The sequence below is a fragment of the Alligator mississippiensis genome, chromosome 1, assembly GCF_030867095.1.
Source record: "Alligator mississippiensis isolate rAllMis1 chromosome 1, rAllMis1, whole genome shotgun sequence".
NCBI lineage: Eukaryota > Metazoa > Chordata > Crocodylia > Alligatoridae > Alligator > Alligator mississippiensis.
The window spans coordinates 192266269-192410447 of record NC_081824.1 but is presented as its reverse complement, the minus strand read 5'-3'; the positions used below and the strand labels follow the sequence as shown (position 1 = coordinate 192410447).

Below are 144179 nucleotides of genomic sequence, written 5' to 3'. Positions count from 1 at the left end.
ATAGCTCTACAACCCACATCCCTTGATCTCCAGCATGGGTACTTAACCCATCTCCCAAAGCCACTGCCTTGGGTCATGGCCCATCTTGCCCGCAGACTCTAGCATGGACCTTCAGCACATCTACCCCACAGCCCTCCAGTTCCTTTGTGCAACAGCTCAAGCATGGCCTGACAGCCCACATCTTCTCCATCACTCCAGAATAGCCTCCAGCCAATCCCCAGCATGACCCCCAGAGCCCACATCCAACCCAGCACCCAGACAGCCACACATGACCCCACACCTCACTTCCCTCATAGCCTCCCACATGGAGCCACAACCCCAAGTATTGACCTCAGAGTACCTCCCTGAGCCCCATGCACAGCCACATAACTTGTCTTCAACCTCAGTGAACTGCTATGCACAGAGGTAAAAGGTAAGAAAGATGGAGGAGTAGGAACTATAAATCAGGAACAGGGAATTGTGGGCTTGCTGCTGGAGGATCTGCAGTCTACAGTGCCCAAGTGAGTTACAAATATAGGGCAGAGACCCAAGACCCTGACACTCAGCAGAGCTTCCAGACCTGAACAAGATCACCTTCTGTGCTCAAGCTTAGGAGTTGTCATTGTAGATAGTCAGCATATATGCACTTGTGTACAGTCTTAACTCTAATCATCAGTGAAGACATAGCCTCAGATGTTTAAATCCCATAAGCTTAAAGTTATGGACAATTTTAAGTACTTTGATGCATTTGAGTCTCAGACACTAGAGTCAATATAAAGGACTCCCATATACGTTAGGTCTGGCTGGGACTTGCATGTATCAGGAATATTGGGCACATCTACATGAGATGCTAATTGTGCAGTAGCCGTATAATATTAAGCAGTAGCTCATCACAGCACCAACAGTGCTAATATGCTACTCAGTGTGCAACATTATTCAGTTACTGCACAGAAGTATCACTAAAAAGTTCAGCAGTGCTACTGTACAGTAACTCCAGTTACTGTGCATTTATTTCATACTTATATAATCAAGTACGAAATAAATGCACAGTAACCACTGCTTAGTAGTGTCTCATGTAGATGCACCCTTTATGTATATAACTAGAAGGCATTACAGTTCTAAACATTTAGGTTTAATGCAGAACAACAAGGTACATCCCCCTCATGCCCTAAGGATTATTATCTATAGGTACAAGCTGTAAGGGATTCAGTTTATAGGAGTGCTTTATAACAGGGGTGCTCAACCTCTGGCCCACAAGCCAAATGCAGGTCATGGAGTCCCACGAGGCTCCCAAAGGGTTGGGAAATCTGGCAGTGGGGGAGCAGTGGTTAACACAGCCAACCAATCCCAAGCTCTGCACAGTGGGTCAGAGCTGAGTCAAGACCCTCCCCCTGCACTGCCAGATTGGGGCCAGCCCACACCCCCTTTCCCCTGCATGGCTGGTTCATGCCAAGCCATGCTCCCTCCCACTTGGAGCTGAATTGGGGCTGCATCATGCCCCCTTTGCCCCCTCATGCAGAGCCAGGTTGGGGTGGGCCAAACCCACTTCCTCCACTCTGCTGGATCAGGGCTGAGTTGTCCCTCGCCAGCCACTGCACAGCCACATGGGTTCTTGCTGCACCTGCTCTGGAACCACATTGGGTCTGCCCACCACTGCTACATAATGCTTTGATCTTTTATAAGTATGTAGAAAAAATAGGAGTCATTTCAACTGCATTGCATCCATATAAAATTGGAATAATGCAGTCATAAATCAAGGCCGAGCATAACAGCTTGGTTGTTGATACACTGACCATGAAACTGCTAAAAAGTCAACAGGTATATTCTAGAATGTTATTCTGGGTGCATCATGTCTTTGTATTTAACTAATTGATCCCAAGTCTGGGACTCTGTATGCTTTTTTTTTAGCTTGTAGGATAAGAGGAGTTAATAAAGAGAAAAATCATATAAGAACATTTAGAGAAAGTAAGGGTACATTTTTGAAGGAAGAAAAGAAGTTTCTTCATTCTCTCTGGGTCAAAATTTTATCACCAGATTTTCTAGGAAGCATCTGTAGAGATCATTTTAAATACTGTCTATTAATATATAGTTAATATTTTAAAAAGATATGCATATTGTCTCCATGTTGATACAGAGGCCTATGTATACAGGAATTGGAATTAGACCACCAACCCAAATTTAAGATGTCTCAAAGAAGTACCAAGTGTCTAGGTGCAGACTGTGTCATTTAGTAAGTTTATACACCAAGCCAATGGAGTAATTTTCAGTCAGAATTCAATTTGGCCAGAGCTTATCTAAGTGTAAAAGGCCTCATTACTATTCTCCTCAGGTCCCTCCAGGTGGTAATGTCTATAAGCAAATACCATACACACTATACAAAAAGGTTTACAAGTTTTTCAGAATCTTGAGAGCCTTCATACTCCATGTGAACAGTGCAAGTAACACTCTGATGACCTAAAGTCATATTTCTTCTTACAATCAATTCCCTACACTTTTGCTAATCGCTCTATGTTTGAGATTAGTGTCATCTTTTGCAATATCTGTCCACCATTGTAGCACTAACATGGAGCGACCTTTATTGTTCTTATAAAATTTGTATCTACTGTATGGACCTGCATTTTATTATATATTCCTGATTTTTTTAATATACAGAAAGAGAGAGAGAGAGAAAGAGAGATGCAGAATTCTTTGGAAGTGAGGATTTTTGGCGGTAATAACTTTTATTCACCCAACTCCATAGCTGGGATAAAGTTATACGTGGTTTTGAATGCAAGGCACTCTGCTTCAGGTCTCTCACATAATTCCTGGACTATCACATATACATCACTAACATACTACCATATATATACTGTATATATATGGTACCATGTATATATGGCTGTGTTAGTGATATATTATTTACATGCATTTCCAGCTTTAGATATTTTCCTCTAATTTCTAATGCATCAATTTGACATTTTCCCCCAAAAAAATCGTAATTCTCACCCCCAGTCACTTAATTGGAATAAAAATAGCTGATTTTTTCTAACAAGCGGCCAACAAACCTGTACCAAGATGGTTTAATTTAATTGCAGTCAACATCTATAGAACAATGTGGTTTGGGTTTGCTTAACCATTCAACATTTTTCATAAGAATGCCAGATGCCTTTGTGATCACAAGCTTTGTATTCAACCTCTACCTCTAAGTCCTGTGCTGATACTGTTATGAAGAACGTAGGAGCATGAAGTATAGAAGCTGTTTCAAATGAACCACAAATGAAGAAAAATATTGGCTATTCTGCAGCAACAAATTATTACATAGCCTTTGTCTAGACTGTATTATACCTTTAAGTATATGATGCAATATTTAAACTTGTCAAACTGGGAAAGGAAAAAGGGAAAAGAAAGCAAGCACAAATGGAGTGACATTGATTCTTCGCCACAAGCACTAAGTGAAATTGTTGCTTAATTACAAACAGGGCACCCTTAAGCTAGGGAGAAGGGCAATATATATATCTATATGACCTTTCCATACCATTTTGCTTTGAAATACATGCTAGGCAGAACCAATCAATATGGACAGATTTAGCAAGATAAACACCAAAGGCAAATTTTTATATTTGACAAGTCTAGGTCTTCCCTGGGACAGAGAACAGGAATGAGAAAGCTTGTTACGTACGTTTACAGAATGTAGTGTACATTTAAAAGGAAAATATTTGCTTATCAATTGTAGCAATATAATGTCAAACATAGGGTAGCTACTTGATGTTTTAACCTTAGCCCAAAGCTATGAGGAAATTGGGTAGGTAGCTGGTTTTCTAGTGTCTTTAAAGTAACTAAACATGAAAAGTTGGATTTAGGGAGTATAGCAGATAAGCTTTTCAACAAGGCTAGGAGAGCTGAAGAAACAGGCTCCTGTGCAATGGATATCCCAATGTTTGCTTAGAAAAATGTCATAAGTGTTACATTTAGTGCTGGTTTAAAGTATCCCATGTGGCTAGGTAGTGGAATTTACACAGGAAAAATAAAAGGATATGAGAGATTGATTCAAGTTGAGAATAAAGAGATGGCCATATTAACCTACCTAAGACCCACTTTAATTAACTTTATGATCAACTACCATAGCAATTGGTTTTATTTTCACATACTATAGTCAATCTTATTCTTTTCAAAAGGCAAAAAAATATATATAAAAAAATTACCTGCCTTGTGAAGTCCATCCCAGACAAATATTCTCTAGATACTTTAGCACAGGGCATAGTACCCTCTTGCAATAACAAAATGACACTGCAGGGGAAAAAATACTGACTTTACCATGAACTGCTAGGGGCTGATCAAAAGCCAACTGAAGACAATGGAAGGGATTTAATTTGTTTTACCTGTCTTTGGGTGGGAGCTCAAAAGGGAACATAAACATGGTTTAATCTACTTGCTACTATATCTTGTCCAAGCTAGAAATTTTTATTTCAAAATTCATTTCATTCCAATTCAGAGGAAATATTTTTTACATTTTCTCAGATATGAACATTCTGTAAAAATGTTTTTGAACATTTTTATTTCAGAACATTTTGAAACGTGTTTTTTATATACTTTTTACATGGTTTCATGCCATGTTAGTAGAACAAGTGTACAATATACATTACTACTACCAACAAATCAGAATATGTGAATAGATACAATAGTCTATTATTTCTATTTTATTTTATTTTTAAAATCAGACAGGCCATCTGTTGTCTAGTACTAACTGAAACATCTTTTCAGTAATTAGACAAACAGTTGCTTAACCATCCCAGAAAAATCATTATAAGACATTGAAAACTGCTGATCCTGTGTCTCATACACCAAGTTCTTAATTTAGTCTCTAGATTAAAATGTTTTCTGTTTGTGTTAAGTGTATCACTTTGACATTTTGGAAATTTTCATTAAAGTTATCTATTTCAAATTCAAGATATTTAAATAATTTTTACAGCTATTTTAGTTGGAAAGATATTGGATAAAAGATATTGAACTATCTGCCTATGTCCTTAGACCAACATGGTTACAACCTATACCCCTGAGACATTTAATGATAAATGTATATTTTGTTAAACAGCAATTTCTGACAAAGAAGCTGTTTCAGTGAAAACTTTGTGACCAGGTCTACTTGCTACACTTTATGAAAGATGGGTCTAAGCCATGATCTATACAAAAATGCTTTAGTTGTATAGGGAATTATGATTTTTGGAGAACAATAACTTCTCTACAGTGTTTAGAGCAATAGCAGTATACAAATTTATATTGCAGATATATACATTTCTATAATATATAATTCATTAGTTTAAATAGGCTACAGAAATAATTTTCTCTGGTAAATTCAAAGTGATTTTTGTAGCATCTTCTTGGTTTCAAACCTATTCAAATCTGCAGGACTTTCCCATAAGGGACCCCCTAAGCTAAGGAGCCTTCTCATCCAAGGATTTGGTCCTCATCTGTCATTCCTAGTCTTCCCTTCCATAACCACATAGTCTGTCTAACAGTAGCCCTTGCTCTGACATATGCTCTGGAATCTGGATGCTAGGATGGTAGCCTTCGGAATGAAAGTGAGAGTTATCTATTAGAAATCAAATCCATTTTAGGCCCCAAGCCTACAATCAAATCTCCAAAGAGATTAGATCCTGTAGAGCCCCAGGTAAATCATACAGGGGCATGAATTTCCAAGTTTCATAGAATCATAGAGAAGTGGGCCTGGAAGGGACCTCTGAAAGTCATCTAGTCTAACCCCCTGCCAGAGGCAGGATCATCCCTTTCCAAACCAGCCTAAATAAATCCTTGTCTAACCTGTTACTAAAACTACACTGGCACCCCTATCACAACCACAACACGTACCACCATAATCTGCCACAGGTAAAGCAGTGAGACAATGGATTTAATACCAGTGAGACCATCTATTCATCTAGCCTGACCTACTGTATATATCATAAGTCAATAAACTGGCCCCAAGTACTCCTAAATTGAGCCCAGTGACATTAGTTTAACTAAGCATTTTATTCTGCAGGACACTGCTGTGGTTTCTCACAAGCAGGAAGGGAGACAGGCACTACCAAATCCCAAAACCCTGCAGTGGCAAGGAAATGAGATGTGCACAGATGATCCCAGCAGATGACCCAAGACCATGCTATAGGAGAAGGTGAAAAACCCCCAAGGTCCCTTTCCAATTTAACCTGGGGAAGATTCCTTCCAAGCCCCAAATCAGTGGTTCTGCCTGACAATGAGCATATAAAAAAGACACACCAGCCAAACATCTAAGTAAAATAATTCCTTGAACCCACTCAAAGCACTGTTATTTTTCATATTTTATCATTGCTTCCAAATCTTTTAAACAGGGCAGAAAAAAATTGTACTGCACAAGCAGCTGTGTTTGTAAAATCATAACTGTATGGGCATCAAGCAACTGCCAAGTTTCATTGGGAGCTCCTACACATGAAATTAATGCAATGCAATAAACTACTAGGGCTGTCCGAAACAGCACCATTCTGTTTCAACTTGCATTTTGATGTTTCAATGAAACAACGTTTCATTTCAAATTTCATTTTGATTCAAAACCACATTTTGTTTCATCGAAACAGTGACACTGTTTTGACACTGTTTCAACGTTTCGCCCATAAGCTATAATGGGGAAGCTTAAAACAGCCTCTCTCATCCAACAGGCAGACTGGGGGCCTGCAACCCCAGGAGGGCTGCAGGGGCTGTGCCAGTCCTCCTGGGGTTGCAAGCCCACAATCTGCCCACCAAAAGAGGGAGGGAAGCTGGGTGCTGCCACCTGGAACCAGAGCCAGCATGCCACCGGTCCCAGGCAGCAGCACCCAGCTGCTCTCATCCGGGAGGCAGATCAGGAGCCGCAACCCCAGGAGAGCTACAGGGGCTGTGCAATAGGGCTCAGTTCCCTTCCCCAGCCCAACTGGGACCCAAAAGCAGCCCAATTGGGCTGGGGAAGGGAAGTGAGCCTGATCACTCAGTTCCCCTCCCCAGTGCTGCAATCCATCGGGCTGGGGAAGGGAACTCAGCCCAGCTGAGCTGAGTTCCCCTCCCTAGTGCTAGGATCAGGCTGGGGAAGGGAACTCAGCCCAGCTGGGCTGTGTTCCCTTCCCCAGCCTGATCGTAGCACTGGGGAGGGGAACTGAGCTGGGCTGCTTTAAAACTTGAAATGTTTTGAAACTTTCTAATGTTTCAACTGCCCTCATTTTGTTTCGGGGGTGTTTCGAAGCTGTTCATTTCATTTTGATTTCACTGTTTCGAGCTCAAAATGAGTTGAAACAGTGTTGAAATGAAACAGCTGACAAAATTTCACACAGCCCTATAAATTACAGAACAGTTTGATGAGGAGTCAACTTCTCCCAGCACAACATCTACGCATGCTCCTGGGACAGCAACAATTTGAGCTGGGGCAGAGCAGGCCCTTGGCTGGCTGGGCTGACTAGATGCAGTTTGCACCCTGGTCACCATCCACACATGCATTGCAGCACAGTAAATGATTCCACCATAGCTTAGTACTGTACTTAATGGCAATACTATCCTTACTGTGCCTTAATACCAGCACACGTGTAGACACTGATGCGTTAACGAGGAGCTAATTAGTCTAGTCCACAGTAAAGTACATGTGTAGATGCACCCATTGATACTTACTTTAAATCAGCAATATAACTATGGGGAAGAGGAGGGGAAAGTGGGGCACTTAGGGCACCAAAACAGATAACCTCCACCCCCAGGTGTCTTTACCATGGCTTGAGCAACCCCACACCACCCAGTAGCAGCAGTTAGGAATGACCACCCTGCTTCTGGGTGGAAGGATGGAACAGGGTACAGGGACACAGCAGCTGCAGCTAGGCCTTTGCATCCCCAGGACAGATAAAACTGACCACTCTTCTTCCCTCTCCCACTCACCAGTGAGAGCAGGAGGGTTTTGTCCAGGGTGCAAAACCTGTCACTAAATGCCTCTTTTTCAAATGTATATTCCCAGTTAGTTACACCAACCACTGTTTTATGCTTTGGAAAACTGGCCCTTTTTTTCCAAATACGTTACTGGGTGATGCCATATTCTCTTTGCACAAAATAAACATAACCTGGAAGGCAACAGCCAATTTTTAGGCCAGCATTAACTCTTCTTTCTCCATCCAAATAAAACTGAACATTTGAATTGTCTCATGTTGGATGTAGGATCATCTGTGTTAAAAAAATTGTCATCTATTATTTGACATGCCACATGAGCTAGCAACCCACTGGGGCCTGACCACATGGTAGGAGCTTTAACATCCTGTCATCTGCTTCTGCATTGTATTGATAGTATAGATTGCTTTATCAGGAACTCTTTTTTTTTCACTATTTTTTAGAAAGAATCACCAAACCATTGGCAATGCATAGGGGGTGCATGCGGGTGCACGTGAACCTCCTGAGCATGGTGGTGCACCCCCTGTGAAAAGGTGCCAGCGACAATGTTGGCGGTGCCTGCAGGCAGTCGCCGCTTGCCACCCCCCTCTCACCACTAACACTGCCAGCAGCATCTGCGAGCAGTCTGCGATCACTGCTGGCTGCTGCCAACACTGCCAGAGGCATCTGCGGGTGGTTGCTGACCACTGGTCAGCACTCGCCACCCCACCTCTGCCACCACCGCCATGCTCCTGCTGCGGGAGCTCCCCACTTGCTGCCACCATGCTCCTGCTGCCGACAGCACTGCTGCCGCCTGCGGGAGTTTGCCATGCCCTCCCAGCCTCCAGGGGCAAGCAGCGTTCATGCACCAAACAACATAGTTTAAGTTCTTGAGCTGGATGGTGGAAAATAAAAATATACCACATCTTTAACAGGGCTTTGTTTAAACAGTAATTCACTGCATAGGGTTTCCTCTCTGATTATTTTATAGCTCAGCTCTCACCACATGATATGCTGTAGAATTCCTCTCTTTTGCTGTAAAAATATTTTCCTTGAACTAGTTTTGTCAAAATGCAGATGTGCAAAATACTTTCTCTCAAACAACCCAAATTACTGGACCAATCACAAAAGCTTATTTCTATAGTATTATTTCTATTGTAGAAACCAATCAAATAGATAACCAAGTGTTTGAGTATTTTATTCTGGAATGGCCATAAGAAATAATCTGCTAGTTATTCCTACAATCAATTTTTTTAAACTGACAAAACAATCAAGTACAGGATAGTCTCAGGTCATTGTTCACTTCTATATATGTACCATGACATACTAGGTGTGTCTACACAAGACATTTTACCTAACAATAGACTAATCTACTCTCTGCTAGCTGCTCCTGGCTGCCCCTGTCTGAGTGGGAAATTCCTGCCCAGCTGGGGGCTCACTGCCAGCTGCCCCACAGGCTGACTGGGGCAGGCGGCTGGAAAAGAGCTGTAGGGGAGGGGACTCTTTCCCAGCCCCAGGGCTTAGGGATGGGAAACAACTCTTCCCCTGCTCCCATGGAGCCTGGGCCTAATCCTGGTGTCCCCTGCCAGCCTAGGGCTGGCACCCAAAGGAGACTAGAGCTCCCCCTGGCTGCCATATGTCAGGAGAGCAGGCTAGATATTTCCTGCCCTGAACTGCTCCCATCAGGAGCAAATTTGCTCCCAATGGGTGCACGTGTAAATGTGCTGTTACGGAAATCTTACTGTGCAATATTTTACTGCACAATAAGCTTTCTGTGCACTAACTGCACATGTAGATGTGCCCACTTAGGGAGAAAGTAGTGCCTATCACTGAAATAAGTAAAGGACCCTCAAAAAATTATCAGGACTTAAAGGTAGAAGACCTAACAGCTGAAACTAAGAGCCTGTTGGTTGGGTATCCCTGTAGCTGCTCATTAGTGAAGAGGAAGAGATCCAGAGCTATGATACCTCTTGAACAAATTTCCACACCAAAAAGTCAGCAGGTCTGCATGAGAAAATGTAAGACAGGAGAGTCATTTGAGCTCATTGTCCTGTCCTGCCCTCATCCCTGCTCCAAAAATACAACAACCCCATCATGTGTAGCACTCAAGTGGAAGGGCATTCATGCCAGACTCAACAGTTGGCACTGTGGCACAAACAGCACATGCCCCCTTTCCTTTGAATTCACCAGAGATGAACTGAGCCAAAACACATACATGATACTATTTCTACTACAATGATTAATTTCTTTACAGAAATAATGGGGGGTTAATGCAGACAAATCTGGTACAAGCTCCAATTTGAATAAGCTCTCTTTAATCTGGTCTGTTTCCATTATAGCAGTAAATGACTGCTATGTTTATGAAAGCTATAAATGATGTTTATGAAATCTGATTTGATCGGTCACAAAAACTGAAGTTTGCCTGTAGGAAGATATCTTACTAATTTGCTACTTCCATACAATGTACACTGCCTGTAAATTCTAGGTTAATTAGCTAGCATCTGGTTTTCTACAAGGCAAAAAAAAAAAAGTTCTTTAGTCAAGTCCCATTAACTGGCTAAAATGTCTTGTACTCTCACTTGTCTAGGGATAAAGCTAGTGCATCTTTGATTATTAAATCTTTTTTCTCAAAGTTTGATGCCTTGTTAGAAGGACAGGGTTTATTAATTTCAAAAAGAAGAAGGTAGAGTTTAATGAATAATGAATAGCAGCTGTTGGAAACAAATCTTTGTAGCCCTGGGACTGTCTTTCCCTATGTTACAATTACACTTTGATTGACCCCAACAATAACTAACAAGCATGCCCAGCTGGACCATAAACCAAGTGTATACTATGTCCAGATTTGGTGTAAAATTTCACATCAATGAAACACTCACTGTCAGTCTAACTTTGTCCCATCATACATCAATCAGGCTTAGGAAATAACTTGCTGGAACTAGGACTTGCATTTTCTTGGTGAAAAGACCTTTACTGGCAGCAAATGCATGTGGTTTTGGGATATCCCTAGTGCACAGGGACAAATCTACTGTAGAAGAAGAACATTTTGTCACTTAATGTAACACAGTGTTTGGGGACTATTTATTGTGTAATTGCCTGAAGGGTCTCTGGATGTTTCCAGTTTGCCAGAAGCAGCAAAATCCCTTCCACCAGAAAATGATTAATCTAAGAGATTGATCGATTAAGCATCTAGCATGTTTAGATTTTTAGTTATGGCTCAGTTATCTAGCTGGTTTAAGTATGGGATATCCAGTGACTTCAGCAGAATTTCAGTGCATCCATTACTTGGAGCAAAACACGGTTCAATATCAATTTGTAAATTCTCTCAGGAGAATGAGGTGGAAACAATAATGTCCTTCAGGAATTGGCAATTGTTTCTACCTTGTTATCAAAACCAGAAAAGTGTGGTCTGTAAGCTCAAACAGCAATCCTTTATTCATGGCCTCTGTCTTTACTTCCCTTCTTACCACATAGGAAATTTAGCCCATAGCAAAAAAAAATTGGAAGGAGGGGACAACAGTACATAAAATAATTCACGCTTTGGATTTCCATAGTATTCCCACTCACACGGGATGCTATCTTTCTTGACAGCTGCAGCCAAATCAAAGGAGAACTAGACCCACATCTCATCAAGTACCCTGTTCTTTTCCTTACTATGATGATTCATCATTTAAAACAACTGCACAAAAGACTGCATTTAGCTAAAGCAAGGATGTCAAACTTAAGGCTCTTGGACCAAGTCCAGCCCTCAGAGATGTGTCAACTGGCCTATGGGACTCCTGGGTGGACTGGGAATTTAAACACAGAGCAAGTGGGATGGGGCCTGCTGTTGAATTCCAGGGTATAAAGCCCCACTGGGGAGGCCTCTCTGCAGCTGCAGAGTGAAATAGGGATGCAATAAGCCCTGCAGCTCCTTGAACCAACACAGCAGCTTAGGTACCCATGGTGATTAAAATGCTTGCCCCACCACCAGAGATGGATCTGGAGGCAGACTGCAAGGATCTCCTCACTCCATACCCAGACTAGAGGGCAAACAAGTTTGACACCTCTGAACTAAACTAATAATAATCATAATGATGTATTATTCAGTTCCATTAATTAGTTTCGTATTGTTCATTTCTTTTTTTATGATTACTATAACTTTTTTTTTCACTACTTTAGCTAATGCAACTTTCATAGGTTTTATAGTCTGTAAGGGGTTCCTACAAATTCCCTGCAGCCCACAAAATCACTGCAATGGACCACAGATTTTTCTCTCTCGCAATTTCTTAACGGGCAAAGGCAGGGATGCATCCCATCCATAGCCAAACTACCAGAGGTTTGATACCCAGCTGTGATATCACATTCTCCTAAACAGGTCCAATGAGAACACACTACAACACTTGCAATCACTAACTAGTGGTTGGCTCATGGGTTGCGTGTGACATGCAACAGAACTATACATCCTTTCCCTCTGTTGTTTTCTTTTCCTTTGGACTTTCTAAAAATACAAACTGTAGAATAAAACAGAATCTATCACAAAATTCAAAAATGCTTCCTCATTCATTGCCACATGTACCTCCATTTGGTTTTTCTTGTTTAATAGTCTTGCACTAACTATAAGCAGTGTGGCAGCCAGAAGACAAATGCCTTACAAAAAGGACTTACTGGCAGTGGAAGGGAAACCACAGCAGCAAGAAGAACCGGAATAGTCAATTCCAGCGCAGGCACACGAAACCATGCTGCTGGCACCAGTACACTTCAGGAGCACTTGCCAGCTCCAATTAGCAGGGTGGAACTTAAACATGCAAATAAAAGAAGACTGTGAGACTGCAGGAGAAACACCAAAAGTACGTGCTCGGAGCAGCAGAGAGCTGTGTCGCAGCGTGGAATGCCCCAGGAAGGGTGCCTGGTGGGAACCAAAACTAACTCCCACGAGTGAAGGCTTGGAGGAGCCTACATACTTACCCAGAATTGTTGAGTGGATGCCTCGGAGAGACACCTGGCTGCCAGACAACAAGGATACTGTAAGAAAAGAGCAAGAGAAAGAAGAATCAGATGAGTAAGTAAAAGGGGGAGCGTGACACGTTACTATACAGTTCACTCCCTCTTTTGTCTATAGAAAGTGGACTGATATGAGAACTTTTATGATGGATGAGTCATGAGGTGCAAGTAGAGAGTGAGTTGGACTAGCAGGGCTGAATTACCGCAAGAGTTTAACAGACAATTTACAGACCCTCTAGTAAGGGGACTATGAAAAGACTGTGAAAGCTTACTTACCTTACTGAGACTCTAAAAGCTGGTTGACATTAGGTGGGGTGCAAGGGAGGCGGAGCCCTGGAAGGCAGTGCATAAGCAGATGGAATGTCATGATCAGGGGACAAAAGACCTTCCTCCCATCAGCAACAAATTTAAATATCAAAGTCATGGCAGGTGAGAGAATTCAGCATTATAGCAGTTGAGTCACCAGGCCAAACTGTCTGCTTCAAAAGGTACAGATCCAGGGAGCCATGCTGCAAGAAGTAAACACCTGTCTAAAGAATGACAGGCGAATACAAGCAGCAGCGTCTTACTGAATGTAGAAGTTCTAACAATGTGATTTCTTGCCAGGCTCCCAGAGCTGCTCACATTTTTACATGGAGTTTCTTTGGATTTTTGTCTGACCTGCAGAAGGGCTTTTCAAAATGCCAAGCCTGGATTCCGTTCAAGCTGGTCACAACTTTAATTAACTCGTTAACTCTAATAGGACCTGGATTTGGTTTGTTTATTCAAAGTACCATATTTACTCAAATACAAGATGAGGTTTTTCCCCCCACAATTAGCATGGGGAACAATCAGTTTTACCGGTGCTAAAACTTGAAGGGGTTTTAAAAAAGGTAAAATGCATCAATTCTGGATGAACTAAGTCTATGGGTACCTGTAGTAATTTGTCTGTGTGCAAATAACCACAGGTATGTTTATTTCAAAGTCAGTGTTTTCAAATTTGCCCCTCACTTCCATGTGTAAAGTCTGACAGTAAGAGGGGGAGAGCAGGGTCTGACAATAAGGAGGGAGAGGGAGGAAAAGGAGCTTTAGGGGAAGAAGTGGGGGAGGCAGAAGTCAAGAGGGCTATCTGACCCTGCAGATTTATTTTCCCTGTTGTAGCACTGGGAGGGGGACAAATTCAATTCCAAATAATTACATTCTGTATCTGTTAAGCTGTAACACATTTATACATTTTCTATATATAGAATCTAATTATTGGAAGGTCATCTTATATTCAAGTAAATACAATCCTAAAAGTATAAAGCTGACAGGCCTCCCCACCAAGCTTTGCACTTTCTGATATAAACTGTGTTCCCATTATAATGTCAGAAAAATGGACTTCTCTTCCTCACATAAATTAAATTCACCAGCAGATAAAATTGTCCCTACAGCAAAGAACAAGTCCTCTGTCCCTGATCTTCAAACCAACCCTAACCTAAATGACTCGGAGACAAATGGGTTTTACCATGCATTCTTATGTCTGATAGACCTAGGCGTTGCTGGTGAAGGGGTAGGGACAGAATTCTGCAAGCTGGAGCTTCAAGTCCAGCATCTCTATTAATCTCTGCTGATCTCAGCTGTAACAGCCTATTAGAGGGAAAGAGTCTCTCAGGTAACAATTTAGGATTTTATAAGTTAAAACCAACACTTTGAATTCCACCCAGAAACTTATTAGCAGCTGGTGCAGATCCCAGGGCACTGGTGGAAAGAGTTCTTGGCATGAAATTTTACTTCATACATTCTGCACTACCTACAATGCCTGCATGGTCTCAAGGTATAGCCTCATGTGGAACACATTACAGTAATGCAATCTCAAGGTGACAAAGGCATGCATAATCATGCCCATGTCCCTTTACTGCATAGAAAAGACCCCATTCTTCTTACTAGGCACATATAGAAAGAAGTCCAAAGGCTTCTTCCAAAAATTGAACCCAACCGGTTTTTAATACCTCTGATGACATTAGTCCAAGAACTCTCGTACTTATAAAATTCAAAGAAGTCTGCTAAATATTGTGCATTAGAGTCATATAAGTAGCTTCTGACCTCTGTCCACTGAAATCAAAATCAGGCCTAACTGCTTCTCTGGTGTGGACTAAGTGGGATACACTTACAAAAGTAGAGGAAATGATCTTTTCATGTTCTTAACAGAGCTTAGCTTTTTGTTGTGACTTGTGGAATTTATATAACTTCAATGTCCATCCAAGAGAAACATAATATACTGGTGCCATATGCAAAAACTATAAATAAAAGCCTGTTTTTAGACTATCCATGTAAATATTATATCAAATTAGGCTGGTTCAGCATGTGTTCTATGGATACATTATAATTATAAAATAGTTGCAACTGGCTTTGTGGATTCTGATTCATTTTGATCAAGAAAAGTTAAAATTTTGGACCAACAAATTTCAGCTGACACCAAAATAACCTGCAAAAGCATAGACACAAATAATGCTCCATCACACCTAGAGATGGTTTCACATGTATGCAGACAAATAGGATCTTGAGAGCCCAATCACAAATGCTATCTGGCAATGGGGTTTTGAGGGCATTGTGATAGAGGCAGAATTACAATGTATTCATTTATGACTACTGCTATGGACTAATTATATTCATCTCATAAAAGGCACAGTCAGTAAGATAAAGCAACTGTATTAGTGTGGTAGATTGATTATAATTTCTCGTATAACCAATAATCTACCTTAAAAGAGGGATGTGTCATGAAGCCAACAAAAGGATCCCAGGACTCCCAGATAAGCAGCAAACATCAGAGGCAGTTACAAGACAATCATCTTGGATACTAGGCTGAAGCTACACAGCTGTTTTTCCAAACTGGGTGGCTAGAAATTAAAAGAATGCTATAGATTTTGCTGAGGAAAAGCAGGGGCTCATTTGTTAGAAGCTGCCTAGGGAGACAGCCTGACAGTGAGAGAGAGAAAAAGGCACAGACACTGTAGAGGGAAACTAAAGAAGTGAGCCTTCCCAGTGGAAAGCAGTAGGGAAAAGTGAGATATGCATACAGTCTGATATACTGTTTTTAAGAAATGTCTTCTCCAAAATCTTTTTTCCCCTAAAATAAATAATACTTTGCTTCAGGAGGCTATCTAATCGTGGTTTTAACTACCATTGTTACACTCAGATGAAACAGAACGGTCAAGTCTAAAACTAAATCATAGTTAAAGCTAATCACAGTTAAAAGCAGAGGAGGAAAGTAGTGCCTATATCTGAGATTAGGATAACTATGGGCATCTGTACACATACTCCGGGTGGTAGGGGGGGACACTTTAATTAAAGTGCCCGCAGTGTCACTTATACAGATTTATGTGATTCTGACTTACGCGTGTCTCGCATTTACACGATTTTTTATTAGGGTCTGGACTGGAAAATACCCCTTGATATGCGTGTCATTCGTGTATATACGCGAACGCCATTTCCAGGCAGAATCAGGCGGAGCTGTGCCACCATTGTGCCACCATTCTGGTAGTGGCATCTCAAGATGCAAAGGTGAGACGCTAGACGCACCTCCTAAAGACGATTCCACTGAGAAAAGGGGAAAAAAAGCTATGACTAAGGTATGTCTGGGGTACGCAACCCCTCACTATTCTATTATTTCCTATGGGGAAAGTCACCCCGACTTACACAAATTCAACTTACATGAAATTCCCCCGGAACGCAATACTCGCATAAATCGGGGGCCTACTATATTCAGTGTCCCACAGTTCAAAATGGTAGCAGGGGTGTTTTAAATAAAGCTGACTTGCTGAGCTTTAGTTAAAGTGCCCCTGCCACCATTCTGAAATGTGGGGACGCTGAATACATGTGACATGGAGGCTGCTGGAGCACACTAATTAGCACGCTCCAGCAGACTCAATTTATCGAGTCGATTAATTGAGTCTGCTCCGATACATGGTAATTAGCATGCACTGGAGCTGAGGTCCATCACTTGTATAGGTGCCCGGCCTATGTGATTCCATCTGGGCCCAGGTAAAGACCCAAGACCTGGCACTTGAAGAGATACAGACCTTCCAGTAACAGCAACACACAACTTGCATGTGCTTTATAAGCCTATAATCTGACTGTTGTGGATCAAAATGTGGCCCTTTAAAATTTACATCACATCCCTTAAAATAAATTCTGCCAGATTTCTATCAGGGTAAGAAGGTGAGGGGCTTGTAGACGTTCTAAGCATGTCCACAATTATAATTACAAAAATATATACTTTTCCCATTCAGAAATATTGGGGCACAAAATTATTTTAATCTGTGAGACTAGAAGCAGGTAAAATAGCAAATGGCTGAGGTTTGCAAGTCACGACTCTCCTGCAGAGTTCTTCATGAGGTATATTTGCACAGTAACTACCCAAACCTTTCAAAGGAGTACCTTTCCCTTCACCCTGTGATTACTTTGCTCATAAATACTCTCTGTGGTTTGTAAGTTTTTAGTGGATGGTCCTGCTCTGAGATTTTATAGATTTACACTTCTGATGTGATGATGCCACTGAGCTTAAGTCAATTGTGTAGACTTTGATTAGCGAGAAGTGCAGCTCAACATAGTTACCTTCTGGGAAGGTTTGTAATTTAAAGTTTTCTGTCTCTTTTTTTCTGACAGATTTCATATTAATTACAGTTCATCTTTTCCCAATGGCCATGATGATGATGATATTTTTCTTGAGACTGTGGGTAACAGTTCTCCTGAGTGAGCGCAGGTTGTGTCAGATCCTTTCCTCTTTCCAGAGGAGTCTTTGTTCCTTTGCTGACTGATGGAACGGGCACACAGGTACAGTTGAGATATTCAGCTTTCAACGCCCGTTTAGCATAAAAAAAAAAAATCATTTGATTTGCAGATCATGGAGTCTTCCTTGATGGTTTTTTTGGGTTTGTTTTTAACATTCTTAGACAGGAATTTCTGGAGGCCAGGATTTATTGTACACTGGGGATTCAGCCTCTAGAAAGCTCCACTTACTGAGGCCAGCCCCTTGCATAGACACGATGCGGTTACAAAAACCAAGCCTAGCACTGATATAGCTTACTTCAGTGCAAGCTATGGTTTGCATAAGTGCACTGGAGTTTCCAAGAGAGACTAAAAGCCCCAATGAAGATAATCAGGTAAATGGGTTCTTACAGCCACCAGTAGCCAGGGAAAAAAAGCAGTGAAAGCCTATTCGAAGAGAGAGTGTAGGACTTGATTCATTACTGCATTACTCCATATGACAGATTCCTACTGGCACTACTGGCTTTTAGAGTCATTTAGAACTGTCTGCTCCTAAGCAGACTTGACAATCAGATATCATGCAGTGGCACCATAATATATATTACAAATATATCTACTGCTTCGGTTATCAGCTTACATGGTATATAAGCATTCTAATTCATGGGCATCAAAAGATGGACCAGAGCTAGACAGCAGGGCTCCTCACAGGCTAGACCCAGGCCCAGAAGAAGCGGTGTGAGCTGTGGCAATGGTGGGGAAAGCAATGGTAACAGTTCAGAGCACATGGCAGCAAGGTAAGTTATTGCTCATCCCTCGCCAATGAAGGCCGTCTCCAACTGCACCCATAGCCCCAAATTCTTCCTGCTACTCATGCTAAAGGACATTCCTCTCTAGTGCTTCCTACTGGGTTGTACTTTATATACACACCAGTCACTGTATGTGGGGCAACACATGTATTAGCTAGTGACCATCCCAACTCAGTAGTATTCATTTTACTTATGATGAAAACCTAAGTGAAACACAAGAGAATCGCCCAAAATCATACATAATAAGAGCTAAATTAGTACAGCCAGACACATGATATTATAAATTCAACTGTTGTACAACAAATCATTTAAAAAATGGTCAATGTGTACAGAAGTTCAGTATGGTCCAAATGCTACTTCCATTTGAAAGACATTTTCATCTTTAGTCAATTTGGACTTACAGATGATCTTAAAATTGTCTTTGTGTCATCCTGCATGCGTGCAAATTTGCTTGGAAGCCTGTTCCACCAGTGACACTTCTCAAGGCAAGCATGTGGCAGCAGAGGACAGCAATCCTAAAGTGGAATTTGACCAAGGGGGCAGGGCATGAAATGATCAATGCACATGCTACTCACAGGAATATGATCATATATTAAGGACAAGGCATTTTTTACATTTGCATGTTCTTAAATTTTGCAGTGATCTTTTAATTAATATGATCATTTTCATATTCCAACAGAACACTTTCATGTTTCAAATCTAACAGCATGGGACTAAATTACTTCTTCCACTGACACATCAAAGTTTGGACATTGACTACATTGATTTGGTCTAAGAGTTTGAGCAGGAACAAGTCTATTGCCTCTGCAAAAAACATACTTCACCATGCTGTGACATAACACACCTTGCCTCTCAAGGACAAGATACTGCAAAGGAACAGTGTGTGCGGTGAGGGGGGTGCAGTCCTTAAGTGTTCATGAGTTTCCCTAAAATTAGACATATTTATTCCGGTCACAAAAAGATACAAATCTGTTAAATACCACATCATAGTGCAGAAATATCTTGAAAGTTTTCTAAAAAATATATCCTGAACACCCATGTAAAAGAGAACATGTAAGCCATGTGTGGGTGTGAAAGAGAGAAAGTTAATAAAATATAATATTGTCCTCCCAGATCTGAAGGACAAGAAAAAACAGGAGGCATTGTTAAATCATTAAGTAAATCACTTGTAAAGATGGTGTAAATTATGTTGTTTTTACCCACAAGAAAAAGTATGGAAGAGTTTCTCTTTCTAAATTAGCCTTTATTATCTGCTTGGTAAATCTTGATTGCATGTGATATTTATTACAATGAATGTTGTTGTTGCTGTAGGCCTGTTCCTTGCATTGAGTACTTTCCATTTATTTTAAAGAGAGAAAATGCAGAGTTGATTTTGTTTTATGACTGAGAAGATTTTATGGCTAGTCACATCATAGAAGCTCAAAATTATAGCCATTAGACTGCAAAAGAAATATTTTTAATTAAAGACTGAATGAAAAAAAAAGGCTGGCAGACAGAAGATTATACTGTTTCATCATTTGGTCCCCATTTTTCAAGACAGATTTTAAAAAATACAAATAAAAAGAGTCTTTTTCGATCATACAGTACTGAGATTTCTGAACCCATGTAACCTAAGAGCTGCTTGCACTAATACCTGCCCAAAATGTTCTTCTCTCAGTTATTAAAGCCCTTTTACAGCTGACCAAATCTTTACAAACTTGCCAAACAAGCAAAGCCAATTCACAGTTTGACACAAATTCACCTCTCTGCTAGGGCCATGAATCACCACATATATAAAACTAAAGAGAGAGCAATATGATTATGGGTAAACACATTCCTTGCATTTTTTTGGCTGGAAATCTATACGCGTTTGGTTTGAATTAAAGACCCATCATACTGAAACAAGTAACTAAATGGAAAGATATGGGTCCCTTTGAAGTCTGTACAAATCAAATCTGGGTGATAATTAGCAGCAGACAATTGAAATCTACTGGGCTTTTTTATATACATGTAAGCTTATGTTACTGAAACACTCCTTCAAAATAAGCACACTGAGAACAGAGTGACTGTACTTTATGAAAGATTAATTTGACCCAATTATTAATCAGTTAAAATCACCACATTTTATTTGAAAAGAAGATGCTTGTGCAGCTGCCTGATTTCTTTATTTTGGCCACTATCACAAATTATGTAGTTTGGGAATTCTGTCTGCAGTAGTTCCCCTCCCCACTCCCCCCTCCTAACCTTTGTAGGGTTTCCTGAACAAAGTGATGCCATAATAGGAATGGAGAAAAAGCTGTCCCAACTCCTGTTATAACAAAGTATTATCTTTTGCAAGCTCTGCCCAATTTATTCCCTGTTTGTTTAATATAGATTGCCAGAGGGAATAAATACGTGTCATCAGCTGCATGTTTGGCAAAACATACTGCTTTCCTTTAAGTTGCACTTGGCTCAGCATAAGGAGGAAATTCCATACTACAGCACTACTCAAGAGGAGAAAAATGCCTCTCCAGTTCAGAACAGACTAGTATGGCAACTCCTGTGAGCTTGATCTATCGAGTACATTAGATATCTGGGGTTAGTTTTTATTTCGCTGGATGCTTTACAGATTTTTAAGTTAGCTGAACGCTCCTAAATCTAAACCATCAAAAAGCAAAAAAGGTTGGATAAAGATGACAGCCTCTCCAGGATAAGGAGACCTAGCAACAAAGTAATCAAGATAATGAATTACCTAGGGCAAGAATGATCCCAAGTCTTTTCAATAGCACACTGCTCCTGATTTCAGCTCTTAAAAGCATAATTTTAAGATCAATTAAACTGCAAACTTCCAGAGTCTGATAAATCTCATTTTGAAAAATGCTTTGTGATTTGGACATAAGGCCTTGTCACGGTAGGGTCCTCATGGAGGGCCATGATCTCCTTGAGACCCTCTCACCACGCTACTCCGGCCCGAGGGCACCCTCCATTCTCGCCCGCCACGTCTTGATCGAATATGTAATAGGGAGGCTGCCTTGTGTTTCCTCGGGCCTGTCAGCTCCTGGACCCCTCGTGGGTCTCCCCGTACAATGGGCGCTACCCAAGCGCCCTAGCCTTATGGGCTATGCGTGGCTCCTACCTCCCCTGATACCACGCCCCAAGCCTCGCAGATGTAAAGGACGTTGTTCGGTCTATACGCCCGCTTCCCGGGCCTCCTCTCTAATGTGGCCCACTCTGGGCTCCCTCTCTTGTGCCCTGCCGGTGTGGTTCCGCTCAGGGACTCTCTAGCGGGCCCGCCGGTCCTATGGGCCAACCGCACGGATACCCTCCCTGACTCTGGCTCCCCGCGCTGCTACTCCCTGTCTTCTCAGGGGCAACCGCAGCGCCCTGCCTTGGTCTGAGGGGGATTGCTGCACTAGCCTGCGGCCGGGCTCGCTATGCCCGTGCGCCCACACTGGGCTACTCAATAAAACACAATGGCGTTCCCCCTCTCTGGGGGCTCGCCGCGCCCACGCTGGGCTACTCAATAAAACACAATGGCGTTCCCCCTCTCTGAGGCTTGCCACGCCCACACTGGGCTACTCAATAACGTACAAGGGCGTTCCCCCTCTCTGGGGGCTCGCCACGCCCACGCTGGGCTACTCAGTATGGCCCCGCTCTCTAGGGCTGCTCAGTATGGTGCTCCCCCCTTCTCTGGGGCTCGCCGTGCCCACACTGGGCTACTCAGTAATACCGCCCCTTTCCTGGGGCCGGGGGCTATGCTCCCCCCACATGCAATCCGGGGTCTCGGTCCCCGTCCGCAACCTACGGGTTGCACCCGCGACCCACTGGCCGCGCTCCTCGCCGCCAGCTGCTCGCGCAGTGGCGTGCGAGCTGCGCCTTTGGGGTCTATGTTCCCCCACACGCAATCCGGGGTCTAGGTCCCCGTCTGCAACCTACGGGTTGCGCCCGCGACCCACTGGCCGTGCTCCTCGCCGCCAGTTGCTCACGCACTGGCGTGCGAGTAATTGAGGATAATGCGCCCTCTTGGCGCTAGGGCACCCCACACTCTCTGGGGTCCCTATAGTTGAGGCCTCCTCCAACCCCTACAGCCTCACCCAAGCCTCCGGGTGTAATAACACAAACACAAAGCAAAACCACAAGCCCCTAGGCTGTAACACAAATGCAAGCCGCATGGCCATAACTCATCATCATAGCTCAAGCCTCCAGGGCTATCATAAGCTGTACTTACGACTTAGGCTCCTTCCCATCTCTCGGCCGAGGGAGCTCCTGCCTCTCCGGCTGCTGGCAGAGAACTGCCAGCCTGCCCTCAGCCCTGAGCTTTATAAAGGGCCAGGCCCTGCCCCCTACAGGCAGCTGGCTCTGCTTGGTTGCTCCGGCAACCCGCAGCTGTGCTCACTTGGTTCTGCCAGGGCTCTCTCTCCCTGGCAGTTTCTCCTCTCTTAGGAGCAAGCACTAAGGTGCCCTGCGACAGGCCTGATTTCTAGTCTTCAGCCTTAAGCAAGACCCATGCCTCCCTAGAGGCAGTACATAAAGGAGACAAGGGCTCCCAGTTACAACAGTTTCCTGCTTCATCCTTCCTTGCAGGAGTAGTATGGGATGGGCAGCAAGGAGGAGTGATAAGTAGTAGCCTATTTACTGCAGCTGATTTGTACAGCTGCTGTCTAGCTAAAACCCATTTACTACTTTTCCACCTGCATATGGAAGAAGAGTGGCTGCCCTGGGGCAATTGATTTTCTCCTCCTAGGTTTATCAGTTTGATTTACTCCTCTGTGTGGCCATTAACAGGACTCACACTTGAACCCTGTATAAGGCTCCTCAGGGTAAGCTTTGCTGCTTCCAGGTGGGTATCCTCTGGAAATTAGCTCTGAGTTCAGCTCTGCAGATCAGATTCTTCTTTAATTCCCATATTGATGAAGTGGAAATCATTTCTATTAGTACAGATCCAGGCATCCCTAGCATCCAAGATGACCTCAGCTTTAAGCCTCCAGCATTTTGGAAGTCCTGTGGCCTCCTTAAGTTGTGCCAGCATAGCTATGCCTCTTTGCAGTGTGAAAAAAAAGCGATCATACCTTTGACCTACAGTTGTGGCTGGAAAAGCCCCAGACAGTATCTGCAAACCAAAAAATGTTTTTGTCAGCATGGGGAGCTGCATTTCATGCCTCCAGTCTGGGAGGGTTAATGGGTATAGTCGTACTAGCAGAGTGATCCTAACAAACCCTTTGTAGAGCTGGCAAAGCCACAACTTTCCTACAATTTTCTTACGTGTTTGTATAGTCTATGCCACCTTGGTAATGCCCCACTTCTGTGGTTTCTTATATGTTTGAGTTAGTTCTTCACAAGTGAGGTACGTCTGCATTATTAGAAAGCCCCTTTATCACTCCTGGACTAGGGACAGACATTACGTATAAACTAGTTTAAGTGATCAGAAACGGGTTTAAACCTGTAACAGAACAGACTTTCAGTGAACATAAACCAGCTTGAAAATGGCTGAAACCGATTTGAGATAAGTCTGGTACTACATTCAACCAGGTTTAACTGATTTGGCTCAAACCGGTTTATGCAATGTCTGTCCCAGACCCCTCACTGGTTTAAGATAAACCAGACACCCCCAGCATCCCAGCATGCTCTGTGGAGTGGGTGGGGCTCTCTGCGCTCCATAGCAGGGCTGACCCCTCCCCTCTGCTCCCTGGCCAGAGCTCTGGCAGAGATTTGCAGGCACAGAGCGTCTGCCTGGCTTCTCCCTGCTAAGCAGGGATTATTCCCCCATCCCCTCTGCCTTACACAGACACCTCAGCATTGGCTAGCAGACCGCACGCTAGCTACAGTCCATGCTGTGGGAGATGACCAAGGCAGACACGTTTTTTAGAGGGAATCAACAGGTAGCTTAATGTCCTTCCTTGGAAAAGCTGTTTAAGAACAGCTTGAACTAATGGAGACAGGCTTTGTTTTCTTAACGAGTTAATAAACACTGAGCTACTGGTGATAAACAGTCCCTGCTGGGCAGCTCAGGAGGGGGGAGAATAATCAGAGCCTCCTGCCAGGGCCTGGCCACACCCCCCCTCACACCCCCCCTCACACCCCCCCTCACACCCCCTATACCTCCAGCTCAGCATTGTGGAAGCAAAGGGAGGGCTGCTCTAGTGCCCCCCAGCTTCTAACCTGAGCACTGCAGGCATGTGCCTGATTTTTTTTAGTCTAGAGGGGATATCTGTGCAGTTACAAACCAGTTTAGCCTAGCCAGGTTAGACTAAACCGCAAAGATTGAATCAATTCAGGCTCAGGGTTTTTGAATGTCTGTCTCAAGCCTTGTAGACAGTTTAACACCTTTAAAGGTGAGTCACACATGCTGACAGCTGAAAAGTGTTAAATTGTGTCTATAGGGCTGTTAAGCAGGCTTTCCAATCACATCAAGCTAACACCACTGAACTAACTCAATTACAGAAAGGACATTTTGTCTTTGTGTAGATACTGGGACTGTTAAGTGCCTGGAGATACAGGTAAAAGGATTAGTCAGCTGAGTAAAGATACAGAGTCCCGGCCTCCATTTAAACCCGATTTTTGTTTTTCTTTTTAATGCTTCGGAGGCTAACAAGTATGTTTCCCAAGAAATTGAGTTTGGGCTAATTGTACAAGGTGCTTAGTGCTTTCAATTCCCACAGAAGTCACGAGGCCACCCAAACAGAATCACAATCTTTGATAGTACTCTAATATATATTAGCTAGTTTTATTTCATAGTTATCTGTAAAATGTTAGTGTATATTACTATTACTTCAAACAACTTAGCAGCAAAGCCATTGAATGGAGCTGGCAAGAAATTACGCACAGTGAGGAGTTAGGATCCAGCTCCAACTACAAATGGCATACATGATAGAGCCTGAACAGAGTAAGGGAGGGTCTCAAGAGATGCAACTTTCTCATGAAATAATGGGGCCTCTATGCAACCGACCAATGCATTTATCAGGAGAAGCAAACCATGGATCATCTCCTGAGATGCCCTGTAGCACCACAATGCATCCCATAAGATCTGGCAACACCAGCACCAGAAGCAGTAGAAATATAGAAGCAGAAGCAGTAGCAGATAAAAGGATGGATTGGAGACATGACAAAGAAGAATATATATTATATAGACATATATATTATATAGACACACACATATAATATTACATATATATAATATTACATATATAGCACTGCACATACAATGTAATACAATACAATATAGAATATATTATAAATATAATATATGTATTTGAACATTGAAGGATACAGTGAAAATATTCTCTATTAGTGGGTAGAGCATTAACCTGAAAATCTAAAGCTAGCTTTTGCTCCTCACCCTACCACCGACCTGTTCTGCCACGTTAGACAACTCATTGCACATCTCTGTGCCTCAGTTCTGTCATCTGAAAAAAATGGAGATAATGAGATTCTTCCTATTAGAAGCCCTTTATGATTTATGGGTAAACACCACCATATAAGTACTAAGAATTATTAGAAGGAGAAGATTGACAGGGAATCTTTTCCTCCTTCAGTTGTAGAAACCTTTTATCCATTTCCCACAGATTCAATGATGGGCATCTACAATTAAAAAGGGAAGTGGGAATGCTGCACCATAAAAATCAACAGAAGAATTACAGAATAGAGGTTTGGGCCAGATGGCATTTTGCTCATGCACAGTATAGTTTCTCCACCTAGTGGCACATGTTGGAAATGTTTTTTGTAAACTACTTCAATCATCACACAAAAGGCACTAGAAAAGTTGGGGAAGATAGAAGAAAACTCTGAAGAATTTCTATATGAAGCTTTCCATTCCCTATGGTTCTTGTTTTCTAAAAAACACTAACATATAGAGAAAGTCATTAAAAATATATATTAAATTACAATACTGAGCTGCCTTTGCTGCTGCTGGATCAGATTTTAAAGAAAAGCCACCATTTCCTGCAAGGTGAGATACAATTCAGGATCCTACAAGCTACAGAGCTAGAATTCCAGCAAGGTAACGCAGCTTTATGAGCAAATGCTTCTATTACCCAAATCATCAACAGAACACTGGAAAGAATATTGTAGTGAAGTGTTTATTCTCCAAATGAATGGACTACCTTCCAGATTTTTTTGGCAGATAAATGAGGCTATCTTTTAGCGTGGATAAGGTCTTTTTTTTTTTAGAGCAAGAGGGCCTGAGCTTTCTCCCCCTGCTTTTGCTAGAAAATTCCAACAGGCTATAGTGCAAATCAATGGTCATGGACTGGTTAATGTAATTGAATAGTTGCATATTTAAAGTTTTCACCCTTGTATCTGTGGAATATCTCATTTAAATGAATGATAGTTAACCTCGTCAGTGATTGCTACTGATTGCTTTATACCTTGAAGTTTGAGGATTTATTCCTCTTGCAATATTGTGCTCTATTCTAGGTAACTGTGAAAGTTCTCCTTGGACACACAGCCATCCAAACCTTTCTTGAATTTTTCAAAACTTCTGGTCTCAGCGATATCTTGTAGGAGTGAGTTTGGTACATACATTATGCCTTTAAAGTGTATTTCCTTTTATTCATTTTAAATGTACTGTCTTTGTTGTTCATTGGCTGACCCCTTCCTTCTGTACTATGAATAGGAAAAGCAGCACCCGATTTACTTTCTCTGTCCTATTTGTTACTTCATTTCCTTCCATCATGTCTGCTTTTACTTGATACTTCTGTAAATGCAACAGTTCTTAGCCTCTCCTCATAAAGGCATCTTTTTTTCATTGCCTGCCTCCAAACCTTCTCTTTTTCAATTGTATCTTTTTGCAATAAGGTGATCAGAACCAAACACTTGTTGCACATACTGGGATTGTAATATTTTTTGCTTTCTCAAACTTACTGCTTATCCACCCTAATATTTTGTTTGCTTTTTGACCATCGCTGCATATTGAGCAACTGTTTTCACTGAGTTGTCCACAGTGACACCTAATTCTGAGAGACATGGTACCATAGCATCCAGATGCCCTGACCAAATGTATTAGCTGGGTGTTTATTGTACGACAAACAGCAATGAAGTGAGGCTTTAAGATTAACGCCCTATTTAGACAGTCGGGAAAAGTTCACACTCCTCAGTGCTGTTGTTTCTGTCTGGGTACAGACTGAGAAATACATTTGTGCGTCTGTTTACATTCTAAATGCTACCTGAAAAAGAGGGGAAGAGGAAGTCAGTGGAAGAGCAAAGAGAAAGATACCCTGTACAGTTATACTTAGCTCTCACCTACTTTTTTCCTTAACCCCCTCTCCTCCATAGAGAGAAACCTGTGTTTGGAGACTTTTAAAAAACTGGCAGAACATAGGTTTCACTCTACAGGGGGCTGGAAGCTGGAAGTACACCTACTTCGCAGTGAGGACACAGATTAAATAACAGGTGCTGTTAGCCCTTTTTACAGGTCCCCTCAAAGGATGGGCAAGTTCTCCTGCAACTGGGAAAGAATCCTGGAGAGTCTGAACACAAAGCAGCACATACCAGCAGAACCACAGCGATGGTACCCCGGCTTTGTAGTGGGAACTGCAACTGCTGGGCTAGACTAACTCCAGTGCCAATCACCCAGGTTAACTTGGACACAGCCAACATACTCACAGGCTCTGTCTAAATCTGTTATGACTGCATGACACCCTTTTCTCCTTATCTGAGGGTTTTATACTGCCAGAGTGGTGGCCATCATAGGGGACATTCTGGTTTTCTGCTACTCTGCCCTCCGTCCTCTGTTGATACAAAACCCAATGCCTTTATGTCCTCTATTTTTGTCTTCAAGAGAAAAATAGAGGATATAAAGGTGTCCAGTTTCATATCAACAGAGGACAACCAGACTGTCCTCTATGATGGCCACCCTAGGCCCAACATGGAAAGCAACTGCCTTTGGCAGGAGCAGAAGAGAGAAGCCCAAAGAGTCCAGGGGGGGCAGAGAAGCTGGGCAGAGAAATAGCAGAACACCTGGCACAGATGCAGGCCACAGGTAGAAATAGGGAGGACTGAGGTCCCCTGAAAGAAATGGCCTCATGCAGTAAGTGAGTGAGCTCTGTGTGGGCTCCAGGTGAGGCCACCTGAAGCTGCAAGAGGAAGTCCCACACAGGAAGTAGTAAGCTCTGGCAGAGGACAGAATAGATTCATAGATTCATAGATGTTAGGGTCGGAAGGGACCTCAATAGATCATCAAGTCCGACCCCCTGCATAAGCAGGAAAGAGTGCTGGGTCTAAATGACCCCAGCTAGATACTCGTCTAACCTCCTCTTGAAGACCCCCAGGGTAGGGGAGAGCACCACCTCCCTTGGGAGCCCGTTCCAGACCTTGGCCACTCGAACTGTGAAGAAGTTCTTCCTAATGTCCAGTCTAAATCTGCTCTCTGCTAGCTTGTGGCCATTGTTTCTTGTAACCCCCGGGGGCGCCTTGGTGAATAAATACTCACCAATTCCCTTCTGTGCCCCCGTGATGAACTTATAGGCAGCCACAAGGTCGCCTCTCAACCTTCTCTTGCGGAGGCTGAAAAGGTCCAGTTTCTCTAGTCTCTCCTCATAGGGCTTGGTCTGCAGGCCCTTGACCATACGAGTTGCCCTTCGCTGTACCCTCTCCAGGTTATCCTCATCCTTCTTGAAGTGTGGCGCCCAGAATTGCACGCAGTACTCCAACTGCGGTCTGACCAACGCCCTATAGAGGGGAAGTATCACCTCCCTGGACCTATTTGTCATGCATCTGCTGATGCACGATAAAGTGCCATTGGCTTTTCTGATGGCTTCTTCACACTGCCGGCTCATGTTCAACTTGGAGTCCACTAGGACTCCAAGATCCCTTTCCACCTCCGTGCCACCCAGCAGGTCATTCCCTAGGCTGTAGGTGTGCTGGACATTTTTCCTCCCTAGGTGCAGCACTTTGCATTTCTCCTTGTTGAACTGCATCCTGTTGTTTTCTGCCCACTTGTCCAGCCTATCCAGGTCTGCCTGCAGCTGTTCCCTGCCCTCCGGCGTGTCTACTTCTCCCCATAGCTTTGTGTCATCTGCAAACTTGGACAGAGTACATTTGACTCCCTCGTCCAAGTCGCTGATGAAGACATTAAAGAGTATCGGTCCAAGGACCGAACCCTGCGGGACCCCACTGCCCACACCCTTCCAGGTCGAGACCGACCCATCTACCACGACTCTTTGGGTGCGACCCTCTAGCCAATTCGCCACCCACCGGACTGTGCAGTCATCCACATCACAGCCTCTTAATTTGTTCACCAGTATGGGGTGGGATACCGTATCGAAGGCCTTCCTGAAGTCCAGGTATACGACATCCACCCCTCCTCCTGTGTCCAGGCGTTTCGTAACCTGGTCATAGAAAGAGACTAGGTTGGTCAGGCACGATCTGCCCGCCACAAACCCATGCTGGTTTCCCCTCAGCATAATTTGTCCTGCCGGGCTCTCACAAATGTGAGCCTTGATAATTTTTTCAAATACTTTACCAAGGATGGAGGTGAGACTGACCGGCCTATAGTTGCCCGGGTCCTCCTTCCTCCCCTTTTTGAAAATGGGGACCACGTTAGCCCTTTTCCAGTCCTCCGGGACTTGGCCCGTGCGCCACAAGCATTCGAATATTCCCGCCAGTGGCTCTGCAATGACGTCGGCCAGTGCCTTCAGCACCCTCGGATGGAGCCCATCCGGGCCTGCCGACTTAAAGGCATCCAGTTCTTCCAAATGACTCTGCACCACCTCAGGATCTACGCATGGAAGTCTGGCGCCTTGCTGCTGCCTCTCTACAACCCCAGTGAGAGACTTGTCGTGCCCCTCGCTTAGGAACACTGAGGCAAAGAACTCGTTGAGGAGTTCAGCCTTGTCCCCTCTATCTGTCACCAATTGCTTCTGCCCATTTAGCAGGGGTCCTATTCCTCCCTGGGCCTTCCTTTTACTCCCTATGTATCTAAAAAACAATTTCTTGTTGTCCTTTACTTGGGTTGCCATCCTCAGCTCCATGGTAGCTTTGGCCCGCCTAACTGCCTCCCTACAAGCACGAGCAGAGGAGGTATATTCATCTTTAGTGATCTCACCCTGTTTCCACTTTTTATGTGCTCCCCTTTTGGCCCTTAGGCTGCCCTGGATTTCTCTGGTCAGCCATGGAAGCCTCCTGGCCCCTTTCCCTCTTTTGCCTCATTCGGGGATCGTCTTGCTTTGTGCCCAAAGGATCGTTTCCTTTAGGCACAGCCACCCTTCTTGGGCACCCATCCCATCAAAACTCCTACTCTGCAGTGCTTCCTTGACTAATCGCCTGAGTGCATTGAGATCAGCTTTCCTAAAGTCTAGCACTTTCACCCTACTAGTTACCTTACCCACTCGCCGTCTTATGTTGAATTCTATCATAAGGTGATCACTGTCTCCCAGATAGCTACCGATTTGGAGGTCCCCTATCATGTCATCTCCCGTTGCCAATACCAGATCCAGTATGGCATTCCCCCTAGTGGGACCATACACCTCCTGTGTCAGGTGGAGGTCCTGTACACAAGTTAGAAACCTGCGTGAGCGATGGGACCTTGCTGTCTGCGTCTCCCAGCAGATGTCCGGGTAGTTTAGGTCCCCCATGACTACCGCCTCTTTAGTAGTGCAGGTGCCAAGTGAGCCAAAGACCTGAGAGCCAAATGCTCTGAAGACAGCACATGGTTTGCATTCAGCAGGTAATTCTGGCATCATTTCTTGATCAGGTGTCAAACAGATGTGGAGAATTAGTGCCATACGTACAGTGTACATACAACGTGAACAGGGGCCCTTGAGTGAATGAGTGAAGCAAACCATTACTCCAATATAATATAGTGGCACCAGTGGAGAAAGCAAGTAGCTGTTGACATTGTGGGACCCCTAACACTGATAGCAATGGGAAACCTGAATACCCGAGTCACCAGGGAGCCAAGAAGCATTCGCCCTATGGAATCAGGAAGCAACAAGAGAGGCTGACGTTCTGGTGAATAGTTTGATGTCCCTTGAGATCTCCACAGCAGCAAAGGGAGAACACCACTGACTACTGCAGGTCCATAGATATGGACTATTTCCCCCTCCTTAGCAAAGGACACCACATTCTGGAGCAAAAATACCTAGGAGTGGGTAGTGCTATGGCTTTTCCTCCCCAACTGACTGGACTGCAGGTGAGAGTGGTCTGAGAAAGGCTGTGGCTTTGGGAAGGGTAGAAATACCTGACCCCACCTCCTCCCACCCACCCTGCTCTAGGGGAGACCAATGCTGTTCTCTTAGAGCCTTGGCTGCAGAGCATTTTGAGATATTTTGGGGCGCAATGGTCTCACCTCATTCCTCGGATAACCTACGTGTAACAGTGTCATTCTTCCATCCTGCACAATGAATACATCTGCGGTTTCTGTGGAAAAAAACAGTTTGTGCTCATGTAATTAAGTGTCATGGGTGACTGATGCTGCCTTAGGCGGGGGGGGGCACATGCCCCCCCCCCACGCAACCAGTCCCATTGACCAGGGGGGTCCCCCCCCACAGCCAATTCCACTGACCAGGGTGGGGAGGTCCCCCACAGCCACTCCCCGGCGGTGGGGTGGTTGCTGCAGCCAATTGCTGCAGCTGCTTGCAGGACTGGCTGCAGCTGCTTCTGGGAGCTGCTGCAGAAATCAGCCGGCACTTGCAGGCAGGGCACCAGTGCTCCCGCCTACCCCCCTGCCCATCATCTAAGCAGCAAACACGGCCAGTCAGGGGGTGCACCGGCGTTCTCAGGGTGCCCCCGTGCACCCCCTACGCATTGCAACTGGAGTTTGTCATAACCAGGGATCCTGGTTTTCCCTCATAAAAAAAAAAAAAAAAAAAAAAAAAAAATCACAAATTCTCTGATAAAATCCCCAAAATCTGTGATTATAATGAAAGGCCCCTCACAGACCACCCCCCAGCCCTGCTGGTGCCCCTCTCCCCCCCACAGCCCTACTTGTGCCCCTCATTCCCCTCCCCTACAGTCCCCCCAGCCCTGCTGGTGCCCCACATCCACAGCCCCCTGCCTCCCCAGCCCTGCCAGAGAGGGCCCCCAGCTGCCAGGGCTATGGGGCCAGGGACCTGGGTCCACAGCACCCTGTCCCCAGCAGGAGGCGGCAGCTGCTGCAGTGGAGAGGAGCCCAGTTCCCCACACTGCTGCCTGCCCACTGTGGGCTTGGGCAGGGAGAGGGGTCAGCTCCCCCCCGGCTGTGTGCACCGCTGGGGGGGGCAGGGGGAACCTGTGCCCCCCAGATCTGTACACATGGCAGGTGTGGGGGCACTCTGCCCACGTGCGGGCTCAGGCTCCCACTCTGCTGCCCTCCCCTCGGGGACTCTGTGGCCTGGCAGGTGCAACCCGGCACTGCAGGGCACAGCAGGGCCACACAGAAAAGCTGCTTTCCGCTGCATGCTCCACGCTGCCCTGGTGACATGTCCCCTGTGCACTACTTCCATGTCAGGAGCTGCAGGCCCTGAACGTCTCTCGACCACTCTGCCTCACTCTGTAAAGCCATGCCCTCCAGGACAGAGAAGAGTTCTGCAGCACTTAGATGTCCAAGGAAGCCTCTGCTGTCTGCTTGAGCAGTAACTGCATGTGAATTTTTTTAGAAGTTTTATTGCCATTTCAAAGCTGGTGTCTTGCATTCAGTACTCTGTTTACTTGACAGAGAAAAAAGCACACAATCACCCAAAGAGACTTTGTAACTGATCACATCAGAGAAGCAATCTGTAAAAAAAATTAAATATTTCTTTAATAGAAAGCATTGCTCCATTTCATCGCCCTACCCCAGTTTTACATGAAACCCTAAAAAACGCCAGGATAAAGGGCAAATATTCTTTTCGGTGCTACTGAGAATTTTTTTCTTGGACCCATATTACTTAAGTACTTGCATTGCTTCTTCCATTGCCTGCCCACAGTGTTTCATACTCAGCTTTTAAAGCCTGTTTACTACTTACCAAATCTTTACAAACTTGCCAGACAAGCAAAACAGATGGTACTGCCAAACAGATTGACACAAATTCACCTCCCCCCTGAGGACCTAAATGACCATGTCTATAAAACTAAAGTGAGAGTGATGGGACTGTGGATAAACACATTCCTTTCATTTTTGAGTTGGAAATCTACCCACGTTTGGTTCGAATTAAAGACCCATCATACTGAAACAAATAACTAAATGGAAAGATATGGGTCCCTTTGAAGTCTGTGCAAATCAAATTTGGGTGATAATTAGCAGCAGACAATTGAAGTCTACTGTTTATTTCCACAGAAACTGACATTGTGAACTGCCTTTTGAATGGATACATGATCAATACAAGGTGAGGTTTTGGGGGTTTTTTACTATATTAGAGGTGAATTTGGTGTAAGCCAATGTATTGGTTAAAAACTTCAAACACATTTTAAGTGAAGGGGGAGTGAAGAATGGAATGTCCCCGTCCCCCGTTCCCTCCCCCCCCCCGCCTCCTTTCTTCAGGGTCTTTAAACACAACATACATATAACACAATCATTTTGCTGGTTTTGCTCCATATGCTACCAAGTGACATTCTGAGCAAAGCAATGCCCTAAGACAGTGGTGCTCAACCTACGGCCTGCAGGCCAGATCCAGACTATGGAGTCCTGTCACCTGGCCCACGGAGCTCCCCACAGGTGTGGAAATCTGGCAGTGGGGAAGCAATGGCAGCATTAACTACCACTCCCCTGCTACCAAATTTCCCAACCAGGGAAAGCCCTATAGGCCAGATAAAGTGGACTTGCCCCATGTGTGGAGTCTCTCTGCAGCTGGATGTAGGCATCCAGGGTTAAGCCAGTGTGCAGTGGGATCGGGCCAGTGAGCAATAGGGACAGAGTGGCAATCAGCCATGTCTAGCATGCAGGGTCAAGCCAGCAAACAGTCGGATCTGGGTGCATGGGATCAAGCCAATGCACAGGATTGGGCTGGCACACAGGACCTCACCTGCAGGCCAACCCCACAGACCAATCCTGTGCAGGATGTGGCCGGTGGACTAATCCCACCCCTCTCATCCAGCCTGTGGGATCAAAAGTTTGGGCACTGCTGCCCTAGGACACCGGCACAAGAATATGGCAAGGTCTTAACAATTATTTGGGGCCTGATTTTTGTCCTTACCCTGCTTTTTTGAGCTCAGAATTAATGCAACGGAAACTCCAGTCCTTCAAGTAACTCTGTATAAGCAGAGTCCTTGCCTCACCTGGACTCCTGTTGGCACTGTACATGATAAAGGATAGGACTTAATTGCTGAAAGGGCTGACTGTCATCAAATGGAACAGCTGTTTTCCACTGACTTCCTTTCTGAAGCCCACCATCATGTAGTCATGGAAGGGCTCAAAAAATCTGAGAAAGATTTTTCCCTAAGTATTTGACACATTTAGAAGAGTAGCTGCATGGATTTTCCTAGTGAAATCTCTTCCACTGACAGTAGAAGTACAAACCCATAGGGTTTTTTTCCTTTTCAGAAAGACATCTGGCCCCGATTTACCACTGAGTTACTATAGTTTTACACTGGTGTAACTCTACTGAAGCCTATAACCTAATATGTGCGACTAAGGCCGACTGGAGGCTTATTATATTTATATCATAATAATATATAATAATATAGGTTAAACATTATTTAAATATCAGGGGCCAAGTCCTCAGCCAGTGTAAATTTGCACTGCTCCATCAACTTCAGTGAAGCTTTGCTATATAACAGTTGAGGATTTGGCCCCTGTTTACTAAGCATCCCAGAAGCTACTGATGGCCTCTGTTTTTTTAAATGTTAATAATCTGTAATATCACAGTGGGGGTGGGTAGAGGTGAGGCAGGCATGTGCCCCACCTTTCCATTTTGAAAAGGTGGTCACCCTACTAAGACTTAAAAGTGTAAAGAAATAAATAATCATTAGATGATGGTAAACACTTAAGGTTCCAAAAAAATGAAGTATCAGAGATTAAATCTAAACTCCCAGGCATTGAACATCTGATTCAGCTACTGCTGACATCAGTTGGTCTGTCACAGGTCTCTGTTCTTCTGTCTTATTTGTACTATACCAGAATGTTCATGACCTATATGAAAAGGGCCCCATTGTGCACACAATGAGAGAAAAATCTCTGGATTAAAGTATTTGAAAGCTAACAACATAAAAAGATAAAAAAAAAAATGATATTATAGCTTCGTTTTACAGATAGGAAACTGAGGCACCAGGTCAAAGATTTCAGAAGTGATTGACAGTTAGTGAAAGGAAAATAAGCAGTCTCTGATGAAACATTTCACCTGAGTCTGACCTGCAGATAGGAAAGGACACAGATACTTCCCACCTTCAACTCTTCAGGAAAGCAGATGTATTGTATTCTGCATTTGCTCCTGAAAAATTTAAAGCCCACCTCAGCAGGCAAAAGTAAACATTGGGTGCATCTACATGTGTACTTTACCGTAGACTAATTAGCTAGCAGTAAAGCATCATTGTCCAGACGTATGCTGGTATTAGGATGCAGAAAACAAATTCACTCTACTGTAAGGTGGTACTGTTGGGGACAGTACTACATACAGCAGGGTAATTTACTGTGCTGCAACACACATAAATTGCTGACCACGGGTGTAAATTGCCCAGCCAGCCAGTGGTCTGCTCTTCCCTGGCTCAAATTACAGTAAAAGCTGAGTTGTCCGGCACCTTAGAAACTGGCATGCTCTGTTAACTGGCATGCTGGCTTGTAAGGGAAAAGTGAAACCAGAAGTGCCCACTGTGGCACTTCCGGTTTCATGGAGCCCCCATGGCCCAGGGCATAGCAGCCTACGCAGGTCCCCCCTCCCTGTCCCTCAGGGCCCACGGGGCCCGCGGGAGGGGCAGCAATGTGGCAGGAGGGGCAGCAATGCGGTAGGAGGGTGGCAACACCCCAGACACAGTGGAACAGGCGGCGGCCTGAACAGGCAAAGATGCCTGTTTGGGCCGCTTGGTTATCCAGCATATTTTGTTATCCGGCACCCTCCGTTCTCCACGGGTGCCGGGTAACAAAGCTTTTACTGTACTGCTGTCCCAGACACACATGTAGACCCTGTGCCCAGGAGCAGTTTACTCTGGCTCAAACTGCTCCAGGTTTTTTGCTTTACATTAACTGCATGCGTAGATGTAACATCAAGTCCATTTTCAGAAAGCTTATACTTATTACTGTAGGCCTAATAAAGTTGACTAAGTTTTCACTATAAAGTCCACATCTTGCTTTCCGCTGCCAGGGTGCAAAAATTAATTTTGCATAAAAACTATTAAAGCAAACAAGACATGCATTCCCTTCCTTACCTCCCACACCCCACCCCAAACACACGCACACTAATTTAGATCACATAGCCTCTGATATATGCCAAGAACAAGTTGTTGGAGAATACTGTTTAATACTTTGAAAATACTTCCCTGATTCCACAAGCTTTAGATATGTAGCCACAGTTTTTAATTGTCACCTCTCCCCTATGATGTATTATGTAACCCTATAGTACTAGATATTTTCTTTCAAAACCAGCCCTCTCAAACCTTGGTCTGTTGAACTGCTTCCTTACTACAAGTAAGAAAACAAATATACATCTGGCAAAAATGAACTGTGAATTCCACAGCCAGGTACATTTTTCATACACCATCTTTGGAATTCAGGTACCTAGATTGGAAAGTTTGGTAATGGAAAAGAGGTTTGAATTTTTTATTAATGCTAACAGGAAAACGACTATCGAAATCATTAGTATTAATTAAAATGATGCATTTCTAGGATGTGTTCATCACCAGGTCTAGAGTAAAATAGTTAAAGGTTGGACACAGCACGCTTTACATGAAATATATTCTGTGCTACGAGAAGTGAGGTTGGTGATCCTGATCCCAGTCAAGGTCCCAGTGGATAGATATCCAACACACGAAATCCAGCCTCCAGGGCCGGACACAGGCATGGGTGAACCAGGAGGCCACCCAGGGCCCGGACAGAAAGAGGGCCCAAAAATTGTAATTTTTTTTCCGTTGTCTGATTATTATTATCGTTATCTCTGGCGAAGAGGAGGCCCAATGCTAAAAGTTTGCTCAGGGCCACCAGGAATCTAGGTACGGTGCTGCCAGCCTCACAACTAGCAAAAATTATTTCTCTTGAGAAGCTTGACCACGTCACCACACCTCACAGTGTCTTTTAGCTTTTAGACTACTGCCTAAGCAAGAGATTAAAAAAAAAAAAAAAGAAAAAAAACAAAACAGGAAAACCCTACCCCAGGCATGGGATTTGAGATTTCTCTTAAATTCCCACTCACAGCCTGTCTTCCCCTTGCATTCACAGCAGAACCATGTCTATGACACTGGACTAGGGAGCCTCCAAATACACTGGGCCATGCTAAATTTCTCCTGGAAGCTTAATTCTTGGTAATATTAAACGCAGATGTATTTCTGTTGTAATTTACCAGCAGATGGTGCTACAAGAGCACTGATATTGAGTGTTTTCTAGCTAGGTAGTGCACTACTCTGGGTTTCTACTTATTCTGTTCTGCGTCTCATCATCACAACTAAAAACTATTGTTGTAAACATTTAAAACACAGTATTAATAAACTATGTGCAATAAGCAGTAACATAAAATCGGAAGGTGGAAACTACCCTTTCAGCAAGATATAAAACAACCCTCCAATTAGGAACTATAACAGCATCAAATACAATTATCTAATTTCATTATACAGCATAATTACTTCCAGTTGTATCCATCAGTAAGGAAAGTGGTCCAGATCTAAAGAATAAAACTGTGACATCCATAAATACTTCACTAAGGCTGGCTCAGTGGGAGAACATTACAATCCCAGAGACTTAACTAGTAATATGACTTTATGATATACTGGCTACACGACTCACAGATAATAAAGAGAGAGTAAACAAGCAACATATTGGGCTAAATTTCTAAATCTGGTTCCAAATAATGCTTATCATTTTTGTATGTAAAATATAGTATCAGTAAATGTGAATTAAGTTGTCAGGAATCCCAAAGATGTCTGAAGTGTGTGAGCAAATGAAGAGTTCACTCACAAAAACAGGTGTATAAGTGAACTTGGTAATACTGTCATAGAGGGTGGTTTGAGAGCTATCTGAGAATGTAGTCTTTTTTCCATTGCTTTCTGTGTCATCTGAAAACTTAATATTAAAAAAGACATATAATTTATATAATATTGTTATAAACAGACTATTAGGAAGGACTGACCATCAAAGCCCACAGCCAAGCTAGTGTAACATGTTGACACAATGTTGTACACAAAGCTGGGTCGATATACCTTATATCTCAGATACAACTCCCTGCTTCCTGTGCCTCTCTCAAGCACTATCTATTAGGGGTGTGTGAAACGGGCCCTATTCGATTTGGATTCAAATTAGACCCAAATCAGGGACAGTGATTCGATTTGTTGATTCAGATTACTGTCCCTTATTCAATTCAGCTGAGTCCAAATCTGAAGATTCGATGCTGATTCGGAGAATCAGTGATTCGGCCACAGATACAGTTTTAAATATTTTTTCTATATACCTCAAGGTACCAGCGCGGCTTGTGAATGCTGCGATGCTGGTGCACATGAAGAATCCCACAGGAGTGCAGGGGGGCTCTCCACGTGCTCGGCCGCAAACCCAGAAATGGACTGGAAGTACTTACGGTCCACTTCCGGGTCTGCTGGAGAGCCCACGGGGAGCCCCCCCCATGCCTTCCCCCCCAGCTTGGCAATCAGCCATGGGGGGACCCCAGGTGCCCCTCCAGACCCAGGAGGCACCAGCCGCCAAGCCGGGGGGATGCAGGGGGGCCCCCCCAAGACCTCCCCGGTGGACCTGGAAGTGGATCGGAACAGGTCTGCTGCTGAGCGTGCTGGGGAGCCCCCCGGGCTCCTGTGGGATGTTCCATGCACCCCAGCACCGCAGTACTCACAAGCCGCTTGCTAGCTAGAGGGATGTAAGAAAAACTTTTAAAGCTGTGTCTATGTCCAAATCGCCAAATGTTTCCGAATCTCTCCAAATTGATTTGGAGGGTTCTGATTCGATTCAGAGAAATTAAAGGGTCCTCTGATTCGATTTGGATTCAGAGATGCAGCCACTGAATTGGGCCAAATCTCCGCTGAATTGAATCAGGGATTGAAGCTTTGCACAACCCTATTTATCCATCCCTTATGATCTGTGCATAAGTTTCAGTTGCAATCCAAGAAGGATTTTGGCTTAGTGGAAATGTTTAGTGCACCAGCTTACTGTATCATTTTCCTTCCAGGCTATTTACCAGACAGAATGAATAATGTACACCCAGTCATTATGGTATTATTTCATGTGGGACTGTATCTTGAGATGAGTTTTGAGGCCCCAATTTCATCTTTGGACTTTCCTTTCAGAATGGGGCCCATGATCCTGATTATTGAAATGGCCAATGTATAAAAAAGAAAATACATACAGGCTGTATACAGACATTCAAGGAGGCTAGGGAGAAGTTAGTGTTAAAAGTAGCCATCCAATCTAAGATATCAGGATAGGGGGGGGCCGGGGGTGGGGGGGGGGCGGACAAGCAGGTTCAAAAGGGAATTGGAGGGCGGGGCACAGGGGGACTGGGAGGCAGGTGGGGTCCATGGGAGGAGGTTTGTAGGGTCCAGGAGGGTTTTATGGGATCAGAGGGTTTGGGGGATAAGGGAATCTCTCCCCCACCCCCAGGGCCAGGGACTTCTTTAGTACCCCAATTCCCCCCTTGACAAACAACCCTCTTCCAGTGAACCTACTCCCCCCACCCCAACTTACTTCATCAGTGTCACGGCGGGGTCCTCGCGGAGGGCCGTGATCTCCTTGAGGTCCCTCGCTCCATGTCAGGCCGGCCCAAGACACCCTCTAATTCTCGCCCGCCACGTCTTTGATGGTAAATATAATGTTGGGAGGCTGCCTTGTGTTTTCCCTGGGCACGGCTACTCGGGACCTCTGTCCCCGCGGTTCTTCCGGACCCCCTGGGGGTCTCCCGATATGGTGGGTGTTCCCCGGACACCCTAGCCTTGTGGGCTATGTGTGGCTCCTACCAACCCCTAATACCACGCCCCAAGCCTTGCAGATGTAATGGACGTTGTTCGGTCTGTACGCCCGCTTCCCGGGCCTCCTCTCTAATGTGGCCCACTCTGGGCTCCCTCTCTCATGCCCAGCCTCTTGCTGGAACTCTCATCTTGCCCACTCTGGGCCTCCCCTGCCAGTGTGGTTCCGCTCAGGGACTCTCTAGCGGGCCTCCAGTCCTATGGGCCAACCGCATGGGCACCCTCTCTGACCCTGGCTCACCGCGCTGCTACTCCCTGTCTTCTCGGGGCAACCGCAGCGCCCTGCCTCGGTCTGAGGGGTGTTACTGCACTAGCCTGCGGCCAGGCTCGCTATGCCCATCTCGGGCTCCTCGATAGGGCCCCGCTCTCTAGGGCTGCTCAGTATGGCGCTCCCCCTCTCTGGGGCTCACCGTACCCACACTGGGCTACTCAATAATGTACAATGGCGCTCCCCCTCTTTGGGGCTCGCCGCGCCCCCACGGGGCTTCTCAATGAAATCGCCCCTCTTCCTGGGGCCGGGGTCTATGTTCCCCCACACGCAATCTGGGGTCTAGGTCCCTGTCCGCAACCTACGGGTTGCGCCCACAACCCACTGGCCGCGCTCCTCGCCGCCAGTTGCTCACGCACTGGCATGCGAGCTGCGCCTTCCCTGGCGCTATGAAAATAATGCGCCCTCTTGGTGCTAGGGCACCCCACACTTTCTGGGGTCCCTGTGATTGAGGCCTCCTCCAACCCCTACAGCCTCACCCAAGCCTCCGGGTGTAATATACAGAGCCAAACGTAAACTAGATCCTCCTGGCTATAACACAAACATAAAGCCCCCCTGGCTAACCATAGTGCCCAATTCTCTCAGGGCTATCATGAGCTGTACTTGCCGGTCGGGCTTCTCCCCATATCTTGGCTGAGGGAGCTCCTGCCTCTCCGGCTGCTGGCAGAGAACTGCCAGCCTGGCTTTGGCCCTGGGCTGTATAAGGGCCAGGCCCTGCCCCCTTCTGGCCAGCTGGCTCCCCTTAGTTGCTCCGGCAACCCGCAGCTGCGTTCATTTAGCTCTGCCAGGGTTCTCCCCCTGGCAGTTTCTCCTCTCTAGGAGCAGGGGCACCGAGGTGCCCTGCGACAATCAGCTCCTGGCATCAGCAAACGCTAATAAAACTGACACTGGGAGCAGCTTGCAGGATATAAAAATAGCCCAGTGCCAGAGAAAGGGTAGGAAAAGCACAGCTCTGGGGCTGGGGCCAGCAGCTTGGCTTTCCCAGCCCTGGGGCTCCCTGGGAACTGTACAGAAGTTCAACTAGATCGGTCTCACTGGACCCAAGCTAAATTAGACTACTTTGGAGATGCACTTAACTTATATTGGGTTAGCCATTTATAAACTGACCTATTCTGAACTTCTGTATAATTCACACATAGATCCACCTAACTAGTACAAGGTCCACACCTGGGTGAACTAAGTTACATTGTGTGGCAATGTTTAATGCAATCTAACCTCCCCCTAAATTCCCTAAATGTCTGGTATGCAGCTACAATCAACAACTTCCACATACCAAATAAAAAAAACCTTTTCTTCAGCAGCCCAAATAATAATGTTAATCCAATGATACAATTAATAGTACCGCCCACATAGATATTCAGCTGGTGCTTATCATTGTTGTATCTGAGAGTTCCTCTGTAGCACTTTCCATCCAATGGTATTAAAGGCATTTTTAAATATCAATAAACTAAAATCCCACACATAATCCTTTAAGGAATAAAATAGGATTAAAAAAACTCCTTACTGAAATAAGACGTTCCACTGATTTCAATGGATTAGGCCCTAAATCAGTTGTTCTCAACCTTTTTTAGATTCAAGGCACCCCTTTACAGAATCAAGGCATCTCTCCGAAAATGCCAGTTTAGTTTTCATTTGATTTTTGACTGCAGAAAATACTAGAGCAATTATTCTGTTGCAAGGAATTCACAAAGACCACAACAGGTCAGAGATGAGGGGGGCTTGGGTCTTCCTATTTGAAATTTCAGGGTTTCTTTTTTGAATCATATTTGCATACCTAACAGTACTAACATTGCATCCTGTGGCAGCTCTGAAAGGATCTCAAGGAACCCCAGTATCCTTATTGAGAATCATTGCCACACATGCTGTTTTCAAAATAGCTCTCCTCCCAACTAGACTTTAATAGAGTGATTTTCAAAAGGGGTTGCAGAGCTCTTTTTAAAAATCTGACCATATGATTTGCTTACAGTCATACAGTATTACCCCATTATGATGCTTGACATAAATCCCAGGCATACTGACTGACCACTAATCAAACTCCCCACAAGTTAATGGTTTATGATATGCCCACATTTTTACTGATAGTAAATTTGAAGCTTAATTTAAAGAGACTGCTCTTCAACCACTGTAGTCATGGTTCATTGACCACATATACCAGTATACCAAATTGCATGCTCTTTTCTTGTAGCCACATGAAGATTTAAGTTACAGAATGGAAGGTAGAAAGAATACTATAAAATTACAATTCCAAAAACTGATGATCTACTGACCTAAATTAAATCAGGGTATGAGGGTCAGGAGCAGTTGATGAGCCTAATAAGAGATTTAATTTGCTTAAAAATGTAAAGGACTATATAATATAGAAATATTATTGTGAAAATCATAGCTCCAAAAGATGTATAAGAGAATAGGCATATGCTTAGCATATTATGGAGCACTTTTATCATTAGTTTAGCTACTGGATCAACCCAGCTACTAATGAATTTGACAGGTTAGTGAAATAACTAGGTTCCATTCCCAAACCTTTAGCCTTTCTCTTCAGGTCAGCAAAAGCAGATTGTGTTTTAAAAGAAAGGAGTTTGCCTGGCTCAGAGGCAATCCTTAAGAGCACTTATCCAGCAAAATTTTTCTGTAATTTCTAGTGCATGGATTTATTGCATAAGGACTTGGTTGTTTAGAACAAAAATTTATAGACCAAAAAACCAAAAATGTGAGAGTGAATAGATCAATACACTGGAGACTAACCAATAAAATTCAAAGCACAAAACTATTTAAAATTTGGAATCTGAATTTTTGTTTTATACATAAGCAAGAAAGAACATTTCCTAAAGGTGAAAGGCAGCTTTTATGAATAAGATCTGAAAATCACTTGCATATCTCCGGTGCATCAGGTTTATTCTGGCAATCTGAGTGCAGAAATTGTGAAAGGGTAGCTCTCTTTCTCAAATAACTCAGTCCAAACAGATATTTTCAGAAAATGTACATCCAAACCTCATATCTGTAGGCCAAATACTACCACACAGATGATAGATGAAGTGCAGTGGAATTTCTCCCTGATTATAATGACAGGATACTTTAAAGTGAAAACAGCTGTGGAATAACCTACATGTTAAACGTATTTGATGTCTGGGAAGATTGCTTTGCTATGTCTACAGCCAACCATTAAATATAACCATTTGCCCAGGGTTTTAGATATGCCATTCTATAAAGAGATTTAAAAAACATAACTGAGACGTAACTCCACCTTCATTTCAGTAATGAATGAGTGAAGGAGATGAAAAGCATTTAGAACAAAGCCTTCTTTTTTGCCTTACTGATATAAATGACAGTAATAGAATATGTATCATGAAACAGTCTACCCTCTGGTTTCCTTTTCGGATGTATTTTAATACAGTAGAGCCTGTTCTGAGATAGAAGCACTTACTATTTCACTAGATTAGACCCCACCTGTTTATACCCTCCTAAAAAACTGACCAGCTGGAACCAGAATTTTGGACTTCCCTCACCACAGTGAGGGGCTAGTCATGCTCTCTCTCACGCCTCTTTCCACCCCAGTGATTCTCAGCCAGGGTGCCATGGCACCCTGGGATGCCTTGAGATCCTTGCAAGGGTGCCATGGGGTGTCACCCAATGTTAGCACTTTTAGGTGTGCAAATACAATTCACAAAACTAAACCAGAGATCTCAAAGACTCTATAGTGTTACAATTGTTCTGATCTGCTGTGGTCTTTGCAACAGAAGAATTACTTTATTTTTTTCTGTAGTTAAAAATGAGTGAAAACTAAGAGCACACATTTTCTGAGGAGTTCCTTGAATCTGAAAAGATTAAGAACCACTGATCTAGCCCCAAGCATCTTGCTTTTCTTTCTACACAGTAGCTCAGGTCTGGCTAGTGCTCCCACCCTAGCCTTTGGCCTGGTGGTAATGGCACTCTCCTGGGAGCTGGGAGATAAGGGTTTGAGTTTCCTCAGGCTGAAGATGGTACAGAGCACAAGCCTTCTATTTCCTGGACAAGCACTCTTAACCAGTAGTTTTGCACACCGTCATTTCTTCCTTCTCGTTCTCCAGCCCTGTTTTAAAAAGAAAACGGCCACAGCTACTTTTTGTTTGGGATCTGGATCCTGCCAATACATGCAGTCAGGCACCTCAGGGAAATTCAGCACCATTCTGCCAAGTTTCTGGATCCCACTGGGGCTTAGGTAGGAGTTAGGCTAGCAAGACAGACTAGCTGCTTAGATCAAGGAATTTCTGGACATGCACAAAAGCAGATCTGCAGTCACTGCCAGGGCCTAAAGGAAGGAACCTAGTCACTTAAGGCACCTAAAAGTTTAGGTGACCACTGTTTCTGTTATCATCTTTTATTGGACGAATAAAAGATGGGAGAAAGTGTTGGAACAAACTTTTCAGCACATAGCACCCTTCAAATCTGGGAGAGAAGCAGACACAGCTGAAGGATACTTTGTGCCTAAAAGCTCACCTAACATGTATCCCAACTACACAGTTGGTCTAACGAAAGACATCACCAAAAAAACCCTTTGTCCCTCATACATTTCCTGGACCTTCATAGCTACAACACTCCAACCCCCGCTCACTCCCCCACTTCCCGCCTCTTTTTGTATAGTAATTTTGGACATGGAAACATAACATATATCTAATTGTTTTAAGTGCTTAAATCCTTTTTTGGTTCTGGTGTTCATGGAATATTTATGCCTTCCACATAACTGAGCTGAAGTAAGTAGTATGCCAGTATGCCACCCCAACAAAGGCAAAAAACTGTGTTATGTCACTGAAAACCATAATGCCTTCTGTAAGCTATAGAGAAAGTGATGGAAAGTGCCTCTTGCCACTTCTAAGTAACAGAGTCAGTATTCCTTGACATATTTCAGTCATGTTGAGGCAGAGAGGAGGAGCTGACATGTCATCACTTATTTATTACACTGGGAGAGAAGGATTTCCCAGCCCTATACCCTATGACCACAGGACTTGGGCTGGGAAATAAAGATTTCTCAGCCCTGGGCCTGCAATCCCAGATCAAAGCCTCCCTGCTGCCAGGGCATTGTCCCTGACTGAGCTCAGTGTAAGCTCTCTCTCTGGGCAGGGAGCAATCTCCTACCCCCTTGCTACCCAATTGACCAGGAGCACATTTGCTATACGTGGGCCACTGCACATTAAGTAATCTCAAGTAAATTTGTTACTTGCATTAGCAGGTAGCAAATTTACTCATAATTAGAGCCAATTACTGTGCAGTAATTAGTTCTACTGAGCAGTAAAGTGTCTCGTGTAGATGCGCCCATCAAGTATATCAGGGACATCATGCTTCCAACCTGAGAAGTACTGTGTATCACAGGGTTCCCTGTACCCTTTTCCCTGTCTTGGACATCTCAGCAGGGTCAATATGATTTGGTCCTTACTGCCATATTGTTTCCTCTTTCAGCTACCCAATCACTTTAAGGATTTCTGTGATTACATAATCTGTAGTCAACCAGGTCATTTTGAGAGAAAAATGAAAATGACTGCTGTACTTATGCTACCACATGAGCAAAGTCTTATTAGTATATTTTCAGTGTATCTTCTTTTTATATCAGAAATTAGATGAAAAAGCTGGTCTTTCAAATATATTATTTCATAATACAGTTGCATTATCAAATGTATGGCACAGAGGAATATTTTGCAACCATATTATTTGATACTGAAAACAACCCTCATTGGAAAGAAAATATTCCTCTTGGTTAAATCAAGACAATCACAGATAGACATTTTTTCCCAAATCTTTGGCTGTATTGCAATGGTTGTTTCAATTTGTAATTTCCAACTAAACATTTCCTATCCATGAATTAACAATATATTTACTGACTTGTGTCTTTTAACAGTATTTATCCAACATAACAAAATAAACTGCAATTTGTTATACTTTTTTTTTACAAAACATTTTATAAATATTTTTACAAAATGTATACAAAGCAATTTCAAGTGAGACATACTATACAAATGAAGGTATTTAAGCAAATAAAGTCCATACCACACTGACAATAAGTGACACATCCTCTTTAAGTGAAGTCAGTCTGTAAGGCCTCCCTAATCTAACAGATAAATTATGCTAAACTCTTAAAAGTTAAAATATTTTTCGTAATTGCCAGTTTAAAATTTGTTTTAATCTTAGGCGGTATTAAAGAACAGTGGAAATCATGATGCTGACCCAGCAAAATATTTAAATATGTGCTTAAAATTAGGGATATATCTAAGTACTTCACTGGATCTGGGTCCATATGCTTAATAACAAATTCACACTTTTAAACAACAATAAATAAAATTATTCTGCTTCACTGAGTACCAATATTCCTAAAACTGGATTCAGATTAATGAACAACATAATGTTAGCAATCCAAAGCTAGGTTTACTGAATTTTGTTCAATGGGTTCCTGACAGAAGAAATCTGGACACACACATATATCCGACCTAATAAACAACGATAAAGAACATTTCTCAGTCTTCATTTATATTTCTCAATAAATTGCTGCTCCCAAAAAATAAAACAACATGAAGTACACAAAATCTGATACTTGAGTTTTGTATATGCTGTACAGGGTCTGAAACTCTTATACCCTGCTTATGGGGGAACAAAGAGGAACAGGATCTATTAAGAGGCATTCATATTTTTACAACGTAAAAACTAATTATGTAGTTGATGTAACTAAGGGTCTTCCTTCCTCGACAGTTCATAATGGCTCTTTAACCATTAAAGAGTTTTTAAAGAAAATGGAAAGAGCTAAAAGATATACAGCTGTCAGGATACAGACATCTGTACCAAATCTCACAGGCAATAGGCAAAAACTATAGAGTCAGTATCACCAACAGGAAAAGAGCTAACTGCCTAAATCTATTGTAATGATGCCCACCTAGAAATTTAAAACTGGCAATACCCTATTATTATTTTTAAATATTTTACATGACATTTGGGAATGTTGGATTCTGACAAACTTATGTTTAAAAATTGGCACAAATTTAAAAAACCGCAATTCATAATGTACAAAAATATTTATAATTCCATTCAGGTTGAAGAGGAATTAAACCTTAAATTATACGTTAAATAACATCATTTTTCTCAGGTTGCATTACTGGATTTGGTTTTCTTTAGTGATCACAAGTAGACTGCAGCTCAATACAATGTGCTGCACTGTAATTTTCAGCTAGCAAAAGGGTCAAATTCTACCCTCTTTGCACCAGTACAAATCTACAGAGGGCAAAACTTCGTCTATTTTTTTCTTTCCTGGCAGTTCTGGCAATCTAACTGACAACCACAGTTTATCATAATGAGTCTTTAGGTGGCAATAATGGTAATCAGAAAGTTCTGGAACATCTGTTTATTTTTTTGTGAGGAACAGGGAGACAGAAATAGATAAAGAGTATGCCTTAGAACCCACAAGATCTATCCTTCTGGGCAGACAGACATACTAGATTTGCTTTAATAATGTCAGAACACTTGTGTGCCCAAAAGCACTGATGATCAAGGTAAACTAGTAAAAAAGCAGCATGGGCAGAAAAAAAGAGAACATCACAGATTAATAAATAAATAATAAAATTCTATCCTCATCAACATGAACATAAGCCAAATACAAAAACCATGCAGGGGTTTCCTTTGGCTCTAAAATATGAATGAATAATTATACACTTTTAGATATATTTTAACAACGGGATAACTGATTGACTTTGGTCTGTACATATTTTGGTAATTATGACTGCTGCTGTAGATGACTAACATTCTCTGACAGCAAGAAGCAGAAACAAGCAAAAATAACACTGGCCTTTAAATTTATCAGATTAAGGCTAATGTCCTCTTAAAGTATAAACTACTTAATATTGTAACACAGATTCCAAATAAAAGTGCTTTTGACACTTGGTCTGAAAAAACAAAAACATTTATACCACTTCAGAAAGACTTAAGTTGACTATGTCCAGTTACAAAATTCAAAATCTTTTCCTCAAGAGTTAACATATATATGTTATCTATAAATATCCATCAAATAAATCCGTGGCTCTGTCATGGCCTCCTTCTTTACACTTTGACATTTATTGGCTTCCATTTTTCCTTCCTTAGTTTAGCATTTAACAGTTCACATTGTGCCATTTGACTGTGACACATACAGTATTGTTCCATAGACTAAATTTACCCACTACAGATAAAGTGTGATGTAGTAGTTTCTGTTCAGTGAGAAACAACAGAAAAGCACTTTAAGTATGAAGCCCTGTAAACATACAGACAACATCTTTCAAATTTAAATCTTAAAACAGATAGTTTCAGTAATACATCAAATAGACAATCATTTCTGAAGAGAGGTACAGTGGGTTTTTAATCATAAGGTTTTCCTGAAAAACTCAAATCTGATGATTTTGGGTAAAGGAGGACTGGGAGATTTTTGCTTCCCTCAATTTAAAAAAAATCTTGAATAAATATGTCCTATTATATGACTGTGATTGTCAGTATATTACCTTATTATTCAGGGCCAAATGAATTGCAATCTCAATAAATTGCAGTGTTAAACAATTACCATAAGCACTATCATTATAACACTTGAAATGTGTAGGCCCTAACAGACTGCATTCTAATAAGGATTAACTTTACTGGATATCTCACTGTAACCACAATGAGTATTGCTCTCAAACACAGAACAAATCTAGTTTAGAAAGGTTAACCTTTGACATATGTCAGGCTGTACTTGTGGCGTCATTCACATTTGCTCCTACTAAGAGAAACATAACTTGTCCATGGTACTGTAACTATTAACACTCTAAGATACTATTTACAGCTGCTTCTAAAATAGAGTCAGTTTCTACAACACCTTCACTGTGGTCTGGAATAAATTTTTCCAGGCAGTTTTCCTGTGAAGCAATAGGTGAAAAATTTGGAAATTCTAATTCTACAGAGCCACCACCAGTAGCCTCACTCTGTGACTGTCTCCCAGTTTTTTTCAGTTCCAAAATGTTTTTGAATGTATTTAAATCCTGTTGGGATTCACCAGAGCCTTTCATGTTGTCAGGATATAAAACCTCATTCTTTGGAGAGCTCCTTGGAGTTTTTTCCTGCAGGGAATTATTACATGTTACCTTTGAATGTGATTCAACCGTATTCCTTGATATTTTATTATGAGTACCATGATTGGCTCTTGACAATGTTTTTGACAAGTCTTCAGAACTTGATGAATTCTCACTGGACTTGGCAAGGTCTTTACCAACTACCTTTTCTTCAGAAACAGCCATGAATTGGCTTTCAGGAGAACAGCTAGCCTTCTCAAACTTTAAAGCTTTAGTGAGGCTTTCTGCTTTTTTAGTAGAATTGTTTCCTCCTTGTGGTGTCACAATGTTGTTAGGCACTAAATGAAGTTTGTCATGATTTGCAGATTCTGCTGTGCTGGATTTTGGTCGATCTCTTACATGCATTTTGGTAGTCTGACACTGAGAAGTCAGTGTTTTGCTAGACTGATGATGATCACTTTTACTGGACTGTGCTTCATCAGCTGTTTTATCTAACTGCTTGGCAGAGCAACAAAAATCAGCCTGATAACCATCTGAAAATTAAAAACAAACATTTTAGTTTGGAGTTATTTCATGCCAAAGACAATAATATCTACAGATTGTACTAAACAGAACAAGCACTTTGACATCTGCCTAGGTATTACTAGGGTTACCACACACCCGGGTTTTCCCTGGACATGCCCTCTTTTTGAGTCCTCCTATCTCCATCTGGGTGGGTTTTTCAAATCTGAGCAAATGTCCAGGCTTTTGCTTTGCTCTGCTGGTGGGAGCAGGGGGAGGGGTAATGGTAGGCAGGGAGCTGCAGGTAACTGCGTGTGCACTCGCCCTGGGAACTGCAAGCAGGTAAGTCTGGGGGGGTTGCCTGCCCCTTCCAGTGGGGGAAAGGGGTAGGGGGGGCCTTTTGTGGGCCGTGGTCGGGCAGGCAGCACAGGGGCCAGTGCCCATGCTTGTAGGGGTGGAGTGGCCAGAAGACGCTGAAGTGGCAAGGGAGGTGGGCCATGGCCAGGCCTCCTGGTGCAGAGCAGCAGCCCTAGCCTAGTGTGGAGGGTGTCACAAGCCTTCCCTCCTGCGCCAGGGCTGGACTCGATCCAAGCCACCATACTCTGGCCTGGTCGGGACAGGGGCAGCTGGGACCCCTCTGGCAGGGCTGGGGATAGCAGGGGGCTGTGGGTTGACAATGAAGAACACTGGCAGGGTTGGGGGGAGCAGGGGGCTGCGGGTCAGGACTGAGGGGCACCAGCAGGGCTGGGAGGGGCAGGGGGCTGCGGGTCAGGAGTGAGGCACAGCAGCAGGGCTGGGGGGGAGAGGCTGTGGCTTAGGAGTAAGGAGCAACAGAATGGGCAGGGGCAGGGCAATGTCATATCACTGCCTCCTCCACCCCCATCATACTCCTCCCCCCCCCCCTCCCCACATGACAGGTGTCCTCTTTTTTGGAACTGAAAATATGATAACCCTATTACAACCCCACAATAATATCCAGACACCAGAAAGCTTTGCTCATAATTGCTCTCCTTCTCATTTGAAAATGTCTAGTAAACATTACAGAGACAGTGAAACCAATTATGAGATTAAAGTCGTCAACTGGCTTTTACAAAATACTGTTGTGGCAAACCCAAAAGTCCAACTAAGCAGAGAAACCATTTGTATGCTGACAGTGAAGTGGCTTCTTCTGTAAATGTCAGCATATAAGCACACTGCTTTAACTGATCTACACAAAAATTTGAAGTTAAGTATATACACAAGTGTGCTGCAGATCAAATTTGCAGTTTTGGTCAAATGAATGAGTAGAAACATTAAGTGGTATGCACATTGCCCTCCCAGAGAAAGCCAGCCACTTCCCATGACCAAAACATAGTCCAATTTATTTGAATGCCTTGGGTGATCTCAGAGTATCCCTTTTTCAGCACTGCTCTGACCTTTATTATCTGCTATTCTAGGATAATGAAGTGCAAAACCAAGGGAAAACCTTGGCAGAAGGTTCTGGGATCCAAACAATCCCAGCCAGGCAGTAGTTAGCATTATCATCTGGGCTGAGTCCTTTCTCATGATAAGGAGACCCAATAGGATAGTTTGGGGCAAAAAGGCTAACAGGAGGGTTTTCAACCATGGCATAAGGAAAGCATCAAGCAGAGTGCCTGACTACAGACTTCACCTGAAGCAAAAAGATTCACACTTGTTACAAGTAACCCCCATCTGCAAAAATGGACCAGAGTCTGATCTCCCATCCGTGGCATAGGAAGATTATTCTACTGAAATAGTCTGCCTTTGTTTTCTAAAGATCAGGGAGATGCACTGTCGATGTCAAATGCCCAAGTGCCATACACAGACTGATTGCTTTCTTTCATGGAGGGGCAGAGCTTGCTCCACTTTGCCAGCTGTTATAAAATTTCTTGGTGATGTTGTCTGTCATGATTTGTACATACTACGCCTGAATGTAGCACAGGAAGGTTTGGGAATCTCTCCTTACCATATGAGTTCCCCTACTTTGATATGGAGTCTTAATTTCTTCATTATCCAGGGACTCTGCACCTGGAGGTCATCAAAGATCCCTGACATAATACAGACGAACCCATCAGAATGACCACAGATGGACAAAAGAGGAAAAAGGTCATTCCTTTGCACACACTGAACAGGTCTTTCCACCAAGTAAGGGAGGACTGAACTACATGAGGGATGTCACACTCACAACTAGAGTATACTTTCCAGGGAACTAACAGTGCATAGCCAAGACTGCATACACTAGTGTTACAGAAGAACAGACAGCCACATGGCTCAGAATCAAGAAGGATTTCTTCACTGTCATTGTAGAAGAGCCCTTAACGAGCAGGAAAAGTTCTTGTTTGGGCTAGGCCTTTGCTGACTTTGGGCTTGTCTATACGTGCCGCTATGGCACCATTGTTACAGCTCCATCATTTAGTACTTTCTTTTGGAAGTACTAAAAGACGGTGCAGTAGCAGCCGGTACTACACTGTGTGTGCTATATAACTGCCATCATGGTGACCATCTTGAACTTGAGCCCGTCAATGAGAGCACTGGGCCTTCTTGGATTCAAGATAGGACACCATACTCCCTTCTTCTTTAGAGCCAAGGAGGTACTACTGTAGAACCCCTTTTCCTGAGACATTTTCAACTGCCCCCAAGGCTAACAGACAGAAGTCCTCCTCCTGAAGGAACATTTTGTAAGAAGCTTTAGCATAAGGGTCAAAGTATGGTTCCATAGGGAGGACAAAATGAATCCAATACCAAGGTCAACAGAGCAAGCTGTCAGGGAGATGGCAGGGTACACCCATAGTGAAAATATGTATACGGGCAATCATTGAAAGGAAAACTAGGAAACACAGAAGAGACAAAAGCTCATGTGAAGGGATGTTACTGAGAGATGTCAAAAATAATAGGAGAACTAAACCTGTGCAACTAACTGCGCAACTGAAGGGCATTCAACTGATCTACTTCAGGTTTCTAGTCCTACAAATCCCCCGGCTTTGTGTTCCTTATATTTCTAACTAAAAGTAAAAAAAGTCTTTCAAGTACTTCCAAGCCTTTTTTATACATAGAAAAGGTCTCCCTTTACAGTAGCCATGCACTTCACAGTAAAAAAAGAACCAAACTTCACATTGAAAAGAAGGGAAATTGAACAGCCATATTTCTAAAATCTGAGAGATTTTTCCTCAAAATTAGACCAATTTCATAAGAACGTAAGAAATGCCATTTACAGGGCCAAACCATAAGTCCATTATGCCCAGCATCCTGCGTCACACAGTGGCAGAGAGTGGATGCTGAAAGGGAGAGTGAACTGGGTATGACCAGGGTTTTTTCCACTGTTCCTCTCTCCCTTTCAGCCTCCAGCATTTGAAGTCTAGGAAGTTCTGTTTCAGAGGCTGTATTCATACTCCCATGCTCAATAGCTACTATGCGGCTTTCCTCCAGAATCTGTCCAATCCCTTTTTGAATCTGGCCAAACTGTCAGCTTCCACAACATTTAGTAGTAATGAGTTCTACATTTTAATTACATGCTGTGTGAAAAAGAACTTCCTTTTGTTAGTTTTAGCTGAAAGGTTTCTGTTTTATCTTCTGTTCTCCCTCCCTTTTCCTGCATTTATGTGTTACCCTGTTATATAGCATTAAAGGGAGTCATTCAAGAACTATATAAATTACCTTTACTGGTTGACCAACTTTTATTACGTATCCACAGATGACTGCACTCAGAGCACACGTGTGCCTGTGGGTGGGGAAGATGGTCATGTACCTTTTAACCTGACAGAAATATGAGGATTGACATCCACTATCTCTTACTCCATTAAATAAGGACTACAAAATAAGGCACTAAAGCATTAATTGCACCATCATTTGTAAAGAAATTCACAAACACCGTAGCTATGTGTATACAGTGTCTGGTGGAATACTCTCATAGAATATTTGAACATCTAAATCTTAAATTCTCCATCTTACATGCCCTGAATGTCCACTTAGACAAAAACATTGGGATGCAACAGAAGCTTTGAACTACATTACGAAAGTTGACTGTTTCTGATTATAGCAGTCAGCAACAAACTGGTTAACAATGCTGCATTTAAGTCATCACTGGGCTGTGAAAACAACATGAAGAAACATGAAAGGGGAAATCCATACTTCACTTAAAATATTGTTTCTGCCTCTGCAGACTCAAAAGCAAGCCCTATGCATGTAAGGAATGAAGCTAAGCAATGTGATTATAGCAGGTTTTCATTTTCCAGTGTGCCTAGAACATATACTGTATTTTCTCACATACAACTTGCACCTTTTCCATAAAATTAGGCCCCCAAAATTGGGGTGCATCTAGTAAACAGGGAAGCTGATTTTCTGATCAGGATAGAAGCACCCTGCTTTGATTCTGACTCCACAGTGCAGCTGCTGTTGCAATGCGATTCAGGTAGCTGAGCATGTCAATTGACTTGGCTCACACCTTCACTTCAGAGGTGTTAACCATTGTCTGCCCTTTTCAATAGCCTTGATGTTCTACTTATCAAGCTGACCTTCCTTGGGGTAATCTTGCTGTCCGCTACTGTTCCCAGTCTCTCTCCTCTTAGTTTAGCTTTATTTAAACAGGAAAGAGAGGATAATTCAGCTGAAGATTAGGCTCTGTACAGACATAACTCTAGAAAAATCTTTTCTTCTTCAGTCTTTCTTCAAAAACAAGACAAGTATTATATTTGGGGTTTGTTATATGCATAAACATACGGTATTTCCCCAAAAATATGTTAAAATTTAGAGTGTCTTTTGATGAAAAACACATCAATTTGCATTCCTAAATTTGCTGGTGATGACTTAGAAAATTAAGTAACCCAAATAGGACACATTTTTTTAACATTACAGGTTACACATACAGTTTTCTAATTTAGAATGTTGAAGTTAAGCAGTACTTACCAGGATCCACTAGTGCAAGACGCTTATCCCGGGACAAAGATGCCCTTTCTTCTTGGTTAAATATCCTGTCTATCATAACCATTTCTGCAGAAGGATTTATCCGCTGAAAAGCAAGATTTCTTTAAAGTGACTTCACGTATTTTATAAAAAATTCCAGCTATGGCTTTGGAGAATGGAAGGAGGAGTTTTAAGTAAGAATTTAATTTTTGTTTTCTGTTTTGTGTAGCACTAGTACCTGAGGCAGAGGCTTTTTATTATTTCACAGTGCCTCACACTATCTTAACTGTGAACACCAGGTACTAATGCCTTATAATCAATATATTTGATCCATAAAAGCTTTGTTGGAATAATGAATCAATATTCCAACTATCAAATCTCTCTCTCTCTCTCTCTCAAGATTAATTGCATTTTTAAACACTGAACTCGAAAAAAAAATGGCTCAAAATAATTTTGTTAGAAAAACAAAACACATCAAGAGATCACGCTGTAGCATTTATCAGCACGTCTATTATTTCTTGCTTTCTTTTCCTGAACTCCCTGGAGCAAACAGTTCAGTTACAGCCACTGCTGGCTAGTATATTCAGGCAAATATAATTACCATAAAACACTGCAGAATGAACTCATTGGCTCCTTCAGTACTCGCACCTCACACGCTTAAATATCAAACCAAGGCACATTGTTTCAAATATTGCTTCCTCTCAATGTTACTAAAAACTTCTAATAGCAGGGCTCAAAAGCTGAAGGGACAGATTTTAACATCCAAATCCCCTGTTTTTGCAACTATGATTATTAACAGATATCAGATGTTAGCTAAATATCTAATAAGACAGATTCTAAATTATGTCAATTGTACCCACAAGTATTTGTGCCTACAAAACTGCAAGTAAAAAAACTACAATCAAACTCAAATACAAGATTGCAACCCTGAAACAACTAAACAGATAACCCTGATTCTTCTAAAGTGCATTACTAAATTACCCTTTACATAAATTACAGCAATTTTACTTTTTATAGCACCGTACCAATTACTCTAAAGGCACTTTATCTGTAAGCTTGTTTTCATGCATTTCTAAACTTTCTGTAGGACAAAAAGTAAACCTTAAGCTGAAACTCCATATTTGTATTTAGTTCATATGTGAATATTTTGCAGAACAATATAGTTTCCTTTACTGTCTTCTGATGTACTAACTCTATATGTAGAGGTCTACTTAAATTGTGGAGAAAATAAACAATTTTCATGGGTTAATCACAGCATAAAAAGCAAAATCCGTGGATATCTCTTGGCTGTGCTCTTGTGGCCCCACCCCTCGGCACTGATTGGCAAAGAGGCCCTGGCTAGGGGAGGAGGGACAAGGGGTTGGCTGCTACCCTTTGTGCCATCCTGCTACCGCTCACTCCCCTGGGTGGGCTGCAAGGCTGAGCATCAGCAGCAGCAAGGACACTGGCTGGCCGAGATTAACTCACCTAATACAGATTAAAATTATGGTTACCTAAAAACAGTAGGGTATTCTTTAAACCGAGAGCACAAACTGAAGCTGCTTTGATATAAAATCAAGGTGAATACAAGGTACAAGGAAGAATGGTTATCTCTGCAATGTAGTTCTTTCCCTAGTGAAGACAGTTTCAGTTTGTTTTTCTTTTGGATTTCTCCAGATTAACAAAGTTTTGTTGACTAGTTTTAAGATTAACACATATTATTAAAACATACTTCTCAGAGCAGTCCAACAGACTTTCTACTTAAGAAGATTTGGCAAATGCTTAAATGCTTTTGCAACATCAGTGCCTACATGATTTATCCAGTTACTAGGTAATCCTTTAGTCGAATTTGGGCTTTATTCCCTGGAACTACTCAATGGTCATCACAGACTAAGGAAGGAACCAGAGCAAAGTAATACAGTTCTACATTCTATTTTTCTCTGTAGAGATTTGAGCGGCTACTTAAAAAGTAGTGGATAGTGATGTGGAGATGGCACTTCCTCAGTTCCAGCTTTAGCATCAACCACAGGAATCCAAGCAACCTATACCTGGAGCTATAACTGGAACTTTAAGGCAGAGTGAAGGGTGAGGAAAACAGAAGGAATTACCCCCTTTTGCTAGTAAAGAGTGCCCTTTACAGATGGATCACCAAAACACAATTTGGGCCTGAATTAACAGCAAAATAAAATCAAATATCATTCCATTTCAGAAACCAATCTAAAAACATGGCCCAGAAAGAGACTGTCACATTAAGAATTGTTTTGATGAGTCAACTGTGAAATACATTCCATAAAAAAAAAGTTATCTTGGTTATATAGCTTACCATTGCATCTTCTAGGAGCAAACATCTATACTTATTTAGCATAGCCTGGGTCCTTTTCAGAAGCTGTGTAGCTACAGATTCAAATTCACTGTCCACTAAAAAGATACAGAGAATATGTTTAGATTGTGCTCTCCCATAATTGACACGTGCTCACAAGTGTTTTTCTTTCTTACACAATGCATTTTCTTACAAATCCTCACTACAGCTTTATCACACTGACTTAAGAAATAAAATTACCTTTTCTTAAATCTTCCTCAGTTGGCAGTGATCCTTGGTATACATGATATGAGAGGAGTCTCTGGATCGCATCATTTAATGAACTGAACTGACTTTTATCTGGTGTCACGGAATGTGCCTGATCTTTCTGTAACTGTTGCAGAATACTAAAAAAATGAATAATATCAACACTTATTCTAACAATTAACATTTATTCTAATATACCGCAATCATATTTTATTGCAGTTTACATGCTGACAAAGGGAATGAGAGATAAAGGTAAGGGGAAATGTCAGTGTAGCCGGGGTCCAGGCACAGGACACCCACCAGACAACAAAGCATCCAGAAAAGCCAATCCCATCCTGCCTACCAGGTTGCAAATCAGGAAGATAGCTGGGTCAGGCAAGGAATAAGGAACAGCAGGGGCAACGTGGCACACAACAGCCATGAGACAGTTATGGGGGAACCAGGCGGAGGTATCAGATTGGTTAGCAGGGCTGCGCCTATCACATTTGAAACTGCTGGACACAGCACATGGGAAAGAAGCACCAGGGAAGCTCTGGAGGAGTGAAGCCACACCAGAAACCCCCTCCCTCACAGACAGGAGACATGATGGATGGCAGGCAACAAGCAGCTTGGCCTGAGGGACATGAGTAGCTGGGCTGGCCCCAACTAGGCAGCTGAGCAGCACCCAGGGAACCAGGAGTCGCCAAAGCGACGCTCAGGACAAGGCTCAGGAAGAAGGAGGAAGAGAAATCAGAAGAAAATCAGAGAGACTACGGTAGGAGGCTTGAAAGAAAAGCTGTCCACATCTGCTACTGAACATCTCGTCTGGAGGGATGGGGACAGGGTGTAGGATAGGAGGAGCCCCAAAAAGACATCTGGCAGGACTCTTCTTAACTCATGTGACAGACTCTTGAAGATCAGGTATGTTCCCATCCACCCCATTCTATCACTTGAAACCAAGGTGTGGCAGGCAAACCCAGGGATGGTGGGAACAGAGAGTGGGTTCATCAGTTAATACTTCTGCCACTGGAGGACCTAGCCCTCGCCCCAACTACAGTCTCTATAAAAAAAACTAAAGTAAAAGTGAAAGAAATCAAGTAAAAGAACATGACTTACAAAGCTCCTTTTGTTAGCTGCTTAGTAGCAGGCCTCTTTTGTCCAACTGTATGACCATCCACCTAGGACCAAAACATAACTCAATTACATTGGCACTACTTAGAAAAAATAAGTAATATAATTTCCCAGTATTTACTGACAATTAAGTATAACATTTATTCAACAGATATTTTCAGTGACTGCCATGTCAATTAAACATAAAAGTTACTTACCTTACAGTGAACTGAGTTCTTCAAAATGCATTGTCCATAGGCATATTCCACTATGTGTGAGCATGTACCCAAGCTTGGAGATTTTGGTCAGCAATATAAATAAAGCATAGAAGTGCCCTACTGCTCATCAAGCTTCATACCAAAAGACACAAACTACACAGTGTGCCTACTGCACCTCAGTTTCCTTTCACCTATGGAATATTAGGTAAACAAGACTCTGGGAAGGAAGAGATAGAGGGCAGTCTGTAGAGTATGCATATGGAAAACACAGCTGAAATAACCCATTCTGCAGTCTTCTTCAGGAGATGGTTCATATGCATATCCCATTCTGAGTGGAAAGCAATAATCAATTCAGTAGGAGTAGTCTACACAACAGCAAGGCATCCTAAACCTTATTTCAGGTAGCCTTGTATTGAAAGTGTAGTCTGGCAATGCACAACATAGTGATACAAAACATATGGCCCAGCAGGCCAAATTGAAAGGTCTTGTTGGTTAAGTTTTGGAATCTGTGTTGAGGGAGGCAGGCTGTAGCCACTGTGGAGGCCAGGGTCCTCCAATGACTGAGTTTCTGTATGGCATGAGGTTTAATTTCTGGATGCTTACTCTGAAACTAAAGTTCCAGAACAATTTGAGTATGTATCAAACAGCAGCAAAAACCCACAGAGAGGTTTTCCATTTAACTTGCCAGTCTTTAAGATAAGGGTATCCCAATACTTTGTTTCTCCTGAGGTATACTTCTACTATTATAAACACACTGGAGAACATACCAGTTTTTTGCAGTGGTGACAGCATGGTCCTGAGCTGGGGCAGAGCCCCGATCTGCTACCTGCACGCCCCTGCCCCAAGCATGCAGGCTGCACATCATGGCTCTGCCTCGGCACCAGCCAAGCTACCCCCCCCCCGCAAGATCCCAGCAGCTCCGAAGCAGCCACCTGCCCTGCCCTGCTACACGCCCTGCCAGCATGGCTGAGGCTGGTCTCCATACCAATCCTAGCCTGCAGCTGGGGTCTCAATGGAGATCAACCCCAGCCATGCAGGCAGGGGCTGCTGGGAAATGGAGTCCGGCTGCTGGCCAGATCCACCATTTTGCCCCTCCCCACCCCACCCAGCTCTTAAGACTCCCAATGACATTCTAGAGAATATCATTACGGGCTTGGAAGATACTTCCCTATACTTTTTGACAAAACACCATTTAAAAAAAATCAATGATGGCATTATGATGGCAGTGTTCAAGGAACACTGAAAATCATGGTTAAAAAAGAGATTATAGGTAGTATTTGTTCCTAGTTCTTACTCTTTGCTTAAAGGTATTGAAAGAAAAGTACCCCCCACCTGGATATTTTGTTGGATAGGAGATGATCCTATTCCTTTTTCCTGCTGCAGTTGTGCTGCTCCTAAAGACTGCTGTATGATTTTACCTCCAGAGTCCTGTCCTATAAAAGTATATATTAAAAAGACATTATTACTTAAGACACTTAAACCATCACAAAACAATTGAAGTCCTCTGCCTAAACATATTATTTAATATCTGAAAATTACATATCATTACACACAGATCTGAGGAAAATGATGCTCATGTATACAGCACTGAACACTAAAAATAAGGTTAAAAATAAAGTAAATCAGTCTTAAACCTTCTTGTATACAATTTACATATAGAAAAAAATCAGTTATCATAAATATTACCTCAAAAGATATTTATGGAAAAAGAAAAACTGAAATAGACCAGCTTTTCACTAACAATCCCCCAAAATACAAGATAAAGAAACTGCAGCACTATTAAATATTGCTAAAGATTGTACAACAAATTTGTTGTAGATTAATATGGGTTTGTCTAGCATCTAAAGGTTGCAATTTTATTTGACACTCATATTATTTCCCACACTGGTAGAACAAATGCTGTTAAAATTTTCACAGGATACACTTTGTGTAGATGTGTTTATTTAGCATGCAAAGATTAGCAAAGCAGGGAAAAAAATCAACAACTAGATTATGGGGGTCTATTTCATAAGAGTCCTCTTTTCAAAATAACTGAAATAGAGTAATTATAAACTGAATCAAATGTCAAGTAATATGTCCCATACTGGCTTATTTATTGATTTGATGCATGTGCTGCCCTACACAAAAAAGGCCCAGTTTACATTAGAAATGTTACTCTTTTAATTAAGATATTGATATTTCAGGAGTCCACTTAATGTCTTTTCATGATCATTACCTGCCCTGAGTTAAAATGATATTTATATTTTCTTGATCAAAAAAATCCTGTATAATTAGCTTTGAGATTATTTTACACCAAGAAGGGCTAAATGGTTGGTGTTCATCATAGGAAGATGATAAGAAATTTCAGTGTCATAGTTTGAACTTTACAGAAGATCTTGGTTGAAAAGTGACTTCCTATTTCTCACTTTCTCTGCCAGAAGATGCGAGACACACTACAGATACCAAGTATTTGGATTGTGGAGAAAGATTTTGATAGCTCGCTACCTGGATGCATCTTGTTTATCGTTGAAATAAAAAAGGATGAAATTATATGGCCACTAAAGGCACATCCAGACAAGTGCGGATGTTTGGTTCCCCAGAGACAAGTAGCTGTGGCACATTTGCGCCACAGCTACTTGTCCCCAGGGAACGCCCATGCCATGCGTGCTTTGGCACACAGCAAGTTACCCTGGGGGTAGTAGGGGAGGCTGGGTCTAGCTCTGGGTCCTGAGGACCTCCCGGGGCTGCAGCTGGGGTGATCCTGCCAGGCAGAGCCTGGCCAGCAGCCACAGCATGGCTCCAGGCAGCCCATGCTCAGCACTGCCTGAGCATGCACTGCTCCATTTTTTTTTTTTATCTGCAGGGGTTTTTTTGACCCCTGGACATCCAGGGGTTAAAAAAAAAACCCGCAGGGAAAAAAAACAGCTGCGCACACATGGGCAGCATGTACTTGCAATGCAGAGAACACCAGACTGTGAGGTATGTGGCGCTGCAAACATGTTTGCAGTGCCACATACCACATGGCCATGCTCATCTGGACATGCCCTAAGAGTCTTGACTGGAAAACAAAACATATGACCAACTGCTAAAAGTCTGCAGACTCCTGAAAATGAAAGATTAATTAAGTTTTAGGATCCCATTAACACAAAGCACTGGTCACAGCCTGACATTATGAAGGATATGCCATTTCACATGCTAGAGGGATTAGGGAAAATTATCAAAAAAAGACCTTAGTTGACCTGGCAATGTGTTACTCAGAAGACTTGTTAGCTGGGGTTGTCTCAAGCTGTCTTGTGACTTTGATGCAGAAACTGGTGAGGTCTGATTCATAATTTTTTTCTGAGCCTATAAAAATGCCACAAAGATAAATGTCAGTTTAATACACACCAACAGTTTTAACAAATGTAAAAACACTGCAACAAAAAACCCCTAAAATTAAACTCAGTATTTGCTCTCCTCTACTCAAGGTAAGAATGGTTTCAAAGAAGCAAAACAGACATACAAAGGGAATGTCATATAGAGCAAATTAATCTTTCACTTATTCACTCACTACCAGAAACGTTTTATTAAATTATATTTTTTCTGTGTAAGCCACTTTCATCCAACGAAACTCTCCCCTCCCCAAATGTAAGTCTTCCAAGCAATTCATTTACTTCAAAGTTAACAGTATCAAGATGCAGTTAAGCTTGGCTTTACTTTCTCTCACTCCATAAGCCCTGTATCAGAGAGCTTGAGATGCAGAAGCTCTGTGCAATCATCTTGTAAATTTAAATCTTAGATGAGCTTGCACATAAAGCATATTCATTATATTTAGACACAGCACCAGCTCTCCTGTAATATTTTAATGAAACCTGAAATCCCATGTTGGACTGATTTTAACAAATTAGCTATTTTTGTGTATTCCCTTCTCTTCTACACTTCCTGGTCTGACAGAAATAATCAGATCTTATATACCACAGTGGAGTTTGGTTCTTGTAAGTTTACACAGTACTTAGCTGAAACCTATTTCTCATGTAATTATTTAACTCTTCGAATTTATCCTAGCAACTAGTAGTATTAGTAGGATCAGAATCCTAAAATGGCCTGAGAGTCTGTCCTGAAACTGGTCCCAATAAAAAGGAAATGTCATATAGCCCTGTTATTTCTTCAGTGTAATTCAAAGAATGCCTCTTTCTTGAAAGTGCAAATTTCAACAGAAGGGAGAATTCAGCAAGGGGAGGAAGAAATCAACAACTAGCTATGTATTTGATACTAGCTGAAACCCGCAAAATAGTCACAATTACATTTTTATTGCAGAAGTATTTCTTTAAATACAGGATTTTTATCCTTTGACCGAATACTTTAATGGAATCAAAACTTCTCACCCTCAAAAAGGCTACATAAAGCTGTCCATGTGTAAACATGGGCTTAGGAATATAAATACATATTTTATCAAAAGTCTGACCTTGTGACTTCTTTATAGTCATAAAATAAAGAGGGCCCTTGTACACATGAGAAAACTGCTCCTTTTAGTGGCTTAGTTTCCCTTTTTAACTATTTAATTGCATATTAGTGTACACGTTCAGCAGCATCTCACAATTAAATTTTGTAATGGTGTACACATTTGGCAGTGTATTTTGATTTAAATGACTTTTTTACATAACAAACTAAAATACATCCTGTATATTTTAACTTGCTACATAACAAATTACAGTAATAATCCTCACAAGGACCCTATCCAGAGAAGGCAGTGGGGAGGGTACATGGGGTGCTGGAAGCACAAGCATGCTCGGGGAAGCTTGGTCTTGACAGGCTTCCAGTGCTTTGTGCACTGTCCCCATCACCTTCTCCAACTGCCAGCACACCTAGCCACTCTCCTGCCGCCTTGCCAGGGCAACCAGCTCATTCCCGGGTGGTTCCAGGCAGTGGGAAGGTGGCGGGGATGGTACACAGGGCACTGGAAGCCTGCCAAGCCCAAGCTTCCCCTACCACACCTGAGCTTCCCATGCACCGTTGGAGCTGGTGGGTGCTGCCTGTGAGCTGAGGCTGCACCCGTGCAGCTAGCACCCCATCTGGGCAGCCCTGGGGAGCACTGTCGCCACAGAGGGAAGCACCAGACACCGCCACAGCTCAGGGTCTGCACAACCTGGCAGTAGCTTGTGCAAGCAGGCTCCACTGAGAAAGAAAAAAAAAAAACCACGCAGTGAGGAGCCTGATCTTTTTTTTTTCCCCCTTCAAAATTCTGCCTGTGTCTTCCACGGCCAGAGTATGCTGCCAGCAGGTTGCGCATCCCAAACTGCAAGGGACCCTGGTGCTTCCCTCCACAGCAATGGCGCACCCTGGGCAGCACCCACCCACTGGCACACCACCCAGGCAGTCCCAGGGAGCGCCATCGCTGCGGAGGGAAGAACCACGGCCCCCTGCAGCTCAGGGCACACCAGCAGCTCGCCCCCCAGCCGCTTAATCTGTCTGTCCAGAGCACTCCAACTGGTTCTTTCAGGAAGCATTATGATTGACTACTGAGACAACCAAAGAGAGTGCTTCGAACAGATAGAATAAGCCTATTATTATTATTATAGATATAGTCTTAAAGAATTGTTTTGAAAAGAACAGATGTCAAAAGTCACCTGTGCCTCACCACAAAAGTAAAAAAATGCTCAGCATCTATATGGACACTATGAATTTTATTATCACAAACAAAAACTATGCATGAACCTTAACTCTGTGAATAAAAAGCCTTTTTTTTAAAGGAATAAATATGTAATTGTACTTCTGACATTCTTGTATATGGAGATTAAGGGTTAATTCTTCAGTCACCCTTCACTTTTATGCCAGCTACTTACATGTGCACCCAAATGCAAAAGTAAACCCTGCATAAACACACAGTGATAAAATAATTAATTTAGCAAGTATTTCTTTATGGATTACTGCATCTGGCTAGTCAGATTTATGAAATGCACCCACCAAGCCCTGCTGAGCTTCAGAACCTGCTTCCACAAAGCAGTTTCCAATAGGACAAAATAAAACCCTTGTGATGGCACTGAATGTTTAGAACCAAGCTGGGCAGGCCACCACCTCAGTTCTTCTTCCTAAATTCAAGAATTCCATAGATGTTCAACACTCAGGAGAGAAAGAAAGGAGACAAGCAGCATAAACATGCAAAGGCAACATTTTGGAAAAGCCACAGTTTCTGAAATGCTAAGGATTTTGTTTATTTGTAGTGGTGGAAATTTCTGGGAAATTTCTGGAGACCAGGAGGAAGGAAACAACTGCTGCTCCCCATGCCTTCCCAAGACTGGGGAGAGGCTCGGGGAGTACTGCCCTGCAGTTCTCCGGTTAACGTAACCTCTCCAAAATTCCAGTGAAATTAATTTAAATCCAGACTAGTTTCTTAGCTTGATAATGAGTTTGCATTTCAGACACTGCAGAAAACAACATGGGCAGTTTTCTGAAAGTGGAGGGATCTACTAAGAACCAGGAAACGGCAGGGAGCTTCCCTAATGCCTCTTTAAATGGGAACATGCAGCTTGGGATGGGAGAACCTCCCCAATCCCTACATGCCTGCACCAGTTTAAAGAGAGCTGCCTGTCCTCTTTAAACCTAGAGACCCCTGGAGAATGTGTAAGGAGCAGTGGGCAACTGCTCCTCCCTTCCCTACCCAGTGCCCAGGAGGGAAAGGAGCAGTAGGACAGTGCTCCCTGTGTGATTCCCAGAATCACCAACTCTTCTCAGTTCAGGGAGGAGTTGAGCTGGTGCTGCTCCCTGCACCTGCTCCAGATGAAGGTATCCCCAGTCTCAGGAAGGCACAGGGAACATTTCCAGATCCTTTAACTCCTCCCCATTGAGGAGAAACTCTTGCAAAGGCAAGGACTTCTTTGCTGAATGAGGAAGGCCTTCCTCCCAAATTTGGCATGTGTCCTACATGAAAAATTTAACAAATGCCCGTACACTCTTAGATTCTATGGGGAAAGCAACGAGAAAACCTGAATGCCTGTACATGGCCTAAGTGACTCCCAGAAGTGGTTCATGCATACTCACTCCTCTGAGGGTTTTGCAAATCATACAGGGATTCTTGCACAAACAAATGCTAATGGCACAAACTTCCCCATATTTAGTGTGCATCCATATAGCAGAGATGTGGAGATAGCAATGGAAGCAGCCTAGCTGCATTAACATAGCACCCCAGCTGAGCTAAATTACCCAGCCTCTCATCACGGACAACTGGCTCAGGAAAAGCACTGCTGACCTGTAACTGCTTCTGGTACCCAAACCAGATAATTTAGAGCTCATATATCTTATGCAGCACTACTGCATTATGCCCCATAGACATAATGCTGGTAACTAATTACATAAAATACAATTTAACAATAAAATAGGGTCTTTTGAAATTAAAGCATGGCTGTAGATACAGGAAGATCCTACACCAAAACCTAATAGTAAAATAGAAAGACTGTTGGAGAAAGACTGCCGCACAGAGCTGACAGTGCCGATTCAGGGTACATGTAAAACCCCAATGGACATTGTTTTTGAGAACATTCCTAAAATGCAAGGGCCTTGGCACACAAATGGGACTGTCTAGGGGCCACTTCAAAAAAGAACAGGTGCTTCTGCCACCAAATTTGCCCATGCAGTGTTAGATTGCCTGGGTAATTAGGATTCAGATAAAAATACATCCCTGCAACACATTCAACTTCATTTCCTAAATAACATTTATATCCTTCATTGACAATTGCATCTTTTTTTTAATGAAGCACATTAAGGAAGGAGTGCAAGTATGGGCGAGACACCAAGAAAAATGCATTAGGGGACTGTTCTCTCCTATGTCGTCATTCTTTATGCTTGAGTAAAAAGAAATATAACTGGTTAATTAAAAAAAAGGAATTTAAGATTCTATGACTGACTGTAAAACTAGTCATTCAGCTAAGCACTGGCATTATTCTAATGAATGTTTATTATGCATACAGAGATGTTCAGCTTGAATTTCATACATGAGAACCCCAATGAGATAAATCAGAGTAGCTCTCCTGTCCCACATCTCAAAATGCATATTCAGTTCCAGATCTAAAATTACACAGAATATCACTACTGTAATGATTTCTCTCGTAAGAGATCTCTTAACGTTTTTAGGTTTCCCTTTCACAAATCATTTGCTGGGAGAATACTTGGGATTTGGACTGGATGGCCCTTAAGTCTTTCTAACACAATGATTCTACAATTCCACTTAAGCTGTTTTGTCTCTTGTACTAGTCAGCACAAGACAGTTTTGCCCCATCTCAAACTTCAAACTGAAAATCTGCATCACTTAAAAAATGTGGCCACACTGGACAAAGCAGCAAAGAAGATACACTGCAGGGAATCATCCTGCACTGACAAAGAAATGGCGAGTGGCATCTTATAGCTCTTCTTGATCTCCAGTTTTGGTCTCCAAAACCTGAGGGGGCCCTTAGCATACATAACTTTCACAGGAGTTGAAATGACCTGCAACTAGCCTACACATGGCAGTCTTGCTTCATGATGTGAGGGTGGGCATTTTTAAAAGTGCTCTGAGTTGGTCTGCCACTGAAACTTCTGTTTTAACATATCAAAAGGAAAAGAAATAAACAAACAGTGAGCACTTCTGAAAATCCCACCACAAATTAACAAAAAATAGGACTTTCTGTGTTAACAGGAATGGTAGAGTTATCCACATTAAACACTGTAAGATATTTTTGACGGGAATAGTTGTAGCAAAGTTGAAGCTTTTTGCAGTAGAAACACTGTATTTGTTTATAATACAATTAATGAGAGCATAGGATATGATAAAATATACAGACGATGCAGTATTATTTAAAGTGCAATCTGTACTGACACCACCCCAACAAAATTATTTCTTTACTAGAAGTCTGTATTAGCATAAAAGTATTTCCTCGTATTCTGTAGATTCTCAAGAGGTATCCATACCTGACCAAAAGGATATTGTTGCTGTGTGACTCCTACTGATGTGTGACTGAAGGTGCTGATAGATTTGGAAGAGGAAGCTGGAAGACGATGTGACCCACTGACTGAAACTTGAGTTCTATTCTGCTGTGTAAGTTGATCTCCAGTAAAATTTCCTCCTGATGCAACAGACTGAATTGAAGGCCCCAAGCTTGGATGTACAGAGCCAGAACTTGAAACAGTGAACCGGTTTGATGCTGATATATTTGAGACTGAAGACTGTCCAGGTGACATTGTAGTAAAACCTGATCTACCTTGAGAAACATTACTTTGACTCGGTGATAAATGCAGCACGGTTGGTGATGCCTGTTGTAATGGCACCTGTCCCCCAACAATTTGAGAATTTCCATGATTTACTATAACTTGGCCTCCAGGAGCTGTGAATGTCTGCCCAGAAACTAACTGAACAGCTGTGTTCTGGTTATTCAGCATCTGTCCTGAATATGACTGGTTGGCTCTGAGCATGTTGTTAGAGTTTCTGTTCAACATAACATGTTCAGCAGATACTTGGCTTGGAACCAGCTGGGAAGGTTGAGTCTGAAGAAGTTGTCCATTTATAGTCTGAACATGATGAACTGAATTAGAATTGACAGAGAGACTTGTAGGTATGAGAAACTGGTTTTGAGGTGCATGAGGCTGTCCCATAGGAGAATGGATAACAATACTACCTCCAGCATTGCTAACTGTTTGAGGTGTAACTGATTTTCTTGCATTTTGCTGATTAACAATATTAACAGACATATGAGGACCAACTACTGAATTCTGAGGTGAGTTTGCTGAACCAAAAGGAATTCCTTGTTGTACATGATGCTGCTGTATTCCCAAATTATTCACACTGTAAGAAGCTTGCTGACCCATCTGAATAGGCTTTGGTTGGATATTAATGGGGACTTTATTAGAATTTGGTGCTAGACCCCTCTGAATGATGATATTATGCACAGGTAAAGATGTCTGAAAGTTTGTGCTATTAAATGGAACAGTTACAGGTTGTGCTACTGGACTTGAATTTGAATTACCAAATAATGAGTTACCATTAGGAGTCTGTCGATGAACTAAGAGTCCACTACTCATGTTTGCCGATGCTTGCTGTCCACTGCCTTTCAGTATAATCTGAGATCCATCAAGGTTATTAATGGTCATCATGGAGGGCTGATTACTAAATGAACCAATTAGCTGTATCTGCCCAGAACCACTGATCTGGTTGTTATTTGACAAGTGTTGGCTGGGAACACTAATTCCCACATGTTGCATAAAGCCATGTTGCACACCAACTGTATTGCTCGCAAAAGATGTTCCAACAGGTTGCTGTACCACTTGAGTAACTCCTATAGGTTGCAACGTCTGACCTGAGTAATTAGAAACATTAGAAGCCTGAGTAAAGGATGCTGATGAAGAAGGATGAAGCTGAGCTTGTGCAAACTGTTGGCTAGAACCTATACTGGCATCCAAATATGCCTCTTCTGCCAAAGTCTGTTCAGTAATATTGGCCTCCTGTAAGGACTTCTGAAGAATATCAAAAGGCTGATCCTCACTGAGATCAGGTAAAGGAGAAGATTCAAGTTCATCTTCAAGAAACTGAAGGCTACTCGACAGTTGCAGTCCATCACTAGGCCCCTCTCCAAGCTGATTGCTTACACCTTTTATTGATGTTTTAGGATCAGTGTTCTGAAATATAAAAGAGCAAATAAATTAAATCATATGTTTACAATAATGTTATATCTAAAATGTTTCCTATTTCATTTTTCCCCTGAAAAAACATGAATTTCCTCCATAAATGATATCCTACAAAAGTAGGTTGAAATTTAGTCTATGTAGAGGGCCAGCACAAAGCTTGTGTACCAGTCAGGTGCAATTTGCACATTTAAAATAGGTTCGGGGGGAAACTTCTCTCTCTACCCTTAGATCCCCAAACTCGTTGTCTGCATAGCACTCAGCTCTGTGGCCTGGGGCAAAGCAGCCTGCGCTGCCAAGCCCCCACACCCTGGGGGCATATCAGGCTGTGCAGGACTGTGCGGGGCCTGCCTCCCTGTCCCACGGGGCCCACAGGGCCCGCGGGAGGGGTGGCGATGCCGCAGGAGGCGCAGCAGGACACCCCAGACGCGGTAGGAGAAGCAGCGGCCTGAGCTGCTCAATTAACCAGCATATTTTGTTATCTGGCATCCCCCATTCCCAGGGGAAACTGGATAACAGAGCTTTTACTGCAGAATTCTTACTATTTTTAAACAGCACAAGAAACCTTAAACTTTATTTCTAAATCCATAATATGTAGTATATTTATAAAAACACAGGAAATAAATCTAGCTAGTATCTTTGATACCAGCACCTTAGAAATACTTAATATTATGGGTCATATTATTTGCTGTATCCAGCCATTAGCCCAGTAGAATGGAATTTAATAGGACCCAGCTACAACTCCCTTGACACATGCAAAAAATGTCACAGGTGAGATCACCCTCTTCTCCTGTGAGCACATTTATATTTTCTTCTACAACCACTCTAATGTATGGGAGGAACTCCCAGTCCAAATCCAGGAGGAGTTCCCAATAAACCTATGGATAATTCTTCAACATTCACCTCACCTGTATTCCATGCAGAAAACTTCTATCTGATGATATCTGAACTTATGGTGACTGTAATCACTGTTTCTGATTGTCTTCCCCACTTCATACAAACCAGCTCTTATGTCTTATCCACCTCTTATGTCTCATCTGTTAAAACCTGAACTATTTAAAGCAGCTGTCATATGTTTGTCCCATAGATAAGAGTAAAATAATAATAATAAAGGATGCAATGCAGGTCAATGTCCCTCTGCAAGTACAGCAGTTACAGATAAAACATAAGAACTGTACTCATGTATTTATAGTTTTGAAGGCCTAGATATGGCAATTATCTAAGGCCATCGTACATGTATATCAATAATTTTAGGCAATGGGGTCATCAACTATGAAATCCAGAAAACTATGTGTAAACAGTCTTATTTAATTCAGTAATTCTTATTCTTATTTCAGTACAATGAAGGCAGCAAAATAATGCAAAACTCTTCTACATGCAATGCTGAATGTTTTATTATTATTATTTAAAATACTGCCTGTAAAACATTTTTTCAATAGTATACTTACTATACACAATAATCTCTGTTGTTGTATACTCTACCATGAGATAACAAAACATCCTATAAATCTTGAGTTAAATGCAAGGGCCCATATCTGAGTTTAAAGTATTTTTTTTCCATGACAAGCTCAAAAAGGGGACTGTTACCATTAGACAGCACTATGAAAAATATTTAAATGTTTTATTATTTTAAATTACCAACTCTTATTGAAACAGTCTCTAATAGCAAGAGGGTAATCAGCCATTAATGATTACTTGAAGATAAAGACGTTGAATACTCAAGATTCTAAACACACTGACACCATTCCGGTATGAATTAGGACTTTGTGAGGATGGAATCTCAGCACTGGAGTCACAGGAAGAGAATGTTCTTTCTTAAAGTCTTCAGCTTTATTGTACATTACTTGCTGGATTCAAGTATAAACCACAGCATGTAATTTTTTTAATGAATTAGAACAACAGGGAACTGCTATGTCAGGTTCTACCCAGAAGTAAGAAGGGATAAGGTCCTAATGCATGCAAACAAATTGAGAAAGGCTGTAACTGAAGGTCTACATTTACTATGAGCACTAACACTATAGATTCCACAGTTTATTTCATAGAAGTAACATGGAGAACATCCATGTTAACATGTGCAGTAAAACTGTTTTCTCATGCTAATCACCAAGGATCCTAGTTTTCTATTCACCACAGAAAAACACAGAATCCACATTTGTCCGTAACCTACTGAAAGTGTGGCAGTGTCCTGTGGCAAGCAGCTCTCTTATTTTTGCCATGGTTTTTGCCTCCCAGCCAATCATGGGAAGGAAGCAGGTAGGTGCTGCTGATCGGCCGAGAAGCAAAAACTGCAGCAAAGATAAGAGGGCAGAAATGGCACCACTCACCATGGGATACCACTGCACTTCCAGCAGGCCACAGGAAAGCACAGATTTTTGTGTTTTTTTTAATTAAAAAAAAAAATTTTTTTTTTTGCTTTTTTTCCCCCGCAGAAAACTAGGATCTCTGCTAATCACCTCTAAAAAGGAACCTAATTCTACCATGATTTTTTAAGCTAAACCTGCTCCAGGGCCCCAGTGACTCTAGGACAGAATTTAGAACACCATCATATGAAGAAAATCAAAGGCTGAATCTGATCCATTCAGTTTTATATAGGATAAATAAACCACAATGGAAGTATGTACATTTTCTCTTCTAAATACTTACATTGGAGTTGGCGAAAATTGAATTTGAGTTGGCTACAGAATATCCTGCATTCGTCAAGTCTTCATTGCTCTGTTAGAACACAAATACAGCAAAATCAATGTTTTGCAGCAAGGCAGCCACTAAAGTTTAGATACTTTTAATATTTGAGAATGCTACTTACAGATTTACTACTAGGTCCATGCAGAAAATAATTCAGTGCCTGTGGGTCCCTTTAAAAACAAAACAAAAAAGTCACCTTTTCAAGTACATCTATGTGTTAAAAAGGCATAAAAAATGAGGTAAGTGCTCTGGTCAAGTAAATCAGAGTAGCTCCACTGACTTTAAAAGAGCTATGCTGTCGGCAAACCATGCTTTATTTTTAATTATTAATATTTTTCACTACATTTCTGTAGTTTTTAAAACTATGAACGCTTTCTATTCAAAATTAGGAAATAATTACATTACATTGCATTACAGATTTTGAATTAATAAATACTGATTTCCAGGAGGAAAAAACTCAAATATGCTTATAGTTCCATTCAAATCAACACTTGACACGAATATACAGTATTCTGTAAGAGCATAAAAGGACAAATACTATTATTAAATCAACTAGGACAGCTAAAATAGGAATAACATCTTCTAATGAGATCAGAGGTAATGCCTGCAACTATATTTCTGCCCGTGTCCTCATGAAGACTTACTATAATACATAGAAATAAATGTGTTTTCTTGCCTATATACCAATAAAAAGTACTTGTCTCGTGAGTATTTTTTTCTTGAGAAATGGCTACAACTTTTCCAAATGAATTCAACTCCATAACAGCTCAAATGTAACATAACTGATTAAATGCATTTTTCCTTTGATAACTTGATTCAGTGTCAATACATAATTAAGGAGTGGGGTCATATAAAATGACTATTTGGAGTCGGAATGTGTTAAAAACACACACACAAAGAAGCACATGCAAAACTGGTAGGAAAAATTCTCAATGTATGCATCCACATAACTTTTTATTAAATGAGATTATTTTGTTGTTACTGCCACATACAGGAATTTATACAACTGTTTTGTGAAATACCCATTAATGTGCACATAACCAAGGAAAAAAGGTACAGGAATTCTTTGATTTAAAACAAATCATCTTTATTTTTAAACAATATTAATTAAACATTTGTGAGAACCATGGTACCCCTCCCCCACCCCAGGTGTAAAAAAATGTCAATTCAATACATCCCCTTCTTCTTTCTTGAGCATCCTAGAAGACAAACAGGAAACAAAATAAAGACCCCTTCAAGTATCCATCTAACCTAAAAAACATGAGCTTACAAAATACTTTTTTTTTTTTACGTTTGAAGAAAATCACGTTGTATTCAACCATGTTTAGTATAAATATTTTTATAATCTTACATGATACTAATTTATTTAAGGTCTAGACATCTGAAGTCAGAGTCTACTTACATATGTTACAGCTTTTACACTTTTCATTTTCAAAAAGAAATCTGATCCTCAGTGAAGATTACAGCAAATTACAAGGATAAAGGGGAAAAGTGTCATTGCTTCAGTTGTGGATCCATTAGATATGGATTAGCTATATGGGATTTTACTGATAAATAATCAAGGTTTTCACTATCAGCATTACTAAAGAAGTATTATAGTCATTAGTTATTTAACTCTAGTTGTTTTATCATTACTTTAACTACCACTGGCTGCTTGCCAACATGGGGGAAAAATGGTGCTTTACTTTCAACTTGGCGCACACCTGCGCCGAGCCCAGAGAATGCCCAGAAGAGGCAGCATATTAGTTGCACCCGTCTTTCCCAACTTCCATATACAGCGGGTGCTTTAGTGCGGCTTTTTGGTGCTTTATCAAATAGCTGATTGAGTCAGCTTTAGCTAAAAACACCAAAAAACCCTGCTGAAGCACCCGACCTATACAGACACTGCAGAGCTGGGTCAAAGTAATGGGCTGCTGCTTCCAGGTTTTTTCTTTCCCACATCTGTCAGCGCCCATTGTTAATATCTTATAGCAATTCTAAAAATGAATCCATAAAGATTAGAGGGCACTTACCAAACTCAAAGATGTAATGGAAAGGATGCTCTGGCTGATAACTGCTACAAGCAGTAGACACTACAACAATAGGGGACACTACAAGCAATGCTTCATCCCAACACTCTCCTTTGTGTAGGACCTCATTTTCTGGGCACTCTGCAGACTTAACTGGTGTCTTCGTAAGTCATGCTTATGATAGATCTCTTTCACTTCCCTTTCCATTTTGTCTATTCTTATCTTTATGTTCCAGTGAAGGCGCAATATTTTCCCATTCAGAGTTGAAAGGGAAACCAGCAGTCTCACTGTATAATGTATATGGCATCAATTTTAGGCAACACTGCCAACATCCTGTTATCCTGCCACATTGTTCAGAAGGTAAACTATAAACTATAGCACTCATTGGTTCTTTATTCCTTTTACATTCAAAACTCTCACTGATTTTAAGGGAAGTTCTTGGTGAATAAGGAATGCAATATAAGATGCTCAAGTTCACTGTACACTTTGTTTTAAGATCAGATCATTATACTTGACTTGATCTACATCTAGTACCACATAGGAACTTTCCTTTTATGGTAACTGACTTATCACTTGAAATCAAACTTTTCCCCCCCAAAGAGTTCAAAGGAAATGTTATGTATTGGATAGTCAATAAATTTGGGATACATTATGGAAGCTATCTATTCTTGAAGAACAGAATTAGTATCTTAGTCAAGGGAAGGAAACTTCCCCATGCCTACAGTAAGTATATATCAATTTCTCTTAGATTACAGCTCTACCTAAATATTGATTTACGAATCCCATATGGAATACCCTGCCCATCTCTAGATACAAATGTTGTGGAAACAAACAAATAGAACTATGACAGGGTTTTCCCATGGGTAGAGATTTCAAATAAAATACCTTTGAAGAGACAACTGATACCCTGTTTGTAATTTTTATAATATGAAGTTCTATATTCTTATTACATTCTTATACGAATGCATTTTATCACCTGTAAAAATGATTGAAATACTTTGTATGTTGAAATAAAACACACATTTTAATATTTAAATTTAGAAGTTCAAATCTTACGAAGTCTCTGGACTGATGGCTCTAAGGCCTGAAGTCCTTTATTTATCAAAAGTATTAAGCATGTGCTTTGCAGCAGCAGTACAAGCTATCTTACAAAACTGACAGAAACATAACTAAATAAATAGGAGAGTTCAATCTCCATGTCTATTCAGGCTTTTCCTATTTTGAAGAAGAATGTCAATAAGTAGACTATCAACTGTCATAAACTCTGACACTGGGCTTTAAGGTGTCCACAAGGGACAGAACAGTAACTAAGTTCATTTCACTTATCGGCCAGCAAACTGACACATATAGGTTCAGACAGCATTGGAAATGGATCCTCTTCTGACATTGATTAATTTTTGTACATTGTTTTTTGCATCGCTTCTCCATAAGAATTTCTTAAGGGGAACTTACCCAATAAGATCAAGGAGACAGGATTCATCGTCGTCATCATCCATGACAACTAAAGCAAAAAGGAAAGGACTGATATTGCATCAAAATCAGACTAAAGATTTCCTTCAACAATAAAGTCATTTAAAAGTACACCAAATTTTTAATAAACATGTCATGGGTATTGAGAGATGTGGGCCATATTCTCAAATGAATATGTGTAACTCCAGCTGAGTTCCATTTGAGTCCCACACTCCTACCTACGTGCAGAATCTAGCACTGTGTATATAGCTGCAAAACTTAATGTAATATTTATAGTGAAGTTCTGTAGCTATTTAAGAAATGGAAACAAACAACAGTCTGACCAAATTAATCAATCAGATCTCTTGTGGATGAAAAAATGAATTTAAAATGTATGTTATCTGTAAACTCAGCTTTCTTAATAAAACACATTTACATTATGTTTTACAACAGTTTTGCCAAATTTTTGTTCAGCCTGAGAGCTGGCAACAGCTGGAGTACAAAGGTGTGTTGCCAAATGTGAAATATTGATAACGATTACCAAGATAGATTGCTCTGTTATTCAGAAACTTAACAAGGTGAAGTTGAGAACAGGGCCCACAGCCTACTAGGCTAGAAAGAACACTCAATAGCATTAGGTATTGAGGAGACTCTTTTCTTAGAGCCCGTGAACATTTCTGTTTCAGGAGCTACCTCTCACAAATATTTCCACTGTTTCTTCTAAGCAATATTCATAAACATATTTGAGTGAGCTCTGTTGTTAGCAGGACTAAGAAAGGGCTGCTACATGTAGAATGCACATTTTCCTCTACATTCTGCTTGTCTCTCCTCCAATAAACTCTTCTTCCAAGATATAACCAATAGGGCTATGTGAAGCTTCGGTCACTGATTCAATTCGGCGGAGATTCAGCCCTATTTGGTGGCCAAATCTCCGAATCGTATCAGGAAACCATTTAATCTCTCCGAATCAAACTGGAACTCTCCAAATCGATACGGAAAGATTCAGATATAGACACAGCTTTAAATGTTTTTTCTACATACCTCTAGGTAGCAGGCGACTCGTCAATGCTGAGATGGTGGGGCGGATGGAACATCCCACAGGAGTGTGGGGGGGTCCCCAGCACACTCGGCAGCACTTCCGGTCCACTTCCGGGTCTGTTGGGGAGCACGCTGGGGTGCCCCCCCCCCCCCAGCTCAGTAACTGGTGCCTCCTGGGTCTGAGGGGGCACCCAAGGTCTCCCTGCAGCTGACTGTAGAGTCAGGGGTGGCATGGTGGGGTCCTCCACGCACTTGGCAGCAGACCTGGAAGTGGACTGGTAGTACTTCTGGTCCACTTCCGGGTTCGCCGCCAAGCACACGGGGGGCCCCCCTGCACTCCTGTGGGACACTCCATCCGCCCCACCATCACAGCATTCACAAGCCACACACCTAATACCTCAAAGTATGTAGAAAAAATATTTAAAGCTGTGTCTATGCCCAAATCAGCATTGAAACTTCAGATTCGGATTCAGCCAAATAGAATCGGGACAGTGATCCAAATCAATTAATTGAATCACTGTCCCCAATTCGGGACGAATCTGAATCCAAATCAAATACAGCCCATTCCGCACATCCCTAATAACCAATTTCTTCACCAGCCCTATTGCTAAACTTCTCATCCACACTTTGGCCCTCTCTTGATTATGATAGCTGCTTCTTCTCTGGAATATCATAAAAACTTCTTCCAATCTACCTACAGGAGGCCCATGTATGACAAGAGGGCATCTCCTGAATTAGCATTTAAGGAGAGATTCTTCATACTAGAAAAATAAGTTTTTCCCCTATCCACTAGCACATCTGCCTAGTGCCATGTCATTACTCATAAGCGTGCACCGATGGAGATCGTGGGGGCCAATACCAATAGCCCATTTTTAAGGAGGCATATCAGCCAATATCAATCCAGTTTCCAATACAGCTGCGTACAGATGATAAGTCTGCTGTGGTGAAAGGGGAGGGGGGAGGGAAGGGGCATGGGAGGGCAGATCAAGGCCTCTGTAGGGAGGGAGGGAGTAGGGCAGGCGCTGGGGTAGGCACTGCCCAGCCGGGGAGGGTGGGGCAGGGCGGGCATGGGGCGAAGCTGCGGCTTGTCCAGGGAGCACAAAGGGGAAGGGGCTCCCGCCGCTTGTCCAGGAGTGCATGGAGGGGGAAGGGGGTGTGCGCCCCCAGATCTCTGCTGGGCAGACCGGGCAGCAGCAGCGTTGAGGGCGCAGGGCTATGTAACCTCCTCCATGGCCCCCTCCCAACACCACTGCTGCCTGCCCCAAGCACAGCACAGTGCGGCCCCTGGCTCCAGCTTGCAGCTGCAGCCCACCCAGCGCAGATCCAGAGGCACATGCTTCCTCCCCGCCCCCCCGCCGTGCCATCCCAGACAAGTGGCGGGAGCAGTGGTGGGAGCTGCCAGGACCAGGGCACAGTGGTGGAAGCTGCCCCCTGGATGAGCCGTGGCTCTGTCCTGCCCCCACCCCCACCCCAGCTGGGCAGCACCTACCCCAGCCCCAGCCCCACTCCCTCCCTCACCATGAGGGGTGATCTGCCCCCCTCTTACGCTCCTTCCCTCCCCCTCCCCTTCCACCACAACAGACTTACCAGCTGCACGCTGCCAGGCTCTGCTCCTCACTACCTGTGTGCTATGCTTCATGGGCACTTATTGGCCAAATAATCAGCCACATCAGGCCAATTTCTGATATAATCAATTTTCTTTATATCGGTGCCAATCCGATATCGAACTGATGTACTGGTGCACCTCTAAATACTCAGTATGGATGCTCATCTCAGGGTAGGGACAAACATACACTTGTAGTAGCTTCAAAAGGGGGCAGGAACTGCTTTGGGAAGTATGCAGAAGTTGCTATAATATTTATACCTGTGTGAGTCCGCTTCAAAACTACTCCAACTCTTAACTCTGGATGAAGCACTGTTAATGTTGAAGCTGTTTTGCTTTGTGTCACTCCCAGCTTGTGCATATGTAAACTGTTAGAATGTAACAGCTGCTGTAAAGAAGCTCCCCCTCCTTTTGAAACTGCTCCCAAAGTCCTTTTGTCCATAACTTTAGCTCAGTTCTATTACTATAGAATCATACATCAAACATGAGACATTTACTACGGAGCCGCCTAATTAGCTCCGCAGTAAAGTCTCTGCATCTACATGTGTGGCCCTATTAGGTCACAGCAAACTAATAAACACCGCCATAGGATAGTACTTGTAAATACTAATACTATCCTGTCATGGCATTATTTACTGTGCAGCAGTGCATGTGTAGATGCTGACAAGGCTGGCTGAGGCACAAGGGTGCTTCAGTGCAAGGCTGCCCCCTGGATCTGCCGGCAGCTCCAACCTGGCTCAATGTGCTGCAGTCCCGGGCACACACGTAAACACGGTGCCCAGCAGCAATAAATTCCAGCATATGTGCCGCGGTTTACTGTCGCATTAATTTCACGTGTAGATGCACCCATAGGGTAACAGTAGCTGCAGCAGCTCCTCCTCCCTTTTTGAATGCACTACACGTGTACATGTGTCAATACCTCATAATTTGACTATTGAAGTAAAACATACTTAACTGTGGTATTACTTCATTGTACACGAGTATATTTAATAGTCATCCTATAGCTTTCAGTGTAACTACCTGAGTTTTACTACATTTTCCTGTGTTCTAACAACTGAGAAGTGAATCCCTGCCTCACGTATAATATCGAGGGATTTTCAAAGGTACCTAAGTAACTCAGGGCACAAGGTCCACTGCAAGTCAGTAGGATTTGTGCTCTTAAAACTACATAAAGTGCTTTTCAAGATCCCAGCCAAACTCACTATGTCAGTGTATTTTCTTCTATTTGTAGATATATTACTGGATACTACTATTAAAGCAGCAGCTGATAAACAACCGGAGAAGAAACAAACATCACAAAGATCAAAATTCTTTACCGAAAGGACCATTAAATACACTCTAACGATGTGATAAGAATTAAATACTGCTAACAAAAAAATACAGGTCTAAATAAAAATTTGCTGAACTTTAGTATTTTTTTACTTCTATTAGACCGAAAAAATCAAAATGACCTGAAATGACATTAAAATATCACCATTAGAAATCCACAAAATACGTTTAGAAAGGAAAAGAAAGAACTGCATGGAAATGCAATGTACATAAAACTACATACAGTAATTCATATTCTTCATTATCTGATTTATTTAAAAACCCTACCAATGTGTTTTCCCCATTCTGCATATCTCAAACTATATTAAAGCCTAACCAACATACCATAAATATGATAAAGGAAAAATAAAATACTCTGCATTTTATTAACCCCCAAGGACCCAGGGTAGTCATAGTTAAGGAGGCCCCCACAAAAAGCAAGCTTCCAGAGCAATGAACTGTGAATTGCTACTTCTTACAGTCTCATTACCAGTGGAACGGACTTTTAAGGGCAAGTCCCTGCACTCAATATTGAATCTGAAGCGGGGGAGGGACAAGTTTGAAAGTATGTGTATTAGAGGTGTGTGAAACGGGCCATATTTGATTCGGATTAGGCCTGAATCAGGGACTGTGATTCAATTAGTTGATTCAGATCACTGTCCCTGATTTGATTTAACCGAATCTGAATCTGAAGATTCAATGCTGATTCAGAGAATCAGCGATTTGGACATAGACACAGCTTTAAATGTTTTTTCACATACCTCCAGGTACCAGGCGCAGCTCATGAATACTGCGATGCTGGGGTGGATGGAGCATCCGACAGGAGCGCGGGGGGCCCCCCCGCGTGCTCGGCGGTTAACCCAGAAGTGGAAGTCCACTTCTGGGTCCACCGGGAAGCGCACAGGGGGGCCTCCCCGTGCGGCTCCCTCCCCCCCCGCCCCGGCTCAGCAATCAGCCGCAGGGGGACCCCGGGTGCCCCCCCAGACCCAGAAGGCACCAGTTGCCAAGCCAGGGGGGGCCCCCAGTGCGCTCCTCGGTGCTTCCAGTCCATTTCCGGGTCTGCTGCTGAGTGTGCTGGGGAACCCACTGCGTTTCTGTGGGATGCTGCATCTGCCCTGCCATTTCAACTTTGACAAGCCGCCTGCTACCTAGAGGTATGTAGAAAAAACATTTAAAGTTGTGTTCATGTTTGAATCTTTGAATCTTTCCAAATCAATTTGGAGGGTTCTGACTCAATTTGGAGAGTTTAAAGGGTCTCCTGAGATTCAATTTGGATTCGGAGATTTGGCCACCAAATCGAGCCAAACTGAATCAGGGACCAAAGCTTCACACAGCCCTAATGTGTATCTATTCTACTGCAACACAGGCAAGAACTAGATGTTTTTAAAATTAAAAAATAGGTTCTCAGTAACAAAGGGTCTACTTCTAAGGTCCTCCTTGGTACAAGTACCGGAGGCTCATGATGAGTATTGTGGCCTTTGGGACAAAATACACATTGCAATGGTTTATGTCCATACACTCCTAACACTGATTGTACACTGTTTGTCTATGTAGAAACACCCATGAAAAATATTTATTTTGTTAGCAGGCACAAACAGATTATATTAGTTGTAGGGCTGGTTTTCATTAGAATTAGAAAGATGCACTAATATCTTTGCAGTTTATTTGTATGCTCATTCTGGAGTTTCATACACCTGTTTCTCTCACAAAACTGTGAATGACTGCGCTTTCACATAACCAGAAACCAGAGCACTGCGAAATAGTAACAATTTGTAATACAATGAGCACAAAAATAGATAAAACAAGTCACTTAAAGATATCCAATTCAAAACCAATGTTATTTTTATTTCCGTTATGTCAGTGAAATTCTCATTGATGCCAGCAGAATTCAGTGCACATATTAAAAAGAACTTAAGATCCCTTTTTTTTTTTGGTTTCTTGTAGTTTATCAATGACCTAACAAATATTTGCTGAATATTAATACCAGTCGTTTTTACATGCTCAATGCAACAGCACCTCAACACTGCTACAAAAAATACACATTTCATTTTTGACATCTCTTGTTATGTGCTAATACTGTCCCATTTTTCTGACAGGACACCATCCATATGGAGAACGTTTCTGCAACTTAACACATTATAAATAATAACATTTTAGCAACTTTCTATCACTACAGCCTCAAATGCCCAAGTAAAAACCACAACTCTCTGTTTGAGATAATGCCATACTGAACTGTTAGGGTAAAATGATATCGCACTGACAGTCTTCAAAACTATGTAAAGAATATGCAAAAGCGATGTGATCTGTGGAAAAATGATTTAAGTTTGGTACCAAGCTGTGAAGCTAATTGCGTACTTAACCAAAATGCTACTCAAGTCAACGGTGTAAAAGTGGAGTAAGTGGTTAAACTCAGGGTGTGATACATGAGACATTAAGTGCATAGTTGATTAATTAGCTCCACAGTAAACATCTCAAGGTCTATACCTGCAGAGTTATTAGGCTGGAGTAAACTAAACTCCACAGCAGGATAGTACGTGTAAATACAAGCACTATACTACTATTGAGTTTTTTACTCCATAACAGCGCACGTGTTTTACTCCATAACAGCGGCTGGCTGGGGCATGGGGGTGCTTCAGTGCAGGGGCTGCCTGCTAGCTAGGGCCACACTAGAGCATCCCTGTGCCCCAGCTAGCCCCTCCTCAGCACACTGAGCAGAGTCGGAGCAGGCTCAAACTGGCAGGCTGAGCCACTGGCAGGGCCCACTGCCAGCTGGGGCTGCTCCAACCCAGCTCAGCATGCTACAGTCCTGGGCACACATTCAAAAGGCATGCCTGGAAGCAAGAACTCTGGCACAAAAACTAGAGTTTATTATTTTACGTTCATTGCACGTGTAGATGTTCCCTCAATTTATTCTGGATTTGCATCAATATAACATAATTTTACTCTCTAGAACCAAGATACCGTGGTGACTACTGCTCTGTAAACACTATAAGATAAGTAAATTAAAGATACCAGATCAAGTTCAGCCCTTGGGTAAGTAAGTTCAACTCCTTAGGCTCATCTGTTGACAAAGGCAGAAGCAAAACTTAAAATCATACAAATTAAAATCTACTAATTCCCATGTCCCAATGTACAACCACGTGTGGACTCAAGTTGGTGTAATTTACACACTGAGAAGATAGAAAAATTGGTAGGAAAGTGTAACTTACAAGTGGTAATTATTTGAACAAGTAATTTATACCACTATTTTTTCTGAACAACTCCAAGCCAGATTTTTTGCCTATTGCTTACTGTAACAGGGAAACTAACATACCCATTACTGTAAGGGAACATCTTGCAGCAGACAGAGTCCAGGAAGCTAAATAGAGGGTAGTAGGCACCAGGGAAGCTAAATAGAAGGAGTAGGCATCAGCGAAGCCCTGTTACTGGAGCAGATGACTGACTGCAGCAAAGGAAAAGGAAAACACCTGCCACCAGTCAAGGGAACACTGCATGGAAGAAGTTGGCTACAGTACAGCAGAGCCTAGCCAGGCAACAAGGAGCCATAGCTGTACTTGTCAGCTCCCATGGCAACTACTTGATGGGTCCTGATGAATCAGCTCTGGAGGGGTGGGACTTAAGAGGTATAAAAGTCAAGGGCTTGAGACCAGAGGCGGTCTGTCTCTGAAAGCTGCCAGTGAAGGAGCTCTGCCCTGAAAAGGACTTTGTCAGAGAGACTGGCTGGGAGCTGTTTGCCCCAAAGTCAATAAACTACAGGGATGGAGACCTATACTTAAAGGACCAGAGCCAAGAGACCCATTGACAGCTGCCTGCAATAAAGGCTATAAGCAAAAGGCTACAGGATTACAGAGGAAGGTTAGTTACACAGTCAGAAGAAGTAGAACTTATGTTATAGCCAATGTGCTTATGTTTGCATTAGAGTTGTTACTGGCGGTTTGGGATTGTAACTGAAAGGGAAGCCAGGGGGATCCCAGGGGTGCCAGAGGCACATGACAGTTGTGGGGAGCCCTGCCAAGGGCTAGGCCCCAACACACAAAGCAGGCTTCTGCTAGAGGAAGACAAGAGAGACTTGAACATACTGCCTCAAAAAGGCAGAAATGGAGCCAGGGGCCCCAATTCCATAGTCCAAGAAAGGTGGGATCATAGCCTGAGAAAAGTGAGGCCAGGGGTGAGGAACATATCCCAAGAAGGGCAACAACCAGAGGAGCATAGCCCAAAGGGGTGAGAAATGGTCTGGGATCCATAGCCCAAGTGTGGTGAAGATCAACAGGGCCAGGGAGCCTATAGTCCAGGAGGGGCAGGGACTGGCTAGGAGTACAGGAACCTGAGCCCCAGGAGGATAAGAAAGGGACAAAGGCATAGAGGCCTGAGCCAGAAGGTCCAGATTGACTGAGTGGAAACTGGGCTAAACACCCGCTGATGCATAATTGGTAACACCTGCAAGGAATGGGTATGGCTGTGGAGGAGGTCAGAGGCCACGGAATTAGCCCTTAAAATGATTATTGAGCTGGAGCACTGATGGGCTAGGAGGGCCCAACTAGCATATGAGGAAGAGTTTGAGACCTGTGGAGTCTGGGAGCCACTCTCTGATTACAAGCACAGACAAGATTTTAGGGTAACCTCCCTTTCCACCAACTTAACTAATTACAACAAGGCATGGCAGATGAGAAGGAAGGAAGGAGACCCAGAGAGCTAGGATGGGTGCAGGAGCTGTGCAGCCACCGGGGGGTCATGCCTACCCCTGGGGACCGGTCCTGCTACGCTTACCTAACAATTATTCGTTAGCTACATATGCACTAAGGGTAAAAACTTATTTAGACAACCTGTTAGACAAATGGCAACTTTTTGACCCCAATGTCCCTTTGCCATGTAATTATACTGTACTCAGTTTAACTATGTCATAATTGGCACTACGGACAGAAAAGCTGAAGCAGTTGCCAAAGGCTCCCTATTAGAAATCATGAAAATGACCGGAGCTAGTCAGTTTCAAGATCAGTATCTCCCCATCATTTTCAAGGCTTCTAACAGCAGCCCTGAAACTGAGGACATGCCCACATTTTCAAGGTTTCTAATAATCAATTTGGGACTGCTAAAACCAAAGCAGTAACAGTGGGTTGTATCAAATAAGCACTATTTATGTTAAATCTGGATAGATGTGCAGTTCAAGTGAATGAACAGCCTCTTCCCACTCCAAAGGCTATGCACTTAGATTAAACTATATAGCCCTTTGGAGAGCCATTATAAGGTGCATCAAACTTATGATTTTTATATTTGCAGTACTGTCTGGCATAAATAGATTTTTGACAGGTATCATCATCCATAGATGCTTCTCAAGCAAATCCCGGGACGTCGTTCTCCCCCTGTACTTGGCCTTAGTGAGGCCGCAGCTGGAGTACTGCATCCAGTTTTGGGCTCCACAATTCAAAAAGGATGTGGAGAAGCTTGAGAGAGTCCAGAGAAGAGCCACGCGCATGATCAGAGGTCAGGGAAGCAGACCCTACGATGACAGGCTGAGAGCCCTGGGGCTCTTTAGCCTGGAAAAGCTCAGGCTCAGGGGTGATCTGATGGCCACCTACAAGTTTATCAGGGGTGACCACCAGTATCTGGGGGAACGTTTGTTCACCAGAGCGCCCCAAGGGATGACGAGGTCGAATGGTCACAAACTACTACAAGATCGTTTCAGGCTGGACATAAGGAAGAATTTCTTTACTGTCCGAGCCCCCAAGGTCTGGAACAGCCTGCCACCGGAGGTCGTTCAAGCGCCTTCATTGAACACCTTCAAGATGAAACTGGATGCTTATCTTGCTGGGATCCTATGACCCCAGCTGACTTCCTGCCCTTTGGGCGGGGGGGCTGGACTCGATGATCTTCCGAGGTCCCTTCCAGCCCTAATGTCTATGAAGTCTATGAAGTCATTATCATCATCGGGTCAAATTCACCCCTGCTGTAACAGGTGCAATTCCACCAAGTCACTGGAGTGATGGGCGTTCAGGATGACATTACTTTTATCATCAGTGCCAAACAAAGGCAGAAAATGTCACTTTGAAGATCTTATTAAAAACACTCTGGGACACTACCATTTGGCTTCATAATGCCGAATACTACTAGCAGTGGGAACCTACTGTTGTGGTTCAGCAGTAGAATCCTTGTCTGCCACGAAGTAGACCCAGGTTGGATTCCTAGAGATGCATATAACTACATCCATCAAGGCACTGAACATCTGGACTTGGCCTAGCCTTTGGAGGCTATTTCAATGATCTAAAGGGGGGATGGAAGGTCTAGACAGCCTCCACTCCTCCATACTCCTACCTAGGCATATGTGTCAAAGCTCCTGGCAACCTCTCGCATATACACCATGATCCAGAAGGACTGACAGTTGCCTACTAATGCTAGCAGTGGGAAGTGATGGCAGGTAAATGTATTAGCTTTGATAAGCATGTTGCTCATTCCTAAACCCCCTGAAATGGTCTTGACCTGTTCCTTGTGAAATGGGAAGATGACTCATCTCTTGCACATCATCAAAACTACAGGCAGGAATGAGCCCCAAGTACATTAGATCCAATAACACTTGGACACAGAATACTGAGCTAAAGAAATTTAGTAGAGCTTAAGCATTAGAGAAAACAATGGTCCTGGAATAACTATAGTTTAACTACTAATTTAACCAAGTCACTTAATGCAACTTCTGCTAATAAATTAAAATTTCTACTTATGAACAACCACTTGTGCGGCCATATTAAAGTAATATGGGACTGACCCAATGACAATATGCTGACCATTAGAACTTCTTTGCTTTGGAGAATTTGCAGAATCTTTTATTCGTTATCAATCTTCGTAATTGATTCATTTTTGACAATGATTTCCTCTAGCTTGATATAACAGCATTAGTGCTATTTCTTTACAAATAGATTCTTATGTCTATATTTTCCTACTATCATCCTGTCATCTCTGTAGCCATTAGGCCTATGCAAACCAGCTAGTATTCAGATTCGGCCGATTCGGGGGACAGCAATTCAATTCAATGATTCAAATCACTGCCCCAAATCGATTCAGCCAAATCTGATTCAGACATTCAGTTCCTGCCAAATTTCCGAATCAACCAGGCCCATCCCCCGCCTGGCAATGGCTCTCCGCATTTTGGAAAAAAAATTGGAAAAAAAAAAGGCCTGACTCACCAGGTGCTGCCAGGCAGGGGGTGATCCCCACTGCCCCACGCTGTGTAGGGGGCTCTGCACAAGCCCCCCGACCCCTCCCTGCTCTCCTAGCCCCTCCCATGGCTGCCCTGCCTGCCGCAGCTCCAGCCCTTTAAGAAAAAAAATCCAAGAAAAAACCCAAACTCATCACTCCTGCTGGGGGGGGGGGAAGGGCATGCAATCCCTGCTGCCCCATGCCACATGGGGGGCTCTGCATGAGCCCCCTGAAGCCCCACGGCCACTGCAGGAGCAGAGTCCCTGGGCTTTTCTCGTCTTTTGTTTTTTTCTTCAAGGGCTGGAGCCGCAGTGGGCAGGGCAGGCATGGGGGGTCTCGTAGAGTGGAGGGAGCCTCAGGGGGCTCATGCAGAGCCCCCCACGCAGTGGGGGGCAGTGGGGATCACACCCCTGCCTGGTGAGCACCAGGGTTTTTTGTTTTTTTTTTTAAATGCCAGGCAAGGCAGCCATAGCAGGGGCTGGGGGAGCAGGCAGGGAAGCGGGGCTGGCCGGGGTCCCCCCCATGGTCCCCTCCCCTAGCCCGCCCTCCCCTGCTCCCTACTTACCAGCTCCAAGTGTGGCTGCAGCTCCCGGGGACTGTCCGAATCAAAGCTCTCCGAATCTTTTCAGAAGATTTGGAGAGCTTTGAATAGATTTGGACCTTTAAATTGGTCCCGATTTGATTCAGATTTGGCCACCGAATCAGGCCGGATCTCCTCCGAATCAAATCACCACCTGAAGCTTCACACAGCCTACACTAGAGTGATTTGAACTCAATACAGAATCTTCCTTTTACATGCTAAGTGGTAGTTCTGGATACATGTTCACTAGGCACATCTACATAAGACACTTTACTGCTCATTAGACTAATCTAATGAGCAGTAAAGTGTCACCATCTGCACATGTACTGGACTTACTGTGTATCAAATTATTCTAACATGCTGTTTGCTAGCACTAACGCATACAAGTACTAGATACATGGCATATTATGTAATGCACAGTAGCACACATGTTGATGCAAGGAGCCACTGCTGCCTGGCTTAGCTCCGATGTCGGGGGGATCTGTGCTGGATGAAGGGAAAAAGCATCTCCTGGCTCTGCGCACATTGGGACCAGCTCCTGTGCTCCCTGCCAGCCCCTGGGCTGGCACCCAGGGGAGCCTGGAGCTTCCCCTGGCTGCTGCTGGAGAGCACAACAGGGCAGGAGCAGCCAAGGACTGGGTGCATGTGCAGATGCGCTACCGGCACTTTATTTTACTGCACGGTAACCTTACTGCACGTTAGTTGCACATGTAGACACACCCACTGTGTTTCTAACTACAGTAACCAGGGATCATTCCATAATCTGTCTTCTGGAATCCCTTCCAAGTGAAAAAGCAACCTGGGCTAGAAATAAACCCTTGGTATTCTCTAATATCAACATACTGCTATGCTAACCAGTATTTTGATGGACTGGAGCTCAGGTTCAGCCCATTTGTTGCCTTCTACCCACCCTCTCCCACGGACACAGGGGAAGAACAAATAACAGCTCTGTTAAAGATGTTCTCATGTAGTTGACTATGCTCTTGGACACCTTAGGTAGGGTTCAGTCCCAAGGTATGATTTGACCTCAAGTATGGTAATTATAGTTTCAGTGAACCAATCTTAATTATTTCTAAGCATTACTTGTACTCTTAGCAAGAATGAGATAATAGATAATAGAAGTGTGTCTCTTTTTGTAAGGTAAGGCTTGAGACCAGAAAAGTGTAATCTAACTGCACAGCAAGTGTTTGCAAAACTGCTTAACAGGTTGCGTATGAAAAACAGAGAATGTTAAACCAACTGTTTTTGCAACAACCCATGGCTGGGTACAGACATTTGGGGAGGTTAGATTGAGTTGAAAATAGCCACCTGATCGAAGGTAAGTCGGAATAGGGGAGCTAACAGGAGGGAGGGATTCGGGAGGGGGAGTCGGTCTGTGGAAAGACTGGGGGGAGGCAGAGTCCATGGGAGAGACCAGGGATCAAGGAGTACCCTCGCTGTGGGGAAGTGATCAGAGGGGCAGATCAGGGAATCAGCGGTGGGGGGAAGCAGGGACCATGGAAGAGATGTGAGGGCTTGAGGAGGCAGGCAGGGTCTGCAGAGGGAATCAGAGGTACTAGCAGGGTCAGGGAATCGGGGGGGGGGGGCAGACGGGATTCACTGGGGGGTTGATGGGGTGTGGGAAAGTTTGGCAGGATCAGGGGGCTTGCAGTGTCCACAACATGCTTGAAGGAATAGGGGTGATCTCCTTCACCCTCCAGGATCAGGGGCTATTTTTAACCCCCCCCACCCCCCAGTTCCCCCACTGCTGACAAACCTATATCCCTTTTTCCCCCCCATCTCTCCCCCCTTTTCCCCCCACCCCAACTTACTTCCTCATCTTGTGGCATCTGTAAAGGTGGATTAAAACCAGCACCAGGAGCAATTTGTAAGATGGGGGTTTGGTTGGCTGGTGAGGGGTTCTGGAAGTTCCATAGAGGGTAAGTGGGAGGACTGTTTGCCTTGGAGTAGGGCAAGGGGCTAAAAATAGTCCAGCGCCAGGAGGGTGGGTAGAAAACATGCAGCCCTGGGGCTGGGGCCAGTGCCTGGGGTCTACCAGCCCTGGGGCTGTGGTGGGAACTGTACTGAAGTTCAGGACAGTTAGAATGGGTCTAAAAATAGCCAACCCAATCTAAGTTAAGCTACCTTGGAGGCAGCGTTATTTAGATCAGGTCAGCCATTTTTAGACCAATCTAACCTTCCTGGAACTTCTGTAGAGTTTGCACTTAGGACTGACCTAACTAGGGATCCAAGTGCAAGGCCTGGACCTGGGCAAACTTAAGTCAGATCAGGTGGCCATTTGTAATACAAACTAATCTCCCCCTAACCTTCCCAAACTCCTGTATGCACCCCATGTGAAAATCCATTAATATCTGTCTCCTATTAAAAATAATCTAGATTTCTTTTAATTCAGAAAGTGACTTAGTGCTGTGAGCAGTTATCAAATTAATACCTTCCTCAAAAAATAACCTCAACCTATTCATATTTCAATAATAATATTCTGTACTATTGCAGGCATGCAATAACAACCACAGTTTAAATACAAACATTTAAAATTCTTTGTTCCCTTCCAATTATAATTTATTTCCTTTACTATCAGTGGCCAGTTACATATTAAAGCAGTTGTGCAATATACATTTTCTCTAGATTCTACTTTTCTTTCATTTCCTTTGCATCTCTAAATTTCTAGTAAAAAGGAAATTGAACTGCCATTCTAATTCAAGGACATATGCACTGATAATTTAACCCAAATCAAACAGCATCACACTAACACTTGTTAGATTTCTTAGATATCAATGGGTTTAGCATCATGTAAATCAGTCCATACAATTTTAAAATGGACACAATAAGAGTGGTGTAGCCATAATGGTCCTGACAGGCGTATGTGTCTATGTGCTCCCAGAGACAGCTTACTGCACAATAAGCTTACAGAGCATTAATAACACATGTAGATGAGCACAGAATTAATGTAGTTTTGTGTTAATGAATTATGAGAACCATTAACCATTTGCGTTAATGGATTTAATAATGAATTATTAAAATATATTTTGCTTCCCAAACCCTAATTGTGTGGAAAGCGTGGTCAGGGCAATCTGACAGAATGGTTATTTGGAAAAATGTAGTCAATATTGTGAAATTCAATTGACTATACTAATACTCAGATACTGAAGTTTTATTCTAGCAGCAAAGTGAAAAATGGATGAATTACTGTCAGGACATCATTTGGCCCAATAAAAGCTAGTAGTAAGACTGATTTATGAAAAGTACAGTAAAACCTTTTCTATACTGGCATTACACAGGCAAACTGTACTTTTCTGTTAATATTTTAAAAAGCATTGAACAGTATTCCACAAATATTTTCCTTTAGACCTAACCAGCAATGAAAGTCAGCAATTATACACTTCTGCTATATTGCTAAATTACAGTGATCTAATTTAATAACCATACTGATTCAAATACAAGACGAGGTTGTTTTTTGTTACCTTCCCCCACTTCACCCCCAAATCAACATGGGGGGGGGAAGCCCCTCGTCATACATGCACATACAAGGAAACCTCACTAAATACACTATCTTTGAGATGCTGCTAAAAGCAGCTTGTGCTCAGTAATGAAAACCAACTATGAAGCTGATTAAATGCAGCCGACACTGAGCACGACTATAAAATACACTGTCCATATTGGGCAAACATGCCAATATGAACCTACTGCAAGGATAGGTTAATACAACACATCTGAATAATATATATGATAATGCCAATTAAGCGCAGTTCTCCTCAGCACTGACTTCTGTTTTTTTTAAGTCATGGTGAACCACTATACTCTAATGCACTTCAACTTCCTCTTCACTTCCATAGTGGAGCTGCACCTTTCTTTCCCATTTCCAATTATTCCTGTTCCTTCACCAACCTTAAATGTCTAGCAAACATCACCAAATTTGGCCCCCAAAATTCATCCATAATCCCTGTGTCACCTCTCCCCTGCCCCCCCTCAGCCTGGCACATATGATTAGTGTGGCCCTGCCCTCCATAAAGTGAATCCAGACCAGGATGGCCTACACCTCATCTGCATACAAATTTTGGGATGATTCCAGGACTCATGACAAGAACACCCAGTTCCAGTCATGAGTGGGGGCGCTAATTAGCACATGGATCCTTTGCAGGGGGTGGGAGGCAGTATCTAGAGTGCGTACACATACTGAGCAGTGCTGAGCTGTGAGGGGTCACCATGGCTTGAAGTGCTCTTGACTCTTCTGGGGCACAGCCCCATGCAAAGCACGAGCCTTTTGGCTTTATACTAACGTCAGGCATAGTTTGTGCTATATAAAAGGACATACAGAAGCGTTGCTTAAGTGAGTTTATGAAGTACCTGTGCTAAAATTTGCAGCGGTTTCAAAAAAGGTAAAATGCATCAAATCTGTATGAACTAAGTCTAAGGGTACTATATGCAAAATACTACAGCTATGTTTATTTCAAGGTCATTTTTTTCAAATTCCCTCATTACTTCCATGTGCTCAGAGGCAGCAGGGTGTGACATAAGGGGGAAAAGAGCTGAAAGGGAAGAAGTTAGGGAGCAGAGGACAAAGAAACTACCTCCCCCCTCCCCTCCCCCAGATTTATTTTTCCTGCTGTAGCAACGGGAGGGGGATATATTCAAGACAAGCCTCCAATAATTATATTCTATACCCTGAAAATTACAGACAGCTATACCTTGTACAGACGGCTATACCTTGTACAGGAGAGATCACGTGGACAAAAAGGCCGGGGGTGTAGCTCTCTATGTCAAGGAAAGCTAAACGTCCCTGCAAGCCAACATTGGCACCCAGGGTAGATGACTGGAGACTCTCTGGGTTAAAATCCGTGGTGAACATGGCACAGGGGACACAGTGGTGGGAGTCTACTACAGTCCTCCTAGCCAGGATCAAGAGCTCCACCAGGAATTCACCAGGGAACTGGCTGAGGCTGCACGCTCCCGGTGCATGGTTGTCATGGGAGACTTCAACTACCCAGACATCTCGTGAGAAGAGCACTCCGCCAAATACAAATGGTCACAAAGCTTCCTCATGTGCGTGGATGACCTCTATCTGACTCAAGAAGTCTATGGACTGACGAGAGTCAAAGCTTTGCTCAATCTGGTACTGGCAACAGGGGATGACTTAATCAGCAACCTAAGGATAGAAGGGAAACTGGGAGACAGCAACCATGATCACCTTCACCATCCGCCGTAAAGCTTGCAAGTCAGTCAGCAATGCAGAAGTCCTCAACTTCAGGAAAGCTGACTTTGACAAGCTCAGGAGACTTGTTGGCGAGGACCTAAGGGACCACAACCCAAAGGGGAGGGGAGTTCAGAATGGGTGGTTGCTCCTCAAGGGAGCGACCCTGGAAGCACAAGCAGTGTCTATCCCATCTCGGAGGAAAGGCAGCAAACGGGCACAGCAGCCCCCTTGGCTCTGCAGGGAACTAGTGGACTTCCTGCATCTAAAAAAAAAAAGATTTATAAAGGATGGAAGACTGGATCCACCCCAAAAGGAGGAGTATTCTGCACTGGTCCAGACCTGTAGGGAGTGAATCAGGAAAGCCAAGGCTGTGACTGAACTCCAACTGGCTACACGTATCAAGGACAATAAAAACTCCTTTTTTAGATATGTGGGGAGCTAGAGGAAAAACAAGGGTAACAGTGGACCTCTGCTAAACCATATGAGACAACTGACAACCGACGCCCAAGAAAAAGCCAACCCGCTTAATGGGTATTTTGTGTCAGTTTTTCACCAGCCCCAAAGGGCAGTCCTGCTCGATATGTTACAGGACAGACAAGGGAAGTGAGAATTGTTACCCTTCATCAATGTTACCCACATCAAGGAACACCTTGAGAGGCTGGACACCTTCAAGTCAGTTGGCCCAGTCAGTTTACACCCTAGGGTACTTAAGGATATGGCAAACATCATAGCTCAGCCACTGGCACAGATCTTCGAGAACTCATGGCACTCAGGTGAAGTGCCCAAAGACTGGAAGAAGGCCAATCTGGTGCCTATCTTCACGCAAGGGAGAAAAATAGATCCAGGGAACTACAGGCCCATCAGCCTGACCTCTGTCCTGGGGAAGATCTTGGAAAAAATTATCAAAAAGATCATTCTTGACAAACTGGCTGATGGCAACATCCTGAGGGATAGCCAGCACAGGTTTGTTGCGGGTAGGTCTTGCCTGACCAATCTCATCTCCTTCTACAACCAGGTAACATATCACCTGGATAAGGCAAAAGAGATTGATGTCATAGATCTTGATTTTTAAACAAGCCTTCGATCTGCTATCCTATGATCATCTCATAGAAAAACTGGCCAACTGCGGCCTCAGTACGTCACAGTCCGCTGGCTGGGGAACTGGCTCTGAGGTCGGACCCAGAGAGTGGTGGCAGACGGAAGTCAATCATCGTGGTGCGCCGTGACCAGTGGGGTCCCCCAAGGTTCCATCCTTGGGCCTATACTCTTTAACATCTTCATTAATGATGTGGACATTTGGTATCAGAAGTGGACTGGCCAAGTTTGCCGATGACACCAAACTTTGGGGTAGAGCATCCACACCCGAGGACAGGATGGTGATCCAGGCTGACCTTGACAGGCTCAGAAAATGGACAGACAAAAACCTGATGGCTTTCAACACCAAAAAACGTAAGGTACTCCACCTTGGGAAGAAAAACCCGCAGCATACTTATAGGCTTGACAGTACTATGCTTGCTAGCACCTTGGCCGAAAGGGACTTGGGAGTCACAATTGCCCACAAAATGAATATAAGCCACCAATGTGATGTTGCAGCTGGTAAAGCGAGCAAAACCCTGGCTTGCATCCATAGATGCTTCTCAAGCAAATCCCAGGATGTCATTGGCCTTGGTGAGGCCACAGCTGGACTACTGCATCCAATTCTGGGCTCCACAATTTAAAAAGGATGTGGAGAAGCTTGAGAGTCCAGAGGAAAGCCACATGCATAATCACAGGGCAGGAAAACAGGCCTTATGATGACAGACTGAGAGCCATGGGACTCTTCAGCCTGGAAAAGCACAGGCTCAGGGGGGACGTGGTGGCTGCCTATAAGTATATAAGGGGTATACATCAGGATCTGGGGGAATGCCTGTTCATCAGAGCACCTCAAGGGATGAAAAGGTCAAACTGTCACAAACTCCTCCAAGACCGTTTCAGGCTGGACATAAGAAGAACTTCTTTACTGTTCGAGCCCCCAATGCCTGGAATACACTGCCACCACAGGTGGTGCAAGCACCCACTCTGGACTCCTTTAAAAGACATTTGGACGTTTATCTTGCTGGGATCCTTTGATCCCAGCTGACTTCCTGTCCCTGGGGCAGGGGGCTGGACTCGATGATCTTCCAAGGTCCCTTCCAGCCCTAACGTCTATGAAATCTATGAATTTATATCAAATTTTATAAATTGTCCATATCTAATTATTGGGGGTTTGTCTTATAATCAGGGTATTCTTGTATTTGAATAAATATGGTACATTCTTCATTTGCAGACTAGAGGCTAAAAAAATGGCTTTTTCCTTGGTACACATCTAAAATTCCAACTTTTTTCCTTGGTGTAAAAACAGGGTTCTAAAACTGATACATTTGATTTAAAGCGTTAGATAACTTTAGAGTACAGGAATAATAGATTTTGAAAGACATTCCATGTTGAAAGTGTAGGAAAAGAAATTTGTCACTTTAAAATCTGAAGAATTATTTGCATAAACCCTTTTACTGAAAAAATACAGCTGATAAAATAAGGGAAAACTTATCAAATAAAGCACAAATATGCAACAACATCCACCTATTAAACATACAAAGTGCTACCTTCTGTAGACTACTCTAACTTCTTCAGGTTTTCCTATCTCCCATAAGCTTCAATGGGACTTGAAAACTCTTAGCCAGGAGACACCAGCCATCTTTAGAAGAGTGGGTCCTTATAAACTAAAACAACCTTTCTGCAGTAGAAGGGTAAATAAATGGATGCATACTAAAGCAGCTGCCACAGGAGAAGGGATACAAGTAGTTCATTCATGATGCACTAAATTTCATGCATCATTAGCTTAGCTTACAAAACTGAGAAATCTCATCAGACTTCAGGGAAAAGTATTCTGAGTATCATGTACAAGGGGCCCAAAAAGAACTCAGTGATGCTTAAATGTACTGTAAAAAATCTTAAAACATCCATGCCATTTTAAGAATATGAGTTTCAGTGAAAGCCAGCTTAACTAGTTTATTGCTGAATGCATTCATGAACCATCAGTGCTGTTGCTACTTGCTTTCCATTCTGTGTTGAGAGTAGAGCTGACTTTGAATTTGACATTAAATGCTTTCACTGAAACTGAAGCTTTCTTTGGGGTCTCACCAGTTTTGCCAAAACTTTCTCAACTCTAGAATTTATAGTCAAAACCACGTGGAGTGAAAAAGGCAGAACCTATTTGGTTTCGGATCCTCGCCCACAATGCGAGAGACCCCATTTCAAATTCCTGTTGTCAGTCTTCCACCTCCCGCAAGTGACCAAAAATATAGTACTATGGGCTTTCTAGGAGCAGTCCCTCTACATCTTTTCTGCCTCAGCTGTTCTTTGTATAAACAATTCTGACATCTATTTTTCTTTCTTGCTTTCCACAACAAATTTTGAAAGCTCTTGCTTTCATCCTAATGCAGAAGAGGGATTTTTTTTAATGCTCAAAGTTTTACAAGATGGATAAATTCTTTCCTACCTAGCTCAATTTAATAAGCTCCACATAGCCATACACAACAGTATAGCAAATTAAATTAGCTACTACATTGCAATGTATTGTAAATAGCTTCTTGTACTACTGGGTTTTTTTCAGTTGGGTTTGTTTCATTTCCTGTTGAGAGTATCTGCACTTCATAGTTTGCTAAACTTAAAAAGTGTTAAGCAAGAAAAGTGAACAAATGCAATCCCAGAATTTAACATTTGAGGAGAGAATTTAGTTAACTTATTTATTAATCCATGTATTGAGAAGACTTTTTTTGATATACTTTCCTAGGAAAACACTAATAATCATATATCTCAGAAAAGACATCTGAAGTGCAAAGGTATGAGAGAGCACTGTACATTACTGGTGATAACTCATGCTGAACATAGTACTCTATACCTTTCAATTATCTTGTTCTGGAAACTAAGTAACGTTTGAACACAGTGAATTGATACCTGGGATTCAATGCTACAGGCTTTACAGCACCTCCCAGGAAAAAATTAGCAGTAATCCTCTAAAAAGCATACAGCAAAACTTGGTACCTAATGAAAATCAATACGAGTTTTGCCATTGACGTCAGCTAGGCCAGAATTTCACCCATTTACAAATCTCTTAATTCAGCTCTAAGGCCCAATCTTGTAACTTCTCATTCAGGCACAATTCACTGAAGTAAACAGAAATTTTGCTCAAGCAACATGTCAGAAGACCAGCTCTTAGCTAGATGGTCACTTCCTGCTGCAATGAATTTTAAAACTTTTGTTTAAGTACCTCCTTGTAATAAAGGGCACTGCAAAATGTTTTCAGGGAGAATTTACATAACTGTAATTAAAAATGTGATTTGAAACTATTCTAGAAGATATTCAATCTAGTCTAAGGAATGCATTTAAGGAGAAGAGTGTTAACTAAAACTACATATCCTATCAGACTAATTAATTTTGTTCCTATTTCATCAATCTGGAAACTCGGCAATTCTAAGTAAAATGAGCAAAATGGGATTTTGTAACTAAAAAAGCCAAGTCAAGTCCTCGCTAGAAATGCTATATTAGTATAATTTTGTAGTGAAAGAGGTAATGTATTTTTTTTCTGATAAAAATTTATAAAAGTAGAATTCTTAATATGAATGCAGTTAATTAGCATAAAGGTATATGATACTATCGGTTTCTTTCACTTCCTGAAATAGAACAAACATGTATACTAGTATAACGGTTAATGGAAGAGCTGGTTTGATGCTTTAATTATTCCAACACAACTTAAATAAGAAAAAAAAGTTTTACTTTTTACTGACACCACAAAACCCACCTAAGATAGAATCCAAATGCTTTGACAGGTGATGTCCCTGCCCGCCCTCCACCCCCACACCTCTCCCCCTCCCCCCTGCCTGCCTGCCCACAAAGATGTATTTTGCAAATTAGCCAGGAGTGTATGCAGCCACAGCAAACAGCTGCATGGGATCACTGAGGTGCTCTGGCGGTATATTGTGGCTTTTATTCAAAGGGTGCTGTTTCTCTGATCATCAGCTACACCACAGTATGGGACCATGGCATTGCTCCAGCTTGTGAGAGAAGCAACAACCTTTGAGGTAAAAACCACACAGCAAGCAGCTAAGCAGTTTGTTTAATTTGACAACCCACTGCAATCCAAGTGGGTTGTGAACAATGACTGTACCAAAACTTTGGGTTCTATTCTATTAGCATTTCTTCTATTATACTAACTGTCCAAAGAAAATTAACTACACCAACAGAAGACTTTTTAATGGTATAACAGCATCTATAATAGTAGCTAACATGGTTATGTTGGTTAGCATACAAGTCTTTAATTTCTCATGCCTTATCTATGCTGTAAACTTCTAGTGGCACAGGTGCAAAGAGGTGCAATCCTTGACCAATATAACTGCCAGCAAAGAGTCCTTGCATAGATTCAGTCATGCCAGTAAACTGTGATTTTTGCCAAGGGATAATGGAGTCCCTAGAATAAACTATACCAGGTGAAAACATAATTTTGCAACTACACTAGCAAACACTGTCATTATAGCATACCAACATATCTGAACTGGCAATGCTACTATTGTAGACAATCTACATTACAAAACTATATAAAATGATATTAACAGTGCCCTAGGCCAGGGGTATTCAACCTTCAGTCCACAGAGTCATGTGATCTGGCCCACCAGGCTGCTCAAGGATCTGGAAATTTGGTGTTAGGGGAAAGTGGTGGCAATTAACACTGACACTACTCCTCCACGACCAAATTCCCAAGCCCCATGGGTCAGATGATATGGCCCTGTGCTCAGGATCCTGCTAGCACCTACAAGGTGCACAATGGAGCTCAATGAGGCACACACAGGGCTAGGGTGGTGGGCCTGATCCCATACACAAGCAGCAGAACCTGCACACGCGCACGCACGCACGCACACACACACACACACACCCTCCACCCCCCACCCCCCCCATTGGGGCAGGCAAGTTGGCTCACTCCTGTGCACTAGGAGGAGATTTTTTGTCATTACACCTAAATGAGTGAGGTATGATTTCGTGCTTGCCAGCGTATGAACACAGCTATACCAGCAAAACTTTGCAGCATAGATCTGACCTAAGGTTATATGTCCTCTTAGAACACTTTAACAGTATATCCCACTGACAAAGTGTTTCTAGTATGGAAATAACTGTACTAGCAAAGCTATGATTATTGGTACAATAAAATCGCACCCAGTAAGCTAAACAAATTATACTGGTGAAACATGGTTTTGTCTTCATGCATACTAGCAATATAGTTGTCATACCTATGTTAAAAAAGGATTGTGCAACTTCACATGGCTGCCCTGATAAATATATTTATGCCAAAAGAACACAAAACAGCCTAAGCAACATGGTATCTTAAAAAAAATACCACGCCTAACTGATGCTTGTTAAAACTTTAAGTTACAATCCTACAAACATAGGAAACAACTCACATAAACAAAGGTAAGCATGTGCAAGACTGAGCAGCAAAGTTATGTAGTGTCCCTGAAACTTCTACCAAGTATTTGGTCTAATTTGCACACACTGGTACAATAATCTACAAGGGGTTTCATTAGCCATTACTGAAAATTTTAGAAATTCTGCTATTTAAATAGACTGTGCTATTAATAAATTTACTCCTTTATGCCCCAAGATTATTATTCACAATAATGCAATGATGCATTTCATGATATCATGGATTCCAAAAGTACACATTAAGAGGCATCATTCTAAGGGTAAGCAAACATTTATAATACAATTTTTAGTTTGAAAGAATTTGCTGTTCTGTCATTAAAATGACCCATCTTTAATAAACAGATCAAAGTCAACAAGGCTTTATCAAGAGGGACTGTGAAAAATACAGGTAAAAGGGGAGAATTTTTCAAATACTTTATAATAGGAAAATTGTTAATGTTTCACTGGAAGTACAATTCAAATCCTTCATCACGTAGGTAGACATGAAAAACTGCCTTAAAATGAATCAAATCTCCCAGTTTCTTCATAAATGAAGAAATTAGGAAAAAGTCTTTGTTTGACAACGACATGAGGATCCAAAAGGCTTAATGTTCAAAAGCACTCCACACACCTTCATAGTATTAGACAGCAGTCCTGAATGTAGATTCTATTCTTTAAAAAAAATGAGCATGGATGTTAGGCCTTTTAAAATCTAACATTAATGGGTATGCTTTAAACTGCATAAAACAGTGATTCCCAACCAAGGTGGTGTTGCACCAGGGGTGCCTTGAGACACTTTCAAGGATGGTGCAGGTGCTACACAGTGCTAAGTGTAAGGTGTACAAAAATGATTAAAAGGATAAACCCAGAGATTTCAAATATAAATCCAGTGTTAAAAACATTCTGACCTGTTTTGGGCTTTCTGAGTTCCCTGCAACAGAAGAACTGCCCTATTATTTTTCTGTAGTCAAAAAAACAAGCAAAAACCTAAGAGCTGGCATTTCCCACAGGGGGCCTTGAGTCTAACAAAGGGTGCTTTGAATCTAACAACGTTGAGAACCACTGACACAGAATGCGACTGAAAAGTGTTTTTTAATGGTTTTTTTGTTTGTTTGTTTTATTTTACAGTTGGAAGTCTCAGGAAAGCTTCACCACCCCAAAACACAACCCACCAAGCCTGCAGTGATGGAACTACCATTAAAGCAAGGACAGGCAAAATGTTGCTGGCAAAGATTTTTCTATCCAGCCCACAGCATGTCCCTGGGTCCCCCTCACCCCAGGTGCGAGAACAGCCTGAGCCGTGGCTCATACAGCTAGCTAGCTAGTGGGTTTGTGGCGGGCAGATCGTGCCTGACCAACCTAGTCTCTTTCTATGACCAGGTTACGAAACGCCTGGACACAGGAGGAGGGGTGGATGTCGTATACCTGGACTTCAGGAAGGCCTTCAATACGGTATCCCACCCCATACTGGTGAACAAGTTAAGAGGCTGTGATGTGGATGACTGCACAGTCCGGTGGGTGGCGAATTGGCTAGAGGGTCGCACCCAAAGAGTCGTGGTAGATGGGTCGGTCTCGACCTGGAAGGGTGTGGGCAGTGGGGTCCCGCAGGGTTCGGTCCTTGGACCGATACTCTTTAATGTCTTCATCAGCGACTTGGACGTGGGAGTGAAATGTACTCTGTCCAAGTTTGCGGATGACACAAAGCTGTGGGGAGAAGTGGACACGCCGGAGGGCAGGGAACAGCTGCAGGCAGACCTGGATAGGCTGGACAAGTGGGCAGAAAACAACAGGATGCAGTTCAACAAGGAAAAATGCAAAGTGCTGCACCTAGGGAGGAAAAATGTCCAGCACACCTACAGCCTAGGGAATGACCTGCTGGGTGGCACGGAGGTGGAAAGGGATCTTGGAGTCCTAGTGGACTCCAAGTTGAACATGAGCCGGCAGTGTGATGAAGCCATCAGAAAAGCCAATGGCACTTTATCATGCATCAGCAGATGCATGACAAATAGGTCCAGGGAGGTGATACTTCCCCTCTATCGGGCGCTGGTCAGACCGCAGTTGGAGTACTGCGTGCAATTCTGGGCGCCGCACTTCAAGAAGGATGCAGATAACCTGGAGAGGGTACAGCGAAGGGCAACTCGTATGGTCAAGGGCCTGCAGACCAAACCCTACGAGGAGAGACTAGTGAAACTGGACCTTTTCAGCCTCCGCAAGAGAAGGTTGAGAGGCGACCTTGTGGCTGCCTATAAGTTCATCATGGGGGCACAGAAGGGAATTGGTGAGGATTTATTCACCAAGGCGCCCCCGGGGGTTACAAGAAACAATGGCCACAAGCTAGCAGAGAGCAGATTTAGACTGGACATTAGGAAGAACTTCTTCACAGTTTGAGTGGCCAAGGTCTGGAACGGGCTCCCAAGGGAGGTGGTGCTCTCCCCTACCCTGGGGGTCTTCAAGAGGAGGTTAGACGAGTATCTAGCTGGGGTCATTTAGACCCAGCACTCTTTCCTGCTTATGCAGGGGGTCGGACTTGATGATCTATTGAGGTCCCTTCCGACCCTAACATCTATGAATCTAACATCTATGAATCTAGTCCTGCCACCCTGGGGCGTATGTCAGCACAGGGGTGGCGCAGAAGCTGGACAGCTCCCACAGCAGCAGCTCCCTTTGGCTGCAGCTGCCAGACCCAACCCCACTGCCCAGGCATCCCAGGCTGTTTGCCCCATGCACACTACCAGGGGCTCCAGTTGGAATCGGTGGACAGGCGGGGTCTCCATGGAGACCAGTCCAGAACCCCCACAGCCAGGGTACACTTGGCCAGGCAGATAAAACAGTGTCATGGGTGGGCAGGCAGGGCCAAGGTTGGGACAGAGCTGCGATCTGCTTCCTGTACATCCAAAACTGGATTGCAGCTCTACCCTGATCCTGACCCCGGCCTCCCCGCTCCTGGAAGCTGTTCCCTGCCCACCCACAGTCCCATCCCATCCATCCAGCCGAGCACACCCTGTCCATAGGGATGCCAGACTGGTTTCCAGGAGACCCCACCTGCCGGCCTACTCCATCTGGCATCCCTGGCAGTGAGTACAGGGTGAACAGACCTGGACCAGGTAGGATCAACTGGCCCCCTCGTTGCCTCCCACCACCCCCCTCCCCAGCTGGGTCAGCATCACCCCCTGCGCATGTGGGTAAGCAGGAGTTTGCAAGGCTGTTTCATGTGGGCACCCGGTTATGGGCTCTACAGCCACTCAGGATGCTGCTGGCCAGTGTGTGCCAATGAAGTGTCAAAAACTCTCTCTTATTTCGGGGATCTGGGCAGCAGCCCTGTTGCTCTCAGCACAAAAGGCAGGTGAAGTTTTAAGGTAGAGGCGATGCCTTTTATTAGGTCAACTAAGCAGTTGCAAAAAAAGTTATTTCCAAGCTTTGAGATGCACACGTTCTTTCTCAGGCAAAAAAAAATAAAATAAAAGCAATTAAAAATTTGTGAAATTAAAAAACTCTTTCTGATCTCTCACCATTTCAAAAGAAATATATCTAAAAAAAAATTAAGTGAAATTAAAAGAACCCAGATCTCTCAAATTTCACCATGTTTTTAATTTCACTATTATATACATGTATGTATGTATGTATAACGTGTGTATACATTATTTTAAAAACTTTCAGCTTTCTCACCATATAAAAGATAGATAGGTTGATTGATCTTTTGAAATGGTGAGAAATCCAAAAGTTTTTTTTATTTCACCATTTATATATATATAATCTTTTGAAATGGTGAGAGAGCTGGAAGACTTTTTAATTTCACCATGTTTATTTCTTCTTTCTTTGCCCGAGGAAGGTCCTGCGTGTCCGAAAGCTTGCAAATAACTTTTTTGCAACTATTTGGCTGCTGTAATGAACCCCTCCCCCTGCTATTTTCTATTGAGCCCCGTGCCCCGCTGTGCGGGCCGAGCCCGCGGCCCGCCGGGCCCCCTTGCTGCCCGAGCCCCGGCCCCGGCGGCGGGCGCTGGGGCAGAGGGGAGCTTCCCTCAGCGCGGGGTGCCCCTCTCCCGGGCAGCGGACACGGCGCCAAGCGCGGGGATCTTCCCGAGGCGTCCCCGGCCTGGGCACAGGCCGCGGCGGGCCCAAGATGGCGGCAGCGGGAGCGGGGGAGGGGAAGGAAGACGAGTGTCAGAGCGAAACTGCGCAACAAACCCTGGCAGGCGGCCAGGCGGCGCCATCTTCCCCCGCACCGCCGGCGCCGCCGCCCGCAGGGCGGCTTCTCGCCCCGTGCGCCCCCTCCCACCCCCCGTGATGGTTAAGCACCGGGAAGCCGGGGGCGCCGCGGGGCCCGGCCGCCATCCCCGGGGCGGTACAAGCCGGGGCAGGCGGGCGCCGCTCGCTTCCTCCGTGCTCCCGCCCTACCGCGGCCCCGCACACACACGCACCGTGCCCGCGGGCCGGGGGCAAGCACCCCAACGGCGGAGGCGGGAAGGGGGAAATGTCGACGCATTAAAAGGAAAATTTTAAAAATGAATGAAAAAAAAAAAATCGGCGCGGGCAGGTGGCGGCTCCATCTTCCCGCGCCGGCCGGCTGACCGGCAGCGCCGGGGAGGTTGAAAGAAAAGCACCCAAAAAAAAAGAGCGGGGGAAGCCAAAAATATAAATAAATAAAAGAAGAGGAGGAGATTGGAAAAGATTATTTTTCTTTCTCCCTCGCACACACGGCGCATTCCCCGCGCCGCGCTCCCTCTGCCTCCCGCGCGCTCCCCCAGCCCTCTCCCGATGGCCATCAAGGGGGCGGCAGATAATAACGCTACCAAAAAAAAAAACCCCAAACCCCGAACGACAACAACGACGACTAATTTTAACCCGGCTCAATCAATGAGTCATTAAAAGCGCTCCTTCCCCCACCCCCCTCGCCTGCATTTGCATGGCATCAGCGCGAGAGAGAGGGAGAGGGAGGAAAAAAAAACCCGACACAACACCCACCCCAAACCTCTCCCCTTCCCTCTGCAGCTATCAGCCTGGACCTGAAACCTTATCTCCCTCCTCGCTCTCCCCCTCTCTCCTCCTTTTATTTTAAGAAACAACTTCTTTTTTTTCCCTCCCTCTCCTCGCTCGCTCCCTTCCCTCTAAGTGCCCTCAGTAGCCGCCGCCACAGCCTCGCTGCAGGGGAAGGGAAGCGGAAAAAAAAAAAAAAGGAATAAATATTTCATTTCCATGTGAATTAACATCTGCCCAACAACCACCCACCCACCCCCAGCCGTCTCTCTCGCCCGGCTCCCCGCTCCTCGCTGGATAGATATTTATACACAGAGCCCCGGAGCCAATAGCTCTCTGGGCTTGAAACCTAATATCCTGGTTTTGGCAACTCCTGGCTCTTAATTTGCTCCTCTTTTCTTTGCTGTCTGTCTGGAGATAGATTTCCCCCCCACCCCCGCCGCCCCTCTCTTTTCCCTCCCCGAAGGAAGGGAGGAAGGAGGTTGTGTGTTTTTTTTTTTCTTCCTTGAAATTTTTATCACAAAATTATAATACACTCAAAGGGAAACTCACCGTCATGAAAAAGCAGTGCCTTGTCAACGGGGTTTCTTCGCCATCACATCAGGGGCTGGCAGTGTAAGAGAGAGAGAGCGAGCGGGCGAGAGAGCGAGCGAGGGAGGGGGGAGAGGGAGAGAGAGAGAGAGGGAGAGAGAGAGAGAGAGGGGGAAAGAGAAAGCGAGCGGGAGAGGAGAGGAGAGCGGAGCGGAGCACACCACACCGAGCGAGCCGCGCTTCGCGCCCGGCGCAGCCAGACAATGCACAGCGAGGAGCCGGCAGGCGCAGCACCGCACACATTAGCCTCATTATTCTTAGCGCCGGGCTCCCGCTAAACTCCCGGCTTCTCTCTTCTTTACCAAATCAGTCCCTTGCAAAAGTTTTCTTTTATTATTAGTATTATTACTATTCTTTCAAAGGAAACAACCCCTGAAGATCCAGTTTTGTGCTCTCCTATTTAAAAGAATGGAACAGCTAGGGAGCTGCTCACCTTTCTCCTGTTTTAGCGAGCCAGACCCTTTCAAAAGTTTATTATTACAATTATTATTATTCTTTAAAAAAAAAAAAACCCAGAAGATCCAGTTTTGTGATCTCCTGTTTAAAAGAATGTTAGAGCTCAGGAGCTCCTCACCTTTCTCCTTTTTTAGCAAGCCAGTCCCTTTCAAAAGTTTATTGTCATTATTATTATTATTATTCTTTACCAAAAAAATAGAGATCCGGGGGTTTTTTTCTTGCTCATGTTTAAAAGAACAAGAGCCAGAGAGCTACTCACCCTTGTTTTTTCGCAAGTCAGTCTCTGTCAAAAGTTTATTATTCTTTCAAAAAACAAAAACCTAAAGATCCAGTGGTATTTTTCTTACTCATGTTTAAAAGAATGGAAGAGCTAGGGAGCTGCTCACCTTTCTCCTTTTTTAGCAAGTCAGCCCCTTTCAAAAGTTTGTTATTATTCTTTCCAAAAAAACAAACCAGCCTGAAGATCCTGGGGAGGGGGGGAGGGGGTCCTTACTCTTGTTTAAAAGAACAGAAGAGCTGCTCACCTTTCTACTTTTTTAGTGAGTAAGCCCCTTTCAAAAGTTCTATTATTATTATTATTATTGTTGTTGGGTTTTTTTTAAACCCTGAAGATGGGGGGGGGGGGAAGGGGTTCTTACTCATGTTTGAAAGAACAGAAGAGGTAGGGAGCTGCTCACCTTTCCTGTTTTTAGTAAGTCAGGCCCTTTCAAAAGTTTTTTTTATTATTATTTTTTTCTTTCTTTTAAAGAAACTGAAGATCAAGAGGTTTTTTTCCCCCCCTTCCTCGTATGTTTAAAAGAGTTGCTCACTTTCACTTACAAGTTGTACTCTACTGACTTTCCCTGTGTTTGTGCTTAAAAGAATAAAATAAAACCAGAACAGAAACAAACAGAAAACCTCGCCTGTCCCTGAAAAAGGAAAACAAATTCACCTTGAAATAGCTTGGCTGATTTTCTCCACTTGGAAAATACTCTTTCTACTGTTCATTTGTTTGTTTTTTACAACGGGATAAGAGATGAGCCTCTTTCCAGTTAACATCAGTTACATTAGGGCAACTTTTATATTTTTATTAAAATATTTTTTATGCTAAGTGAGTATCTACTGAAGCAAGTTCAATGGTTAGAGCAGTAATTAAGTGAACATTAAAAATCCAATGCTGAAACTGCTGCATATGAAGAATTTGTGCTGAGTTCCAAGTTTGGGTATCCTAGAAATGCAGGAACCCAGAGCTTGTAACATTCTTAACCCCGGGGAATGCTGAATTTGATCATTCTTCAATTTAGTTAAAAGTTAAATGTACCTGTTCTCTTAAAGCATCCACATAACAAGTTCAACAAGTTTTCTGTCTGTAATATCAAAATAAATTCTGTTAAAATATGAATGTAATCCTGCAAGTCACCTTCATTAAAAAGCTTCCATCCAAGAGGGAAACCTAATACTTGCCTTGAAAATTTTAGACTAACATCTTTTATAAAAATAACAAAACCCTTTAAAGATGAGTTCCTCATTTTTTCTGCTAAAAGTTTTAACTTCCAGGGTTTTGCAGACAGTGGGCCAAAATTAATTTTCCCAACCCCCTTCCTGTCCAATTACTTGTATCAAACCTCTTTAGACTGAGAGAAGGATTTGGTAACTTTTAGTGTGGCGGCAGCTTTTTTTCTGATTAAGTCTTAGAAAATACCCATTTTTAATTCATATTAGAAGTCACTGATTTGAAAACAATATTCACAGATAGAAAAATATGTGGAACCCCTTTCAAAAATAAAAGGGCCAGGTTATTTACATGCTTGATTAATTTTCAGGTAGTCCCCAAATGTCCTGTTAATGACAATGTTTTAATTGTGAGAAAGGCAAGGATTTCTTTGGGTGATATCTTTCACTGGACTAATGATGTAGCTGGGATAAAGTTAGACAAGCTTTCCAGTGCAAGACATTCTCCCTCAGGTAAAATGTAAGTTATTTCTAATGGCCTGAACCATCTCATCTTAAAACCAAACACACAGAATGTTTCTTACTCTAGTAAAATGTCTCCTGAATGTAAACTGTCATGAAATGCACCTTGTTCGACCTGACTGACCTCGATGGGAATTTTTGCTTGAATCAAAACTATTGAACTGGCCTCCAAACAGAGGCCCCAGATGCTTTCTTCTTATTTGGTGAAGAGAAAGTGAGAAATACTGCCTTCTCGGTATGTTTCTCCTTTTCTCACTCTTGCACAAGGCACAAGTATAGGGAATGGAAAATGCTAAGTGTGAAAAAGGAGGGGGCAGAACAAACGGTTTTTAATAGATTCTCCTGTCAAAACCACAAGGAAGCTAGTGTAAATTGCTAAAAAGAGGCTCTGCAGTAACTTCTCCCCTTTTGAAGGCATTTCAAGGGCAACATTGGCTATGAACCATCTCTCCTTGAACAGCAGGAAGCCAGGAAAAGGACTAAGCTGTGCTGAAGCACCTTGTCTCTACTGGGTCTCCCAAGATTTAAGTTCAGCAGGTTTGGAAAGAAAAACCTTTTACTGATCGGGCACATTCTGAATTTACATTTGCAGCTCATCACTACAGCGACATAGTGTCGGCAGGCACTTACTGTGACACCGCTGCTACTGCGCAGTAGCAACAAGCTACTGCACAGTAGCTCAATGCTACCGAGCGGTAGGGTCGGAAAGGACCTGTGCACCACCAGGACTGCACAGTACCAACTGTGCAGTGGGGCGCACATGTAGACGCGCCCACTGTTACTCAAAGGAAAGAATAAATTGATTACTGGCCAGCTAACCAATAACACCTGCTGAATGTATCCTTTTGCTAATTAATTTCTTAAATTACCAGGAGACTTTTAGGTAAACCAAACTGACTTTATCATCATAGCACTAAGAACTTAGCACCCTCAGAGAAGAAAAGTAGTATAAGAAAGTAAAAAGCAAGGGTTTCTTTTTTACTTTCTTCCCTCAAGCGTCACAGATCACAGTTGTAGCGAATTCGTTTATTTCCAAAGTCTACTATCAAACAGAGCATTTGAGAATCTAATTGTTTATTGTCTGTGCAAAAAAGTTAGAAATGTGTGTCTGCTTCTGTGTTGAGGGGCAGGGGTTCTGCATCCTTGGAAAGAGTAGATTAGGCAAGATTTAATATTCTGAGAGAGATTCGGTTTCCAACCACACGAGGTTCCTTTCTTCTTCTTTTTTTTATGCACCTAGTTTACTATTGAGATTTCCTAGAAAGGGAGGTGCTGTCCTTGTCTCAAATTCTTTCGTGTTTAACTGACAAGATTTAAAACATCATTAGCTCTCAGGCTTCTGGGGACCTGCCTCAGATGCCTCTGGGAAATGTGGTCAAGGCCTTAACTACACGTTTACAATATAACAACACATTAAGCAATGATTCTACAGTTACATAATTTAATACATGTTATCAGTGTGATTACAACTAAATCTATAGCACATGAACACTACGTAGCCCCAGAGGATGGGGGGGCACAGCGGAGGCAGGGGGTGAGCAGCAGCCACCCTCAAGCGCTGCCAGCAGTGTCAGTGGCACCTTTTCACAGGGGATGCACCGCCACCCTCAGAGGGTGCACGTGCACCCACGTGCACCTCTTACGAGTTGCCAATGCAACAGCATACACTTTATATACAATTGTGATTGTCTTTAGTGTACATCAATAGTCTGTGTCAACAGTACTTCTTATCCCATTCTTATAAAGTTTGAATTTGCTCTCCAGATTTAGCACAGTGAGTTTACAGTCCACAACTGAATTTGCCAAATCCTTTCCTTTGGTAGATAAATATTTACTGACTTTGATAAAGGAAATATTTCAAACTACAGGGAATCACTGAAAGTCTCTGCACCAAGGCACTGCTGCCTGAAGACCTCTCCATGTCCTCACTTACCTAGAGCACCAAAGAGCAGAGATCTTCAAATGTCAACAGTATTTTTTTTGATCCCAAGCTCCCTGAAGAGTCTAGATCCACCCAGTAAAAATCCTATTCCTCAAATCCCATCTTGTACACATCCTGATCATTTTCTGGCACCCCCAAAGTTCTCCTCTCTCTTCATTTCCTCTAGTGCACCATAATGTAGCTCCATAGGAAGCTATGGGTAGTAAAAATGAATAGAGAGAAGCAGGGAGAATTGCAAGTTTGCAGAAGCACAGCAGAAAACTTTGAAAGGGGATGGTGTTGCTAAAGATACACCAGGTCCGCACAGATCTGGACAGAGATTGGGGGGAGTGTCAGCTGAAATGGAGGCAAAGGGGAAAGGATTGCTGTGCAAGGGTGGAAATTAGGGTTCAGGGGGAAAATGAAGACAAGAAGAGATAGTCTGATGAAACACCTCTCCCTTTCTTTTCTAATTGCTGGTCTCTCTTAGAAAGAGTTCCATTTCTTTATCTTTCACCCACATCTTGCATCTCTCCAGTCCCCATTCCCTCTACATACTCTCTGATCCCTCTACAATCACCTAGTATCACTACCATATCACATTTTGAGGGATATCATTAATTTTAATCCCACAGTGACCCAGAATCTACCCAAATTTGGCATCCCTTCACTTTTATTGTTGAAAATTATTAAGGAAGATCCAGAAGCACCAGCATTGGAAGAATAAAGGTGATATACTTACATTAAAGGAATTAACTCCACAGTATCTTAAATTTCTTGCACAAATAATTTGTGTTATTGTTGTATTGAATTGCACATTTAGGATTTAGCAGATTTAGAGATATGTCTCTGTAGCAGGGCACTGTTGGTGCCTGCCACTTTAAGGGCTGGAGCAGGCAGCAGCCAGGTGCTTGAGTACAGAGGCCATTTTGAGACCCAGGATATATGTAGGGTGAAACAGCCGTTTGCTGCTGGCAGCTGGGAGAGAGACATCAGCTGGCAGAGCTGAGGCTCAGGAACAGCTTAGAAGTTTATGGGCTGGGGCTATGGGGATAGAGAAGGCTACTGGTCCTTGGCATGACCTAAAACTGCACCCTGCTGGGGATGAGTGGCCTGGTGGGGCTCCTAGTGGTGCAGGAGCCCCCAGGAAATGCCAGGCCAGTTACCACCTGGGTGAAAGTTGGGTGAGGGCACTTTAATAACACCAGCTCCCACAACTGGGTGGGTAGCCCCATGGTAGGGCCCGGGAAGGCAGATCCATGCAAGACAGCATGGGTTAGTTGCTCAGAAGCCTGACTTGAGGCACCCTTGACTGGTCACTGCTGGGCCCAGGACCAGAAGGGCCCACCGCAAGGGATGCCCAGAGCCGAGGGCCTGGGGTTCCGACTGGCCTTGGAGACGAGGCAAGGGCCTGTATGGCCAAAGGTTCGGGCGGGAGTCACACCCGAGAGCGGGAAGACTTCAGGGAGCTAGGCAGCCCAGAATCAGGGCAAAGTAGGCTGCCTGATTAGGAAGGATCTAGTTGGGATTCAGACTAGAGGGTTATGAGGCCCAGTGTGGGGCTGAAGATGTTAAGAGTTCAGATACCATCTGCAAGGCATGGGCTGCAGTGTAGGGGAGGTTTGGAGCTGCAGATAATGCCCCCTGGCATCGGGGCAGGAAATGGGCAGCCTCCCGCCTAGGTAATATCTTAATCATTTTCCATCAAGGCATGGCAGACAAGAGAAGTGGGTGGTGTACCAACATCCAACTGGCCCCAGGAATGCCCCCACTTATAGGTCTCATACCCTACTCCAGCCTTGTTCCCTAGCCCCTTCCAGATTCCCCCAAGTCCCACTCGTGCACATATTCCTTCCGTGATACCCTTCAGCTCCAATAATTAACATGTTTCCCAAGTTAACTTGGCATCATAGTCCCACCTCCACCAATACACACTACTTTTAGATGCTAGTTTGTATAAGCATGAATACATATACATGTGATTATATATAAATAGATACATATTCATAGGTCAACAGTTAAACTGAAAGTGGGGGCAAGAGCAGGAAGCTGAAACGTTGGTTGGGAAGAGGGCATGTAGTACACTATGGTAGTCCTTAAGTTGCTTAATGGAGAGATAGTAGAGCATTTGCTTGCGAGGCATGAGCCATTTCAGAAAAAAATCAAAAAGATGGAACTGGGAAAAATGGTTAAAGGTCTCGCTGAAGGTCACTTAAAGTACATTTAGTGGTTTGGCTAATTTTAAACAGGATGTAGCCTAGAGTGAGAATAAGAATAGACATGTGAATGCTAATTAGAGTAGCACCTATTAGGAATAGTTTTATATATTTTTTTACCTGATTTAGTAAGCTTTTTGATATTTTAGCCAAGCCACAGGGTGCATCCAGACGAGCCCGCACATGCTTCTTGTAGCATCTCAGACCCCTTTGAGACGCTACAAGAGGCATGTGCAGGAACAAGAAAAGGCTCCCCCCGCTGCAAGTCTGCAGCATAGGGGCAAAACTAGATCCCTGGATATCAAGGGATCAAAAAAAACAGCACAGAAAAAGAGTGGGGCAGGGCACAGTCTGGGACCATACCCTGAGGCAACTAGAGGCTGGGCCCTCCATAGAGACGCTTTGGCTGCCAGAGCATCTCTATGGCTGCCCTCATCCTAGTTCTGAAGCATGCTGCCTGCCCATGATAGCAAGGAGCTAGACCCGGGCTCCACTGCCAGTAAGTAAGGGGTTGAGGGAGAAGGGGGAGAGGGGACCATGGGGGGGACCCTAGCTGGCCCTGCCTGCTCCCCCTGACCCCAATCCCTTCCCTACCCGGCCCCACCCACACTTACCCCTGACCCCTTCCCCCCCCCAGCCCCCTGATCACCCCACCTCCAGCATCAGGGGGGAAAAAACCCAGCACTTACCAGCAGTTTGAGCTGCCATGGAGGTCACTGGGGCTCTGCCTACACAGTGCATGGCACAGTGACAGCCCCAGTGACCCCAGCCTGGGGCCCGCTGCCCTGTGCTGCCTGGGGGGGCTCTGCCAAGAGACTCTGGAGCTCCCACAGCCCCTGCTTCTACAGTGAGTGGGGGGGGGAGTTTGTTTTTTTTTAGTGCCAGAGGCTGAGGGGGGGCAACTATGAGGGGCTGGGGTGCAAGTGGGGAATGGGGCTGGTCAGGGAAGCCATTGGGGGGCTGCAGGAGCTGGCAGAGGATGGGGCCAGGTGGAACAGCAATCCAGGGGGCTGGGGAAGCAAGCAGGGGTGGGGCGGGGCATGTAGGCCCTGCGGGGGGGGGGGGGGGGGGGGGAAGGGACTGTAACCCCTGTGGGGGGGCAGCAAAATATATATTCATGTATTCATGAAATATGTATTTAGAGTTCACTTTATTATTATGATAGAGACACTGGTAGTCTTCCAAATTGCTTTAACACTGTAGATATATCAATAAAACATTATCCAACTGATCACTGTCTCTCTCTCTCTCTCTCTTTATAGTGGTCTTTTGTTTAATTGTGGACGAACGTGGATTTTGAGGTATTTTACAAAGTGGCTTTGGGATTTTTTTTTTTTTTTTTTTTTTTTTTTTTTTTTTTAAATCAGGGATTTTTCAGTTTTCCAATAGGGAACACCAGAATTCCTGCGAGGGAGGCCAGTGGCAGGACCCTGCCTGCTCACAGCTGGCACCTTGGACCCAGATGACTGTGGCTGACCTTCTAGCCAAATGGGGCCAGGAGGACATGCTTTGACAGTTCAAAGCAGGCCACCACACCCGAAACATCTTCCAGGTGATAGCTCCTCAGATGGCTGGGCAGGGGGCACACATGGCAGTATTACCGCACAAAGGCTAATTCTGCAGCCACAGCCCACTGGCAGCTGGCTCAGAGGGGCAGATGCCTCATCCGGGTCTGGCAGGTGCACAGCAGGCCACAGCCAGGCACCAGCCCCCACTGCCAGACTGCTGCAGTGGGTAAAGTATGCAGGGAACTCTCAGGGCTGTTTCAGCAGTCCAGCTGGCACAAGGCGTAGTGTCTCCAGGTACCAACTGACTGAGCCCCAGAAGCTCCTGAGAGTGCGTAGCCCTGAGCTACTTGCCAGGGCAGCTTTTTGTATTGATGGGGCCAGGACAGGGCAGCTTTTTATATTACTGGGCACAGCACAGATGCTGGCCCCAGGCTCTAGCTCCCTCTGGCTGCAGATCCAGGAGGAGCCAGGCAGGGTTATTTTGCCCCAAGTGGCACAATTTGCTCCCCAAAAAAGTGCATGTCCGAGCACGTGCACTGAGGCAAAAAGCCCCAGCTGAAATTTGCACCGCTTCTATTTGACCTGCTGCAAGCACACGTGGATGCATGTGTGGATGTGCCCACAGATAAAAATCTCAGTTCATCTAAGTATCTACTCTTCAGCCTTGAGTTACAAATAGCCCATCTGCAGATGAACTAAGATAAGAGCTCTTTTAAAACTGAATTTGAAACCTAGGTGAAAAGTCCTTCTCCATAAGTGGCTGGCCACCTGTTAAAGGTTTTTTTAAGATTTTAGGACTTAGAAATTTTAAGATACATTTGCTTTCAAATATCAATAAGATTGTTATGCATTTAAGTAACTGTGTACCTTGTAAGTGATATGCCTTATCTGTACTGTTTAGTCATTTATATCTTTTCTCCAGTTCATTATTAGATTTGCTATTACAATTCATCTACTTCTATGTTTGTATTTAATTTTGGTGAAACAGGCTCTTCAAACCTTTCCTGGTTCTCAGACTGTATCTCAGTGTCAACAGTGTGGATATAGGGATACTCAGACAGGAAAGGGAGCAAGGATTTTATGAAGTGATACAAAGTAGGGGATTTCAGCATTAAAGGGCCTGAAAGGGGAAGCCTTTTTGTAAAAAAGCATAGGAAAGTTCTGCTGAGAGGCCAGACAAGGGATTGCACACATTTGTATTTATAGCTGTTCCCATGGATATTAACATTGATACAAACTTATTGAAAAAACTGAAAATTCCAGTACAAAGCACATTTTAAATTTAAAGTTAAGGTTGCTAGTCTGCATAATTCACCAATATAAAATGTTAAAAGAAAAAAAGTGTGGTAATTAACATTTGTTTATTTAGCATCCTATCTACACACCACTCATCAGATCTTTCATATTTTCAACTTGATCATGCAAACTTTGCGACCCACATTCCCTCCATCATCCTGAAAAACCACCTTCAGCCTTAATTCTGACCACAACAATAACACTGAAATGTATCCCACAGGAAATTTTTAATCCTGAAATTTCAACATAAAAAGTTACTGTCAAATTTCAATTGCCAACAAAATAGATCATTCATTCTCAAAACTTTATAAATATTAAATTTAAAAATCCTACAACCACAATTTCCAACCTAAAACTATGCATTAATTACTTATGTAAGCCAAACACACAAAAATCACATTCAGAAAATACTGTTTAATTTACAAAAGCCAGAATAACCCCATATTATTCATCATATCAAACACAAACATATATCAAAAGTCAAGGTTGCTTGATCAGGCTGAGGGTGAAGATATGTGGGCAGCAGAAGGTTGAGAAGGAGTCTGTTGAGTGGAGTGCAGAAGGGTTGTTGAAGATAAAAGGATGATGACTTGGAGACAATAGGAAAGAGAAAATTATCAATTCACACCTGAGTACTTCCATTTAAAAGAAAACAACAGGATTGAGAAGACTGTTCCAAGACAGAACATAGAGAACAGAAGAGTGCGCTGTCTGTGATGAATGAGTTGTGAACGAGAGGTGGAAAAGGATCCAGATGAGATCATAACTATTGATCATCTTTCACAACTGACCAGTGGCACAACTCAGACAGGGAAAATGGGGCAACCACCCCAGGAGCTGACTTGGTAGGGAGACAAAAAAGCGACTGCTGATAAATTACGACCACAGTGACAACTGGAAGTCACCACTGCCCCTGTGCCCAAGGTACCTGACTGCATCCCTACACTGCTACAAATAACACTTCAAAATTCCTGTTGCAACAGATCAAAGATCATCACACTAGACTGGAGAAGGATGATCAAAGACATGAGGGGTCAGGATTTCTTCACTGGAATTCTGATCCCTATAGGAGCAGAACAATGGCATGACAAGATAATCAAGACCAACAAATAGTTTAAAGATGAGCATCATGAGCAGGGTGTTGGGATGTTGGAAATACATTCACCAAAAAAAGACTTTTCCTGAAGGATAGACTTCAAAAACTGAGTACCTGAGGCACTAGCTTTCTGGGATCAAGGTTGATACAACAGATAGGAAAACATGTAAACTAAGATAAGGAGAGAAGATTGTGACACGCCTGAAAAATCACCATGCTTAATTTAAGTATACAGGAAGAGAAAAAATGAGGTATATAATGATATAATAACTGAGGATACAGAAATGGATAAAAGGAATATCAATTGGATAAAAGATCAATAGGTAGAAAGACGGAGAGCAAGGAGAAAATAGCACTAATATTGACAAGAACAGTAGTCAGGTAAGCGATACAGTCAATGAAAAGACTGTGCCCAATCCAATTTGAGAAATGAGAGATCAGTAAGAAGCAACTGAAATGTATGTATACCAATACAAGGAGCCTGAGCAACAAAATCAAGGAACTGAACTTCTGGTGCAGAACAGGAAAGCAAATATTCTAGGAATAACAGAAACATGGTAGCGTATTAGTCACGGCTGGAAAACAGGCATGGAAGGGAATGTTTGGATCAGGAAAGACAGAAATAAAGTTAAGGTGGTAAGATAGTGAACCTTAACAAGATGAAAAAAATGAGTGAGAGAAGTTAATAGAACTAAGGAACTCAAGGATTTGGAGGAAGCCTGGAATTTCTATAAGTCAATATTCTAAAATTATCTGGAATTTGTATCCCAAGTGAAAGGAAAAAACTTGTAAGGAAGGGCTCCACATCAACCTAGATTAATAGTCACCTCAAGAAAAATATTAGGAATAAGCAAGAGCCTAAAATAAATGAAGGGAAACAGACAAATCAGCCAAAAATAAGCTGACTCAGAGGCCAAGAATTGTAGGGATAGAGTGAGAACTGTGAGAAGCCAAGCCAAATGAGACCAGGCAAAGGATATTAAAGCAAACAGTGAAAAGTTTTTAAGACATAAAAAGCAAGAAAGAAATAAAAGAGGAGGGCACTATGCAGTGAGGTCACACTCGATTAAAGGTGATCTGCATATAGCCCAAAAACTAAGAAATACTTTGCTTTAGTTTTCAGTAAGGACAATGATGTTGAACATGGGGATATACAATGGTTATCGGAGTGCTAAATACTGGATGAAACTTCATCATACAAAATGCAACGGGTCTAATTACTTCTGTTACATGCTGGGAACTCATGAATTTCTGTTGTAACTAGGAACTCAGTTGAAAAAAAAAAAAAAAAAAAATGAATGGAGGAAGAGAGAGGGATCCATGTGTACTAACTAACTACAGGATGATAATCTACCGATATGATGCTACTGTGAAAAAGGCAAATACAATCTTAGGCTATATCAGGCTATGTCTGGTAGAGATAAGAAATTGTATGACTCTTGCAATACCTCTTCTAGAACACTGTATACAGCTCTGTTCATCCTCAAGAAAGACAAATTCAAACTGAATAGGGGCCGAGAAGGATTACTAGGATGAAGAACCTATCATACAAGAGGAAACTTTTTATCTTGGTTTATTTAGCTGATTAAAATGAAGGCTAAGAGAATAAAATTGCTGTCTGTAAATACATCTGAACAGAGGACAAGCCACTACCATGCAGAGAAAAAAAACGTTTAAACTAGTTTAAAGAGTTATTGGCTGATAGACAACTGGCTTTGATAAATTTAGGCTGGAAATTAGAAGGGCATTCCTAATGAACAGGGCACTGAGATTCTGGACCAGATTTCTAATTAGCATAGTGCAACGAAAAAATCTTACTACAGACTGATCATTTTACAAAAGAGTATCTAGATTGGTTATCTGCAATAACAGGCAGTGGATTTGAGACCATAGTCCCTTCCTATGAATGACATTATAATTACTCACCGTCTTGATTTTTACAGTTTCTGTTAATGGGATAAGCAGTCTAACACCCCTAATTAAGATTAAACTGACTCGTTATGAGAAAATGGATATAGAAGTGTGAAAATGGAAGAACTGTTTGTTACATTCTATGAACCTGAACTTGAAATTAAACACAATACAAATGCATTTTGCCAAGCCTAACCATTTTAGGAAAAGAATGGATTAATTTTAGATGGTACAAGCCATTCCATGAACGCCACGTGCCCCCGGCGGCTGGGGGGCATGGTGGCGGTGGGAGCACGGTGATGGTAAGTGGGGGAGTTCCCACAGACACCACCGGCACTGTCAGAAGCAGGGGATGGGGAGCGCAGACCAAGGGTCAGCGACCACCCACAGCCACCGCTGGCAGCAGCCAGCAGGCATTGTGGACCGCCCGCAGACGCCACTGGTAGTATCAGCAGCAGCGTGGCAAGCAGTAACCGCCCACAGGCACCACCAACAGTGTCAGTGGCACCTTTTTGTAGGGGGTACACCGCCATGCTCAGGGGTTGCATGTGCACCCCCTATGTGTTGCCTCTGAGCCATTCTAATATTATAAAAGTCTTAATCTGTCTGTCCATAATGCTTTATTCGCACTCTGATTGGCTGACAAACAGCCAATCAGAGTGCAAAAAAGCATTTGGACAGGTGGCAGAGACACGGGACAGCTGGCCTCACCCCCCTGCCCTGATCCCTGGAGGCAACGCTAACAGAGCAGATGGAATGGGGGGCGGGGAGGGGGGGTCAGCAGCACTGGCCTCACCCCCCCGTCCTGCTCCCTGCAGGTGGGAACGATAGAGTGGGGGAGGCAAGGCCCCCCAGAACTGGCCTCGCCTCCCTCCCCCTTGCTCCTTGGAGGTGACGGTGGCGGCAGGATGCCACGCAGGGGCAAGGCCAGCTCCAATGGCCTCGGCCTGCCCCTCCCCCCTTCCGTCATCACCACCTGCTGAACTGACCCAGCGGTGGTGGTGGTGAGGAGTGGGCCTGATGCGGGGAAGGAAGGAGCAGGTGCACCACGGTGGTGAGCAAAGAAGAGGAGTGGGCCCAGGCCCAATGTGGTGGCGGGGGGAAGTGGGTCCAACCTGATGCAACAGCAGCAGCTGGGGGATGGGAGAAGTGGGCCTCCCCTTGTCAAGCCCAGGCCCACTCCTGCTGCCCCCCCACCCATGTCGGCCATAAGCCCACTCCTCCCGTCACCATCAGGTCAGTCTGGGCCTGCTGCTCCCCACCACCCCCTTCATGGCCCAGCTTCTCCTCATGCTCAGGCTTAGTCCTCCCCCAAATCAGGCCTGGGCCTGGTCCTCCCCTCCCCCTGCTGCTTTGGCGGGGGGAGGAGGGGGAGGGGGAAAATGGGCAGCAGTAGGGAAGGGGGGAGCGAGCCCAGATGGGGGGGGTGGGGGGGGACGGAACAGGGATGCACAGGGCTCCATCCCCACCTACTCCCCCCCGCCCCCCATCATTCTTGATGGACAATTAGCTAGTTTATATACAAACTTTGAGCTAAAGGTATGGTTCAGTTACGTGAGACTTGCATGTTATCCTTTATGCTAGTTCTTCATATTCACTCCCTGCTTTCTGAGGATAACTCTTAAATCAGCATGCCTCCAAAAACTGGCATTTGGGACATCCCACTCTCTAAATCATTTGTGACAAGGGTTGTTTTTAAAACAACTGCAGCTTGATTGGTTGTAATATAATGAGTATCTGAAACAGTCTCAAGGTTTACATTTCAAAACTTCCACACATTAGTCATGGTAATTAGGACATTTCACGTAAATTTTACACCTGTTAATCAAACACTTCAGCTAAACAGTGTTTTTCCATACAAAGACTTATCTTTTCTTATAGTCAAATATACATAAGCTAGCAATTTTTATCTAAATTCATATATAAAAACCAAAGCTAAAGTAATATTTTATTAGTATTTTAATTGTAATTTGAAATAAACTACCTTTATTCGTTCTTATTTAAAAAAATACACATCATTCTCCTCTATATCATTTTGGGTTATAGAAAAAAAAAAAAAAAACCCTGGCCATACAATGAGAGGAGAGGCAGGGGTTACCCTATTGATAGTAAGAATAATTGTACTATTTTGATGGGACTTACAGTACCAGAATGCATTTTGCAGCTTGCTTTTACCTAGGTCATCTGTACCATTTTTGGGGCCATCTTTAGGATGACATGAAAAAGTAGAGTAAGGCTGCTGTGGACCAGAATATAGAGGCCTGACTGGAATAGTGGGAACAGGGAAACAGAAGTGGAAGAAACAGCACTAAGTACTAGCTGAGCATGGAGTATCAGCATGAATAGCAGAGAGGCCAGCATAATACATCTGCCTTGTTTACATTCAGCTTAAAACAGTTTTCTCTCACTCCAAACTTAGTAGCATACGATGCATCTATTCGTCAGTCTTGGAATAGTGTTAAACTTGGATGCTTGGATAGGTAATATATTACTCACCCTTCTGCATAAAAGAGTCCTTCTAGGACAGCGGTGAGCAAAGTCCAGCCCATGGGCTGGTTGGGGCCACGACAGACTCCATTTCCCAGCAGCCCCTGCCCATGTTGCTCCAGCTGGTTTCCATGGAGATCCCAGGAGCAGCAGGGCCATGACAGTGAGGGGTCAGGTTTTCCATGAAGACTGGTCCAAGCAGCACTAGCAGGGCATGTAGCTGGGCAGAGAGGTGCTTTGGAGCTAGGATTTTGCAGCGGTGACAGCACAGGATGGAGCCAGGGCAGAGCTGTGATCTGTTGACTGCATGCCCCGGCTTTGGCCTATGCTGTCACCACCACAAAATCCCAGCCCTGGCCCCAGAGCAGCTCCCTGCCCAGCCGTGTGCCCTGCTTAGGCCAGGCTCCATGGAAACCCTGGCCCTGCACTGTCATAGACCTGCTGCTCTTGGGTCCTCCATGGGAACTGGCCAGAGCAACGCAGACAGGGGCTGCTGGGAAATGGAGTCCGGCCACCGGCCAGATCCACCTTTCTGCCCACCATATTCTAGGAACTGCTAAGGTTGTTCACCTTACAATACTTGGTATGGAGCAGTGACTCTCAACCAACATGACACAGCACCATGAGATTCTTAAGGTTGTAACAGGGTGCTGTACAATATTAGCACCAGTAGGTATGCAAACACCTATGTGATTCACAAGATAAACCCAGAAATTTCAAATAGCATCAAAAATATTCTGTTCTGTTGTGGTCTTTCCAAGGTCTTTGCAACAGAATTGCTCAATCATTTTTCTATAATCAAAACACAAATGGAATTAGTTTCTGAAATGGGGTTGCGTGACATTCAGAAAAGTTATAGAGGAGTGCCTTGCGTCTAAGAAGGTTGAGAACCACTGGTATAGAAGAATTGGGGCTTATAGCAAGAAATTACTTCAGTTTCCAAATGGCTGAATCAGCTGAGGAGTTCATGGCCACTATGAAAATGAAGAGGTTATGCCTCATGGTTCCTGGATCAACTCATGAGGTTCACCACATTTTTATGGCCTAGTGTTTGAAATGGGAATACCAGAGTGATCATTTGCCTTACTGGACGAAAGCTAGCTGGATTTTCTTTCTTTGAGGAGAGATCCTGGACCAATCACAAAGATTATGAACGTCCTTTTGCCTGAAGCAAATTGCCTATATTGACCTTTAGAGCACACTTGTTTTCTCTAGTTATAATGGAACTGGAATGTTTTGCCAAGATATGTGAAATATATTTAACATGTTTTTACTGCAGAGTAAAAACAGGCACTCCTTTTTAATACATAAGGACATCAAATAAGTAAAAACAAAACTACAGCGAAACAATAAAATCCAAACATCTTCATCCTTTAAGTGATGGCTGCCCAGGAAAGATGTGGAAAAGGTGAGATTACACAAGATGTCAGCATAATGGCTGTTTTCTTTTTAAATAATAACAATAAATAATAACAATAATTAAAAAACAACTGGAAAAAGATTGTTTAAAAATAAGGTGCAAGGGCAATACAGACTGACATAGATGTCAAGAAGGTTCAACATACACACCTTAGGGCCTACCACAGCAAAGGCACAGTCAGCATCTGGCTTAGGATGTAAGAATACAAGTACCCAGGCATAGCATAAAAGTCAGGGGCAGGCAATTATTTTGGATGGAGGGCCACTTCACGGGTTTCGGTGAGCGGCCAAGGGCCCAACTCCTGGTCATCATCTTGGGACCAGAATTCCTGCCCCCAACCCCTAAACTTTGCCACCAGAAGTCCCTCCCCTTTCCCCAGAAGTACTCCTTTTGGGCAGGGGGTTGGCATCTTCAAAGTGGAAAAAAACTAAATCATACACTAAAAAAAAAAATATTGAAAAAAAAAAAATCAAACATCTACTATAACTTATTTTAATTTTATTTTAAAACATATTTTTGTCTGGATTTGTGTGTGCTTGCATAGTGTATCTAGAGGCAATTGCATAATAGCTCAAAATACACTCTTACTCTTGTATATTCTATGTGGGGGCTATGTAGTTGGGGAATGGGTGTGAGGGTATGGGGGCATGTATATGGTGAATGAGGTGTGTGGGAAAGGTTGGAAGGTGTGGAGGGGTATGGGTGCGTAAGTGTGTGTGGGGGCTATGGGAGGGTGTAGATGTGTTTGAGGTGGTAGGGTGCATCGAAGGGTGTCAATGTGCATGTGGCTATGGTGCGGGGGGCGGTTATGGTGGGGAGGTATGGAAGTGTGTGTGGGGCCTGTGGTAGGATGTGGAATTATTGTGGGGGGAGGATGTGGTGGATGTTGGGGGTATGGTGGGAAGCCAGCCCCACCCATCCCGTCTTGGCTGCAGTGCACAGTTCCCAGCTGCAAGGTGTGGTGGTGGATGGGTCATTTTCGACCTGGAGGGATGTGGACAGTGGGGTTCCCCAGGGCTCGGTCCTCGGGCCCACACTGTTCAACATCTTCATCAGCTACTTGGACGAGGGGGTGAAAAGCACCTTGTTCAAATTCGCGGATAACACTAAGACGTGGGGAAAAGTGGGCACACTAGAAGAGAGAGACAGGCTACAACTAGGTCTGGACAGGTTACAGAGGTGGGCAGATGAGAAGAGGATGGGTTTCAATACTGACAAGTGCAAAGTATTGCACGTGGGGAGGAAGAACCAGTAGCATACCTACAGGTTGGGGAACTCCCTTCTTATCAGCACAGAGGCAGAAAAGGATCTTGGAGTCACTATCGATTCCAAGATAAACATGGGCCGCCAATGTGGGGACAAAGTCAGGAAGGCTAAGCACACCTTGTCATGCATCCACAGATGCATCACGAGCAGGTCCAAGGAAGTGATCCTCCCCCTCTATGCGACATTGGTCAAGCCGCAGTTGGAGTACTGCGTCCAGTTCTGGGCGCCACACTTCAGGAGGGATGTGGCCAGCATTGAGAGGGTCCAGAGGAGGGCCACTCTCATGATCAGTGGACAGCAGGGCAGGCCCTACAAGGAGAAGCTACAGGACCTGAACCTGTTCAGCCTCCACAAGAGAAGGCTGAGAGGGGATCTGGTGGCCATCTATAAACTGGCCAAGGGGGACCAGCAGGCAATGAGAGTCCCTGTTCCCCCAAGCACTACCAGGAGTAACAAGGAATAACAGCCATAAGTTGACTGAGAGTAGATTCAGGCTAGACATCAGGAGGCACTACTTCAGTCAGAGCAGCTAGGAGCTGGAACCAAGGGAAGCGGTGCTCGCTCCTACCCTAGGGGGTCTTCAAAAGGAGGCTAGACAATCACCTAGCTGGGGTAGTTTGACCCCAGCGTTCTTTCCTGCCCACGGCAGGGGATCGGACTTGATGATCTGTTTAGGTCCCTTCTGATCCTACCAACTATGAAACTATGATCCATATGGTACGGCACAGGGCCAGCCCAACCCAGACCAGCACAACAAGGTTCCGGCTGCAAGGACAGGGCCTGCACCACATGGCACAGAACCAGCCCAGCCTGGCCCATTCCGGCTGCGGCACACAGTTCCCAGCTGCAAGCCCGTGACTCTCACGGCGTGGCACGGAGCCAGCCCAGCCTAGCCCATTCGCTCTGTGCTGCACTGTGTGGGTCCTGGCCTTGCAGCAAAGAGCCTCATGCCACAGCCAGAACAAGCCAGGCCACACTGGCTTCGTGCTGTAGTAAAAAGATGTTAGCCCCCATAATTTTGCAGTAATGCTTGAGCAACAACCATATGATAGAAGTGTCTTATGACCATCTTATGACCCTTTTGTGTAAAGATCAGGAGGTCTAATGTCCAAGCTGTGGTTCTTACTGCTTGCCTTGCATTTTGAAATCATCTATGTCCAGTGCCTTAAGGTTACGTTAAGATAAGAAGTTACTAAAGATTAACTAACTTTGTTGAAATTGCTCTTTTCTTCTGAGCATGCTGCAATTCTACCTTTGAGTGCGCACGTACTAACCCTGATAAGTCACATTAACCAATAACTAGTTAAGTACAGCCTACAAGATAAGACGTCACAATTAGGAACTGGTACTGCAGCCAATAAACTTCTAGTACATCAAGACTCTGTTGAATGTAAGCTATAAAAATGTGATTCCAGGCCGGACTTATCGTCGGCCCTGATTTGAGCTCTCTGCTCCTCAGTCGAACTGTTTGCAAACAATAAACCTAGATGGACCCAGCCTGTATGTGTGACTCTTTCCTTGAGGGTAATTGAACAAGCATCCAGGGGAACGAAACTAGCCATTTTGGCAACAGTGCTGCACCGCGTGGTCCCAGCCTTGCAGCCAGGAACAGCACTGAGCAGCATGGAGCCAGCCCGGCCCATCCCCACAGCATGTAGTTCCCTGCTACAAGGCTGGGATCCATGCAGCGCAGCATGGAAGGGATAGGTTGGGCCATTCTGGCCCCATGCCATGCTGTATGGTCCCTGGCCTTGAAGCCGGAACAGTGTTGTGCCATGTCGAGCTGCACACTGGCCAAGGCCGGTACAGCTGTTCTGCTTCCCTCACCTCCAGCTGCAACTGCTGCTACCACTGCTCCTCTCCCTGCCCCTGCTGCGCCAAAGTGCTCAGGGTGGGCAAGTGGGAAGGTTCAGCAGGAGGCTCCTGCCCATCACATGGAGCTCCAGCTCCCAGCCACGTTCCATCCACACCACTTCAGTTTGGCTGCTCCCATTGGAGGCGAGGGAAGCAGAGGAAAATCTAGCTGGCTGGATAGCCCCACCAGGAATAGCCCCACCAGAAGCTGCATAGCCCCACCAGGAGCTGCACATCGGCTGTACCCACTGAGCGGTACAGCCCCATGTGCATCATTGCAGGGGCAGCCACAGGACCCAGGCAGTTGGCAGTCCAGATGCAGCCCACAGGCCATATTTTGTCTGCCCCTAGCCTAAAAGGACTAAAGCAGTTTTTCAGTGTATGACTAGAGGAAACAGGGTAGAAGGCAAGCAGTATTATTTCTATAAACGATCTCATGAACACACTCGAAGAGCAGGAATGATTTGGGGGTGCATAGGTATCTGTCCTTATCATTAGCTTTTGCAAAAGATCAGACTAAGCTGCATTTGTTTGTATTACTTTTATTGCTGTATAGAACATGTTACTCTATGTTTATGTATCTGTAATTTTGTGTCATAACTTAATCAAAGATTATAACCATTAACTAGGGATCTGGCTGTTTACATGTCAGAAGAACTGGAGTATGCAGGCTAATAAACAGGAGAAAGACTAAATTACCAGGTATCACTGGCCAGTTGCTTTTACAAGGACAAGAGCCATTATCACTCGTAAACCCATAGCAGAAAAGACTTTTGTTGGGATGGTCACCCAAAGTACTGGGGATATCCATCTGCCTGTAAGGAGAAACATCAGCCGCATAATAATTAGCCCCTGGCTTGTTTACTTTTCATTCCGTCCAGAAAGAGTACACACCAACTGCTGAAACTTCCTTAGCCTGACGAAGGGTTTTTGAACCCGAAAGCTTGCTTAATAACTATTCTCCAACTATGTGGGTTGGTCTAATAAAAGATATCAAATTCACCCAAGGAACCTTGTCTGCATAATAATTAGCACATTCTGGAGAGAGAGGCAATTACCTTAGGGAATTCCAAACATCCTAGAAAGGAAAAAAAAAAGTTACGGAGTATTCTCATGCTTCCACAAAATAGACAGTATAGTTACGATGAGGGGGCTGGCTTGAAGGTATTTAGGAAACGTCCATTAGGCAAAAGGGTCTTCAGATTTTCCCATGTCTTGGGAGAAACCTGGTCCATAGGTGTCAGAGTCAGGGGGAAAGCTGGTCTCTGACCATTCTGTCAGGACGCTCTGAAGGACTGTGCTATAGTCAGGAAAGAGGATGAGAAACTTTAATTTGTTTTTGTTCTGTACTCTGTCTCTGAACAGGTTGTGTTTTTTTGGTACACTTTTCTCCTATTTAATAAATCCTTTTGCTGTTTTGCTCTCTGCTCTTTACCACAAGTAAACCGTAAATCTCAGGCAAGTGGTATTTCAGGTGTACCTCTTCTGTATGGGAGGTCATATAATTTGGTATAACCCAAGCGGAGATTCCCCCCTGGAACAGACAAAGATTCCCCTGCTGCAGCTGTGGAGTCTAGTATCCTGGCAAGTTGAGCTGAGGCTTCCAGGGATGAGTCATCATCCCAGGGGCAAACCTTGGTCTGTTCCTCAAGACAAGCAGTGAGAAACTTAGGGCTCCAAGGGTACCCCACAGTCAGGCCCATGACAAACAACATTAATTTCATCATTGTGTGAATGGTTTATCTAACTCTGGTATCCACACTTGAAAAAGAATGTCAAAAAATTGGAAAGAGTTCAGAAAAGAATTACAAGAAAAATTCAAGTCTGAAAAACATCTTACAGTGGATGACTTAAGAAACTGGACATATACGAACAGTGGCGAGAACATTAGGAGAGGTTACCTGATTTATGGTTTAAGTACTTATGTAGAAAGATTTCAGATAGTAAAGGGCTCTAATCTTACAGATAAATGCAATGAGTAAAGTATTATTTAAGCTCAACCACAAGCTGTAGGCCAGATACAGGAATTCCTGGATTAAATTCTATGGCCTGCATTGTGCAAAAGGTTAGACAAAATGATTACTCCTTCTGGCCTTAGCATTCATGAGCCTGCAGAAATTAGTGCCAATTTGGACTGCTTTCACTTAAACTGTTTTGATCCAGCCCTACTGATTTTGCAGGGAGTGAAGGACACTGCAAAATATGTGCTGTGGCCGAGCCATAACAAATCTCACATGCAAAAGAACAAACCAGTTACACAACTTCAAAGGAACTTCTCTGGGATCTGAAAGCAAGTGGAAGCAGGCTACAAAAAATAAAATAAAAAAAATTTAAAAATCAGCATTTCCACCTTGTAAGCCAAAATCCAAACATTTGTATGTCCCTTCATTTGTAAGGCCAAAGAATGGTATTTGGAATTCCTGAAGTATGCCTAACGCACCAGTTTCAGAACTCAAGGTGCATGGTTTACAAGACCATACATAAAACCAGATTATTGTGAATGAGCTATTATAGGTGTGGCCAACCTGCGGCATATGTGCTACAAGGAGCACAGGTAGCTTCCACATGGCACACAGCAGAAGCCAGCACAGCAATGGATTGAGCAGGGAGCAGAAAGCAGAGCAGCAGACCAAGCAAGGGAAAAGGATAAGTGACACTTGGGGAGGGTACAGGGCTAATTTGTGGCACACCTGCCAAAAAGGTTGCTATCCACAGCTATTATATCAACAGCAAATTCAGATCTACATGGAACACAATATAGAGTACAGAAATATGCTAAGTGTTTTTACATAATATGAAAAAAATTAATCTCTTGGGGGTGGGGGGGTGGAATCCTACCAAACCTCCCCTCATTCTTTCTTTTTGGCTCATATTTAGTCTTTCCCTGCAAGAGTAGGCATGACAAAGTGCAGACCCACCAGAAGCATATCAATGAAAAAGAACAGGGTTGGTGTTATCTAAAGGTGCTAAAATAAGGAGTGTTAGATGAATAAAGCAGACACATACAACTTTGAACTCGGGCTTATCTGTTGACAACAATAACTTCTCTGAATACTAAGAGAGCATTCAGTAGACTTGCTGTGTGGCAGCAAATACATACTTGCCCAAAGTCAGCTGTTCATGGCAACCTTACTGCAGTGGCTACAAGTCTACAAGTACTAAGTGATGGTTTAAATATTGCAGGGGTTTGAAATTATATGAACAAATATATTTTGTACAGGGAAGTGTTGATATATTATGCTTCTTTTAACCCAGCTAGGGTAACAGGATTAATATGCTTAACTCAAAATATTTAGGCAGCAGCACAATGTATTCTGCACATGTGATTCTCCAGGGACATAGTCAATCTAGTCTACAACTCAAAAAAGCATTTAAACACATGTAGGAAACAGAAGGAAGATGAGTAGAATGAAAATGGGAGAGGAGCAGGAGGGATTAGTTTGGAAAACTGCAGGCTTGTGGCTACAAGAAAGGTAGGGTGAATGCTACTGATACATTTTTTCCATGCAGGCTTTTTATATATTGCTGATTCATGCTCCAACAAGCCAAACCTCTATTCCACTGCCAAAAACTCCTCTCTGGGTGTGAAGAGAACAGCAGGTTTTGCTGCTAAAGTAAATAATGTAACTTCTCTCTATTCATAATGGTCAAGGGCCCAATTTTGCAGCCTTCAACATTCACAAGGAACACTTGCTAATGTGTGTAGCCCTATTGGTTTCAAGTGTTATACATAAAGAAGGGTTTTAACCTTGGGCCCTATAATTTAGTCAGTAACAGACAGAAACAACTAATTTCCTGGCCCGATCCCCATATTCTGGATCAATCCTTTATCCAGACAAAACCTTGTTTTATCTTTCTTGCTTTTTATAGCAGAGATGCATTGGGTAAATCTCTATGAACAAGGATGAGAAAACCCTAGGACAGATTATATTTGTCTGTAGCATTAATTTGCAAAATATTCCAGAATGACACAGCTTAAAGATTTCATAACTAAAACAGCAGCCTGCCCAACCCCTTCCACCACTTTGTACTTGAATTCAAGACAAGGCCATTTTTTCCACTCCCCTCCCCACTGCCCATGTTGAACAGGATGGGGGAAGGGTTCTCATCTTGGATTCAAGTAAATAGGTTAGGCAGCATTCTCTAACAGCATGAGCAAGATTGAGCACGACTTGCTTGGGAGCCTGCTTAATGAAGCTGACTTCAAGAAACTCCACCTGGCTAGTACATACCAACTATAGATGAACCAAGTATCTGTACAGCTGCAACATGCAAAATTCAGACTGATTCCAAGATTTTAGCAGCAGTGACTATCTAAAAATCTCTCCTGAGCATATGTAAATAGCAATTTCAGATGGTTACATAGTTTGTTAAAGAGACAGTTATGACTCTTAACCCAGGACTAAATTTCTGCTCTCTCCTTCAAGTAAAGATACAGAAACCCTTCAAAATAATTTGGAAAGAAGAAAATTGGCAAAACTACTCTTTCTTCCTTTGTTCTCAGAAACAGCTAACCTGCTTTTGCTGAATCTTACCACAAAGATTCACCCAGGCAGACAACAAAAATGAAAAAAAATTAACTCAACTGGTTAAAGTTTAACAGGTAGGATCAGATGTCACTGCCATCTCTGGTTAATGGGAAATGTTTCACTTTCTGTACTCAACCAAAAATCCCAATTAGCAATTATTACTGAAACCTGAAATCCTAAATGACAAAAGAAAATTTGCAACTTTCCCTTTTGAAAGTCAAGAAAAAGATTTTTCTTCTCTCTCTCTCTTTCACTTCTAGCATATACCATCATCAGCCTGTCATATCCATGAAATGTGTTTGAACCAAGTTATTTGCTTACCCTTTTTATACCATCGATTGTACCATATATAGCATCAAAAGGTTCTATTGTCGCTGTGAATCTCATAATCACAAATACAGTTGGTGGCCTTTTGCACGTCATACTCCCAGGAATCTCAGGAAAACCCAAGAAACAAGGATTTATCTTTTATTGGACCAACTATGTAGTTAGGATAAAGTTAGACAACCTTTTGAATGCAATTCATTCCTCCTTGGGTCTCATCACAGGGAGCCAGGAACAGAAAACCCAGGTGAGACTACCAAATTTAATGAACAGACTAACTTTCTACTGCATCACAAAATTTACTTGGTTTTATTCTGCAAGCATAATTCAAAACAAGAAACTGAATTATTTCATAGTAAACATTTCATATGGTATAGTACCTGTGCTTGTACATATTTTATAAAAGTGAAAGTCTTCATAAACTGACCTCTATACCAGTATTTCTCAACCAGTGGGTCACATGAATATATGAAAGGATCATGAACAAACTTTAAAAATGGATTCTCCTTTAAAGGAGAAAAACCATGGGAAACCGTGGCTTTTCCCTTGCAGGCTGGCAGACTTCAAGCCTGCAAGGGGCTGCTTGGGGCTCCCCATATCCCACCCCCCCACCCCCATCCCAGACACTGGGGAGCTGGGGCCCAAGGGCAGGGGGCAGTGGGTCAGGAGTGAGGGGCACTGGGTCAGGACTAGTCACTGATGTTTACAAATGGACCCTGGTCCAAAAAAGGTTAAGAACCACTGCTCTAATACAGCACTCTAAAAAGATAACCTCAAAAACTGAAAAATAACTTGAGTCTGCTTTTTGGGAGATTTTATCACGTAAGATCATGAAAGTGCTTATTTATTTACAAACGCTATCATTATTTACACCATCTATAAGTGAGAGCATAAGACAGGACATTCTGAGCATAAGACAGGACAGTCCACCCATTTTTTGACACCACACACATGACAGAAATAAGGAAAATATCTGTTTGAAAGGAAATTTTACTTTCAGATAGTAAGTTCACTCAACCAATTTCAGGCTTGATGTAACCCTACTTCAGGAATGGGCTTGGCTCTTCTGTAAAGATATGCTTAGATACTTTAAACATATCCTTCCCATAACAACTTCTCGTTTTTCCTGTTTTGATGACAGAGCATGTCTCTTCCCCAAACCATGAGATATTACTTGTGAGATTCAGGAACTTTTTATGTTCCTTAACAAGCAGATTTCTGGAGACATTAACTTTGCAGCGGTGAGAGAGCCAAGTGCAGCAATGCATTAAACACTACATTACATATCTCTATTCAATCTGAATAGGTTATTACCTCTGCTATCCCGCCAGTCAATTACAAGAAGGCAAATGTGAATCCTTTACAATTACTGTGTGGTATTACTTTTGCTTTGTGCCTACAAATCTGCTGCAAAGCACTAATCTTACAAAACTAACATCCATCCTTTACTTTGGTAGTGCCAGTGACAGGCATACTCCCTCACTTGTAATGCAAAATAAGACAGCAAGATGCAAAGGCATTTATTTCACTGCCTTTTCATGCTAGGTTCAGATGCTGCCTACTTTTCAAAGCTGTAATTCTACTTCTGACACATCTATCAAGAGGTGGCGAGTATGAAAATCATAGCTTGCAAAAAGGCCAGTTTGACTCAATGCCCACCCCTGCAACTAGCAGTGAACTATCCTGTTAAATCAGGCAATGAGCTGCAAACAAAAACAAAGCATTTTCCCAAATAAATACTACAAACCCAGCAAATTTTCTCTTGGCTCATCCTATTTTCATTTAAACACACTGCTTGAGGCTGTTCGGGGTTTTAATAATACAAAAAGGCATTTTCCAAGTGTAAAGAAGAGGGCAATGATGACAACATGCACAGAAAGGAAGTTTATTTTCCTAGACTAAATTTCCTCCAGCCCCATAAGTTTTCTTTGGCTAAACATCTTCAAACCCACAGGCCATACTGCAATTCTTGGCAGAGCCACTCCCAGGGACAGCTGACTATATTTCTGCTGCACAGCCCCAAGGCTTTGCCTCGTGCTGTGGCAAAACTCACTTAAAACCACTTCCTAATCTCAAGAACCTCAGAAGAAAGACTCTCTCCTCAACCCAGGACTGCACCCACTTCTTACATGCCTTCATCACTAGAACAGTGATCAGAGCAAGGCTACTAGATCCCAGACCCGTGGGCCAGACACAGCCCCTCATGGGCCAAGTAAGGGGTTGGCAGGGGCAGTACTCCTCTGCTGCCTGACTGCCAGAGCTGTGGGAAGCTGTTGACCCTGAGCACTAGCGCAGGACAGGACAGGCAGTGCCAGGCCCCAGGGTCGCATGGCAGTGGCATTGCCAGGTGTACGATAATTAGCATATTTGTACAATTTCAACCCTTATACAATGCATGATAGATGATACTAAAAGCGTTCAAAATGCATGATAGGCAGACAAGGTTCTTTGGGTAAATCCGATATCTTTTCTTAGACCAACTCAAACAGTTGGAAAAATTCTTTGCAAAAGCTTTCAGGTACAAACACCCTTGGATCAGGCCTGTACCTTCATTTGTATCCAAAAGCTTGCAAAGAAGAATTTTTTTCAACTATTTGAGTTGCTCTAATAAGAGAGATCAGATTCACCCAAAGAACCTTGTCTGCCTGTGGCCCTTAGGCCAGCAGCTCCCAGTCTGTGGTATGGTTACCACCAGTGGTATGCAGACAGCCAGTCAGTAGTACATGTTAACGCATGTATTATGATTACGTTATAGAACAAAAATTAGCCTGCAGCACTTAAGGTTGTATCATTTTAAATGGGTGGTGCGCAATCTCTCAATTTGGGATACAGCCTATGCAAAACCCAAGCCAAGCTCAGGGACTGACTTCCAGATGCGCTGTCAGCGCTTCCTTACTGCAGCTTGCTCCAAATAAAAACTCACTTCCACTTGGAGAACCCAGTTCTCACTCGCAAGAGCCCTCCAGTGAACAATATCAAGTAAATAAGACTTATCTGCGTACATTTCCGCCCTCCCTCCCCCGCCATGTACGACAGTTTTTCAGCAAATACAATCATTTGTGCTTCCAATACGATCATTGCATATCGAAGACCAGACACGGCAGCAGGTGTCCGGTTGTTACCCCCTCAGGCACATGCACCCCCCGCAGCACCAGGGACAGCACCCCCCCCCCCCCCAAGCGGAGCCGCTGGGCAGCGGGGCTGGGCCTCGCGCGCCAGCAGCAGTGACAAGTCGGGCCCAGCCAGCCCGGGGCCACCCGCGCGGGCCCGGGGTGGGGTGGGGTGGGGGGAGGGGAGGCCGCCGCCAACCGCCACCGCCCCGGACGCTGACGCGCGGGCCCAGGCCGGAGGCAAACACGGGCGCGCGGCGGGGGGAGCTCCCAGCCACAGCCTCGCGCTCCGTTTCGCCAGCAGCCAGGCCAGCCCAGCCCCCGCCAGGCCGCGGCATCTGACGCCCAGACTCACCCCATCCCGCAGCGCGGCTCCGGCCCCTTTAAAACCGCGCCAGGCCCCGCCCACTCCCTCCGCGACCCCCCCCACTCCCTTCTATGCCCCCGCCTCCGCCGCCCCTCCCGGGAAGCCGCCAGCCAATCAGCAGCGGGAACGTCGCCCCGGGCGCTGCGGGCCAATGGGGAGGCGGCTTGGTGCGAGGAGCTAAGATGGCGGCGGCAGCAGGAGCTGAAGCGGACAGCGAGCTGGATCTGTTAGGCAGCGATTCGCCCCCGGCGCGCGGGGCCATGGCAGTGCCGGAGCGGCTGCAGCGGCGGGCGCTGGCGCAGCAGGAGGCGACGGCACGGCGGCGGCAGGAGCGGGCGGCGCAGGCGGTGCCGGAGGAGCGCAGCGAGGTCTTCGCCGCCGCCTTCGCCCGCGAGCGCGACGCCGTCGAGGCGCTGCTGGCGCCCGGCCCCCCGGAGGCGGCGGTGGTGGAGGAGGCGGCGGAGCGGCTACAGGCGCTGCAGCGGCGGGTGACGGACGCCGTGCGCTTCCTGGCACCCTACGAGCTGCGGCAGGCGCAGGAGACGCTGGCCCGGCTCCAGGCCGCCCTCGGGGGCCGGCGCCAGCAGCTGCAGCCGCAGAAGCGCTTTGCCTTCAGCGCCCGCAAGAAGGAGGCGCCGCCGCCGGCCCCAGACACCCCTGCTCCGCACCCACCCGAGGGCTCTGGGGAGGAGGTGGCCGAGGCTGGGCCGCCTCTGTGCGGGTTCCGCGGGGCGGAGGGGCAGGTGCTGGAGCTGGGCCCAGACGAGCTGCGACAGCAGGATGTGGTGCTAGCCGAGCTTTGCAGCTGCCGCGTGCTTCTGCGGGGCAACCCCAACACACTGCGGGTGAGCGGCTGCCGCAACTGCACGGTGCTGTGCGGGCCTGTGTCTACCTCGGTGATGGTGGATGGTTGCCACGGCTGCACCCTGGCACTGGCCTGCCAGCAGCTGCGCACACATGCCACCCGCGATACGCAGCTGTACACTGCCGTGGTCAGCCGCACCGTTCTGGAAGGCTGCACCAGCATCAGGCTGGCGCCCTACAGCTGGACCTACCCTGGCATCGAGGCCGACTTTGAGGCCTCTGGGCTGGATCTGCACCGCTGCCACTGCAACCTGGTGGACGACTTCAACTGGCTGGTGCCAGACCAGCCCTCGCCCAACTGGAGCATCATCCGCGAGGATGAGCAGGTCACCTGCTGGGACTGAGCGTGGCCATCGCCCCCCACCCTGGAGTCAGAAGTAATGTTAGCCTTGATTCACCCCAAGCCACACTGTGCCGTGGGTCTCCCCTCCCATGAGCCTGGTGCCTGACCATGCAGTCCTCCCACCACCTCCACCCTGGAGTTGGAAATAACTTTAGCCTTGATTTGCCCTGTGGCCACCATATGTCAGTGCTCGGTGATGTGGTGGGAGTAGATATCCATGTCGGACAGGTGCCAGTCATGGTGCAGTTGTCCAGTCTTATAGAATCGATTTGCTGCTGTACTAGTGAAACCAAGGTGCTGTGCTGGAACTCACAGCCAGAGCCCTGGTGATAACTCCTCCGCTTCTGGGCCTCGGGCACCAGAGACTCTGCTGTTCCACCTGGATGACAGTGAGCCTCTAAATACGAGTATGATGCTGCCTGCTTATTAAGTCAATGAAGGGAAAGCTGACCTGCCTTCCTCCTACAAGGTGAAAAGCAAATCCTCAGGAGGGTGGGATTTGGAGGAGCCTGAGCTCCCCAGCATATAAAATGGCCTGTGACCTGGTCTTCACCAGGGAGAAAATGTGTTCTTATCTTTCCTTAACTCATGCAAAATAAAAGTGAGGACAAAGTTGCTGGTAGCTTTTGCCAGTATTAGTAGATTAAGGTAAATATGGGATCCCAACATAATCTTGGTCTGTTAATGCTGGTAAAAGGTACGGGCTGCCTTGTCTAGATCATCTCTCTTTTTTTCCCAGCAAAATTATTTTTACTAATGTTAAATAGTACACAGTTATCTTCTGTGAATACAGACAAGCCCTTAGATCGTGAATTTACACCATTAAAGTAGGTGGCGTTTGACAGCCCAAGGGTCTGTTAAACTGACAATTGCCAAAAAAAAAAAATACTTGTCTAGGAGAGATCTCATGTAGAGAGCTGGGAATTTTGCTGATGGGTGGAACCAAGATGGCTCTTAATTGTCTAGCTGGGAAAATTGCCCTAGCCTGCTGTGGTATGAATTTATAGTGTGCTGGCTGCTCTGCACTACAAGTGGAAATCTTACTGCATATTAAGTGCATCCACTTAGGGAGTTAGTGCATTGGATACTATAAACTGTAAATTCACACAGCTGCCTGCAACATAGTGACTTTTCATACAGCCATACCCAGACTCTTGATCTCTGCAAAAGCAGCGTAAGTAGAGGATCCAGACAGTTTTAAAAAACAAACTATGAGTTGCCCAAGTGTTTTAATTCTGTGTACTTTCATCATGCATCTTTTCAACAAACACTTTTTTTTTTTTTTTTATACAAACTTTTATGTTCATTGATTTGTTTTTGTTTGGTTTTTTTAATTTCCATTATGAAGAAAAAGATAATTATGCTTAGCAACTGGGATAAAATTAGTACAAGGACATTTTTCAAATGTTCAAGTCATTCCAGTGCAAATTGCAGATGAATGCAGGCTAATCGCTGTTCTCTTACATTCCATATGGTTATCTTTACTAACGTTAAACATTGCCTTGCCTATGAAAAAACACCTTCTGTGAGGCTGAACAGAAACTTCCCATGTTGGCCATTTCATTGCTGTAATACCTTTTGAGACCCATCTTTAAGTATTTGATTCTTTTTGAACAGCAGAGAATTTCACTTATCCATTATTTCTTTCTAGAATTAAAGGTTTTATGTTGAACCATGGAATAGGACTTGGGTCTTTATATACAACTTTTGCACATTTTGTTTACTTGCACTAACATGTGTTTTTAAGTTTTTTCTAGGTTTTATACACTGAATGTACATTTAACAACTGTACTTACCTCATCTATTCTACTGTTTGTATTTATTTGGTGAAATTTTCTGCTGTTTTGTCCGTTTCCTAAAACTAGTTCAAAGAAAATAAGTCTTGCTTCTACTGTTAATGCAATGTATCCCCAGGGAAATCTTTTCCAAACTCATTATTAAAGAGATGCAATCAGGTGAAAGGTCAAGTGTTTAGACTTATTGACAGGCTCCTGCCCCACCACTACCGTATTTTCTCACATGAAACAAACATGTCTTTCCTCAAACCAGTCGGGAGAAGCCTGCTGCCAAACTTACAGACCTCTGGGGATGCCCCCTGGCTGGAGGTTATAGGCTTGCATGCTGGATCTTGCTGGCATGTGGGCTTAGTCCATGGCTGGACTCAGTGTGCAGCCCTGGACTCAGCACATGGAGGGGGAGTCAGTCCACAGCCAGACCTTGCAAGTGGAGTTGAAGCCAGTCTGTAACCTGCAATCTAGCACATGACCCTAGGTTGCAGGTCCCATCTAGCACACAGAGCTGGCAGCAGGCTTGGCTTTCTAACTGCTGCTACCACTCATTTAGCCAAGGTAAGATCTTTTTGCTGCCTTTTCAAAAACAGGGTGTATATTATATTCTAGAGTGTAATATATGTGAGAAAATAGAGTACTACTCTTTTCCCACTTTGCAAATCCTTGCACTGACAATGATACCGTCTCTCCCTTTCCCACTCTAGTTCCATGTTGATTACAAACAGTTTGTCTTGGGTCTTATAATAGTTAAAGAAATCGCTACAAAATGGCATTGAGGGAGAATAAATGAATGTTATGACTAAATTCCTGCATTACTTCAGCAAGATAGAGCAGTATATCAGTACAAAGTACCTTCAAACATGTTACAAAAATGCAAATCTTAAAATACTGAAAATCAGTTACTTTCTCCTGAGTACTTCCCCCCCACCTCCCTTTTTTTCCCTGTCTGCTAACCAGTTTTCTTTTTTATTTTAAAGAAATTTCAGACACTAATTACTGCTGCCTTTCCAAAGAGTGGCTGTAATGATTCTTGCCTTGGGGGTGAGACGGAGAATTGAACCTTAGTCACCTGCAAAGTGACGATTTTCTCTAGGAGTAAATCTAAGACACATTTTTGTTCAAGGAATCCCATATGCATGTAACAATATATAGTAGTAAGTATAGCAGCAGTAGTGTTAAGTCTGATCTTAAGTTTCTCAAACTTCCCAGAAGCTATACTGTGTATACTGCTATACATGTCTGTTTAAAAATTACATCCCTGTCTTGGAATATATCTAAACCAGGCTAAGTTTTAGTATCTTTGAGCAAAAGATACTACACTAATGTTGAAGGATATAGTATGTAAACACTGAAAGTCTGTGATGAAAAATTTGTGTTGGACATATTGGATATTATCTAATTGTGTCAGCATAGGAGCAACTTGCAGCTTTCTGCAAAGGAAAAAAATGTGAAAGAAACATTAAGTTACCAAAGTACTTGAATAAAAGGGGTTAAATGGTATTCATCATGATAATCTTTATTAAAGATATATGGGGAAAAAGTTGTGTTACTGTGTTTTTGAAAGGCATGGACTGACTCCCCTGATTGCTCCATTAATCCAAGAAAAAAGTATTCTCTCCTAAAGGCAATGTACTCTACAAGGTGAAGGGGAAGGGGGAATACTCTCATTACATGACATTGCAGTATGGTAACCTCCTGCATCCCAGAACTATTAGTAGGCATGATAAGGGTTATTTCAGTGATAACCCTTTCCGCCTGAATTATGTATTGCCAACTGTAAGCAACAAAAGCATAGGTGAGTCATATTCCTTTCCCTTAATGTGAAATAGAGAATTGTAACAGAAGTATAATGCCAGTGGTATAAATATTCATTTTTCAGTACTGTTTACAAAAGTGCCTAAAGGATGAAATATTGGTAGGAGTACAGTTTAAATGACTTCCATAAAATATTTTAAGTACAGTTTAGTAACCTATTTTAAGATATTTTGCTTAATCCTGCTGAACACTTTTTTCCTTTGTTGACAGTAAAATCATTTTTAAGTAAAATGTCAACACTAACAGCTATTTATGCATTTGAAATGCTTTATTATAAAAAATGAGCCTTTACTTCTGACTGCATTTTTAATAGCATTTTAATATATAGGGTCAAATCCTGTAATCTTTAGTCCATTGCAATCCACTCGATTTCAGTTAAACTACTTATTCAATAAGGTGCAGATTTTGTAAAGAAAGTAGCATCTGCCTACAATCTTAAGAACTCCATCAATTCTCTAGCCTTCCCCCTCAACGCAATAAAAGTATTAGAAAACTTTGCACTCCTAATCCTTTTTTAAGAGGAAGAGAACAGAGGGGCTTCAAGCCATTTTTTACTTGAGTGAATTTGTAAGTAGAGGAATTATCTTGGACAACTTGCCTTAAATCCTACACAGAAAATTAATTGAGCAAGCATGTGTAACATTCTCTGAGGGAGACCAGTTTAAAAAATTGCAGAGCTAATTGCTCACCCTTCTGTTTCTAGATGGATTTGATGGAGCTGGTGGACATGTCTACAGGAGACAGCTAATGCCCATTGGACTAATTCTATTGCACATTAGCACAGCTAGCAAAAACTGTGCTAATGTGCAGTAGATTAGTCCAATGAGCATTAAGTGTCACCAAAACGTTCTTTTTTGCTAATACACAGTAGCACCAATTATGGCGCATTAAGTTTAGTACCTGTTATTACAGGTACTAAACTTAATGTGCTGTAATTATGGCGCATTAAATGATTATGTAGACATGTCCAGAGTAGAGTACTGCAGCTATTCTACTTCTGTCTCAAATGTACAGAAGGCATACGGAGTGGGTACACACAGTAATGTAACAGTGGTGGGCACAAATGGTTGACACTGCTCACGGAACAGGGAAGTGTTCGAATGGAACCAGAGAGACATCTTACATGATTATCCCTTATCTTCCCCTTCCCTTATGCTCTGCTCCTTCCCTACAGCAAGGAGTGCATGGCTAGTAGTCACTGCTGTTAAGGAAGATGTCACCTGTTTTGCTGCTGAAACCCAGGGTTTTTTAACTACTCAATATGCATGTCAGCAGCAAGAAAAGAAGGCAACATCAGTAAAGTTCCAGCAATTTCAGCATGGGCTGCTGTTGCCACTAAGGGCACAGTACTGGCCAGTTAGACCTCTGGGTACCATGGCACTTAAGACTTAACATGACACAGGGTGACGTCTCAATCCTACTGCCATTAACAAAATTTGGTCATCAATAGTAGTGCCAGGATTACACCCATACTATCTAGCCATGAGGGATGTTGACTGCCTCAGCTCTCATTTAAGTCAATGGGAATTTAAGACACCTGGCATTGTACTGAAGTGGCGCTCTAGCTTCTCTGTCAGTTAATACATCTCTGAAGGTCTGTGGCAAAAGTAAATGACAAAACTGTATGTCACCCTGATTAATAGATTTTAGAGAAGTAGGGCTGAAAGGGACCTCAAGAGATCATCTAGTCCAATCAGGGATGAAACCTGCAAACTTAAATAGCTCTTCTTACATGCAAGGTAAGAGTGATAAGCTGTGAAGAAGTATATACACAGTCACTGGGCAGTAACAACTGTGTGTTTCCATGATTTATGTTTGCTGTAAAAACACTTTCATTTTTTCTTAAGGGTTCTGTCCTCCTTAAGCTATTTCCTAAATTTTGATGACAGCAACATCCCAAAAGAATTCTCAGTGGGATTTTCCTCAGGTTTTACAAAAATAAAATCTTTAAGAATTTCTCACTAGCAGGATTTTCTGTGGAGCCTGCTAGGCACAGACTCAACACCTTTTCCCATCTCACACAGGTTTCTCCCCTGCTTTCCCCATCATATTAAAGTAGAACCTGGAAGGCAATGGATGTAAAAATATATACAGCTGGTAAATTTAGTTGGGAAACATTTCAGGATTCAAACATGGCAGGATGGCATGCTTTAAGTCACCCTGTAGAATGCCTTGATTCACTTAATCTAGGGGTGTCAAAGATACAGTCTGAAGAGCTCTGGCATTCAGGCCTTTGTGCTATCTCAGGTCTGGAGTTTACCCACACACTGCACGTGGCATGTGCTAGACCAGCTTCATGCATGGCCTGGGATACATGGTGCCTACTCTGGCCAGTCCAGGACTGGGCTGAAGGTGGCATTCACTCCTGCTGGTTTGGGATATACAACAAATATGACCTGTGTAGGCTGGTCTGAGACCCATGCTGCACACAGTTCCCTCCCACCCCCAGCCACTCCAAGTCAGGTGCCACATGCAGCATGGTTCCCAGAGTGGGAACCACATGAAGCACAATACCAGATTGGCCAGAGTGAGTACCACATGGGCTGGATTTGGCATGTTGTGGGGGCAGGGGGCATCCATAGGCCAGATCTGGCCTGCAGGGTCAGCCATGCACCATTCATCTGGCCTATGCGCCAGCCCCACCCCACTCATCCGGCCCATGGGGCCAGATGTTTGACACCTCAAACTTAATCAATTTTAAATCTATAGAATGGTACATTTTCAATGGAGGATACTACCATTAAAGTCTACCAATTAGCAATTGCATAGGGCTTTATCACTAATACTTTATTATTTATTTATTTATTTTGCTAGCTAGGAGTACAGTATAACACTGCATTTATTTAAGCAGTTACATAGCTTAATATAAGATTCCCTCTACACGTGAAGCTAAAGGCACGATGGGATCTAATGCGCAATTCACACAATCATACCTCCTGCCATGTACCAGTTGGTGGGCTTCCAGCTATGGGGGCACCACACACACCTGTGATACTGGCAGATCACCACTGTGGTGAGCTTCCTAACCTGGAGGTGTCTCACCAGAGGATCACTCCCTAAGCCTTGGGGTTTTTACTCTGGGTATGGTGCACCCCTGTGATTGGGAGCCCCATCAGCTGACAAGACTCCCAGCTGTACATGCACATTAAAGCCCAATAGCAACCAGCTATAAAGTTAATACACATTTTCAAGGTCTAACTTTATAGGTGGCTGGTGCTTTTTATGGTGTTATAGCTACTTTGTACATGTAGCTGGTCTCTGGGTAATTGCACAATTAACCAGTTAATTGCTCAAATCTTGTAATGTGGAGAGTTGGCCTAAGATTCTTATGATTGTTACATGTTGGAAAACAGTGGATGGTGTACTGTCTATTAGAAAATACCTATTATTTTCATTATGGTTTGTTTAAATCAGCCTGTATTAAAATCAGCAGTTGTGATCGCCCGAGTGGGCTCAGTGGATGGTCCTAATGGGAGACATATGATATTAGTGTCTCCTGGACTGAAAGGCTGTCCTGCAAATCTCAGCTCCTTCAGATTCAAACCATTATCATCAAATATGTCATACCATACCCTATTTATAAAGCTTGACCTCAGAAAGTTAGATGTTTCCCTTCCCAGTTCTTTTGTGACACAAAAAAGGACAGAGGCTATTGTGGTGGTCGAGTGGCAGGCCGAGGCTATGGCCAGTAGCCTGGAACGGCAGGTGGGTACTTTTTGACAGATGGAGAGGAATTAGGCACCGAAGCATATTGGTTGAACAAAGATTGCTTTACTTACACTGATGATGATTACAGTGCAGGACGAAAACTAACTTAGATTACAGTTGCAAACAGGTACAGGATTCGTTAGGTCGGTCTGCAGAGGTGTACGGGCCGGCAGTCGTCGGTTTATGTCTAAACTTGGGTCGATGACGGGGAGTTCTTGGTGGTTGATCAGTCCTCCAAGTTGCCTCTCTGAGGTGTTCTCTGAGGTCTCTGAGATGTATACGGAGTTCTCACTCTCTCACGTGCTCGGAGTTCTCCACAGCGTGCTCAGAGGTCTCCGAGGTTTGTACGGAGCACTCCAACCTAGGCGGAAACTGCTCTTAACTTTTATATGGCTAGCAAGCCAATCGCTAGTCGCCAATATGAATAATTTGGAACCGGCCAATTGTGGTGTACGTATTTGCATGAGGATGGCAGGAACTTTTTCTAAGCTGTAATTTTCCACTACTGTAGCTTTTGGTTATTGGGTTCAGGCATAGCGGAATTTTCCACTGTGACCTAGTTACTGCCATCAGAATGATTGACAGCAAAACTGTGCCATATGTATCAAACCAATGGAATTTTCCTCTGTGCTATACCAATTCTCCTCTCTGCTATAGGCATCTAATTAATGGGTTCTGACAGCTATAATAACCAAGATTTTGATAAAGGTTCATGAATTCAATAGGTTGGGTTTTTTATTTAAAGGTTTTAAACTGTTAGAATACATTCTAACAACATGTTTCGTATTAAAGCCAGATTTCATTTTAAACAGGCTTATTTTTTTAAACATAATTCAATTAAAGTAAAAAATTAATTTCAATTTAATAAAATATGTTTATTAACCCCTGAAATAGTCATCCCTTTCTTTCTCAGCATGATTCCTCCCTTTTCTGTCCCCACTCCCTCAAAGCTTCCTGATTCCATTTCTTCATGAGACTTTTTCCTGCAGGCTGTGATACTGACCACAGCTATTGCCATTGTACTTCCTTGTATGCAGCTTCTTTGTTGTGATCATAGAGACTTCATCTGTTCTGTGAAGTCCACAATGTATGCAAAAACTAGTTCTAATAGTTCAATAATTTCTCCAAGGCAAAAGATCAGACAATCATGCAAGCTTTCCACTAGGGGTCTTGGTAGTCTCTTGTTAGGACTTTTTCTCCCACACAAATATTGTACAACCATGTGAGATGATCTGTGGCCATTTTTTCATTTTTCTTAAGAATATCTGTCTGCAGTTCCTGCCCATTTAATTAAACTAGACAAGACCTTAAACTACTCTCCATAAACATCATCACTGATAACTGGTGTATAGCAGCCTCTACTGCATCTCTGTGAATTCCTGTAGTCTTGTTTTTTATGCTATCTTTATTCAGATCCATGGCATCATTTGCTTGTTTGAACATCTTGTATATCTTTCCACTAACCTAATCCATTTGTAGCAGGATGGTAAGAAACTGATGCAGCATGCTTGATGCTATTTCTTCTACAATCATTTGAAACTTTTGGAAAGTGAATTAACTTCTATTGTCACTTACACTCCATTCAGAAAGTCTAGTTCTTGAAAAGAAGTCATGATATCTCCGCTGCCTGTGCTGGGATGGCTTTAGGCCATTCAAAAATGTATCTACTGCAATCAGAATGGTTCAGTATCAACTTTGTGGCCATGTACCAGGACACAACAGACTAAAGTTAGATGCATGCCGTTTTTACTGATAATCTTTAATTGTTTTGTTAGTATCTTTTGTGCATCAATCCCTGACCAGAACTGTCATGTTTACGATACCCAGGGGCCTTCATGTACCATAATTTTGGGAGTATGCCTGACTTGAGCGCCACAGGAAAAAAAATACAGTACAGGAGACAAGATCTTAACCTTTCTCTAGCCTGGCCATATATGAGTGCCTCAGGCAGTAGCTTTCATTGTCTATAACTACTTCACCACATAAAAAAGAATTAATTACAAATGCAAGTTATTGGCACATCTATTGGCTTTCAGGAGTTCTGCATTTGTCTTTGGAGCCATGATGCTTTTGAAGGCAAGTTATTAATGCTATCAGCATAATAATACAGGGCATGGAAGGTCTACTTGCATATGCACATTTCTGCTCTGGTTGGTTTCTGGTAACTTCTAAAATAAAGACAACAGCGAGTATCACTAGTGACCCTGCAAACTATTTAAGGCTATATTACATTATTGATACTGTGGAATCAGAAAAAATATATGCCTTAAACTTTGATTATTTTAGTTATAAGATGACATAACCGCTTTGTGTAGAATTGCTGGCTCGGTACAGTAGAACAGATAAGGGCAAGTGTTTGTTCTTTGTAACTCTTCTGCAAATGCTTCGCTCACCGCGGCCTTGAAGGTAGAAAAAAAAAAAAAGTATGTACAAAGTAGATTTCCAGGTGCAAGAAGGAGGTTTGTGAACTAACCCTATCTCCCCCATAATTCCCATCCTGATAACAGCAAAGAAATAATGAAGTAATATTATAGCCGCTTTTCATGCCAATTTCACTATATGATCACGTGAGTTGTAAGCGACTGTTAAAAAGTATATAAGCCTCCTGATTTTGCTCTTGGGGGGGGGACCCCTTCCAAGTGCTTGGAAAATCCATGTCACTTTGGAACTCCCCCTACAGCTGTAGTTTCTTTTGAATAAAAGCTTCTGCTGACCTGACCCAAAAGTACTCTGTGTGTGTTTCCACGACAATTCCTGGTGCCGTGACTCGGATCCAGAACACAGGCTGAGGAAGGAGGACCGCAGGCTACCCCCCCCCGAACCCTGAGGCGCCAAACTTGAGAGGTAAGAGACCTAATTCAAAATCTCTATTGGGGTTTCGGAGGAGGACTGCCTGTAGGCTCCCAACTTGGCCGTGGTAACTGGATCTGAACCTTGTTAAAACAGGTCAGTCTGAACCTTACTGCCAGCTAAAATTTTCTGTCTGGTAAAGGATCCCATTTTGTGTCTGGTAACGTACGTTTTAGGGAGAAACTGTTTGAGGCACCTTCATCCAACAGCACATCGGGCTTGTAGTTAATTAACTAAGGCGGTGTGGGGTAGGAGGTCTGGCTGACTGAATAAATGTGCATGTGTGTGTGTATTTAGAAATATGAGCCACTGACCAGGACTGAGACTACGGTTGGGTTCAGCCGCCCCAATTCTGCCTGACAGGGCAGTTTTGAAAGCAAGGGGACCCAACTGGAACCTCGTGACCCAGTGGACAGGGCGTCTGAGTGATTTTGTCTTTTCCAAACCCCTCGTCCCAGTAGCTTCTGCCGAAAGCAGGAGTGAAAGGATCCCTCTAGTGTTTCCCTCCCCATTTCCATTTTATGAGCCGGTGTCA

General features: G+C 43.5%; 2 protein-coding genes across 5 annotated transcripts; one reads left to right on the top strand and one right to left on the bottom strand.

The window, feature by feature from the left end:
* Nucleotides 1-46253: 46253 nt before the first annotated feature.
* Nucleotides 46254-141160, bottom strand: BICRAL (BICRA like chromatin remodeling complex associated protein). Of its 4 annotated transcripts, none has more exons than XM_019483232.2 (12): nt 140866-141160; nt 75620-75668; nt 72280-72328; nt 72120-72188; nt 67770-69470; nt 62090-62195; nt 60204-60304; nt 58660-58721; nt 57559-57704; nt 57322-57416; nt 55023-55125; nt 46254-50152 (listed from the first exon to the last, which is right to left on the bottom strand). In XM_019483232.2, exons 2-12 carry the CDS (start codon nt 75661-75663, stop codon nt 49368-49370), a joined length of 3261 nt encoding a protein of 1086 aa, XP_019338777.1. In that variant the 5' UTR covers nt 75664-75668; nt 140866-141160; the 3' UTR covers nt 46254-49367. The 4 variants fall into 4 exon arrangements, with proteins under 4 accessions (XP_019338777.1, XP_019338776.1, XP_006266094.1 ...); XM_019483231.2 differs by lacking the exon at nt 140866-141160 and adding an exon at nt 132263-132310; XM_006266032.4 differs by lacking the exon at nt 140866-141160 and adding an exon at nt 104522-104922.
* TBCC (tubulin folding cofactor C) lies at nt 132372-136811 on the top strand. Its single transcript, XM_006266037.4, has one exon. The coding sequence runs from the start codon at nt 132457-132459 to the stop codon at nt 133480-133482; it is 1026 nt and encodes a 341-aa protein (XP_006266099.1). The 5' UTR covers nt 132372-132456; the 3' UTR covers nt 133483-136811.
* Nucleotides 141161-144179: the final 3019 nt, after the last annotated feature.

Coding starts and splice junctions, on each gene's coding strand:
- TBCC (XM_006266037.4), top strand. CDS start 132,457: ATGGCGGCGGCAGCAGGAGCTGAAGCGGACAGCGAGCTGGATCTGTTA.
- BICRAL (XM_019483232.2), bottom strand. CDS start 75,663: ATGGATGATGACGACGATGAATCCTGTCTCCTTGATCTTATTGG. Junction 72,329..75,619: donor TGTCTCCTTGATCTTATTGG/GTAAGTTCCCCT, acceptor TTGTTTTTAAAG/GGACCCACAGGCACTGAATT. Junction 58,722..60,203: donor CTATCCAACAAAATATCCAG/GTGGGGGGTACT, acceptor TTTTGGTCCTAG/GTGGATGGTCATACAGTTGG.